General features: G+C 31.5%; 1 protein-coding gene across 12 annotated transcripts; it reads right to left on the bottom strand.

The window, feature by feature from the left end:
* Window positions 1–9,465: 9,465 nt before the first annotated feature.
* On the bottom strand, window positions 9,466–112,712 carry LOC139501334 (multiple epidermal growth factor-like domains protein 6). Of its 12 annotated transcripts, none has more exons than XM_071290371.1 (37): window positions 112,153–112,643; window positions 80,392–80,529; window positions 73,175–73,281; window positions 56,541–56,645; window positions 50,111–50,233; window positions 49,188–49,310; window positions 41,106–41,297; window positions 38,139–38,264; window positions 37,746–37,868; window positions 36,642–36,764; window positions 35,239–35,376; window positions 34,409–34,531; window positions 33,393–33,515; window positions 32,592–32,741; window positions 30,260–30,402; window positions 29,344–29,676; window positions 28,630–28,816; window positions 26,270–26,395; window positions 25,822–25,950; window positions 25,269–25,397; window positions 24,344–24,472; window positions 23,179–23,328; window positions 22,253–22,489; window positions 21,918–22,046; window positions 21,269–21,397; window positions 20,816–20,944; window positions 20,524–20,652; window positions 20,181–20,312; window positions 19,296–19,406; window positions 18,843–18,857; window positions 17,128–17,385; window positions 16,700–16,957; window positions 15,945–16,073; window positions 15,328–15,453; window positions 14,587–14,721; window positions 14,155–14,191; window positions 9,466–12,517 (listed from the first exon to the last, which is right to left on the bottom strand). In XM_071290371.1, the coding sequence occupies exons 1-37, from the start codon at window positions 112,254–112,256 to the stop codon at window positions 12,511–12,513; spliced, it is 5,085 nt and encodes a 1,694-aa protein (XP_071146472.1). In that variant the 5' UTR covers window positions 112,257–112,643; the 3' UTR covers window positions 9,466–12,510. The 12 variants fall into 12 exon arrangements, with proteins under 12 accessions (XP_071146472.1, XP_071146471.1, XP_071146470.1 ...); XM_071290370.1 differs by lacking the exon at window positions 14,155–14,191 and adding an exon at window positions 40,292–40,357 and having other exon boundaries at window positions 41,199–41,297; XM_071290369.1 differs by lacking the exon at window positions 14,155–14,191.
* Between the last annotated feature and the right edge of the window lie 9,524 nt (window positions 112,713–122,236).

Here is a 122,236-nt window from a genome sequence, read left to right as displayed (position 1 = left end):
ATGGGACACAGCTGTGATTAAAAATGTTTGATGCCATATCTCTGTCTTTATTCCTTGAAAAGCACGTTTCCTTTTTATTCGATAGGAAGCCCTGTAAACAAAGCCATGCTCTACATGTAATTGCGGCACAGGGTAAATCTCTGCGTTATATCTTGAACCAATAATAAAGAACCCTGCCTCGATTTCAGAAATAGCTGTACTTAGTATTTCTGATATTAAGGTAACGATATGAATAAATTCATATTGAACCAATGAAGCTTAGTTGTCTTGTCGTAGGATTAAACTTTACCTGAATATGGACAACTTGTGTTTGGTGTAATGCATCCTGGGATGTTGTTACCATACTTGCATGTCTGCAAAAGAAGAAAAATTTACATATAACAAGTGTTATCCCCGCTAAGCAAGTGGTATTTATTTGTCAGTTCTATGAAGAAACCATTTAGTTTTAAATGTAATATGTCTCTTTATTTGCTAAATTGTTTTTGTCTATCAGCTCATAGACCTAATTTTGTCACGGTCATTGTTTTTTTTATGATTAACTCCTCAAAATTAGGAATTCAAAATTTAATCATCAGGAGTAACTGTAAGATTTTTAATTGTCTATTCAAAAAAACATGTGGTACATATTTGTAAATTACCTGCTTCAGTGTGCACCACATGTTTGATGTCATTTCTTCATAGACAGAAAAAATATTACAGTCATTCCTTAAGTGTTTGAGTAAAATGTCGCATATACTATATCATCGTATGGTCTATTGGAGTATAAATCATCTGTAACAATTGTAACGGGACATTCACTTTCAAGTGTTTATACATATGCAAATAAGATTAGCATTATTTAAGAAATAATTCATGTAAGCAATAGATTTGTTTGAAATTTACTTATGGCCTGACCCGTGATATTCGAATTTAATCCTGAACAACGTTTGTTTAGTGTAACACTAGTAAGTGATAAGTAATGGAGACGAATGTTTGATAGGTATATAAACTTATAAAATAAATTGAATTTCAATTAGTGATCGGTAGTGTATTGAAGTCACATTTGTTATTTATACAATGCTTTAGAGCTAATTTCCTAATGCATGTAGTTCAAAGGTTTTGTTGGCTTGCTCACACTGTATGTATTAAGGTTTGCGGAAGCATCCGATAACATTATATAAGCTAAAGCCCTCAATATCTATTGATTGCAGATGTCAATCTTATTTATAATTCTTGAGCAAACCTTTGTTTAAACAAGGCAAGCAATCCAACCAAACTTTTGAATTACAAGCATTAGGAAAATAGCTAAAAATAATAAAGAGTTGACTTACCATATTTCTCTGGAAATAATGTCCTCCAAGAGTGTGTAAAATCAGCGAGGAATTATGTTCGTAGTATACATAACCACCAAAGTTTGCACTGGTATGATTTATTCTGTTGATTTGTCCTGGATCAGGGGTATATACCAGCGCCGAATACGACACACCACCAATGTCCAGGTCATTTGAACCTTTAGAAGTAGCCTGAACCGATTGAGAGTTTAGCATGATACTGCTTGAGTCGGACGTGAAAACCGTGACACCAAAAATATCCCACTGTTCATATGAAGGTGGAATGTAAAATTCATAAGATTTCTGAAATCCATCCATTGGAGTGGGGTAATACATTGACGGCTTTGACGTACCCGATTCTAAAATATGGACAACTGCTATTGGCTCACTGGATGAAATGAAAAGAATATCTGAGTTCATTTCGTAGTAATCCCAATCATTAGTATGACCCTTGTGATACATGCAACTATCTTCATTGTACGCTATTATTGAAGTATTATCAGAAGTTGTAAGGATAAATACACCTCCAAGATGATGAGATCCAAATCTGCTTATAATATAATCTCGTCCCAAGACGAGAGTTGGTGGTACTTGGTCGATCATAAAGATTTTAGGACTTCCATTATTAAGAAAGGTCATGTGCGCACACCCTGCAAACACTGCTATATCTGTGTTACTTGTAATTTGAAGACCAGTCAAATCGTCATCATACCACAAGATAATCACATTGTATGCGTACTTTATATTGACCTCGGCGGTGATGTTGTTTACCAAAGTAATGCTTGTAGCTATTGCTTGATTAAAATCTACAAGATCAACCATTTTATGGAAGGTAAGAGTGATCTGGTTGCTAAAATCGGGAAAAACTATAGACACAAACGAATACGAGTCGTTCGACATCTTTGGTGCGATTACATTATAGGAATTTCCTAGAAGTGAAAGAGGGAACACGAAGAAAGAATCCGAATCATACGCAGTTAAGATGACAACTGTGACGTCAATGTTGACGTTGTTCGTCACTTCAATATAAATGCTATTTTCTTGTGCAGGGTCGAATAATCTACTGAACACATCTTCTGGAATTAAAATTTTTCTAAAAGAGTTACCAGTGATGTCGAGTCTGTTATCAAGCAGTTTAGGGTTTTTCGGAGTTTTTACACTAACAAAAGCCATATTTGTTTCATGGTTGTTAATGATAATGTAAGATTTGCTAATTGATGACGAATTGTACTCAATCGGAACAACAAAAAGAAATTCTGTACCAACTAGTGTTTGGTCTGCCATACATAATCCTAAAACAAAAATGCAAGTTTGACTATCACTTTATATTCAGTTAGTGATAAATCTGCTTTAATTGTATACATAGGGATTACTGAATATGGAATAATGTGCAGAGGTACAGATCAAAGGAACGCAAAAAGGAGAGAGTAAATAGGTAAATAAATATAAAGAATACAGAAAAAAAACGTTTAAAGGAGAAAAGAAATCAATAATTGAAAAAAATGAACAGACTAAAAAAAAATCTAAAAAAGTATTTTTTTTTTAAATTAAAGCAATAAATGACCTCATCCATATCTCGTCAATGTGATTTTTTTACCTTATCAAGTGACGTGAAGTAAACGACATTCTTTACTACCCTGTGTCTGCGTATGTAAGACCTCAGGTAATAGGTGCCCTTATGTAACTGGGTGAATTTGTCATCGATTAATTTGCACGAATCTTAATACGAGTCCTTTTATCCACCTGCGTATGAACGTTGTAGATACAAAAGTATTCAGTGTGTTTTAAATAAAGGCAACAGTAGTATATTACTGTTCAAAAGTAATAAATCGATCGAGAGAAAACAAATATGAGTGTGAATTCACATTATTATAAGACGTGTCACGGTACCTTTCTATCCCAAATTCATGTATTTGGTTTTGATGTTATATTTGTTATTCTCATTGGATTTTGTATAATGCTTAGTCCGTTGCTGTGTGTGTTACATTTTAATTTTGTGTCGTTGTTCTCCTCTTATATTTAATGCGTTTCCCTAAGTTTTAGTTTGTTTCCTCGATTTTGTTTTTTGTTCATAGATTTACGAGTTTTGAACAGCGGTATACTACTGTTGCCTTTATTTATAGACTAAAACTAAGGAAAATACACCAACTATTCGAGGAAAACAATGATACAACAGACACTGTGTGCAAAAAAAAACACAAATGCAACAAACATAGAAACGAACTATATTTTACCCCCCCCCCCTTCCCCCCACATTGTATACGCCTGTCCCAAGTCAGGAGTCTGTAATTCAGTGGTTGTCGTTTGTTTATGTGTTACATATTTGTTTTTCGTTCATTTTTGGTGCATAAATTAGGCCTCTAGTTTTCTTGTTTGAATGGTTTCACATGGTCATTTCGGGGCCTTTTATAGCTGAATATGCGGTATGGACTTTGCTCATTGTTGAAGGCTGTATGGTGATCTATAATTGTTAATTTCTGTGTCATTTTGATCTCTGGTGGAGAGTTGTCTCATTGGCAATCATACCACATCTTCTTTTTTTATACAAGATAACAACTGCCGTTTTCCTGACTTGGTACAGGACATTTAGAGAAAAAATGGTAGGTTAAACCTGGTTTTGTGGCTAACCAAATCACGCTTTAAGGCAATGTTTAAAATACCTATCATTAAATGTGATGGCAGGTTGTAAAATTCCCATAAAACTATAACATAATATTTATAATATAAACAGACATAATAGGTGAGCATGTCAAAAATAGGGGTACACAGTCAACGATGTGTTATTATCTTAATCACTATAAAACAAGTAAATATGTAAGCAACATTTACCATGGCACAAGTAAGTTATACTTACCCAATTTTAGAGCATAAAGAACCAAAACGCAAATCAACATTTTTTACAATTGAGAAGGAATCATCTGACCACAAACTCATGAATGTCAGACACACCTAAAGCTTTATGACTTTAAAGAATCAATTTCGGGTAACTTTAAAACAATAAATGGGGAACTCGATATTGTTTTCATCTTTGCAATAAAAACCCCACTTAATTAAGAACACAATACAGCGGCAATGTCGGAATTTTATAATACTTAACATAAACAATCACACAATCCGATACATGTTATTTTTACTAGTAATTAAGTTTAAAATGTCTCCGATTGAACTATGGGATACCATCAATAATCGATAATCGACGACATAGAAAATGCATGTTCATTAAGCGTGGAACGAAAATTGAACATGCACCTTTTATGCTCTACAAATTTTTGTCGTGTCACTGTCTTGTGGCTGTCGTGAGAGTGTCTTTCCACAGTCGTGCGATAAACACATTGTCGTGGGTACCAACATAAATAAACCATTTAAATAAAAACAATCGTACGACAATCTGACGACTGTCGCAAGACGTGCAAATAAGAATCGGTTATTGAAAACATAATTATAAAATTTATTTGTCATTGGTCCCCTTTATTTGGATACATTTATTGTATTTAAAATACAGCTCAAACAAAAAAGTGATAAGTTACTACTCATTTACTTGACCATTAAATCGTTGAGAAAGGGGACCTAATTTCAAAACCTCAGCAGTAAAAGTATACTTTTAGGTATTACATTTGATTAAAACTTTGTGCTACACTACAAAATCTGTGAATCATTAATGAAAGAACATAAAAAAATTACATGAACAATACTAATTCAAATCGGATTTGGAACAGCTAGTTTGCTATCATTGAACATAGTCGCCATATTGATTGATAATAAATACATCATGTACATAACAACACATAGCTGTCAAGATTATGGAATTTTATGCGTCTGTCATATAATTGAAAGGTTAAGCTACCTATAAAACCAGGTTTGATCCACAATTTTCTGCATAAGAAAATGTGTGTACCAAGTCAGGAATATGACATGCTCTTCAACTTGGTATATTATTTGGCCTTTTAAATGTTTTTCATTCGAGCGTCACTGACGAGTCTTTTTTTAGACGGAATGCGCGTCTGACGTAAGTTTAAAATTTCAATCCGGGTATCTATGATGAGTTTATTGTTATCCATTCGTTTCATGTGTTTGAGCTTTTGATATTGCTATTTAGTTAAAGACTTTTCGTTTTAAATTTTCCTCGGAGTTTGGTGATTTTGTTATTTTACTTTTTATTCATGACAAAACAACAAATATTAAAGGCATCGTGTACTCGATCTGACTGTGTTGTATGTATTTCTTCTATCCAGTGTTATTCCACATAACACTTATTAATATGCTTCATGTCAAAATTCTTTATTTGGAAGGTTTGATAAGGAGATAATTTACCCCATCCCATGGTTCAGAGGGGGACAATTTTTTAAATGCTACCCTCATTTCAGGACCAAAATTCGACTACTGTGAAAGTACTTTTATTCGTGGGGTATCAATTTTCGTGGTTTTCGTGGATGACTTTATCCACGAATTTAAGTGTCCAACGAAATAAAACAACCATTGTCCAAATCAAGACATGGAAAGATCCCCATCGGTAGGTTTGACCACTGATATGATCTAGAGAATATATTGAATAACGCCAAATCTGAGAATACATTAATAGCAGTCACAGAACTACAACCGCATGCAGAATTATACCCATTTAATCTTTAATAACCTAAACTGTACAACTTTTAATCTTTTTATTCTCATAAAACATATTGTTGATCGACGAAAGTCAGATTTCCGGTATTGATATGCTAGTATGATAAAGTGTTCATTTTATATCCTCATAGTTCTCCTACATGTGGGAAATAATAATTTCAAGCTGGGCTTGATTTTGATAAGAATTATTTGACAATTCAAGATACGTTTAAACCATTTATTTATGTTACTGTTTTCTTTAGGTGACTTGTTTATGGCCTAATCAACACCTTTGATGGTCTTTAATCTGTTGATCACTTTATCATAGGTTAATTAGTGTTATCACTACGATTTACACGGTCAATGTTTACTTTGCAATTTCCTTCAATCAAGACTATTTGTAACCTTCGTTTCTAAAGGCTTTAATTTTTCAATTATTTTTTTTATATTAGAAAATTAAAATCCACGAATTCAAAAACCCACAAACATGTTAATATTACTCAAACCACGAAAATTGATACCCACGAATTAAAGTACTTTCACAGTATTTAAAGAACAATGAATTGAATTTACATCAATAATTATAAATTAAAGTTGTACGTTTCAGCTTCGCCTCGATTGAAAATATTTTTTCGAGGCAACACTATACTCTATCCCTCTTGCAGCTGTCTGCTATTTATATATAGTTTGCTTCATGTCAACGAGCTGCTCATGACGAATGTAAATATTTCTTTAAATAGCGTAGGTGTGAAGGTGTCTTGTCTGACATCTCTTCTCTATATATGCTTGTTTTTTGGCATTCTTTCAACACAACAACGAAAGACGTAAAGGTATATAATTGTTTCAGTCTGTAAAATAATACACACAAAAATCAAGATTTATATTATATACCATTGCAGAGGGTCTGGATGGGGTTTACGGGAAATAGTATGTAGCTAGCTATAAAACCAGATTTAATCCCCCATTTTCTACATAAGAACATGCCTGTACCAAGTCAGGAATATCACAGTTGTTATATATTCGATTAAACGATTTGAACGTTTGACTTTGCCATTTGCTTGTGGTCTTTACGTTTAAAATTTTCCTCGGTGTTCGTTTTTTTTTTTATTTTCGATTTAACGTGCAGAATAAAGGGATAGCATAATAGAGAATAGATAGAAAAAAAATCAGAATAGTGAGGAATAGAGAATAATGGGGTTCTTAAATATAAAGAATAGAGAAAAACAAGCAAAAGTTATAAAGAATAGAGATTCTAATGCAATTTGTATGTAACAAATTTTTTCATTGGCTAAAAGTTGCCGTCAAATCCACAATTGACCAGGCCTAACTAAGGAGGGACAACCATTTTGAAATGATTGAATCAACAAATGTTCGATTACTACTACATAATCGAAAATAAAACAACACCTACCTCGAATTCGCCGTTTTTATGTAAATTTATCCGAATTTGAAGCGTACAGGTAACGTAATAACCTCCAGTTTGCAAGTTTTCATTTGTATGACGTCACGTTTACCTATGACGTCTTTGTGCCAAAATCGTTCATGAAGTGTCACGGATATTTTTTTTTTGTCAAGTTTAGACATTTTTCCAAGTTTTATCGTATTATTTCTTTTTGTAATGCATTAGAATCGGAATAACAGTACTGTTTTTTGATTTGACTGTCGCAAATCTCCGTTTTACTGTCTCCGCTACGCGTCGCCAGTAAAAATGCATTTGCGACCGTCAAATCTACAATTGACGGTGGCAACTCTTCAACTACAGTACTGTTATTCCTTAAATACCAGGCATACATTATAAACAAGAATGTGTCCAAAATCCACGGATGCCCCACTTGCACTATCCTTTTCCATGTTCCATGGACTGTAAAAATTTGGTAATAATCTAATTTGGCTTTAAAATTAGAAAGATTATACTATAGGGAACATCTGTACTAAGTTTCAAGTTGATTGGACTTCAATTTCATCAAAAACTACCTTGACCAAAAACTTTAACCTGAAACTTCCACTTTCATTTTCTATGTTTAGTGAATCGTGAAATTGGGGTCAAAAGTCTAATTTGGCTTTAAAATTAGAAAGATCATATCATAAGCAACAAGTGTACTAAGTTTCAAGTTGATTGGACTTCAGCTTCATCAAAAACTACCTTGACCAAAAACTTTAACCTGAAACTCCCAATTTCATTTTCTATGTTAAGTGGACCGTGAAATTGGGGTCAAAAGTCTAATTTGGCTTTCAAATTAGAAAAATCATATCATAAGCAACAATTGTACTAAGTTTCAAGTTGATTGGACTTCAGCTTCATCAAAAACTATCTTGACCAAAAACTTTAACCTGAAACTCCCACTTTCATTTTCTATGTTCAGTGGACCGTCAAATTCGGGTCAAAAGTCTAATTTGGCTTTAAAATTAGAAAGATCATATCATAAGCAACAAGTCTACTAAGTGTCAAGTTGATTGGACCTCAGCTTCATCAAAAACTTCAGACCAAAAACTTTAACCTGAACGGACGAACGGACGCACGGACGCATAGACGGATGGAGGCACAGACCAGAAAACATAATCCCCCTCTACTATCGTAGGTGGGGCATAAAAATAGAGAATAAAAGACAAAAGTTACAACGAAAGGTGAATAAAGGACAAACTTTATAACCAAAAGAGAAAAATGGTTCTTGAAGATATGACATATCACCATCTAGACCCCTATAAAAAGTGAACAGACACTGATCTACCAGTAGCAACGTTGTGCTGACCGTGGTAAGTACAAATTCGATATTTATACTTCAACTGTCACACAACTGAGATGTTTAGCTTGCTTTAAAACCAGGTTAACCCACCTTTTTATACACAAGAAAATGCCTTTACCAAGTCAGGAATATGACATTTGTTATCCATTCGTTTGATGTGTTTAAGCTTTTGATATTGCCAATTGATTAGGGACTTTCCTTTTTGAATTTTCCTCGGAGTACATTTATTATGTGTTTTTACTTTTTATGCCCCACCTACGATAGTAGAGGGCCATTATGTTTTCTAGTCTGTGCGTCCGTCCCTTCGTTCGTTCTTCCGTCTTTCCCGCTTCAGGTTAAAGTTTTTGGTCAAGGTAGTTTTTGATGAAGTTGAAATCCAACCAACTTGAAACTTAATACATATGCTCACTATGATATGATCTTTTTAATTTTAATGTCAAATTAGAGTTTTGGCCCCTATTTCACGGTCCACTGAACATAGAAAATGATAGTGCAAGTTTCAGGTTAAAGTTTTTGGTCGAGGTATAGTTTTTTATGAAGTTGAAGTTCAATTAACTTGAAACTTAAAACACATGTTCCCTAGAATATGATCTTTCTTATTTTAATGCCAAGTTAGAGTTTTTACGGTTCACTGAACATGGAAAATGATAGTGCGAGTGGGGCATCCGTACTTTTTGGACAAATTTTTGTTTTATACAAATCAACTTTCTTATATATCACTTTATCGAGAAGCAATTTATTACTCACTGTTTCAAATTGATTTGAATTCGCTAGATTCTTATAATATCATGGAAATGAAATCAAAACTCAAGTTTTAGTGTAAGTTTTTTTAATTTTTTTTTATTGACCAGTATATCCCTGATCACAAAAACAAATAGAACAAATTAACATATAATAACTGATGCTATGTACTTGCTAATGTGAATTTATAGTATCAAATATCAGAAGGTATTCGAGGTATACAGACTGACCTTTACCATAGTCAGATAATGAAAACAAAAGAAATATGTTTGTTTCTAGTCATATCTATTCCGTCAATGAACAAGATTTTATACATTTTGTACAAGATCATGTGAATGTTTGAAAGTGTTGTAAGAACGCTGAGCAGCAGAAAAATTATTATGGAATATTTATCTCTTAGATCCAACAATGACAATGACAAAAGCAAAAACTTAAAGAAAAAAATGGTAGCAATTTTGCAAAAGCGATTTGAAAGTAAAATCAGAACGTCAACGATGTTGTAACAGTGTTCACGGTGACGAGAAGGCTGCAAAAATTCAAAAGCATTTTACCATTGGGGAATGGTATGAAATTGAATTTGTCAGACTACTATTTGTTAACTGATTTACAAGTTAAAAATGTATTATCACAAGTGTATTAATTCAGAAACGGAAGTTGCTGTTATATAAAGGCAAAAAACACCAAGACTCATAAAGTAAATGTTAACAATAAAGTACTGGGGTATAAAAGTGTTTCTCTTTTTTTACTGTTTATTATTTTACATTCAATTTAAGAATATGGTTGACCTCTATGTTGCAATTTATTGAATCATTTAACAGAATATTGACACAATTTTAAATGGTTAACCACAAAATATCCTAACAAATGCTATGAGGTTAAAATCAATATCATTCACATAGTACTGTATATTTCAAAGTTTACTATTTTGATTTATATTTTTTGAAAAGTCGGTAATTTGCATACTCCAACCTTCGAGCATATGTGCTTTTTAACTACACACATATACACAGAACAGTTTCTATTGTAGTATTAATTGGTATAATAGCACAAGAAGATTATCATTTAAGTCAATATGACAATATGACAATATCTAACATTCATACATACATATAACAATTATACGATAAACACTAGATGTTGCTCTTTTGTCTTTTTTATACTATAAATTGAGGAATAATTTTCATAATTGTGTTTTTGATACGGGAAAATGCTAGAAGATATATATATATATCGATACAATATTAAATAGGATTTTAAGTGGTAAAAATCAGTTCAATTCATTCTTTAAAATAATGTTACCAATAGATAAACTGGGACTATAAATTCAGAATCAATTATACAAAATTGTGTTTGTAAATAATTACTCGAAAAGTCTAGAAGATATATATCGATATAAAATTAGAAAGGATTTTAAATGGTGAAATATTAAAACAAAAATAAGTATCACAATTTTTAAGAGTAATATTAGCACTATGTTATCTTTTATCCCCATGGTATTTATTTTACGTTTTTGTCAAATACAGCACCATACACATAAGCAATAAAAACATATAAACAATCATCTCAATAATGTGTACAACAAATGTAAAATCTTTGATATGTTATGATTCCAAATGCATTTCTCAAATGAATTAACACTTGAATGATTCATATAAGTCTTATGAAATTGATTGAATCATGAAATAAACCTCAAATAAACATACTGGCTTAAAATAGTCCCAAACTTGACAAAATGAATATTACAACAAATATACATAATAAATCATATTTTATGAACAGCCATAACACAAAATAAATCTGACATACCATGAAAGAACTAATAATACATTTTATATTATTAGTAATTCGTAAAGAATAAATTCAATTTTCAGTTCACCAACTAGAGACTATTCATTTGGCTAAGAATAACATTTGCACTATTTATCAATCGTCGAACCATTTGTTTAAATAAATGTTTTGTCTTCGCCATCTTTCATTCGATCATTTATTCTACGTTGTGAAGCATATATAATATGATGTTCGGACAGTCTTATTATTACTGTGAAATACTGTATAGTATATCTGTTAGCTAATTTTGAAAACATGCTTCTATCCTTTCCAGTAATATTTATATCTACGAACTATGATTATGCACGAAATAAAAATGTATTAAACTGTGATTTATTCTACTTTTCTCATCGATTGTCAACCATGGATGACCATTGCGTGATCACCAATCGATAAGAATGGAAAATGCGTGTGCTAAGTAATTTTAAGATATGCAGTGCTACTTATAAAACATGCAATATATTTATGATGTATATATACATGATAATGATGCCACTTTCATGCACATTGACTAGAAATATATTTTTGTATAGATAATGGTTAGAATTAATACAAGTGAATGAGTATTTTATTAGATTAAATTTGAATTTTTAGTTTACACATATAATTATCAATAATAAATTAGTCCTAACAAACGACTAAAGCTCATCTCTTTTGTTATGCATTAATACTTTAACATTACTTTCTTATTTACAATAAAACTACATTCATCTATATGCTTATCTAGAAATAACTACAATATTTAACGTTTCAATTTCCTTTGTCATCTTGATCTCAATTTGGAATGTTCCAAGTCAATTAAAGAACGCTTTAAGAAATACTTTAGTTGTTTAGTCTTTAGACCTGAGCAAAGACACATTACTCTTGAAAATAACTTGTAGATTTGTGTTAAACACTCTAGTTATTTTATAGTAAGTTTCCGAGACATCAGATTATTATTTCACAATAATGCTTAAAAAGCATGTATGGAACTTGCTATTACAAATACATCAATAATTTCAAGAGATTTATCTCCCTTTGAATATGTTCATCCCCTTGAAATACAATTGTGTTGATTAGAAAAAAGCATATGCTCCTTTCTTCCTTTCAAATTATTTACAAATCACAGTTAAACCAAATTAAAGCGAATATATAATGAGATCATATCAATGTCAAAATGAAAGATTGCATTGTAGCACCCAGCCGAGAGTAACCTCCCATTTTCAGAGTAGTCTCCCTTTGTTCACTTCTTTCCATGCCCATCATTGTAATATAGCAAAGCCCATGGTATATCACCTCTGATTGGACCATCAGGTACTGAAAGATAAAAAAAATCCAACATCAATTATTTTATAGATATTGCCGATGTTTACCATAACACCAACTAATAATTACTTATACAACATTCAATACATGTTTGGTGTGTATATATAATAATGTCCCATTATATAGAAAAATTAATGAAATCAGGAGTTTTTTTGTTTTACTCTTCTTATTGGGAAGTGAAATATTTTTTTATTTGTATATAATATAGAAACATTAAATGTTTTGGAACGGATTTCATAAAAGACCCTTGCATATTTTTATATTTATCAATATTATGTATACATAAATCTCAACATCTTATTCAGATGAACAAATCAATAAGTCTGTTTGCTAAATGCCAAATGTCAGTGCATGTTTCATGGCATTTTAATTTCACATGACATATAAGAGGAAATACAGATTTATAAAAATTTCTTTATATTGAATAAAACAACATGCTAATTAAGAGATTGTTTCAATATTTCTTTTTTTTTTTTGTTGTGTTTTGTTTCTTGATTTAACTCATGTTATGGTATCATAAAGCTTTCTAGTTTGGTAAATCTTAAACCAAGGTAGCTAGAAATTTGAAAACAGTGAGTATCTTAAATGCAATAAATGAAAAATTTGAAAATATATAGTTACTTTAAGAATGGCACTTTTTGATCATTTTGATCATGTATTTTTCTTGAACACACCGATATTTTGCTTGAATTCTTTAATTTACTTAAACTCATTATACCATTCAATATTTCATTATAGAAAACAACAACAACAGCAAAAGCTTTAAATTCATCTCAACCAAGGCTTTCATTAAAATATTTTAGTATTGAAAACAAAAATAACAGTAAAAGCTAAAAAAAAAAAAAAAAAAAAGTATCACCCAGGGCTTATATTTAGTAATTAAGCCAAACACCAGCAAATTAAAATAGTTATGCCAAACAAAAATAGAATGCAAATCAAAGTCCAATGACACAAGCTTTGTTAATAATAGTGATTTATTCATTGTAACACACAAAATTTACTTTAACGAATGATAGTGAGTAATTAATAATGATAAATAAAACAATACCAGGCGAAAGGAACCAAACAAAAACTATTATTAAATCATTCACTATTAAACCATTAGTTGGGACAGTCATTTCAAGCATGCTCTTATAGTTTTCAAATCATTTCACCTTGTAATGAACCGCAGTCATATGTTATAAAGTAAATTGTTCTGATATTCAATCGTCCGATCGATGTTTATTAAATCTAAATAATTCCAAAACTCATAAAATATGTAACATTGATTTCAATTGAAGTAAACTAACAATGTAAATTATTTAATATGAATTAAAGTAATTGGTTATCAACTTCAGAAACAAACATGAACCAAAATATTTTAAAAAATACATCAATATTCAAATTTTGCATCTGTACACATTCTAAAACTATAGCTTATAAGGTTTACTAGTATAAAAAGTATTTTACACAATACTGTCAATTAAAGCTTTTAAAAAGGTCGAGGTAAATCACGTTAAGTTGGCAGAGCAAAAAAATTTATGTTTTAAAAGTAAAATATGCATGCATGCTTTTCATTGAAATAACTGTTCAGGATAAACAATGGCTGTCTGATGAGATCAAACCATGCATGAATGACATGTGCTTACAAATATATAGATTGCATCTGTAATGTGGTTTCGTCATCTGTAGGTAAAACATATGTAATAAGTTTTATGATATAGATGTTTCAGACAATAAGGAATTTATCTTCAACGTAAAAGTAATGTAGCTGCACCTCAGAGTGAAATAATCATATGATAGTACTTACACTTTTCAGTTTTTATTAGTTTACACGGTTCTAAGAACATCATGTACATTTGTTATATAAAATACACAAAACGTATCGAACCATTTAACCAGAATAGACAGTGCATTGTGAGATGAAATATAGTGTAAACAGTACATATAATCAAATGAAACAATACATTTTACCAATAATACATTTGTGTTGTGATATATTTCGGATTCACCCTATTCATTATGTGTTATATATATTTGACTATCAATTTGAATTAGTATGTATAGACATATTTCCTTACCTGCGTTATATTCACATTTTGGACCTATAAATCCATTTTGGCATATACAGGAACCAGACGAAGGATCACATGTTCCTTCATTATCACAGTCACAGAAATATTCACAATTGGGACCAAACCGACCTTTGCTACATGCTGAAAGCAGACATTTTATATATTCAAATATTTTAACATATGGAATGATATATAAATCGTTATTATTAACTTAGTGAATTATATGTTTTCCATTTTTATCTTTACTAAGGTTTCCTTTATCTTAAGGATAATAACAAAGATCTTCAAAAGAACAGTATGTAACATAACTATACTATCCCTGAAACTGAATTATCAATTTTGATATTAACAACTACAAAAAAAATCAATTATTTTTGATAACACAGTTCTATTCTTAGAGTAATATAGATTTTAGTGAGGAACCTCTTGTTCTGTAGTTGTTGTTAAATGGTGTGGTTCATTAATGTTTATCGTTTCTTGTTTTTTTATTTAGATTATAATGTTAGTTTTCCTGTTTGAATTGTTTTACACTAGTCACGTTGGGGTCCTTTATGGCTTGCTCTTCGGTGTGAGCCATGGCTTCGTGTTGGATGCCGTCCTTTGGCATATAATGCTTGATTGTTTTACACAACATGCACAATGTGTCTTGGAATTAGAGTTGCCTCATTTGCGCTTATACACCATCTTGTTTCTATTTACTCTGTGGCTTGTACTGAACAGTTATTAAAAACAAATCGAGATTCTAACCTTTTCTGCAATCAGGACCTGTTGATCCTGAAGGACAAATACAGTTTCCTGTCATGTGATCACATTCTGCTTCTCCACAATCACATGTCTCTCTACAATGGCGGCCAAACGTTCCTCTTTTACATTCTAAAATTTTCAAATTCTATGTTTGAAGTATGAATTGCAAAATGTTATTCCATAATGAACTATAGTGAACTATAACTAGAATTATTTCACTTGATTGGGCGGGGTTTAAGAAGTTCGCTCATTTAAGACCAGTCCATCTATAGGTAGGAGGATACACTCATCAATAAAGTGTCCAGTTATTCGTCCCATACCATGCACTCAGTTCTTTTGTATATGCGTTTGGTGACACTGGTAGGTGATTAGAATTCAATAATAATTATAACGGTCATACTCCGTATCACACACATCTTCTTATGAAAATTAAAACAAAAGCTCCGCCCGATCAGTTAAAATAACGTTAGGTAATAATATTGATTGATAACTAATATAATCGAGTCGCACAAGAGATGAAAAATACAGGTTTGAAGGTTTAAAATATAACTTTTTTTTTTTCTTTTTACAACTGATAGTTTTGTAGAAAATAGCTATTTTAAGCCTAAGTTATGACTTACGTGTTTCACACTGATCTCCAATAAAACCAAGAGGACATTTACATTGGCCTGTCATGGCGTTACATTTCCCTCCATTGACACAATCACATTCCTCTGAACAATATGGTCCATGGCTACCAACAGGACACTCTGAAAAGCACAAAACATTAACATTGGAATTACATAAATTGAGTTTTAATTTCAAGTAACTGTTTCTAAATTCTGGCAGTCAAATTTAACTGGATCTAGAAGAACAGTCTATATGAAATATATAGTTTATATCCAAAGTATAAATTGATGCAGTATATTATATTTTTTAGTAGTGATAAATGTACGAATTGTTGCTATATAGTCTTACAATTATGTCTTGATATCATGGAGGCAGACACAGAGAGTAATTACATATTTATAAAACCAAATAAGTTTACATTGCACTGCACCAGATACTTATTTAGACAATAATTTCTCTTTCGTGCTATTCAAGGCAAAAGTTTAAAAAAAAATCGAAAGATTATACAAATGTTGAACTAATGAAACAAAAAAGGACCAAATATTCAAACCCTGCCAAGGAACCACGGTTGCACATAATGTATATACATTCTTTATTATGACTGTTCTGAAATATAAACGTCACCTAAAAAAAACATTGAAATATTGAACACACTTTTGTGCTCTATATGTTTTTTTAGTTTAGTAGGTTTGAGAAGTTTTACCCTTCTTTTTCAAACTGTGTCATATTTTTCTGCGCGTGCACTCGTCTGTGTCTTATCTCTTACCTAGTTCACAACTTTGACCATAGAAACCTGAGGAACAACCACAACATCCCGATATAGGGTCACATGTGGCCTTGTTTCGACAGTTGCATGTATGAATGCAACCTGGACCAAATCTTCCCTGCGGACACATCTGATCACATGATTCACCCATCCATCCGAGATTGCAATTGCACCGCCCAGTTACATGATCACAATGACTATTTTCTGAGCAGCGGCAAATTCCAGTGCAGTTAATACCGTATCTTCCATTTACACACACTGAAAGCAAAATAAAACATGTTTTTAATACTGTGTTTATGTTAGTGATTTTCTTTATATATCTTTATAATAACTGTAAGGTTGGGTGAGTATATTTTTAAAAGATTTGACTTACTTCTTTCAAAAAACAAATCGAGGCAGAATAGTATAATTATTATTAAAACACTCACTATTTTGACATTTGTTGCCATGGTAACCTGGCGGACATATGCATTGTCCTGTTCTCGTGTCACATGATCCTTTATTCTGACAGTTGCATGTCAGACCACAGTTTGGACCATACCTCCCGGAAGGACATGACTCAGTACAAGTAGGACCAATATATCCATCTTTACACGTACATGCTCCAGTAACGATATGACAAAAAGCACCATTTTCACACTGACAACCCTGATCACAGTTGGCTCCAAAGTGTCCTTCTTTACAACCTGTAAAATAAAAAATGTATTCAAATTACATATCAAAGGAAAAAATGATATCGTAAGTCACAGTTGCATATATCATACATGTGTTCTACGTCATTAATTTGTGTATGAAGGTAGGAAGACTTGCAAATTAAGTAGTATATAGGAGTGACAAATTGTACTACATTGTGCTGGTTTTAGTAAAACGAATTAATTCTAACAATTATGACAACTTTAACCAAGATACTGAACGCCTAAAATGGTTTTCACAGTACTATTGCGATAATTAACCAAAAGATTAATGACTAAAAATATAGTTATTTTTAACTTATTGTTGGATAAAGCAGATTGACACTTAAGTAAATAGGTTTGTTTAAAACGGACATATAATATCAAATACAATTGTTGTGTATAAAACAGGTAACAAAGATTTTACCGGAATGTTCAAATTTGCAAATATAAACAATAGGACAAATGATGTCATTATTCACAGGCTTAAAGATTGAAGAATAATAGGAAGTAGATGTATAGAAGCAATACATATAAGTGTGTACCTAAGCAACAAAATAAATCTTTTGTAAATGATAAAAATTAACATACATGTAGCTAATGAATAATAGAATATGTACGTGTATAAAGTGCCATTATAAACGAGACGTTTGAAAACATAATTGCTTTATTATGATTAAAATTTAATAAAAAAAAAAGATCGCCAAAAGAATAGGTTGTACACTTTTACCTTCCGAAACCAATAGAAAATACAAAAATACAAAGCAAAAAAAATTATAACTCAATCTGGAAACAGTCAGAGGGCACACACATTCTTAGTATACAACATAATCTTTGAACTCAGTAATAAATTGTGCTAATCAAGCTAAAAAGGCTAAATGTGTTTGAAAGACGCCGATGGTATTGTGTTGACGATATCGATGTCGATATCGTTTATTTAGAAATATAGCAGAATTGTTTGTTTTGAAATAACACCTGTTATTTAATTTCAATCTGATTTTAAACAATATATATGTAAGTTTCTAAACTTAAACGTAAATGCTTGCGTAAGAATATATAACATAAAATAAAGAGTAAGTCATCGATTTTCTATCCCAAATTCATGTATTGTCACGGTACCTTTCTATCCCAAATTCATGTATTTGGTTTTGATGTTATATTGGTTATGTCACCGTACTTTTCTATCCCAAATTCATCATTTGTTTTGATGTTATATTGGTTATTCTCATCGGATTTTGTCTAATGCTTAGTCCGTTGATGTGTGTGTTACATTTTAATGTTGTGTCGTTGTTCCCCTCTAATATTTAATGCGTTTTCCTCAGTTTTAGTTTGTTACCCCGATATTGTCTTTTGTCCATAGATTTATGAGTTTTGAACAGCGGTATACTACTGTTGCCTTTATTTTTCTACCATGATATTTAAAAAAAAAATGAAAGATTGTAATACTACATCTACATTCTGATTGTACATACCAGTCCATTTAAAAGCTATATTCAATGGATTGTTACTGTTAGTATTCTGCATGATATAAGTACTAAATACCAAATGAGACGTAGTGGTATTATAAAAAAGGGTTCTACGAAAACAAAGTCATGAACCTTCTTTCAAGCATGAAAAGCTTATTAAATATATAGTCATTGACCACCTGTTTACGATCATTGTTAGGGTCATATCCATGATGTATACCGGTTGTATAATGGTTATGATGTTTCACATAGAAAACTTTAATTTCGCAAAAAATGTAAAAACTTAATAAAGGTGTTTCATGTTATACATTTTTAGAGCTTAAAGGATTTTCCTGTTATGACAATTATACATATAGTAAAAGTCATCTGGATTAAAAATTGATAAAATAAAAACTAATCAATCGCAAATACTTGAAAATAAATTTCATCAAAAGAGCTTTATACAAATAGTGCACATACCCGATCTTTCATTTCTTTCCAACTCTAATTTAGCTTTTCGTCTCAGCTTTCTCCGATGACGAGTTTTTCTACCTTTTCTATGCTTTTTATTTGACTTAGTTGGCTTAATAACTATATTCCAAGCAGCAAATTAGTAGGAAATGTATATTAGTAGTACAAGAAATTAACAACGAGAAAGTATAATGTCATAAAGTTTAAAATGTAAATGCTTTCCTTGTTGAGAATATTCAATGGACGCAAGAAATTTAGTATGGTTTGTTTTGTTAGGATCGAAGTATTTAAAATGTGAAAAGATATTCAGAAAGTAATTGATGATTTGTCCTTATCAAGACCAGATAAACAAAACACACACATGATAATAAATTGTGTTGATACATTTTAACAAAAGAAACACTTGTAATTGAATCATACAATGTAGCTGTCTACATTCAGACATACTCAAGCAAGTCTGACATTAAAGTATTGAAATCGTAGGTAGTGTGCAAGGAGGTTAGTATTTATAAGTGTGTAAGCATTGAACATTCGACATACAGTGATATCTCATTCAATTTCTTCGGGATTCGATGTTTTTCCTCCAAAAGACATGTGTTAAAACAGGTGAATAAAAAATAACGGTATAACCCACACTTAAATTTTTACATGTCTTCGATCTAGAAACGGGTAGAGTTAGATAGCTTTCACTTTGTAAACAAAACTTTTTCTCGAATGTTTGCGAGTAAACAACACCCTCTTAATATTACATTTTAAACTATTGAATATATACAAACTGATTTTTACCTGCCTTCTTATTTACAAAAATATAATGATAAATTACTTAGAAATTACAATCTAAAATGATGAATGATTGCGTATTATTTGTGACGCTCATGGTTCACATCTAATTACCTCTTGAACAATGTTTTCCTCTGTGTCCTGGTTTACATACACATTGTCCACTAATTGGATTGCACGCAAAGTTTTGCCCGGTACAGTTACATGTCTGACTACACTCTTCCCCATACGTTCCTTCTGGACATCCTGAAAGAATAATAGTTGAAAATTTGTTCTTAATGATCAGAATTTTCATACTAAGTGTACATGTAGGAAAAGTTGAATTTTAGTCAATGTTAAAAGAAATTAAAAAAAAAATTATTTTAAAAAGTTCAATTTGATTCCCTGAAACTTTTCGAATAAACTTTACAAATTAATTTCATTTCAATTGAATTATTGTTCACATATATGTACGTACTTTGTTCACATGAATCTCCTGTCATCCCAGGATTACATCTACAGGCTCCTGTCATATGATCACATGGTTCATCTATGGCGCAGGTACATATTTCATTGCAATCATCGCCATATGAACCACTGGCACAAACTGCAAGGTAACATAATATTGATATAAGAACATTGGAAGAGACGTTTTCAAATTTTTAAAAGAATATTTAATGGAAATGAATCATTTAGCGATACTCTAAATGACAAATCTAGATAAAGAAATATTACAAAACGGTCCTGTTCATATAAAGTACAAATAATACCTTTGTCACAAAAGCGGCCTTTCCATCCTGGTTTACAGATGCATTCTCCGTTCTCATGGTTACAAGTGGCGTTGTTGCGGCAGTCACATGTTTCTATACAATTGTCACCAAAGAAACCTTTAGGACACACTATATTTGGTAAGAAAAAAATATGAAAATGAGGCATATTTTAATTCTGTACATGACAACAGAATTAATTGAAAATATCTTGAATACATCATGTGCAAGTCACATTGCAAAGTTTACCTCCTACCGGCATTATATCTTACTAAACAATAACTACTGATCATGACCAAATACATTTTGAAAATAAAGACATTTTCTATAACTTGCTTATTTGCAGTGCATAAAAAATGAATCTTTGCACTAAAATGAAGCTAACTATTTAATATAAGACAATCCAATAAAAAAAAACGTCTAGTGGAAACATAATAAATATTTATATCAACCTACCCTGATCACATTTATCACCTCGGTAACCTGGACTACAGCTACATTTACCACTAAACCTATCACATGACTCACTGTTGATACAACCACAATCCAGAGCACAGTTAGGTCCATAGTGGAAATTATCGCAACCTGAAAAAATAGACACGATGAAAAAAAGTCCAGATGTTAAATGAATACGATGAAAATGCGTGTATAACTCTCGAGGTATAACTTTCTTCAATGATTTTGCATGGCTTCACAATTCTTATAAATTAAACTTCTGTAGGTAAATTAAATAACTGTTAGCTCTGTAATTCCTGAAAATTTGAAAGACAACATGCGTTTTGTCTAGCGTCATCATTTCTGTTATATGTATGTTCTGATTTTCAACTTGTAACTAACCAAAGTCATTGCTACAGAACTCTCCTATGTTTTTAGGGGTTGTTGGTTCGAGCAAGGAGTCGGAGTAATGTGTTCGAGTAAGATAACATGTCTTCCTACGGAATATTATCTACTAGAAATGACGACTAAGCATTATTGTCATGTAAAGCAATTTTCGTATTTATATCAAATGATCATGTTCCTGTCATAATACGCGTTTAACATTTGTCACTGGACATTAAACATCAATCTATCTATTGTTACTTTTATTGACTCTTTATTAACTCACCTAATTCGCACGCCTTTCCGGTGTACCCATTTGGACAATTACATTTTCCATTGATGTTGTCACATTTGGCATCATTCATACAGAAGCATCGATACAAACAGTTAGTACCATAAAAGCCTGGTGGACAACCTGAAAATTATTAAAAAGGAAGTAAAATCAATTAAAAAAAAACATTTCTCTAATTTTTGTGCTATTTTAACATTTCCTAAAGAGTAATTCAAACAACTCTGCAGAAACTAGAATAGAGAAAGTAAAATGTCATTTACTTCAAAGTTTAAGTTATCTTCAACGTCCTTGAAGTTATAATAGTTATTGATAAACTTTCTTATTTGTACCTTCTTCGCAAGTGGTTCCCTTCCATCCAGAAGAACAGATACATGTTCCACTAACGGGATCACAGGTACCATTGTTATGACACACACAGGTTTCAGTACAATCCTGACCATACGTTCCAGGTGCACAACTCTTCCTACATCTCTCTCCCATCCAGCCAGGAGCACAAGCACATTTTCCATCAACATGGCTACATTCAGCTTCATTTCCACAGTCACATGCTTTCTTGCAGTCAATTCCTTGATAATATTAGATTAAATATTATGATTTTTTTTTCTGTTTGGATTCTTTTACACGTTATAAGTATTTGTTATTCTCGTGGGATTTTGTCTGATGCTTGGTCCGTTTCTGTATGTGTTACATTTTAGTGTTGTGTCGTTTTTCTCCTCTGATATTTAATGCGTTTCCCTCGGTTTTAGTTTGTTACCCCGATTTTTTTTTTTTTTCATGTATTTATGAGTTTTGAACAGCGGTATACTACTGTTGCCTTTATTTATAAGTGGTGTTTCTTTATATGTCAAATGTTGTCACAAGTAATTGGAGGGAAACAGTGAGAGTATGCATGTTGCATGATAATCATTATTATTTTGAAACATTTGATATCACTTCTTATAATAATTGGTTATTATATTGTTCTTTAAAAATATGAATGACTTACTTCTTGGGTAGGACACTAATTGCAAATTCCGTTTCTTGTTTAGTTTATCCTTGATGTTTACCTTTAATTTTCTTCATAGCAGAGTTGCATTGGTACTTGTCACTTTGTTCAAATACTCGAAGTAACGTCTTTTGCTTTTTCATGTTACGTATTGGCGGTGTAATAAGTATAACTCATTTTTCTTTTTTTTTCAGAACAATAAAATATCTTGCTGTATGACGTAATAAAATAAAAACCGCCAAAGAGGGGTTAATATTAAAAGAGACATACCATAAAATCCTTCTGGGCACGCCTTTGTACAAAACTTTCCTCTCCATCCAGACGAACAAACACAGGCACCACTTATATGATCACACATTGCTCCATTCACACATTTACATTCCTGTGTACATCCGGGTCCATATGTTCCTTCTTTACATTCTGTAATATTTTGTAAGGAGATTGATAGGAGATTAGACACATAGATGTCATATCGATGTTCAAAACTCATAAAATTTAGAGACTATACATCTGTGGTTACATCTTAGATAGGGATTTTAATAAATAGTAAAATATATCAATGGGGCAAGCAAAAATTATAAGTCGAAACAAAACCATTTATATCATGGCAAAGAAAGAAAAAGTATCAAAGGATTGTCACTGGGCTTTGTTATTCTGATTCAATGGTGATGTTGTAAATTCGATCATACTGGATGGCACTTCAATGAAAGGAAGCAAAAATATTTTATTTTCATAAAAGTATCGTAATATTGGTAGCCTAAATTTTTGATGAGTTTATTTTTTAAGAAATCAAATTTTGTATTGAGTTATTGAAAGCAATACGAAAAATAATGGACCCGAAAGACTCTTAAAGTATTGGACATTTACTTCTTTTGACTATGAAGTCAAAGTGTTAAAAGAAGTAAAAATGTTGTTATTTTTTTACACTGAGATACAATAAGGTTTTGAACAAAATGCACAAAGATGTACTTCACGCAGCGTTACTCTGAAATTGTTTGAACATGAACTGCATCTGATATTCAACTATACTTCGATTAAGGATGTTCGATATTCTGTTTCAAAATAACAAGCTTTTTAAAAGATATAGCATTGATAGCATATCAATAAAGGAGCTAGAAAAGCAAAAAATAATAAGTGTCTGTATGTTTGTTTCCAAGATATAAGCCTTTGAACATTTGGAAGGATATGATTCTCTTTAGATTATTCATATATTTAACATTGGTGCATTTTTCTTCTCCAAACTATGAAAAAATAACAAGGATTTTATAAGATTTTCGAATATGGCTTTTTAATTTTAGACATTAAGATTATGAAAAGAAGAGAAAAGAAAAGTAGGGGTTAGCGGGCTAAATTTTCAAATGGAACTACATTGATAAAATCAGAGGATTCAGAAAATCTGACTTAAATCATGTTTCGTGAACAAACTGTTACTTACTTTCGCTACATCTAGATCCTCTCCAGCCCGGGGCACAGACACATTCTCCTATAACAGGATCACATTCGGCACTAGTATGACAATCACATTTTTGAGCGCAATTTGCTCCGAAAGTACCAGGATGACATTCTGTAAGAAACATATTTCAAATAATAAATTAATTACGAGTTAAATAAAATTTCTTTGAACTATAGTTCTTGTTTGGTAACACTGTATGTACCGCTAATGCACAATGAATGCCAAATTCTAATTTAAAAAATAATGCAATGTAGTTTTTGTAATCTCCTGCCGAGCCTAAAGCAATAGTTCACTGTATTTCTGTAAAACTTCTGCAGTTGCATTAAGTACAAATCTGCATTTTTGCAATACATGTCTCCTTGACACATGCCCAGTTGCCATTCTCTATTATATGCTGCATTTCATCCTTCTCCTATAATTGTAATAATATCAACTACGACCCACTGATAAAATGTAATAAAAGTTTCAATAATAATTTCAATTTCGCAATACTTTTGTTTTGGTATACATGTGTGCAATTATAATACAGTTATAATTTAAATTAAAAGTTGAAAGTCCCCAAGGGTAATACCATCCCAGTAGGCCGAATGTTCGTACTGGCATGAAATACGGATGTTATGTTATTTCAATTTGCTGTTACAAAATTTGGGAACTCATTTAAAATCAAGGAATGTATCTCCCGCATGCAAAGCTCTGATTCCTCGCCAAGCTTTGGATTTATATTTTGGAGCTTTTTTGTTCATAGCTCTCAATATTTTTGATAAGCTTTTGATCTTCAAGTATTTTGGCCTCGAGTTACACTGAAAAGACATTGATTGTCGAAATGCACATCTAGTGCAGGAAAAAATTGGCACCATTTATGTAATTAAAACCATCAAAATTGCTTATTAAAAGTAGCCTAGATTACCTCTATCACATGTTTGTCCTTGCCAGCCAGCAGTACAGTTACATTTGCCATTCATAGGATCACAGTATGCTTTATTTTCACACTGACATCTAGAGAGGCATTGAGCACCAAATCTTCCCTGGGGGCAAACTGAATTAAAGTATAGTAATCGCCATGTTATATTTCAATAGTATGATATTAACTTTCCCATTATATTTGCAATGACATGTTCGTTTGTTTTGTGTGGTTTTTTTTTTGGAAAATGATATTATCGTATTTTTTTCTTCAGATTTAAGATAATTACTGATAAACAAGATAAAAAAATATTTATTAACTACAATTGTCTCAATAGTTATCAAAGGTACAAGGATTAAAATTTTGTACGCCAGACGCGCGTTTCGTCTACATAAGACTCATCAGTGACGCTCATATCAAAATATTTATAAAGCCAAACAAGTACAAAGTTGAAGAGCATTGAGGATCTCAAATCACTCGGAAAATGTCTTTTAAAAACACAAAATTATATGAGTATTAAGAATTAAATATTTTACTAAAATCATTTCATGAAGATCACCTTCTTCGCATTCTCGTCCAAACCAGCCATCTGCGCAAATACATTCTCCAGTTTCAGCGTCACATTTTGCGTCATTTTGACATCGACATTTCTTCATACAGTTAACTCCCCAACTTCCAGGGTGACATTCTGTAATAAACACATTTTTTTTTTTAATTTTTAAAACATGTGCCTATTTCTCTAATTCGAGGGATTGGATGGGTGGTTTATGACTTTTTGTTTTATCTCTCTTTTTATATATCTAATCATTCTTGCACTCCCTATGAAACCATAAATTCACCAATCAGAACGTGTTGATATACTTGAAAGTATTACCCAGAATGCATTAATTTTAAAACTTTGACATATGCACTTTGTAACGTCTTGCCATAAAGCAAATTCTAGTTACAGCAGTAATTGATTAAATAACTAGTCCATAGTATTAGTAGTTTTGTTAGCTGTAACTCACTATGTTTACAATGTTTCCCACGTTTTCCTGCCTCACAGACGCAATGGCCCGTTTCTGGATTGCACTGACTTCCTCGACAATCACAATTGTGTTTACAATGTTTTCCATATTTACCCTTTGGACAACCTATTCATGGTGTTAAGAGGGAGAAGAAAACAAACAAAAAACATATAAATAACGTAAACATAAAGATAGAAATTAAAAATAATAACACTACTATTTTCTAATTCTATAAAGCAAACATGAATAATAACATGATATGCCAACGCATTCCTTGCATAAATCGTTTTCTTACAATGATTACTTACTATAGAAAAATAAAAGCACATAAAATAAATATAATTTAAAGACGTCTATTTAATAACTACATATACTCAGGTTGTAAGTTCCTACTGTTCATCCCCAGCAAAGATGTTTTTTACTTTGTTATAATGCTTGAAAATGCGTGATACGTTTGGTTTTTCAAACATTTAATAGCAAGCGTGGAAATAAACAAACTCATCATAGATACCAGGACTAAATTTAGTATATACGCCAGACGCGCATTTCGTCTACAAAAGACTCATCAGTGACGCTCGAATCCAAAAAAGTTGAAAAGGCCAAATAAAGTACGAAGTTGAAGAGCATTGAGGAAATGAGTGTGTTGCATACTGTCGTAAAGAAAGGGGCATCACATATGATATGTCTCATACGGCTTATTCGGTGATGTCTTCAATCATGACGAAAGAGGGGCCGAATTTAATCTCCAACGACAAGTGAATGAAATCTGTAGTAATCCGGGAGATGTCAATTGTCGACCAAATTAAGATGACATTACAACATCATAACAACAGTTAAATAAATTATAAATTAAGAGAATAAAGTATATCTGCAATATGAAATATAAAAAGCGTGTGTTCAAAGTTCAGAAATAAGACGTGTGATATAATACATAAAACGTATATGAAGAAAAATTAACTATAAATTTAGCATGCAATAACATTAACAATACAATATAAAAAAGAAGATGTGGTATGATTGCCAATGAGACAACTATCCACAAAAGACCAAAATTACACAGACATTAACAACTATAGGTCACCGTACGGCCTTCAACAATGAGCAAAGCCCATACCGCATAGTCAGCTATAATAGGCCCCGATAAGACAATGTAAAACAATTCAAACAAGAAAACTAACGGCCTTATTTATGTAAAAAAAATAACGGAAAAAAATATGCAACACATAAACAAACGACAACCACTGTTTTTACTGTTTTGAACTTAAAAAAGCAACGAATAAAGAAAAAACATTCTATTTGACTGTACAAACAAGTGTTTGCTTTTCAAACCTGGTTATACATCAAACCATGGATAACGATTTGACGTTAACTGTGTTTGAAAAAAATAAACTAGATATACTAAGAGCGAAGCTAAAAATTGATACCTTCGCCCTAGCATAAATAAATTGCAAAGTTCTTGATTTGCGATGGGAACCAATGAGGCTTTATACAGTGAATGTTCTCAGAAAATTTGAATAAATTATGATAAGAGGTTTATATTGCATTTCTTATACTTCGATACGGATACAAAAAAATATGTTCAGGTAAAAAAGGGCATTCTTCCAGTAGAATATTTTTTTCCTGATACGTAATTTCAAGCTTTAAAACAAAATGGCAAAATGTATTCCTTCTTTTTGGTCTGTTATGTGTTATTGAGTACGTTACTTGTATGTTAAAATGTACAAAAGATATTTTAATTCAGAGATGTAAATATTTAAAGTATTTGTTATATCTATCATATAATTTCAGGAAACTATAACAGCTTCTGCACTTACAATGAATGATGTTCATGATAGCAGGGAAATAATAGATCCATAATTCTGCAATTTTTACATTCAGTACATTATTTTCGAATCTTATCATTATGGAAAATCATTCTATTTTATTTAAAATTACAAGACACATCATGAATTAAAGGCTGCAAAAACAGGTTTACAAAATCTAAACAAAATAGTTGGTTCCAATTCATCTACTATTCGACTATCTATGTATGTACCAGTAAATTGAAAGCGTACAATACTATGAGATACATGCCATTTAAAATTGCAATTGAACATTATGCGCAAATGAGGTTTTGGCCTTCGCTTCTTGTATCGCAAGATTGTTTCAATCTACGTGACAATTTTTTAAACATGGGCATTGTCTTCTTCAACAAATTATGCTAACTCATTTTTTCTTTTTATGACACAATATAGTTTTAGCTTATTTTTCAGATTATACGAATCTCAAAATTGCGCCGTCCTTCTTTTTCATAATTAAGAGAAAACCGTTAAAACATCAAACAACTATGATATTGAATGCAAGGTTGTCAATTTTCTTACTCTGATCACATCGTTCTCCTATCCAACCAGCTGGACAGTTGTAAAGGCATGTTCCGGTCACGTGGTCACATTTGAAAGATGTTGGACAATTACACTGCTGTTGACATTGTCTACCATAGAAACCATCTTCACACTTTTGGTCACAATTCTTACCATGCAATCCAGGTTTACATATGCATTTTCCAATCTAGTAAAGGAAAACTTAATTATTAATTGAATATATATGTAGCAAATAATGTTATGCATCATCAACATGTGTTTCTCGACAAATACTCAACGAAAAGAACCTGAGATGAATGCGAAAGTACATCATAAATGTAAAATGTAAGATGGTATTTTTTTCTAAAATTTGTAAACTATTTATTAATTCTAGTTCACTCCTTCAAAATGGATTTTAAACATTTTGTCTGTTATTCTTCAGTTACCGTAACCCTAAAAATATGCTGCTGAAATGGATGTAATTTTTAATAACAAAAAATATAACTTTTTGTTATCAAAGTGTAAGAGGACAGAATATGATATCATAGATAATTGTCTATTATTGCTAATCGTATGCACATGTCTAGGTTCTGTTGTTTGTTTGATTGCAGCCTCATTTCCTTATCCTCAACATCAACTTTCAATTCGAATAAATAATTCAGTAATATTTTAACTATCTTTTAATTAAAACTAAAATGTATATCGTTTATACTATTAAAAGAAAAAATGTCTGACCTTATTATCACATGTCTCTGTATTTTCATGATGGCATGTACACTGTTCCAAACAGTTAGCTCCATACGTCCATTCTGGACATGGATGGTTACATGACGGTCCGAAAAATCCAACTGCACATTCACAAAAACCAAAAATTCGATTACAAAAGCCATTAGGACAATGTGTCGGACATTTTTGGTCACAGTTTTGTGTGTAGTACCCAGGTGGGCAACCATCCTCGCAATTGTTGCCCTTGACACCTGGTGGACAAATACAAATGCCAGTAACAGCATCACATGACCCGCCATTCTGACAGGTGCATAAAGCATTACAACCATCTCCAAAATGTCCCTAGAGAAATAAAAATACGTATCATAGCAATACTTGAAAAAGCTTGTAGGTATATTGCATTTACATTCCATTGAACTTGTAGGTTCGAGACAACATACATGAATGGCTTAGCGTAATGTTTATGCCCATGATATTAAAAGTTTCAAAACGTTTAATAAATTTTGTTTAATTTTCCCCATTTGACATTTTTTTCAAAACACAAGTCACACTCCCTGAAATCGTTTTATGAGCAACACATTCATAATAGCAGTAATGTTTTGGCAGGTAAAACGTGAAACGAACTTGATTTCTACATTTAAAAACCAAAACAAGTGGTGCAATTTTCGGAGCACTATTATTATATAAACCATGCCACAACAGAACCGTATACGACAATTTTTGTTTTAATTTTATCGAATTTTCGCCTGTAAGTTGATGTTTGTGGTGCGCGATGGATGCAGAGCGAAGATTTTTACCCAGTCGAAAACCTCGATCTCTTATTTTCTTACAGTTCATTTGATTCCCTTAAATTTGGTTTATATCTTGAATCGTATATTATAAATGAGATATAAGCATCCGGAAACTACTTTTGCATCTAATTTACCTTTGGACATGTATCATTACAGATCGGACCTATCCAGCCAGTTGTACAAATGCATCCATCTTTCTCTGCAGTGCATCTTGCATCATTCTGACAATTGTAACAGTCATACTCGCATTCGTCACCAAATGTTCCAAGTCTGCACTCTATGGAAGAAAACAAAATAACAAAGATCTATGAAGTAAAGACGTATTTTGAATTCATTAGTATTGTCATGGGCTACCTGTTTTCGTATGTATGACGAAGACACGAATTCAAGTACTCGCAAAAATACAATTTTTTGTTACTTTATAGGACACAAACGAAATATAAAAAACTTTCTAAATTTTTAGTCATAAAAACAAGGAATTGGGTGTCCTCAGAATGCATTGTGTTCTCAAATTACGAAAATTAATACTAACTTAGGTATATAAGTCCACTGTTAGATAAACACAAAACTTATGATTTAGCTTAAATATATTGAAGGGTACATATATCAATGTATATAGTTTATTATTCAACTTCAACAATGTAGTTTATCTTTAAAGCAAATTCCTTCGTCGGACAATTGTTCCCGATTTAACATATAGAAAGGGAATTCAAAATAAGGAAAGATAAAACGTCAGTTATTTTCTTCATAATGTTACAGTAATCATTTAAAAAGTGAAATGAAATATAGAGCAATAGTTGAACTCCGACAAATAAAAAATTTTAAATAAATAACTACACATCGAAGCCAAATAAATGTGTGGTTCCAGTTACACAACCGATCTCACTCAGTACCCCTTCCCTACCATGGCCCTTTACCTTTTTTACTTGCTTCAATGTTCTGATACCTTGTCCCACAACTAACATCAACGCGTCATACACAAAAGTTACACACCTAAATTTAAAGGTTTTTTTTCAAATCAACCTAACGACCCTTTTTTTCAGGAAGTCACTGAAACCACACATATTGTTTTGTTCGACAATAAAAAAAAACTAGAGGCTCTTAAGAGCCTGTGTCGCTCACCTTGGTCTATGTGCATTTCAAGAACGAATACAAATTAAAAAAATTTACATAACTTATGAGAATTGTTTAAAATTGACAATAAAGGGCAATAACTCCTTAAGGGGTTAATTGACCATTTTGATAATGTTGGCTTATTTGTAGGTCTTAATTTGCTGTACACTATTGTAGTGTACAGTTTATCTCTATCTATTATAATATTCAAGATAATAACCAAAAGCTGCAAAATTTTCTGAAAATTACCAATTCCGGGACAGCAACCTAACAACCGGTTGTCTAATTGGTCTGAAAATTTCAGGGCAGATAGACTTTGACCTAACGAACAAATTAATATCGTCCGATTTGCTTTAAATGCTTTGGTTTATGAGATTTTAGCCAAAAACATCATTTTATGCTATGTACTATTTTTAGCCATGTCGGCCATCTTGATTCGCAGGCAGGGTCATCGGACACTTTATTATCCTGAATGATGATTGTGGACAAGTTTGGTTAAATTTGTCTCAGTAGTTTTAGAGGAGAAGATTTTTGTACAAGATGACAAAAATTTACGAAAAATTGACAAAAATTGACAATAAAGGACAATAACTCTTTAAGAGTTCAGCTGACCAATTTTGTCATGTTGACTTTTTTGTAGATCTTACTGTGCTGAACATTACTGCTGTTTACAGTTTACCTCTATCTATAAAAATATTCAAGATTATAACCAAAAACGGCAAAATTTCCTTAAAATTACAAATTCTGGGGCAGCAACCTAACAACCGGTTGTCCGATTCATCTGACAATATCAGGGCAGATAGATCTTGACCTGATAAACAATTTTATCCCCTGTCAGATTTGCTCTAAATGCTTTCGTTTCAGAGATATAAGCCAAAATCTACATTTTACCCATATGTTCTATTTTTAGCCATGAGGCCATCTTGGTTGGTTGGCCGGGTCACCGCGCACATTTTTAAACTAGATACCCCAATGATGATTGTGGCCAAGTTTGGTTAAATTTGGCCCAGTAGTGTCAGAGAAGAAGATTTTTGTAAAAGTTAACGACGACGACGACGACAGACGGCGGACGACGGACGACGGACGACGGACGACAAGTGATAAGAAAAGCTCTCTTGGCCCTGTGGGCCAGGTGAGCTAAAAAGGGCTGAAACTGAAAAATTTGCTGAAAGTCATTTAAATGATTTAATTTATTTATGTAAAATAGATCTGGATATGAAAAATATATATCTTTGTAAAAAAATCTTACCAACATGTGTTCCGTTAAAGGCTGCATGTATAAATATAAAATATATCAAGATTAATATTCTGAATAAAGAAATCAATGAATGCTGTCATTTATAATCTACCTACCAAATGTAATTTTACTCTGAATAACTGCATCTCTTAAATGTTCTGATTCCGTGATCGGAATAACAGCTTTAGGTGTGGTGTCAAATCTAAGATCTGGAAGGTCACCACGACCAGGTCCCAATGTGGGAGCTGGAGTCACTGGGGTTAATACTAAATCAAAACAACATAACATAAATAATATTGTAAGAACACATGTAATTACTAAACAGAATTCTATCAAAAGGCTCATGACCATCATTCCCAATTTTACTTTTCTTAAGATATTTAAATGTTCGCCACTACATCTAAACAAATGAATTACTTAGTTTAATATAATGGCATAAATCAAAACAAGTTATTAAATGTAAATGTACATGGTGGTTTAACAATATATTCGTCTATTGTACTTTATTAAGACCCTGGTCCAATTTTATCAACTTATTAGAAATATTGAAATATACAGGATTTCTCTATCAACATAATAACATTGAAATTGTTTTATTTAATTCGCATGCAAAACTTTGTATTTGTATAATAAACATTCAAAAAATATAAAACATATTGAACAAGTTCAAATACTCTATATATATGAGTGATAAAAAAAACCATATCAAAACTATATTCTTTTCATACCTTCTCCTTTTTAAAAAATGTGTCAAAATGTGCTAATTGATCATAAACAATTAAGTGCGTTTTTCATGTAAATGTTTATTATTTTATAGATGAACATGAAGGGTCCTGTTCTTAAACCATTATTTTTCTACCTGACCATTTTCGTTTATTAAACGCCACTATTACACCAATGAAATAGAAAAAACATACGGAGACATCTACGTCTGTCTTGAGCCAATCGAAATCCTTCTTTACAAGCACAGCTAAAGGAACCTTCTGAGTTCACGCATATTTGTTCACAGGCGCCATTGTCATTCAAACATTCATCAACATCTGGAAATATAGTTGTACACTTCGAAGATAAGTGTTTTGAAACAGCAAATACATAATAATAATTTACATATAGAGAACACACAAAAGAATTGTATAGTAGCAAATACATAAAAATTGACATACTAGTATACAGAACACAAAGCTAGTATCTTTAATAACAAATACACAAAAATTGACATATACAGACCAAGTCTTAGTAACAAATACATTATCATAGACATATACGGAACACACAACCGCCTATTTATTCCTATGTTGAGTTGATCTGCAGGTTCTTTTCAGCTGTTTAAGAAATTAACATTTATAGGTGGCATTATATTTCGTTTAAATAGAACTTTATGCTATCTTTGGCTCGTGTCTGTGCAATCCACAATCAAACTGAATTAAACAACTTTACAAAATTAAAATTGTATAAATTATCTTGTGTGAAAAGGTCGGACATTATATTATATTCTGGAATTTTGGATCATCAATGCTCTTCAACTTTGTACTTGTTTGGCTTTATGAATATTTTGATATGAGCGTCACTGATGAGTCTTATGAAGACGAAACGCGCGTCTGGCGTACTAAATTATAATCCTGGTACTTTTGATAATTACTTTTACGCATACAATCCAACAGTTCCGTTAGCAATAAACTGTTTGTTAGGAAGCAGATATTATACTCATGTTTGCAGAGTTAACTAGTATGTTAACTGGACAAATTCCATCTTAGATTTTACTCACCGTTTACTTTGGCTTTTTGATGGTAAGTGACTCGTTCCACTTTGCATAAACATATCATAACTCAATAAAGTGGGTAAAGTCTATAATTTTCGACCATGCAAGACGCTAATAAGTAACTTATGTCGTTAAACAACCCCTTTAAGAAGAAGCAGCCCTATAATAACTTACCATCGCATACACATCCATCATGGTTAAGTACAAACCCAGGTCGACATCCACACGAGTATCCACCAGGTTTATTATTACATAACTGTGTACAACAGTCGTCCCCTAATCCACACTCATCTTTGTCTACAAAGGAAGAGGTGAAAAAGAGTGAATCATCAGTTTGGAGTAAGTTTGATGCTTATTGAGAGTTTGTGTGTAGTATTTTACATACATTAATATATCATAACATTGGATAGATAATGATTAAGATTCTTTTGTTTGGTTGGCTTAAATAAAATAAAAAACGTTTTTATATTTAAGAGAAGTTTATTTTCTAATTCTCTAGACTCCATTACAAAGTGACAATAGTATCTAGGAAAAAACATTATTACAAATCAAAACAAATAGCTAGACGTTACTTTTAAATTCAGGTTTTCAAAGGATACCTATATAGATATAAGACGATGTGGTATGGGTGCCAATGAAACCACACTCTATCCAAGTCACAAGAAGTAACAGAAAGACCATTACAGGTCAAAGTAAGGTCTTATTATGATCTTATTTGATATAAACCGTCTGATACAAAAGAAAGCTACATTAAAATATTTTTGACTGATAAAAGTGTATTTTGAACTATGAAATAAAATAGCTGTTCAATGTAGTCACATTTTAAGTCCTTGCAATCAGATATCACTATTGGTGGATTTTGAAATGAAGTTTATTATAACGATCATTACTCCTTATTCATTAAATGTGTATAACGATTTTTGGCATCTACGACATATATATTTGCCTGAAGTGAATAAAACAAGTCTTTGTGTCTCAAATGTTCTGAGGGGTTAAACATGTACCTGCACACGATTTTTCATCAGCTTGTAAGAAGTATCCTTTCCTGCAGGAACATACGGGACCTTTATCACCATGACGACATTTATGGGCACAACCTCCATTTTGTATTGCACAACTGTCTACCAGTTCTAATTCAATTCCTATAACAAAATCATTTAAGAGTTTTATTTACGAGTAAAGGAAATGTGAAATATTGAAAGCCACGAGGTGGTACTATTCCTTGAGAAAAATATCTACAATTTTATAATCATTCTAAATAATAAAATTCAAGTAAGATTTGATAATTTAGATTTTTTGCCATTCATAAAATAGATAGTGGGCAATTTTTAATTTTCTTTAGTTTACAAAACAAGTTCTTTATTGCACACGTACAATATGTCTACTAGCACATATAAACAAGCAACAATAAATATTTAAATTACCTTTCATAAACTCTAAATCACTGGCCTTCCTTACCTCTTAAAGTAAGCATGTTAGAATAAATGACATAAGTTTATTTCGACAAAACATTCACTTTGGTATTATTATTATTTCTATTACTTTATAAAATCAACTTATGAGATTACTTTTTGTAAGCTTTTACTTCATAATAAATTGTGTTTGTAATAAATGTTATCTTGTAAAAAAATAAAAGATACTTCTAAGTATAATCATGTACATTTAATATAAAAAAAGAAGATGGGGTATGATTGTCTATAAATAACAATTTAACATTGTTTATGATTTAAAACAAGTGGCAATCTAAGTTAATAATATGTCTTTAAAGTTTTTTATTGATGGAAAAGAATTACTGCAAGATAATGTCTTTTAAATTTCTTCTATATGTAACAATGTGTGTTATGATTAAAATAAAGATTTTCTTTACCTACCATAATAGCATCTAGCATCTTCATGCAGCATTAAAATAATAAATATCATTATCAGTTCATCGAGAATTTCTTTTTCTTTATCAAAACATGAATTTATTCAGCGCAACCGATTGTTTTTATGTTAAAAAGGACTTCTGAGAAAGATCTGATGTTGTAGTTCTCTTTCCTTTTACATATTTAATATCTAAATTCAACCACATGAAAGTAACATATGGTTTTGAATTGTATCATTATTTTATTTCATCTGACTATAGAAGTTGAGAAGAATTAAAGAATGATACTTCTGCCAGACATACATATTATCATATAGTTTTACTCCTCAACAGACTTGAATGGAAGACACAGGTGTACAAATAAAAGTAGTAGTCTACAGTCTTATGATATCATATCATATAGTGTTCATCTACGAACAGTTAACTAGTTAGCACTAAATCAAATGAATTATTTATTTACACAACGATTTCTAACAGCCAATATGCTACTAGCTTTTCTAACTGATCAACACAGAAAATAATTGTAATAAAAACAGCACTTACTGTAACAAGATCTACCGTCTACACCTAACTGGTACCCTGGTGTACAGGTACACTTAAAAGAACCGGCAGTATTGATACAGGACTGTGTACAACCTCCATTTTCATTAGTGCATTCATCAATGTCTAAAAATAAATAAAATAAATAGAAAGAATAAAGAATAACAATACAAAACATCGGACAAAAGTCTCAAACTTCGGCATTGATTTTGGCTTATTTTCGAACGCCACAGAAGTTTTATGTAGACGAAAGGCGTGTTTGGATTACAATTCAATGAGCCTGCCAGCTTGAATTATTTTTTTTTAATTCCTCAATTTCATCAATTAATCAAAAAATTTTAAAAAGTCAAATTTTGATCGTACCTTTAATTAAGTCTATATGTAGATAAAAGAAGATGTGGTATGAGTGCCAATGAGACAACTCTCTATCCAAGTAACCATTTGTAAAAGTAAAACCTTTGTGTCAAAAGTATGGCCTTCACACCGAACAGCAAGCTAGTTTAATTTTAAACAATCAAAACATGTGTACAGTACCGTAATAGTAACTGTAGAACGTTACAAAAAATGGTGCAATGTTTGATTGGCATTGTATTACCTGGTGTTGTTGACTTCTTGAATGTTAACCATAATGTTCCCTTAAGGATGTACTTAGGTGAGATTTTGTAAATTGGTGTCAAATGTCGGATTCCTTGTTTTTTTTCCATCAAAACAGGGTAAAATATTTTGCCCCATAACACCTATTTTTCTTTTCATAGAAGACTTTAATAGCTCATAAAAGGTCATTTTCCAAAATTTTAGCAGATTCTTGATTTTTGTTCTTTTGATTTGAGACCCAAATAATACCAATGCAAATGTAAGGTAAAAGATCGAGTCAGCCTTTTCCCACCATTTTTTAAAACTCAAATATCTCGAAAAGGAGCTCCATGACCTAACAATATTTTTAGCTTATTTTGTTCCTTAACTGGTGCTCTTTCAACATATAGTATCAATTTTGATTTGTTGATTTTTAAAATTTCACCTAAGTACATCCTTAAAATATGTCCATGAAATAAAAGTACTATTGTACGAATATCAACTAACATGCTAATATAAGTCCTCACAAATTACCTAGACACTTTCTGCTATCTCTAGAAATCTTATATCCATCCCGACAGTGACAAGAGGCTCTACCGTTGTCATTTTTACATATATGGTCACATCCACCATTTGATGCACGACATGGATTAGACACTGAAACAAAAGATAAATAGAAATTGAAATTGAAAAGATTGAATTTTCACGCATACAAAATAATTCTTTATGGTCTTATAAGGAAACAATTCTTTAAGATAATTTTATTAAAATGAGAATTAGTAAAAAATATTTTTATGTTTTTTTTCAGTTTTAACACTGTCTTTCATTTACAATATTGATTTAACATTTTTTGGATTTGTTTTGATAATTAGTCCGCCGCTGATATACTTCATTTCATTCCTTCCCAATATTTTGTGTTCACTATACCTCTACATGATTTCCCGTCAGACTGTAGTTGGTAACCTTCTCGACACCGACAATAGAAATGACCGTTATAACTGTCTACGCAGATATGATCACATCCTCCTTGGTTTCTGGTACATCCAGAAACAGCTGAAAAGGGTTAAAACATAGTGTGTTACTTTATCATTTTACTGCAAAATATCTTTGTATTAACAAATTAGTCTGAAGCTTTTCCAGACTTGAAAGGTCTTTGTCAGACTGATAGAACCCTGAAAATATTTACAAAGAAGTCCATTAAAGTACAACCAAAATGAAAACAATTAGCTAAATAAGCAAGTGCAAAGGTTTGTCCCAAAAACCAGAATGTAAAGTATTAATAAGTTGTATATAAAAAAAAACATGTTTTGTACTTTAGTGGGTTAAGTCAAGCTAGAATAAAGATAGTTTGACTTAAGAGGATAATAAATAAACTATGAAAATGTCCCCTGCTAAATCTATTTATTGTAATAAATTCAATTTCATTACTATAATGTCTTATATTCATTGACCGTTAGCACGGATAAAATGGATACTTTGTACTTAACAAACATATACATGTTTTCAAAATAAAAGATACATCATTATCTATTTTTCATTTTCAATCTTTTTACAAAGAGCTCTAGGAAATTCACGTTGCAAATATTTTCTGTCCTAATAAAATGAACATAAATATTTCTTTTTTCATCACGTTAAAACATTTGAAAAATATTTAAAAACAGCAGCAGCTGAAAAGAAACAAACATATTATATATTAAAACAACTATTATCTATGAACAGTTGTTATTTTCATACCATATTATCAATTGTATGATCAATGCAAATTTAACTTTAAGAGTCTCTGGTGAGTGACGTCTTAAAGAATTAGAAATTTCCAAAAAAATGACGTTCCCATCAGTTATAAATTTACAAACCAATGTAATAACACTACTAAATCTGCCAACTATGTAAAACATACGCAATAATACGACAGTGATAAACCGTGATAAACAAGGGATTATTGTCCATAGAAATGAGACTTTGTGATAAATCTATTAGTCAATGAAGCATTAAAATAAAAAATTAAAGCGAGGAGGCAAAATCCTCTTTTATATACAACCCCTTTTCCAAATTATTCCTTATATTTCCAAGTAAATAAATCAGAAATAAATTACATTTGTTGATATTTCAATAAAAAAAAATCAAATCTAATAACATCATAGACATGCACTTTTAAATCTAGGCAATATTTCTATAGTTTCATGAAAGAAAAACAAAGAGAAATGCATAGTATTTTGTCTGCATATCAGTAAAAACAATGCATTCGCTCATTCATTCATACAGATTATTGGATATCACATGGCAAACATCAAAAGAACTCTGATGGATATGATGTAAGAGTATGTTTTTCATGTCACTGTTACCACATTTTTGAATGGAAGTGGTTTTTAACTAATGAGATAATGAAACACAAGAATTGAAAGACAGCAAAAGGTTAAAGTGCTCATTGGAAGGATACTCATAATTGTACAACCATATACTAAATCTAAACAGTATATATATTTGTATCCAAAATAACAATCAATGTAAAACAATGAGGTAGAGGTCATGATTTCTCATATACATGAGTTCTCACATCAAAGTATTAATTCATGCAACAGCCAATTTTACAATGAAGGGTTACGTTCCTCATTCCAAGAAGAGTTTAATAGATCGAACACTGGATCTCAGCACTGGATAGTATCAGTCACATATCAAAACCATCCAAAATTGAGACTTTGGATTAGTATAAGTATGTACATGCTACATAGTTAATAACTAACATTTACATGAAATGAGTTCAATTTGTTTCATATGAGGAGGATCAAATCCCTCCACGATGAGTCATAGATCTTGCAAGGTAAGGATAGACTACAAGCGTTTGAATGAATTGATTCACACATTCACGATGAATTAGAATTCTACGAACAACTTGCATAGAACCGATACAGTTCAAGAGTTTGAAATATAAAAGAAGTCAAGCATTCATGGAAGAAAATGCATCAGTACAATTTGTCTTCCGTGTTAATAATTTGAAATATTTAGTTAAGACAGCACATGCTTCAAATATTCATATAAGCATGGTAAAACATCCAAGAGAGACAAATGCTTCATATATTTACCCTTTACGCGCAGGTCAACAATTTTAATATATGACCTATCTTTATAACGTGGTTTATATCCATAAGCTAAAAAGAATGTAGTATAATCAAATGTGTACAGTATAAATGACCGATTGTTGTACAGTATCGTATTTTATTTCATAACCTAAAAAGAATAAAGTATCAAAAAAGTGTGTACAATATATAGTGTACAATATATATGACTGATTTTTATAACTTGTTTATATCCAAAAGGTTAGAATGGTAAAGTATAATAAGACTGTTTACTACTAATATACAAAAAAGATGATATATGAAAAAAAGACTTCAAAAACATGAACATGAACAGAAAATTGACTAAAATCAAGTTGAGTTATCCTTCTTTGAATTGATATAAGCTACATACAATGTATAAATGAAGATGGCATTAATGATGAAATACAAAACATATAATGTGAAAACACCAGAAAGTTTTGATAGTTAAACTGTATATATCTAAACAGGCATGCGGGAAATATCAAATGCATAAACACTATGCTTGACAGAAAAATAAATATGTCATCAAGAAAAATAAAACGTTGCAAAATAAAATACAGATTGAAGCAATACAAGAACCAAGAGAAGAAAACAAATTTAACTTGAGATAAATGATAGCAGTATAAGGTAAAGAGGGAAACAGGACATTAGAGAAAGAAAATAAATCAACAAAGAGGTCCTCTGAGGGTAATACGTGCAAACAACATCGAAAACAACGAAAATCAGGACGTGCAGAACAACAATGAAGATAGTGAAAATCTGGGAAACAAAACGGAACAACACAGGATGCAGTTAGTACCATTATCAATGTTTTCAGATGGAAACTGGTTAATGCGTTGCCTGTCATCAAGGTTACGTGCAGGTTGCTGTATCTGGTTTTCATAGATATTACCTTGAGGATTTATTGCATTACCGGAAACAAACTGTGGATCTTTCCTTTTGCTTGGTGCGTATTCTTCCACAGTATTGTTAATAATCGAAATTGAGTTGTCTGAAAAGTTTTATTCATAAAATAACTGTCAAATAATGCAATAAGAATGTTATCGTATAAATGTCTTCTTAATTAAGCCGCGCAGTTGAGTGTCATCGGATATGCCAAATGGACCAATCAGAACGTACAAAACTAAATAAGACAGTCCTATGAAGAACACCTTTATTTCATTGCTTCGTTCTCCGGTAGTGCATAAATATTGATCAAAATGAAAAGTATATACCAGACGAAATGCTTCCAATAAGGAAGATATTCTAACTGTTTAAATTAAATGTTCTGTGGCGCGCGTTGGTCGACCGTAAGAAGTGATTTGCTAAAAGTATCAGAAATAGATATATAAAGTGTGAAAACAGGAGTTATTTATCCTAAAAGGGAACAAATAACGTCGGATCAATTAAATGAAAAGTAAACAAAGCCAAAAACTTTGAAGAATGGTTAAAAAGAACTCTGATCAACGTAACATACTAATATAGTTCTGCGGTTAATGACATCATTACACAAAGATGAAACGATAGAAATACTAAACTATCAATTCCGGAAATCGTTATTATTGGAAGTTGAAGCATCATACTTAACATAGAGCTTAACGAATCTTTTCAAATAGAAACTTGAAACATGAATAAAACAAATAATCGAAGTAGTAATATTCTTAAATAAAAATGTACAGGCTCGTTAAAATTAATCACTGTGATAATGAGATACTTTGTAAATTATTTCACCCTCCAATAACAATAGAATTCACACCTTTCAAATATTTACAAACAAACTTCAATAAACATTTGCCATCATGGATACTTGAAACACCTGGGAATTCGATAATTCGATTTCATGGCTGAGAAATTAAATAGATATTTGTACATAAGAGGAGATTTCACTGCTATAGCACGTATATTAGCGATCAATATACAGCTTCATTTCAGTTTGCAATGTCTAAGAATAGACACAAAACAAATTAAGCTTGATCTTTATGTTATTTTAACATCTTAAAATAGAACATATGGGTGATTGATCATATGTAAAAAAAAACTAAGAAAATCAAACCAATGCATAATAATGGAAACATGTCCATCTAGAGTTTCATTTCGATACTTAAGGATGTACTTAGGTGAGGTTTTGAAATTTTTGTTAAATGTTTGGACTCCTTGGTGTTCTATACGATACAAGGTAAAATAATTACCCCATAACACCCATTTATTTGTTTATATAAGACTTAATAGCTCATAAAAGGTCATTTAACAAAATTTAAGCAGATTCTTGATTTTCTTTCTTTTGATTTTAGACACAAATAATACCAATGCAAATATAAGGTAAACGTCCGAGTCAGCCTTTTCCCGCCATATTTTATACATCAAATAACTCGAAACGGAGCTCCATGACCTATCAATATTTTTAGCTTATTTTGATCCTTAACTTATACTCATCCAGCTTAAAGCATGAATTTTAAATTCTTGATTTATTTAATTTTACCTAAGATCACCTAAGTACATCCTTAAGGAATACAAATAATGACCATTAATGAGTCAAAAGATTTCCGAACTGTATGCCAAAGTTTAATAAATCAACACAACATAAGCGCTGCATGTTTCGGAAAAGTAATTTGACATAGAGTAAATTGTTTTACCAGGGCCGTAGCGTAATGGAGGCAAATGAGGCAAATGCCTCACTTTTGAAACGACGACCAAACTTTTAAAGTGTCATTTTTTTTAAATTATGTATTTTACATTATCAATATTCGAGTTTCGCGTTTCAAATTATCTACCAGCACACTACTACATACAATATGCCCAATCTGCAGCAGCGATTGCAGCTTTTACCATAGCGATGAAGGTAAAAAAATAAGTGTTCCGAATACAAATCAAAATAAAAAATTGAAACAAATCTTAATGTCGTTACAAAACTGGTTGAAGATGGGTTCTTTAAAGAGAAAAAATATGAAAAGGTAACTCATGAGTATAAACACCCCCTATAAGTATGCTGGCTTATTACTTTCCTTGGTTCATTTTTAAATTGATAACGCAATAGTTATTAATCTTTACACTAAAATAATTCATTGGCCAAACATATAATAATTATTCATAAATAATTTACACAAAATCATGAAGCGCGTTTTCTATGGAAGTCTTTATTGTATAAGGCAATTCTTGATTTTTATTTATCTTAAATAAAAGAATGAAATATATTTTTGGTATTGTTTGAAAACATTATTTTTCGTGTTTCTTTTTCTGTTAATGATCAGCATTGTCTGGTTGTATGCAAGCGTGTTCAATTGATTCGAGTGCGGTAGGTCGTTGGTTCGAACCCTGGTAGGTCAAACCAATGACTTAAAAATTGGTAGAATAATGTGTCCAGGTATCGGTCTTCCAGCAGAATAATGTGTCCAGGTAAGTCTTCCAGCGGAATGTTTACAGACAACTTGTGCATCACTTGTGAGATTAGAACGTCAAAAATCCAGTTAAATAACTTTAATATTGAAACTTGATTTGTTACTTACTAGGCTAGTTAATAAAAAAAACCGCATTTCTGTTATATTTTTTATCTTTTACCATAGATGGTAATGCTGGAAAAAGCTTCCGCCGTTTCAGGCACCCGAACCACCCTAAAAAAAAAGCCCCAAAATTTTTCGCCTCGCTCCGCTCGGCAAATGGCCTCACTTTAAACAGGCATGCCCTACGGCCTTGTTTACTTAAATTTACTGTTACCAAGGTTTTGAAAATGTATTACAATTTATTAAGTACTATATCTCCGTTATATAACTTTCTTATACTTTTTTGTAAAGTTCGAAAACTAAGACATGGCATCAGTGTATTTATTTTTTCAGGACAGCGGCTTCGTGAAATTAAAGAAAACAAACTTATTGTATGAGAAATATGAATATCATTAATTGCGTTGTAGGATTTAATTTAGGACAAATGATTCATAGATGACGCTAATACATGTATTAAAAAAGTGATTGAACAAGAAAATTTTCAACTATTGAACAATGGTACTTCTGTTGACATTTTCAACCACACTCATAGAAATAAAGGAGAAAACTTCTTGTATAGAATTGAGAATGGAAATGGGGAATGTGTCAAAGAGACAACAACCCGACCAAATAAAAAAACAACAGCAGAAGGTCACCAACAGGTCTTCAATGTAGCGAGAAATTCCCGCACCCGGAGGCGTCCTTCAGCTGGCCCCTAAACAAACATAAACTAGTTCAGTGATAATGAACGCCATACTAATTTCCAAATTGTACACAAGAAACTTAAATTAAAATAATACAAGACTAACAAAGGCCAGAGGCTCCTGACTTGGGACAGGCGCAAAAATGCGGCGGGGTTAAACATGTTTGTGAGATCTCAACCCTCCCCCTATACCTCTAACCAATGTAGAAAAGTAAACGCATAACAATACGCACATTAAAATTCAGTTCAAGAGAAGTCCGAGTCTGATGTCAGAAGATGTAACCAAAGAAAATAAACAAAATGACAAAAATACATAAATAACAACAGACTACTAGCAGTTAACTGACATGCCAGCTCCAGACTTCAATTAAACTGACTGAAAGATTATGATTTCATCATATGAACATCAGGCACAATCCTTCCCGTTAGGGGTTTAGTATCATACCATCATAACATATATGAGAAGAACATAACCCGTGTCATGCCAACAACTGTTTTTAGAATGAATATGTTTAGTTCCGACGCAAAGACCTTATCAGTGACTCAATATTAACGCCAAAATATGCAATCTTTAATGACTTGACAACAGTATCGTAATTATATCCCTTCTTAATAAGTCTATTCATAGGTTTTGTAAGTTTCTGAGGTGAATACTGACACCTTTGTGCTTTATAAAGAATATTTCCATAAAAAATTGGATGTGAAATACCTGAACGTATAAGAAGTCTGCATGTTGAGCTATATTTACGAATGATTTCTTTATACCGATGATAAAATTTAGTAAATGTTTTGACTAGTTTGTGATATCGAAAACCCTGGTGTAATTATTTTTCAGTAATACATAAATTTCTCTCGTTAAAATCTAAAACATTGTTACATACACGAGCGAATCGTACAAGTTGAGATATATAAACACCGTAAGATGGTGACAAGGGAACGTCACCATCTAAAAACGGATAATTAACGATAGGAAATGAAAAATCATCCCTTTTATCATAAATTTTAGTATTGAGCTTTGTATATATGTATACCATTTAACGCTGTTTGAATTTCTAATTGCAAGCCTCTAAAATATTCTCAAAAGCTAACAAATATATAAAAAGACACAAAGACGCCAGCCGTAGCAACATAATTTATCATCGGTCATCATTTACATCTTTCGATTCATCTTTACACGTAGTGTTGCAGAACATGCTCCATTTCTGTCAACTTTTATCTCTTTTGCAAAAAGACATTAGCAATTGCATATTGATAAACACATTTGTTTTAACACAAATGATGTTTTCAAATAAACTAAAAGTACAATAATTGCTAATTTGTTCATATACAATTAACGCTATGTTTGTTTTCGTTTTGTGAAATCACTATTACAATCGATTCGTACCACGACTTTGTTTATACATACCCTTGCAACCTTCAAAAGAAATATTAGTGATTCATAGAAACACATACAGTTGTTTATTGTTAAAATAACATCTGGCTGTGGGTACAACAAACAATAAATAAGGGTGATCTATAACTGCTCTCATAAACTTTTTAACATAAAAATAAAAATGAAATAAATAGCAACTGAAATCCAACCGTTAATAATTGAACTGACTATTTCATAAATGGTCTCTTTTATATGTCCCCGGTTAACCTGTGGAGCTACTCGATATTAACAATTAAACAAGAAGATGAATTTGATATCTATCGGTCTGAGCAACCCAATAAATTATAGTTTGAATACTAATTGAGACAAGTCTTATTGACAAACAAGAGATACATTCTTTCAAATACAAGTGGTGATAAATCGGCTTAACAAAAAAGGATCAGAAAACAAACAATAAACCATTTGACTGATGTCTTCAAATCAAAACATTTAAACCAGAACCTGTACTTAAAATCGCCATTATCAAATTTATAACTTGTTAGGACCATAAAATGACATTTAATCCATTATGGACACACAGAAAAAAATGACCCACCATGAAATTTTTATTATTGTGTTCGCTACCTGAGAACGGTTTAAATTTCCTATTCAGTGTCCAGGTGACCACACATAAAGGTGCAATATAATTGGTTCAATAGGTTTGATAAAGTACCACACCTAGAACGGTCTTAGTTGAGGACCATTGCGATCCTCTCTAATGCATTTTTAGAGAAAAAAAACCAGTGATGAAGCTCTTATTTACAAAAGGGAGAAAGACGAAAAATACGAAAATAAGAAAGGAAAGATTTTTTTCATAACCTGACAACTTTCGATATTCAAATTTACTTATTTAAACAGCAGTGATTGTCTTAAATGGTTCGGCCTTGATTGATGATGTAATTGCAAATGACCAGTATTATTTTTTTAAACCTGGTTTTACTTTTCGTTTGTTTATTGTTCTTAGCACAGATCTTAGAAATTGAATCGACACAGATGATGAATTGGAAGATAACATCTAATAAAGGTACTATCCGCTTTACGTAATAAACACGGTTGGCGATTAATACAATGTATTTTATAAGAAATTTCAATTTTTTTTTTATTTCTATCATGGTTTTGGAAATTTATGGAAGATTCCCATTTGATACTATTCATTTCTAAAATGTGCTACAAAATTTATGGAAAATTAGTTTTTTCATCAGTAACCCCAAACCTATTATCAACGCAATAAAATATGCACGATTTTTTCTGAAACCGAAAAGAATATTTATTAACAGCAAAGAATGTAAAGCATGCGTGACATGTTTAAGCATGTTTCATTTCAAAAGTTGACCGACTACATTCGAAATAAATTCCAGTAAAATTAAATCCAGATGTTATGAAGCATGAATTTGAAATGAAACAACTTTTTAATATATTCTATTTTGATATATTTCCTAGGAGTTTTATGTTTCAGATGTATTCGATAAACATGCATAATTGCATAATCAAAGAGGTATTTTATCACCAAACCTGCATCGTTTGAAATCAAACTTATTATATAATTATTACTCATAGTAGCAATATCAATCAATCTGAAGCTGTTACAAGCCAATAAATTGTTTTATCGTATGATTTCCCCTGTTAGATGCTAAGTAGTTGAAGTATTTATACTTAAAACACCTAAATTGTTTCATATAACATGTATAAATAGGCTAAACAAGTTCACATTTTTATACGCGACGAAGGATAGAACTATCAAATAGTTACAATGCCTAGTTTGTGTGGGCACAGAATGCAAACTCCGGTCAAAATAATATATTTTTTTATAATTGGTCATTAAATGATGATGAACTATTGATTATTGGTGTTAAACGCCATTTTCAGCAATATTGGCTATATTGTGGTGGTCTTGTTTTTTTATGAAGGAAGTCGGAATACCCGGAGAGAACAGTAGACCTCGGCAGAAAAATGTTAAACCTTCTTTACTCTAAGGCACTGTCAAATTTAAGTGTAGTTTTTATTTATTTATTTTTTATGTATATCTTGTGAATTTAGGACATACGAGCAATTCCTTTTAATAAATTTCTAAAACAGCTAAACTATGCTATGGAAATGGCATACTTTTTGAAATCATTCTATGCGTTCCTAGATAAGTTGTGTGATTATTATTTTTTTTTCGATTTGAAATTAGTAGTTTTACAAAAATAGACAGAGCCAAGAAAATATATGTATAAGTGTTTTAAAAATAAAGTGAATATTGAACGAAACTTAAAATTTCCCACCGAGCTGCGAACAATTTAGACTAAATTAAACATAAAAGTAACGACACATTTTTGTAACCCATATCGTTTGATGTGAAGCTTTACAGAATTTGTTACTTAATTGAATGTAATAACACCGAGACGAATTTAAGATAAAACATGCTATTTGTAATCATGAACCAATATCTATATCATACATTTCATGTTTATCTCGATTTTTCACCCATTTAAAACATGTTTAATTAACCAATTTCATAATGACATTGACCAACTTACTGTTCTTATTAGTACAAACGAATATTTTAAATTATTCAATTATTAGGTTCACGTTTTCTGGAATTAATTTTAAAAAATTATGAGATGCTGTTCTACTTATAACTCATTTTCTCATATGTTTAATTTGTTTGAGATTATTAGCAGCTGTCATTTTTATTAAAAAATTCTTACAGCAATCCAGACAAATAGTTTGTGCTATTAATAGAACGAAACACAGCAGCAGTGACACTGCCGGCAATATTTTCCAAATGGCGTCTACTTTGAAATTACAAAATCTTTCAATAAACAGACTTTGCAGAAGCGATCAGTGAATAGCACAACTTTCTATATAAATCAGTGAATTGCTCAATTTTCTGTATAAATTAGACAGAAATAACGCATTTGTGCTGGCAAATTTGACTATTACAAGTGCAATAATACCATATGATATTAAACTTAGCATGGTATGTTTCTTATCCTGTCTTACTCTCATGTGAAGGTTAAGTCGTATAATAAATCTGTTTAAAAGAAAATAAAAAAGATAAAAACCTATTGTTATTTAACCGTCCTTACGGCACCAAGTAAATACACCCGCTTGCATAAAGAACGCGCCTTCGTCTTACAGTTATCATTTCACATCTAAAAATAACCGACACGACCTGAAAAATAGAGTCTATATGAAACGAACTGTTATATGCAGTTGGTCTATATTATACGCAGTGGTTTTTTTCATTGTAACGAAATGGCAAATTAGAGTACGAATTAGTAGTTTTAGGTACAAAATTGTTAAGGTACGAATTGACTAGCTGCTTACCAATACATGTTCTGCCATCGGCATGCAGACGATATCCATCTGGACAAAGACAAATAAAGCCACCATGGCTGTTTTGACATCTGTGTTGACATCCTCCATTTTTGGTTGAACATTCATCAATATCTACAAATAGATTCAAGAAATAAAAAAAAACTCATTTCAGGCCAGAATATTTTGATATTTAATTGATAGTGCTTCAAGGGATACTTATATAAACTGGATTAGTTGTCAAAGACTACTTTCTTCCAGAGAAAAAATGACATTGCATGCGTCCGATGCGTTTTTCTGATAAAGAAGCAGAATTAGAAAAAGAAATTGATTTTATCGCGCTGTCTTGTAGGGTTCCTGTTACTTAAAACTTGTTAAGATGACATCTTTGTCATGCAATCATGATGTAGTCTGGGTTTTGATGTTTATTTCTTTTGAAACCCCGGCCCCTCTACAAAGAACTTAGGTTTATACTCTTGTTGTATTTTTTGAAAATATTATCTCAATTCTATTTTTAATTTGCATTTGTTTCTTGGTAAATGTTACCACGTGTGGAGCAGTATATGCTTGCCGATTAAAAGCACCTGAGATCAACCTGGATGTTTTTCATGGGGTTCGTGTTGCTCAGTCTTTAGTTTCTATACCGTACGAATTTGTGTTGACCTCCGTTAATTTTCTTTTTATTATGGTGTTGTCGGTTTCTTTTTGATATATGAAATATGATGTTGTCTCTAGTGTATCTTCCGCCTTTTTTTATCTATTTTTTACGGAGATTTTGTACTAATTGAGAAACGTCGGTTGAACTGATTATGTTTTAAACTGTCTTTTATAATAATTTATCTGTATGTCATATACAGCAATTATAGACAGATTGTTTTATTCAAGTTTGTTCAATGTTTCGGATTTTTTTTTTATTATTATCGTGTCTTTCTTACCAACACATCTTTTATCATCTTCTGCCAACTGGAAACCTTCATGACAACCACAGTAAAATGAACCAATGGAATTGAAGCATTTATGTTCGCAATTGCCGTTGTTTGCTCGACACTCGTCAACATCTGAAATAAATCAACCGTTAAAACTTAAGGTAAATATTTTTGTCTGTTGTTTGGGAGGGTGGGTAACACATTTTGCTTTCATTATATTTAAGAATTCAAGAATTTTTTTTGTTGTACTCGGCCGACGCCAAAAGGTAAATCTGGCGTCGAGAAAGCGACTGTAAAATCAAAAGATGAAGTCTTGAAGTATTACATCCAGGTTTTTTCCCTTTTCTGGTGCATTTGCTCAATCATGCCGGATGAACGATAGTTTTTATTTATAAACGGAAACATAACTTGTGATTGTGCATTTTGTTCAAGCATAAATCTTGCATTTTTAAACCCAGCCTCTTTCCAATCAAAATAACATTAACGTTACTAAGCAAATTTATAGAAAATTATATTTGTAAAAAATTACACCTAGCAGAAGGGACAACAACATTTTGTCATTCCAAAACCCAAACGCGAACAAGGCTTGATTTCATAGGGTGGCACCAAACACTTGTAGTATAATTTACTTATAATACGTACACCAACGATATCAGGCGTGAATGTATACTTTGATGGATAACACAAAAGTTAATTAAACGGTGTTTTTAAAGAAAATTTTAAACAAAAGCAAAAGTTGAAATTTTCCAAACTAGACTGGATTATGTATTTTAACACTTTTCTCGTGCAACAGCATTCAAAGAATGTTATATAGATAAAGCTTGTTTAAAATCTGTATATGCACAAGATATATCTGTTCTTTCTATTTTGCCATGAAGTCAATCTCCTATATTATTTAACAATATGAGTTTTGAAACTAGAGCATAAACAGAAGAGATTCTAAAATTATGTAAGACAAGATAAATTATAAATGTTGAAACACTTAAAGAATATTAATCATAGCAAATGAATTTATCGGTTAACTTTCTCGTTTTGTGATGGATTGGAAAGCTATATAATGAAGGCAATGATATAATGTATTCCAGTCAAAATTTAAATGAAGCAGAAACTATAGATAAAAGAACAATTATAGAAACTTTAATAGATGGAATCATTTTACTGTTGACATACTGAATGCATATGTCGAAGTTGTGCGCAAAATTACTGACGAGTGACGTCCCCGAGCTTGATACCGATCAGATTTGAAACAGATTTATCAGTGTATACGCAGTAAAGAAAAGGTACGATAAGATGTTTTAATAACAAACTGGAAAAAGCATTATAAATATTTCTAATAACATTATGAATTTATTCCCAAAGTACTAGTCTCACAGTGACTTGTCTGGTGCTAAAAGATATTGATATCAAAAGGTTTTGATATTGACTGGGCCTGCACAATTACTGCATTGCAATAAAGAAAAGTCAAAATCAGTAAAAATAACCTAATGTTTACGATTTTTTCGCTTATTTACCAAAAAAGCAAAGGGACGTTTGATAAGAGCAACTTGAAATAATCAGATTTTCATGTACTATCATGCTAACTACAAGTATGAGAGACTAAATTAAAAATGTCTTAAATATGCAATGAATAAAATGACGACAAAAGTAACTACATTAATTTGCATTACACATTTATAATTATTTCTTACCTGTTAAAGTTGATTAAAACATTTAAATTGATTACACAAAAAAATGAAACAGCATGTGCTTTATTCCGATATACTGGTTTTACATTGTTAATAAAAATAAGTAACAAAGGTCTTTTCATTACAAATCTTTTTTTTTATCTTTGTGTAGAATTAATTAGTTTGAGTGGCACCAATTTTATTGTACCAGATGTGCATTTCAATACAAAATGTCTCATTGGTGGTAGTTAAGAATGTGTGGCTATTTATCGTCCATTGATAAATTGAATACATATCTAAGACAATGATGAACCCTGTTTTACTAGACGCTGAGATTGATGTTTTACGTACTAGTTCACAAGGTAAAAGTTCACAGGAAGATTTGCCGACCTCCCCGACACATCAAAATCACTTAGATCCTTTCCGCCATTGCTCTTATTTCCCCTAATGCCATGTGCCTAGATAATGCCAATTCGAAAGTCTCGCGTTTGACGATGGTCGGGTATTGAACCCACAACCTATAGACATAGGAAACACCCTTGCATTTTTGTTTGACTGGAATTAATATCTATTTAACAAAATATTAACTTAATAAATAGGAGTTTAGCCACTGTTTGGATTGAACTAATACGGACGAAATCGTAAGCGTTTCATCTGAGGATGAAATTTCAACGGTGTTTTCAAAAAGTGGTGTCAATACGCAGTTCTCGCTCTCAAACAATCAATTATATTACGTGATGAATATATGTAGGTGTACGCTAAATTTAATTATTTTCTTTTTTATATATTTTAAATGTCAAACTACTAAATACGTTAATGTTTATTGCAAAAGGCGTCTTTAAAATATCAAGTAATAAATGATTCTTCAGTTACAGTAACTTTTATGCAAAATATTTATCTATTTGTGAAGTGTTCATTTATATTCAGTTACAAGCTTATTTAGTGTATTACACGTCCTTACACTTATTATGATATTTTTAATCTGCATTAAATCAAAGTATCCATTTTCATTACATAACTTAACTGAGAATAAAAAATATTCGTAAGGAAACAAAATATGGATCAAAAGGTTCAAATTGAAATAAGAGCGAAGGGACCTAATTAAAAATAGTTAAACGTTTAAGGTCTATGGCGTTCGTGCCCACATGCCGAAATTTAACGTTATCTATAAAAAAAAATGTTTTTTCTCAATCGATTAATCACTTTTGAACAGCGGTATACTACTGTTGTCTTATTAAGTATTTATTTAATATTCTAAATGTTTTAAAATAAACTAAATCGACAGAAGCGTAGCATATACATGTGATGTTTAAACAGAAATGATTTCATATGTCTTAGTTTATTCCATTCCTTAAGTTGAAAACACAACACAGCATAAACAAACAAGTTCCAAAATAACAAAATAGGGCCAATAGCGGAACAAAACCTGGCTCATGAAAACCCTGAAGGGGTTAAGATCCAGGACTATAACGAGCATTACGATCAGAATTAAAAAAATGCAGTTAATTTCTGTACTTTAAGTTGGTTACTGACAGATATCTTTTAACAGAATGGAACCTTTGTTTACAAGATATTCAGTACAATATAAGAGGCAGCAGTGTTTTATCGAATGTTCTAAGTAAAAATAGTAGGTAACAATTTATACGTTTCGTGCGTCCGAATCACTTTTCATGTTTTAACTTTAGCAACGAGCGATAAAACCATAAATTTAAACACCAGGGACGTGTAAATTACGTAAAAATTACAAGTTATATGTCTTAAAGGGACATAAAAATAATAACCAAATTAGCTAAGTTCAACTTTGGCTGGTAGAGTTGGAAAGCTGAGACTATCATACTAATATATTAGGTCAAATATTACAGGAAAGAGCAAGTACAGCATATTTTGATCCCATGGGGTTGTTAAGAAGTATATCGACGATCTAACATGTGATATTTGCAATATAAAAAATGTTACCTTAGAATCCTTCACTTGTCAAAACCCTGATTTCGTGTCGAGGTGGAAAAATTGTCAAATAGGTTCTCTAATTACAGTAAGACAATCTGACATGTTTACAATAACATTTATAGTTGATTAATGAAACAGAAGTGTGTGGGTCATAAATTAATTGTTGAGTTCAGTGACGTTAGAGTATTCGATATGAAAAATGTCAGATTTTCCTAATTTTGATTAAATAAAATACTTTGTGTGACAGGGTGATGTGATTTTATCTCATTTAATGTCAAATTTATCATTTTATTGAAGCCTTAACGAGACAAAAAAGGTGTTTTTTTGTTAGGATGATATATCATCGTATATATGGTGGTATCTATAACAAAATAACGTACCAATGAAATAATGGTCAAGATGCATAGACAATTGATCTCCTATGAATTACTATCAAAATGAAAAGGCGTATTTTGTAGGTCTCATTTTGTAAAAAGGGCGGTAAATTTTAAATGCCTTTAGTTGACCTTTAAAAGATGGAATAGGGGTAGTTTTTTGCAACCTTTCTAACATTTTCTAAAAAATGATTAGAATAACATTCTTAACCTTATTTTAAAATTCATTATGGATGTAAACATATGTTTTGTCTTAAAAGTGCAAAAACTTCATTCTGGTAAGATATGTAGTTTAATGCAAAATGTTACAAAACCGTAGAAGTGATATTGTAACAAATATGTCTAAAACAGTAATGAAACACTCGGATGTGTGTAAAGGTATCGAAAAAGCATGAATATGTACAATGTATTACTTAGATATTTTAATGTTCAATTGCACAAGGCTTTAAATATTTCCGGTGTTTACCGTCTGATTGAATAAAATCAAGATAAATATGTCCTCTTTTTAAAAATCAAATCATGATAATTAAGTTGCATTAAGTTTCAATCTTTATGACGGTTTGACCCCCCCCCCAAATCTTCTCCCCATTATATGCCTGCTACTCCTACATCATAATCAAAGGCAGTCATAAAAGAAAAGAAGTAAGATTGTACATTTCGAAAGTAGCAAGATTGTATCGTCATCAGCAAGGCTTAAAACGATAGATGAAAAAATATATATATATATATATATATTTTTATATATAGTAAATTTGCTCGTTGGTCTTTTTTATAGACTTTTATATATATATATATATATATACAAAAAGGATTTTCAAAACATTTCTTTCATAGGTGGTGTTCACATTATACTAATGATATAGTGCAAATATATCACATGAAACATGAAATAATTGTCTATTACTGTTATAGAATAAAGATTTTCGAAGCATTAATTTGGAAAATAGTTCTTATGTTTTGCAACGTTTAGCTAAATGGTCGTTAATTGCTAAGATTACAAGTAGTTAAATGGGGCATTTGTATAAATTTATTTCATATGTGTATCATTATAAGAACGTTTAATACTCATTTTATATATTTACCTTATGTATATCTCACCAACCAACACAGCTTTTTGTAAACACTTCTTATGTTTTGCAACGTTCAACGAAATGATTATTAATTGGTAGCATTACAAGTAGTTATATGAGGCATTTGTAGGAATTTATTTCATATGTGTATCATTTCAAGAACATTTATTAATCATTTGATATAATAACCTTGTTTCTATTTTACTAATAAACCAAGATTTTTGTAGATACTTCTTATGTTTTGCAACATTCAGCGATATGATCATTAATTGCCAGGATAACAAGTTGTTGAATGGGGCATTTGTATAAATTTATTTCATATGTGTATCATTCTAAGAACATTAAATAATCATTTGAAATATATATTTTGTTTTTATTTTATTAATCAACCAACCTTTTTGTAGATACTTCTTATGTTTTGCTGCGTTCAGTGAAATGATAATTTATTGCCCAGATTACAAGTGGTTAAATTGGGCATTTGTATAAATTTATTTCATATGTGTATCATTTTAAGAACATTTAATAATCATTTGAAATATTTATTTTGTCTTTATTTTATTAACCAACCAACCTTTTTGTAGATACTTCTTATGTTTTGCTGCGTTCAGCGAAATGATAATTTATTACCCGGATTACAAGTGGTTAAATTTGGCTTTTATTTAAATCTAATGCATATGTGTATCATTTTAAGAACATTTAAGACATGTTATATGTTTACCTTGTATCTATTTTACTAGCCATGCTGATATAATAACTTAATGAGTCAGTGTAGTAGATAGAACCTTCTTTACAGTTGATTATCAATTGATATTTTACAGCGTGAACTTTCAATTCATTAAAATGTCCTAACAGCAACGATCACGTGTTGAAGATTTTTTTGGGGGGAAAAGGGGGGCAGTTATCTCGTTTGGTACTTACTAGGCTGACAGTGTAAATGTTTCTCTCAGCCACATTGGTAAGTAAAGACCGACCATGGCAACACCGTATGCTTATATTATCTTACATGGTTCAGTATAAAGTATCTACCTTTTGACAGCGTAAATGCCTCTCCATATCGCTTAGTTAAGTGCCTTTCATGTTGATAGAGAAGCCTATTGTCGCTACCATATGGTTACGAAACTGTCAACCAACTTATTTTCGAGAGCGATTTATTTTCGCTAGTAGAAAAATAACCCGAATATAAATCGTCGCGAATATGTAAAACTTAGATCTTTTCTTATTACACTACTTCAAGTGGAAGGAAAGCGCGTTTTTAAATAGCCGCGAAGTGGACTAGCAAGGATAAAACGCGAAATAAAGAATCCGCAAAAATAAGTTGGTTTACAGTAATACCATCCATGCTGATATCGTGTATCTTCTATTATATGGCTCAACGAATACTTACCATGTTGACATCTTGTGCCTTCAAAGTTTGGTGTACATCTACATCTCTGATCATAACCACCATAACATGTACCACCATTGTAGCATGAGTTTGGATCACATTGCCCTAAAATTATAAACAAGACAATACTATTAATATCAATAATGATTGATGACAGACGTCTCCGTTCGAATACTGGAAATTTAAAATATTGGGAAATTAAATTACATGGTCAAGAATAAGATATAGATGCTATTCTATGTAAGAAACGATAGAAAACATAATAAAAATGTAATAAGGCGCATAATTCATTAGTAGTAGTTGGTTAACTATTTGTACAGTTATACAAATATTAATGAAAATATTCAATATGCTGCTTTCCCCCTCGATTGTTTTCGGTGAGGCGTAACCCCGTGAAAGTGTCAGGAACCTGATGTTCAGCGGTTGTCGTTTGTTGATGTGGTTCATAAGTGTTTCTCGTTTATCGTTTTTTAACTACAAGTAGATTAGACCGTTGGTTTTCCCGTTTGAATGGTTCTACACTAGTCATTTATTGGGCCCTTTATAGCTTGCTGTTCGGTTCGAGCCAAGGCTCCGTGTTCAAGACTGTTCTTGAACTATAATGGTTTACTATTACAAATTGTGACTTGGATGGAGAGTTGTTCCGTTATTGGCACTCATACATCTACTTATATCTATAATGTAGAACAAAAGATGGTTGCGATAAATTAACCTCTGGAGTAGTTAAATACATCGACACTGTCATACTTTTGTAAAGGGAATGTTGAGTACACGTCAACCAGACAACTAACTACCGAGCGACACAAAATGGAAGATGCACAGATGACAGATGTCAAGTCACAGTTTCCAAAACGAGACAAGTTTTCATTAGTTCAAAGTCTAGAAATGTTTAACAGATAAAAAAAAAAAAAAAGACTAACAAAGACCTGTTCGTAATTACACATCCCTAAAATAAAAAATGAAGCATTCAAACCATACGATAGAACAAAGCAATGATTGTGTTCCTATCTTGGGGCAGACAAATACACGTGTGGTGGGGTGATATCATTTAGTTTTATGACATTCACATTTCTCTTCGGAAGATACATCTATCTGTCTACTCCCACATGCTCTACAGTGCAACAAAATACAAAACTATAAAAATGACACTTTTATTTGATGATTTCTTTGAAATATAGAATAATTACATCACAATTTTGTAAAATATTCAACCCTTAAACTGTTGCACTTTAAGTGATATCCCTGTTTATGGAAAAACAAGGTAGCATTGTTATAATATGCAGTCACAGGTGAATGTAAAGATTCTTGTTTCAGGTATTTTAGCCACATTATCCAAATCGTATAAAAATAAGCCTATAGTATAAATCTAAATTTTGAGTAATGTACATAATAAAGCCAACTGCCAATTTTTAGGTGCATGTACTCAATGTCTATACCACGTTTTGAAAATTGAACAAAATCTAGTTTATGAATTTCCTTTTCCCATCTTCTTAGAGATGATTATTCAAAATTTATTTTTTGTGAGAAAGGTTTTAAATATGTGCAGTAAATTAAAATTGTCAACTTGAAAAAAAAATCCAAAAAAAAAATTTATATCTCACTTTCAAGTACAAAAATATAAATCTGTTATCTCAAACAGCTTTCTTGTTTATGTCTTAAATGAACAAGTTTTTGTGACATTAAAATGTTTAAAGTCAATTAAAATGTTTATTTTGACAATGCAACTGCATGTTTAACTTTTATAGTGACAATATTCCTCCTATTTCACTCAACGTTTATATATTCAAACAAGAGGTAAAAATAGGTTAACAGAATTCACTGCAAGACATATTTTAGTTATCAAAGTTTGCTTTGTATTAGGAACGGATATGTAGCGGAACAAGCATAGCAATAGCTACATGCTGGGGTATAATAATGCATGAATTTATAACCAAGGCTACCAATTCAAGAACGCCCAAATCTTCTAAATAATTAAATATTTATAGAAGATGTAGGTATTTAATTAGGTTTTTTTCTTACATTTGGAAAGGAATTAACAAATTAACAGCTGTGGACTTTGCTGATTAGTTGTTTCGTAATTCCATATTACATTGTAAAACAGTACAACTTCTCAGCAAAACCTCTGCTACAACGCCTTATATTTCCTGAACTTCTTAACATTTTTAATTGTGTACGGATTGAAGCTTCAATCTATCGATCAAGACTGGTTATAATGAAACAGTTACATTAAAGGTTAGATTCTTAATTATATTTGAATTATAATAATGTGTAAAGACATGTGTATAAGATGTGACTTTGTTACATTTCAATCATTCATGTAACGGCAATCCACTCAATATCGTCACCTGTAATTAAATACTTCAAACACCTTTGATCTCCTCGAGGTATTACCTAATACAACAAAGGTGAAGGTGTTACTTGACACATATATACATCAAGATTGTGACACATAGGTAACATAGACACAAAACTGCACATATTTTTATGTCAGGTTGTTATGCTCAGATAAGAAACTTTACCACGGTTTTGTTAGCTTTTTGTAGTCGTGTCGAAATTGATACTTCAGTTTGAAATATTATTTTATTGCTGTTACATGATTTTTCTTCTTCATTTACCTTTTGCATGCTAGACTACGAAAATGTTTATGTTAGCTAGTATCATACTTAGGATACAATAGCTTAGGATCTCTCAAAAAGAGGCATGCTTTACCAAAGCTACAATTACAAACCATAATCTGATGGAACTGTCAATCACTATATTGAAAACTATAAAGACCGAGGAACACGAACCTCTCCAAAAACAACAGATTCCTCTTTAAAGGCACATGTAAGATGCGGTGTTGATTCGCATTAAGGGTCGTGACATGAAAAATAGAACTTGCTGTATTTCATAAGTCTAAACCTGGCAAATCTACATGGCTATTTCTCAAATTAACTTCAAACATAGCCGTGGTTTATGAAGACAATGGAAATACAAAACAAAGTAATGCCAAATGAAAATATAGGTAATGATGTATAAGTTATATCCACAAAATACTGACATCTTTAGAATTGCAAGAGAGGCAAAAGCAAGACATGATATGTCTCGGGTATTTGCTTGTTTCTGTATTTTTGAACAAAATGTTCTTGTACCAATTATCATCTGCTAAAACGATATTGCATACTCGAGCGTCACTGAAGAAACATATATTGTCTACATTGTATTGTTAATTTTTTACATAACGCTACAATAATATTTTTGTTCAAATTTTTAGATTTATAATGTTTACATTTAGCAATATTGGCGTGAAATGTTTGAAAGATGTGCTTAAAACATGCATGTATCAACAATTTGAAGACATGTTCATACAATACAAAATATGTATACCACATCTTTTTTCCACATGTCTACAACATGCAATTTAAAAACTGCTGAGTAAAAAATTATTTCATGATGCATTGCTTTTTTTGCACCTATACACTATGTACACCAAGAAAACTTCTAAAATTAGAATAAAAAATGGACAGCTTTATGTTGATTGCATGTATGTGAAATTACGAACAATTAACGTTAGAAAGTGGGTACATAAAATATGCAATAAAGACAAAAGTTTATACTTCGCAGCCGCTTTAACCAATAAACGCATGTGTTTGCTCTTTTGCAGATGGAAACAAATCTAAGTTTACAGTTTTATATTTCAAAGAGAATGTCAATTGCAACATTAAAACGTATGATTCAATATGCGTTCATGACTATGAAATTTGAAAAAGAGGTAAAAAGTCGTCTTAATTAGAAGGTAGTTCCAAGAGCTTGAAATTGTTTACCAAAAACTAAACACAATTGACACATCTATGTTTTCTGATATACGGTTCATCAGATGTAAATTACTGCACTAAATCGAGGAGAAAAAGAGAACAGCGAAACATATCATGCAATTTGAAACAAGTCAAACATTCTGAAAAGGTACGTTCAAAGTGTAATCGCAGTATAATACATTACGTCAACAATAAGCAATAATTACTGTTTGTAATACGCATACTGTAATGTCATTCCTTATCGTCCCTGATTGTTGTTTTCTGTTGTCCTGGATAAATTCATAGTTTTACATCACAGAATGACCAATAGAGAACAATCCACATCATAAAAACACACATGGCGATCAGTATTCAACGGTATGATATAAATACCACTGATATTGTCATATTTATACATTTATCTGTTCACAAACATTATTGGAAAATAAAGGATGTCCTACCCAAGGAATAGATTACATGAACCTTAACTGTATGTTCAATTTATTTTATTCTTCGATGCACTTCAGGTTCTTTCAACTTCATGTTTCATTTGACTTATTTTTATTTGAGCTTCACTACTGATTCTTTTGTAGACAAAACGTGTGTCTGACGAACAAAATTAGGAGCCTTGTGTCTTAGCTGAGTTTGTTTTTTTTGTATACATAAACTTATTTTACACATTATCAATTTTAATTATGAGATACAATTCAAATAATGTGTATAACGAGAAGTAAAATAACAAAAATACCGAACTCCAAGGAAAATTCTAAACGGAAAGTCTCTAAGCAAATGGCAAAATGAAAAGCTCGAAAACATCAAACGAATGAATAACAACTGCTATATACCTGGCATTTTCCTTATGTAGAAAATGGTTGATTAAATGTTTTATAGCTAGCTAAACATCTCACTTACATGACAGTTGAATAAAATTCCATTATATTGACAACGATGTGTGAACCAAACACACAGACATGAATGGTAAAAAAAGTCAAAATAGGATTACAGCAGTCAACTTTGTGTTATAATCTGTATCACTACGACAACAAGCAAATATGTCAACAAAGATAAACAACAACAAAATAGATAGACAAACCCCATTAAAAAAAAGAAAGACAAGAATATAAAAAAAATACTATAGCACAATAACGGGATGTATAAATACTGAACCACGTCTAATAAGAACTGTACACTCAATAAGGACAGATTTTATTTCTGTGTTGGTGTATCGTAGTTAATGTTTATATTCATTAGATTTTGCTTAGAAAGACTATATTTGATTTAGGAACATACAGTCTCCTACTTGATTAGAAATACCGGCAATAAAATTGTCCTGAAATTCTGGTTCAATTAAATTAAGAGATTATTTATAGATCTGAGGTATTATGCGTGCTACAGTGACATTACGTATTATTTGAAAGACAAAAACATTTTTACAGTGATATGGTATTTAGACGAATTGCCAAGCATCTTCGTTTTAATAACGAGGATAATTTTCACTAACTAAATCAAGGATAATAGCCAAAAGATGCTAACGAAATCAATTATTCTGACGTTTGTCATCTGTGTTTTCATAATTATACTAGAATTAATATTCGAAAAAGCTTAAGGAAGCTGAAATATCGATGCACATTGCCAATAATGATACCACAAACAATATTCAACCACTCAAAACCTCCATAACTCTTAAAAGAAAACGAGTTATCCAATAACTGTAGTTAGTGGTTAAGACGAAGGTAAAGAAATCAAGAGTATACCACAACACCCCGTTGATTATTAAAAATATTTTACGGGATACCTTTGCGTTCTATTTTGATATTTGAAAAACTAAACTAACTAGAATGGATAAGTTTATGGCAGTTGCCAATTATAGACTGCAGTTATAATTAGTACCTTCGTTCTCGACATTAGAGCCCATGTTATAAATTATGGGAAACTTGCTGGTCGTTGAATCACATTCGAATGTAAGTGTTTAAATCTTACGATCTTAAATATAATCTATACTAACGATGCATACAGAAATAAGGATTTTTCTTGACGCGACTACAAGACATCTTTCAAAGATTATAATAACGTCATCTTTTCTAATAAGTGTAACGGGTACCTCTGCTAATTTGATTATTCTTACCAAACTTTAAAAGATATGTTTTTGTTCTATGCACAGTTCTATACTTATTCCATCAGCATGCAATCGTACATAATGTAATGTCTTATAACTCCAGATGAAGCCAATGAGAAAATAATTATATTTCTATAAAGCATAGATGTCCATGTAGTCTATGCACAATGGAGACTTAGTAAACATGATACAACAAAGCATTTGTTAAATCCTCTTGATAGGACATAAATGGACGACTAGGTAAGCCAAGTCGACATAGGGGCCTTATCGCTATAGGAAATGAATTTGTTATCTTTACATATTTATGGGTATATGTAACGAAAGTTTCAATAAGCAAGTTATACATTGCATTAACTTCATAAAACGCAGGTGTTGATAGATTTACAAAATACTTATCAAAATTTTAATTTTACATGCCAGTGAGGTAGAAAATTGAATTTTACGCGTATTACATACAACAAATACACCAATGCATATATAACTCAGTGATTAACATATTTAAAGTTAAGTATATAAAAACTGACATGTTAAATAAATATGAATGAAAACAGATACACTTTTAGCAGGATTCAAGACGACCTGTAATATCCATAACATAATATGATATTAAGTTAACCTGTTTTAATATAGTGAGGTATAGTGACATCTGTCAGTCTTGGTTGAATTGTACAATCAGTTCTTATTAGATTTCAAAAGATAATGCCATTAATGTAAAAATGATAGGCTCGATACGGGTCTTTTTGTAAACGAATATGACAGTCTGTTAGAAATCGAGAGTTTAAAAAAATTAAAAGTCATAGTGCATAAGAAATGAAATGTGTATATTTCTATTTGAGGACCATCTTTGGGGAAAATAAATGTTTAAAAAGCCATAGTGCATAAGTTAAAGAAATAAACGGCTCTTTTTTTTTTAATTGAGGACCATTGTGGGATATATGTAAATTTTGAAAAGTCATAGGGCATAATAAATAAACTGTTTATATTTATAATTGAGGACCATCTTTGGGAAGGTTCTCATTTGTTGTTATAATTTTAAGTACGCTAACTAAGTAATAGAAAAAAAATATACGTGTATATAAGAGTTCCATATAATTTAATATTTTGATGGAAATTTGCAGTTTATACATTATTGTGTCCTTCGTGTTCGTATTAAAGCTGTAAAATATGCGTCAGTGACACAGAAAACTTTCCACTTGGATACATGTAGTTTGTAATTTGGAATTTAACTGAAGCAAAGTCCGTTCGTCCGTCGCAACTTTTAATAAAGTAATATATAACTCACTTTCTGTATTCAAAATAATTATTTTTTGGTTTGGAACTGCATAATTTGTAAGTGGGTAGTCATTTCATGACAATACTTTGAACTTTTTATACAAACACTCTCTAAATGTTGAATTTTTCGAACGGTTATTTACTTTGCATGATATCGTGATATCGTGTGCAACACTTGTTGCTTCACGGCGAGAAGCTATGGCTTTCATCAATATTCTCGCCATCTTGAAAACAACAAATATCGGTTCTGATTGGTTAACTAATGGTGTGGCTTCGGTCCTATTGTGAGCATAGGATATAGAATTAGGAACATGTCTCGGACAGAAAAAGATATTAAATACGGACAATAAGTAGGGAAATTACAGTAGGAGAGTTAAAAAAATCCATTAACAATATTTGTCCATGTTGACGTAATTAATGATATTGCTCCTTTTAAGAACACTAACACTTGAACTTCTTACTTCAAACGTTCCTATTCATCAGACATTGCTAATTGCCTGTACATTTATTATTTTACAAAAAACTCATCTTTAACACCAAATACACACTCTGGTGCGTTATTATGCTATATATTTAAGATAATAAAATACCTTTCTATCAGGCTTTTCTGCTAGATAAATAAGAGAACATGGTTTCTAAATGATTCTTAAAGAAATAATTGAGGTAAGATGAACCTCGCAGACTTCAAAGTTATTGCGGTAAAATAAGCATTTGCAATTTTTAAAGTTTTATTTACGACTTTTATCAGTTAAAACAATTTATGACCATATTAGTAAAGTTTTCTAAAATCGCTTACGTTATGACGGTCTAATAGAAAGAATTCACTAGATAGCTTCATAATGGCCGATTTTAAACTATAAAAATTAACTAATGTCGCGCCAGTTAAACCTCGTACCGCCGATTAAGATGATATGATAAATCGTACGTTACTTTCCACTATAGAAAATTATTGATTTAAATGTTTTTTCGGTTATTATCTGTCCCATGTTTTACATAAAAACTATATAGAATTTTGTAATGATAATGATAATTACCATATTGTTCATGGCTTGATTATAGTTATTTTACAAAAACTGGATTGAAAAACATAATCTATTTGGACAGTTTTATATATCAAAGACAAGATGTATTTAGTTCAAGTTTTGAGGTAAATGAGTGTCTGTAACATGCGGTTTAAATCGACGATCAAGGCCAATACGATGTGTGTATCGAAAGTATATCTTTATTTCGGAATGGTGTTTATAATTTGCAACTCATTTTTTATGAAAAGTAAGTGCCAATTTCCCCTAAGGATATCTCACACTCAATGGCAAAAGAGATTTAAAAACGTAATGAAATTTGAGATCATCAAGATCGTGTAATATTTGCCACTGGACTTCATACGCTATGATTTGCTTTAAACAGTATAGCATTATCGGTAATATCTCAAAGATTCAATTGTAATATATCATTGCAAATAATTTATAGGAAAAAGTCTTTCCCTTAATTTAAATAAACAGACTCTTGGATACTGAGCGCGTTTTCTTTCCTTTTGAAGCTATTCATTAAAGTCAGTTCCTTATTTCAAGTAAACAAAAAGTTGACATTTTCTTTCCTCATGAGGCTATTTAATAAATTCCTTTCATAAAATTTTTTAAAACAGTCATTTCCTTTTTTCATATAAACAAAAAATTAGATATTGGACCCATGTTCTTTTCTTTTTGAGCTATTTAATAAATTGCTTTCATACATATTACAAAAAAAGTTTAATAAACAGAAACTTTAATATTGAGCGTTTTTCCTTTACTTTTGAAGCTATTTGATAAATTGCTTTCATATGAATCAATATGTTGATTTTTGAATATTATCTGTATAATTCACCTGCACAGATCCATATTCTTGGTGCTAAGACATTGTTATTAATTTTTGAGTGACAAATATGTTCGTTAGAATGTAATTATTTCTTTTGTGTTGTAATGCAACCATAAAAATACCTCTGCTGGTTCAACGAACTACAGAAATTCTGCATATTCTTTTGTACTGTTATACTAACCATAACAATACCTCTGCTGCTTCAACAAACTGCAGAATTTCTACATATTAAAAAAAACTATATACAAATAAATGAAAATAACACTTTATTATTAACAATTTCGTTGGTCCAGAGCATTTTTCTTAATTTACCTCCATCAGAAAACCACAAACCTTGTCGTTTCAGAATCTAAAGGACTGTGGGTAATTTCATTGTTCGTACACCGAAATGAAAAAAAACGTTACGTGATTAGTTGAATTTCCATTGTTTTGGACGTTTTCAACCAATCACGACGTTTTGGTGTACATTTTTGAAAATATTACCCAGAATGCATTAGATTCTGAAAGGGCGAATTTTAGCGTTGGAAGCCAAAGATGTATGAATCAAAAGAAAAATCACGTAAAGAGGTAATTTTCCCAAAGAGACAGAAAATAGTACAATTCGTATGAGGTTAATTTTGTGAAATTCATCTTTGTGAAATTCATCTAACTAATAAGGTCAAATATATTTAAGTCACACTATAAGTTGCAAACGGAAATTGATTAAAGGACATGTCATTATTTATATAAATAGGTTTGAAACTTTTATTTGCCTTATGAATGGAATTCCAAAAAAGAAATTATTTTTCGTATTAAGTGTTTGAAAAAGTATCTGTATTTGGTCGGAAAAGTCGTGTGTCTCAAATTACACTGCGTTAACAAATACAATTGAAAGTAAATCAAAGATTGGCATAATCTAAACGGTAATCTTTGCCACCTGTCTCAAAGACAAGACAACGAGACTTTATTGTTATTTACAGACAATAATTCATTCATAATATGGATCTCACTACATAAACTGTCAATCAAATTACAGACAGAAGAACCGTTTGATCGACCTTGCATTTTTTTTCTAGAGGTCATTGGTCTGTAAACTGGGCCGACTAACTCACAATCTAACTATAAGTCCGAATGTAAACTTGATGAGTCAGCGGCGAAGTTCACGCTTCATTTTAAATACGCATTAGTTGCGGCCAAACGAAGGAACGGTTGGTCTAGGCAAAAAAGTCCCTCAGTTACGATTGTTTACGCGCTTTTTTAAAATAAAAATTCATTATAAATGAGACAGGTATGACAATGTTCTATTTTTTTTCAATAACCAGAAATGTTATAAGAGAAAATATTCTAGTACATTGTCAAGTATTTTCCATTTTTCCACTTTTTATGAGACCTGCAGTGAATTTGCAATTTTGCTGCTTTCAACTCCTATTTGTCAGATTTTAGTAAAATACATGAAATTCAACTTCATAAAAAGACAAAAGTATTACAAATTACATATAATTTATTTTGGCATACGTTAAGGACTGAGCAAAATACTGACAAATCATATATCACCAAATGTTGACTTTGTTTTTCAACAATACGTATCATTCCTATATCATCATGATCATTATTTAAAAAATAACTAAAGTCTTATCTTTTAAATCCATACTTGTTCATTTTTGAAGTCCTTTAAAAGGGTAATGTAATTTCAATCGATTGTTTCCTAATCTCCAAATGAATAAATATTTTAATCTTATTTCAAGTCCTTATGAAATAGACAGTATAGTGTAAGTATAAGTATGATATTCCTCTTGGCTTTGTTAATGCGATGTTGTATTGCCAAGGCATTAAGATTTTTAAAAGTTTAATATTTTTCTTGGTTTTACATTTAGGCGTGCCTATATCTATATTCTGGTATCACCCATCCTCTCTAGCCAAGGCCTATGATCCAGTCCCCTTCCTCTTCATTTTGTCACCATATCGTTCCCCATTTCTTTAAACTGAAATAATCGTTTTTACTGACCATTGAATAAAACTATTTCAAATAAAACGAATTTAACCAATTATACTGAATTCCTTGCGGATTTCAACTAAAAGCAAAACCCATGCCATATAGTCAGCTTTAAACGCCCCAACATGAAAAAATGTGATACAATTTCAACATATAAAAACAAAGAAACAAACGCGAAATATTTATATAAACGACAGCAATCAATAACAACCACCGTATAACAGACTAAAAAAAAACTTTGACCGACAGAAACCAACGACAACTACTGAATAAATAGTGTCTCGCTTAAATCATGCGTATATAGAATATGGCGGAGATGAACATGTTTTAAGTGCTAAATGGTAACATGCGTGTAACTAAGCACAACATAAGAACAACAGAAAAAATGGAAATTGCTTGATTCAGATTCATCTGATTTGCATGACACACAACAACTACCATAAAGGCAAAAGACAAAAAGTTCTGATCTAATAGTAATCTCGGTCACTGAAACCAATTCAAAGCCAATAACAACTAATAAATAAATCATGTTTTCCCAGACTAAAGTATCAATCAGTCCTTATCCAACTGTTTTACTGTACAGACATCCAACCTCTTGTTTACCCCATAAATTGTATTATTGAGTAAATAGATTACTCTTCTTCTTTTATGATATATTCAAGATACCCTCCTCCCCTGCATTCCACATAATTTATATCTGTTTAGTCTTTCTAAAACAAAATTTACAACGTCATATCTTGCGATAAAATATTTCTCCGAACTTCACATGCAGTTAAATTCAAATATTTTAAATCATCCGCAAGCTTCGTGATTCAAAGTTTGAAAAAACAAATTGTTTTATGCGAAAAAAGATGTTTTGTATCACTAACTGCAGCGATAGGATTTATATTTCTGGTTCAAAGAAATAAACAACCAGCAATTTACAACTTGAGAGCCCTTTAATATCATTCAACACTTTCATAAAGAGCTATTAACTTCATGGTCTGCATTAAGATTTTTTACCAAAAAGAATGTATATTAAGTTTTAAGTATATACTTATATCAAAGGACATATTTTCTATGAGAAATGTAGCAATGAATAACCAGACAAGTATAAAACGTTCTGGTGATACAGAAACACTGACAACAGCTGTAATCTGTATCTTTAGAACGTTTTAAATGAAAATACGATTCTTTCACTCCTGTTTTTGCAAGGCAACTGCAAAAACATGCAGATGCATCGTTGAATATAATACCTGCGAACCTGAGACAGGCCAATTAATAATACCAGCTGACTCTTAACACCTGTGATGCAAACTTTTCTTTTTCACAAAAGTTATCTTATTTATAATTGAGAATATAGTCTTTAAATTAATGCGGCCGTTTGTTTCAAACATGTGAAGACATATGGATCCAAGCATTCTTTTTTCATACTAATTAAATACCAATATCAAATGAATACTTTCAGAAGTTTATCATATCTAAGAAATTTATTAACTGGAAAACCAGAAACATAAAGACTGAATGTAGTCAAATAATAAGACTCTTTAAGCATAGAGAATTGTGCTGAAAAAAGAGCAGATGTAAATTAAAAAAAAAATAAAAGGTTGTCATGTTAACATGAGAATTGAAAGCTACATGTATGGGCAAAACAACAGATCACTAAAACAAAAACACAAATTTCAAATTTAAACTTTAAACGATACGATCACAAGGTTAAGCTAAAATTGAGAAGATGTGATATGATTGCCAATGAGAAAACACTCCGTAAGACACCAAATGACACAGAAAATAACAACTAAAGATCACTGTACGGCCTTAAATAATGAGTAAAACCAATACCACACAGGCAGCTATAACAGGCCCAAAATGACAAATGTAATACAATTCAAACGAGAAAAATAACGGCCTGATTTGTGTACAAAAAATTCACGTAAACAAATGTGAAATGACAAGCATCTGTTGCTTTAACAGAAAAACATTTAAATTATCTATAAGAAGGTCACAGTGACCGACTTTGAATAAGTAATATTCCATCAGGATTTTATTTAGATTTTTCTGAAGTGAGTCTGAAGATCAATTTAAACATAAAAGTATTCATAAAACGTATACCTACAATTAAAACCAAAGAAATAAAAAATAGTAAGAGCTAAATGCTTATACATACTGCATTACTGCATTACTCGCAACAAATAATTACCGGTAAAGTTATACTAAGAAGGTCCTTAGGTCGACACATAAAGTGTAAACTATAGTAGCTCATTTACCTAAACATGCCAACGGCTTGATCACATATTTCGATGTACTATACAAATAAGATGTTGTAATCTTTTGAAGTAACTTTGTATTTTTTGTTTCGTGATTCGGGCTTTTTTTCTTTCATACATTTTCTCTTTATACCTTTAAACATAACTCTGTCTCATAAAATTATCTTAAAGCAACAAAACATTATAAAGTTAAACGATCTCTTAATAAATAAAATTATGTAATATCAAAGTAAAATCGGCTACTACTCATCAATTGAATATCTGGACGTATATTTAAGCTTTGAGCATTTTTATAAGGATTGTCAACACATTTTACAAATAATTCGAAAATCAGGCAAACCTTTGTATTACAACGACAAGCATGCAATTGTCATGGAATGGGCTGATACATGAGATCCAAATACACCCAACACAATTTCATATCTGCATTTTGCAGTAAATTAAATTTTGTTTGACACTTAAGACATTTTTCAAAAATAAATCCCTATCTGTAACATAGGAAGTTGCTTATCGTTATATCAAACCATTTTATTTTTTTACAAATATTATGAAAAAAAATCAAATTATTAATACAACTTTGAAATAATCTTGTATCAAAATGCAATCACTAAAAAGAATAACATCTGTGTTTTGTATATTGCACTTCCGACTCAAGAAGTGATTACATTTCATTTAAAATATATATCATTCACAAGTACAAAAAGAGTAAACATGTTTATATAAAAAAAAAAAACATAACAAAAAAATAATAAACGGATATGAAAAATTGGCCGATGTACAGCAATGCAAACAAAATACTTTTTGACACAAATAATTTCTTGTGAAGTTATACTTAAAAGGTCCTTAGGTCGAACACATAAAGCGTAAGGATGTAACCTATAACCAACAAAAGACCAGCGGCGTAATCGTATGATACGCGATTTTTTTTTGTGTGCAGATACAATTACTTGCTATTTAGAAAGTTACTGTTTTAATAAAATTTTGATTTATAGCATAAAGTTTGACCTGTTATATAGGTCAGATTAAATTTCGTTTTCTTAAAGATCATATTTCTTTTTTTATTACATCATTATAATAATTATGCTACATCGACCGTACGGAATTACAAGAAAATATTGCATGCGTTTACGCACCTGTAATAAAAAATGAAATCTAATAAAATAGTGAAATATCGAATATCGATAAAGGAAGACCAAAAAACAATCAAATTGAATAAATTCTTAAGTAAATCAGTGGCTATGTCATTGTGTGGAATATTAAAGGCACGTATTCATTTTTAAACACAGGTTTAAAGTCAGAGTGAAAAAATCTGATCCAAGTAAATTATACTTTATTTTTAAGTTTCAAAATGTACTTGTGGCAAAAGTTGTCATGTCCTGGTTAGCATGCATCAATATTCATGTTAGTTTTTGTGGTGGGTCTCGTGTTGCTCAGTTTTTGATTTTCTGTGTTGTGCTTTGTGTTCTGTTGTTGTCTGTTTTTGGGGTGGTTTTTTTTAGTATTGGCGTTGTCAGTTTATTTTCGCCTTATGCGTTTGAATTGACCTCTAATATCTTCACCTCTAACTCTAAAATCAGATGCAGTTGAAAATGTCAGAATTAGGAAAAGAAAAAAACGGCTATAATATCAGATGGACTATAGTGATATTCTACGAATACACCGAATACTTTTAACTACAGTAATTCGGAATTCCGACGTAAATTTCATTGTCCGACCTAATATTTTCAGTGCACAGGAGGGTGTGGTATGCAAAAATTAACCAGAAACAAATAGGTCACAAAACAACCGTCAATAACTAACAAAACAATTACCGTTTAAAAAAACGCCCTTATTGAGCCAATATTTAAATGATTTTTGAAAATAAATCCCACTTGATCTTTCAACTCTGTAAAGGTTCAATTTCATAACGACGAATCTTTCTTACAATTTTGTAGGAAACTTATTGTATTTTAAAAGTATATACACAATTTATTTATTGAAAACCGTGTTCAATGTCACATTCAAGTTATATTTCGTATATTTTATGAAATTTCATCAGTATATATGAGATAAAAAAAAAATATGCTTTTATTTACCTACAATTCCACAAAGGCGGAATTATATTTGATATTCAGTTTACACTACAAATGCGAGACGAAAGATGCCAAGGGGATATTCAAACGTACAGAACGTAACAAAACTGCAAACTGCATAAAGCACAACATAGAAACTAAAGACTAAGCAACACTAATGTGTAGACTCAATTCAAATGAATACAATCATGATAATATTCGATAACTGTTCCTCAGACTATTCAAACATATACTGCAGTTATGTGAGTTTTGAAGAACTTTGAACACAGCAGTTTCTGATTATCTCAGTTCAAGTTTCAAAGATATCTAATCTCAAAAACTTTTATAAAAGAAATCGTTAATTGGAAATCGATAGATCGATATCAGTTCATTCTTTAAATTTCATTTTTTAAACTTGTATATTGATCAGCATTGTATTCAAATCCATGTTGGTAAAGACTGGTTGTGTCACTGTGGAGATGTATGGTTATGCAAACATTGATCTAAACAATTCTAATCTATTATTTGTAAATTATGCATGTTTAACAAAAACTAAAACGATTAACGAGAAATAATTTTCTTATAATAACAACATGCAAACAATTGAAATAATTAGAGGCATATAAAAAAAATCCCTAAAACATAATTGCTGCAAGACAACCTGAGGTTCATAAGATAAATATTTTGCCAAATTTTACGAAGATTACAACATTGTATGATATTGCACATGTACTTCACTTCTTTGTAAGTGTCTGTTTCAATGAACTTTCTAATAGAACCAATCAACTAACTGCGAAAAGCGTATGAAATAAACATGGTAAAGTGGTAATAGTTTAAGAAAGGCGAAAGATACCAACTCAAACTCAATAGTCCAAAATAAACTTGCAATACTGGTACCACGACAAAAAAAGACAAAGACCAATTTAAAAAACAAAAGACAAAACTACACAAAACTACAACTAAAAACAGAGCAATACGAACCCAACCCATTCAGAGTCATCATGACATGGATGATCTCTCGTGATCCAGAGGGGTAAGCAAATTCTATTCCACAAGTGGAACTCATCGTGTGTCTCGTGTAAGTACAAAAACGGTGATAAGCCTAGTTCAAATGTTCTCAAACATTTTAATATAAGCAGTGTTTCGATTGAGCAAGACAATTTTCTGCTATAATTGTATTGAATATAAAATGAGTCAATTGCATTACAAAAGACCAAGGGACATAGATATAAACAACGACTGGTCATCATATGACAGGGAACCATGACCCAAACCCTCATTGTAGCTATAGAGTAAGCTATAAAAGCAACTAGGATAACAAAAGTGTGCCAATATATATCATATAGTACTTACGAAACATGCAACCAAGACCATTTACTTCCTGCCAGCCATGACAACATTTATACCGTGTGACGTACTGGTGTTGGTACCGTTGTCTCGTTGTCTTGTAGTAATGGGTTCTGAAACAATAAAATTCGATACAGTATTTGAAAAAAAAAAAAAAAACTTTTGGCATAAGAATTGTAAAAAGACAAGCAATGAATTGTATTAGATTTAAAAGAAGTCCAATCGGTTATACATGTTTAAAGTAATGATAAATCATTGGTCGTTGCTGATGACTCCGATAGTAATATTACCTCATACTCAAAATATATTAATAGCACTTAGGTACCTTAGTCGATTATTCTTATGTCTAACAATCTTCCTAGCCATCTAAGACATGAACACTCAATCGAACTTTTTAAGAAAAATTTGAAAACCCATTATTTTAGACTCGCTTTCAGTGATTACATGTAACTTTTTATATTCAGAATGGCTTTTTAACTTTGTTCTTTTCGTTGTAGTATAATATGTCTTTTAATTATGATTATTTATTTTTTAACTTTTCTGTTCCTTTTGGGTTTTTTTTTTTTTTTTTTTTTATTATATGTGTTTCAAAATTTTATTTTATTCTTATTGCATTGATTGTTTTAATGTTAAACACCTTTTATTTTTTAACTGCATTGATTGTTTTATGTTAAGCGCTTAGGGTAATTTTAATTAGATAATGCGCTATATAAATACTGTAAATAATAATAATAAATACTGTAAATAATACTCTTTATGTCTTGATACTTCGATATGAAAATACATGTAGGTATATTGTCAATGAGACAGCTGTTGATTAGATATTAAAAGGACTATCCACCAAAGACCAAAAGACTATTCAATATAGACCTAAGGACTATTCATCAGAGATATCAAGACTATCCATCAGAGACAAAAAGGTTTAGATAATGGCGTCATACTGCAAGTATGCAAGGCATGTCAGTTTTGTGGATTCATTTCATTTATTCTAGTGTATTTTGCTATCTACCTGGTCTGTATAGGTATGAAATCTAACTTCAATCAAACCAAAAGTAAAAAAGACATGCCCTCATTCAGAGAATTGTACTTTTTCTCCGAAACTAAATTGATGATGTAACTAGATTTAAGATGCTGTTTGTTTATCGACAAATCCAAAGGCTAATTTGTTAATAAGTTAAAAATAAATGAAATAAGGAAGTTTTGTAAATAATTAATAGAGAAGTCAATGGACCTCATTAATTTTAATGCTTATAGCGCCGTCTTGATTTATTTAACTGCGATCCTATTGACAATTATACGCATGTGAATAAATTGTAGTACGGGTGAATTTTTATTTGAATCGGGAATTTAATTGATGGGTTCTGAATGTTAATTATACATGTACATAGGATACGTTGCGTAATTGCATATATGGGTCCTGTGAGTCTCTTATTACAGAAATAAATCTTACTATAAAAATAGATCGGTAGTTTTACAGAGATGTTCCGACTTTAAGAAATTTATTTTGTTTTTATTTTTTTCGAGGAGGGGTGTAGGGGGTAGTAGATTAGTAAGTTTCAAAGATCGATTTAACTATTCACCGATTAAACATTTACATTTATCCTTTTAATTATCTTTTTCCCCTCTTTTTTGCGAGCCCTCCCCTTTCTTCGAATATTAAATAAAACTTAGTGGAATCGAAAAAATAGATAAATACTTTAAAGAATTTCATTTCTTCATATAAAAAAACTGTTATTTAGTTTTGATAAATCTTTACAACTGTTACATGTTTTTGAACAAGTTTGCATCAAAGGAAATCCGGAGCCAAAAATTAATTAGTCGGCGTATCTTAATTTCGGTAATACTAAGTTTCGCTTCCGGTAGATATTTGTATTTATTAAACAAATTGCTTTATGGTTTTTGATGTAACATCAGTGTTGTGCTATGATCCAAAAGTTTTTCACAGTAAAATTCGACATAGACCACCCAACAAATACATTTAGAACAAATTATTCTTTGCACTTACACGTTTCGCTCTCAATTACTTGTATACTTAATGTTTCATTTTGTTTATTGTTACGAGGTTTTATTTTTTATAGTTTTAAAAGCCCGTATTACCCGTATTTATCTCACAATATGTGCTCAAATGATAGGCTTTCGGAAAGATTTAAATATTTTATATCGTTGAATTTAAAGCTGATGATTTGAAGTTTATTATAGATACATAACAGAAAGAGGAATATCGTGAAATGGTACTTTAATATACACGTTACTATAGTAATTTGGGTTGTTTAAGAGGAGAAAAGTTGGCCTTCTCACTCGCAAGCTGAATCAAGTCCAAATGTCATTTTATTAACAAATCTGTTTACGAACACTTACAAAACTATTTCGCCGGTGTAGGAATGATAGCCGTCTTGTAAGGAAGCAGGTTAATTTATGACATGTATAAACGCTTTGGTTGCCATGACACTGGCAAATGAAACAAGACTTTTAAACATATAATATTGGAATTGTATACGTATGAAAGCCATGTCTACGCGAGTGGCGATTAATTTCTGGAGTAACCTACTACAGGAGCGCTCCAGAATATAAGTTTGGGATCTCTTTACAAGTTATCTTTTTCTGATTTTTGATACGGGGCCACCATTTTAAACCGTCTGTGTTTGTGGACCGCTACTGATTCAGATTTGGTTGTTACCAAAGGTGACAAAGTAGTATAGATGGTAAAATACTACAATTAAAGCTGTTGACTAGAAACTAATCTATATATTAGTTTGTAGTTATATCTTATTTTCATTATTTAATTTCTTGTTACAAACCCATATCATGTGTTTAACTGCAATTACGATATTGAATTGAATTTAAGTTATTCAAATGAAAAAGGAGTTCCCCAAAACAGAAATATAGCTGTTTCTGGGTCACCAAATGGTTATCAAAAGAATAAACAACCGTATGACAAGCTGACAGCTTTAGTGAAATGCACACGAATGATTTGAAGACACACCCTCGATTTAATATAATAGATTCCAATAGCATAGTTGTAATGAACAAATATAATTCCACAGTCCTATATATTGTAACTGTTATTGCACAGCTTTGCCATTTTGAACAAACACAGAAGTGGAACCTATAACTAAATACGAAAGAGTATTTTATTGGAGTTTTTCTTTAGTTTTCTATGACTAGCTTTGTGAACTGTTGTATGACTTTTCCGATTTTTTCCGCGTTCGGCGTTTACCATGTTTTCTTCAATTGGTGCTGCAACTGCTCCGTCGTATTTAATCGAACTGACCTCGCTAAGTTGTTTTCGCTTGTAACTGTCTTTTGACCTTCGAAACTTGATTGCTCCCTTTGCTTGTCATTCTGTTTATCTTAATGTGCACTAATATTACCCGACTAATCCAGTCGTTATATTTCGACTAACTATGATATCGATTGCTATACATCCCACTGACCGATAGAGGGAGCAGAATCATTCGAGTTAAATGTGCACTGAATACCTCATGCTGAATACCTCACACAAACTTTATTCGTATTGTCATTTGTAATTTTCACTTATTGTTTTCCACTTCATAATTATGTGACACTTTCAAGATAATATAAATGCTATGTTTGGTAATTCGATGTTATGTTTATTTCTGACAAGAACATGACATTTCGTTATGGTAGGTCACCGACCCACCAAGAGACCATTAATTTGTATTAATTATTTTGTATTTAAAAAATCATCTCGAATTAAATACTCGAGAAATGTTGTTTTTTAAACTTGAATTAAAAACTACTAAAACTGAACCACTTAAAAAAATTAGTATATTATTTACTAGACATGATAAAAAAATTAGTATATTATTTACTAGACATGAAGATAATTCACGAAATAACTTAATTCGTTTTCAGTTGATAAATAATTTAACAAAGGTTAATGTGCTTATAAGGCGTAGGTGATCTTAGATGAAATTTGACTGACTCTTCTGTTTTGGTCCTTTTGAATGCTATTGTCGCGAACGGTTAATATTTTGGATGTCGAACCTACATAATTAAAGGTTACATAAGTATCCAACAACGCATACTGATACTGTAAATTCACAAATTATTGCGAGATTTTTATTATGGCGAAATATCTGATTCGGTAAGTATCGCAACAATAAGAACTCGTATTCGGATAACTGATACATACTAGTATATCTATATACAATAACAATTCCTGACATCGCAATAATTAATCTTGCATTTTTGTTTATGACTCACTGGGCACAATATATGGATATATGTAACTTCCGAGTATGCAATTCCCCGCCAACGATAGCAGTGGGGGATTGCGTTTTCTGGTCTGCGCGTCCTTCCGTTCCGTGGCGACTTAAGTTTTTTGTCAAGGTAGGTTTTCATATTAAGTTGTATTCACATAAACTTGAAACTTAATACATATGTTCATTATGGTGTACACTTTTCAACTAATATGGCATATTACTGTTTTTAACCCTAATTTCAAGTTTTCAGAACATAGATGATTGACTGGTCTTCAACGCCAGTTTCAACTCTATTGTGTCAGTTTTTATTCGAGGAGGAAGCCGAAGTGCCCGAAAAGATCCATTGACCGTCAGTAGGAAAAATGACATCATTGTCAATGAGATTGGAGTTGAGAGCACCTGCCCGGTTTGAGATTCGAACTCACAACTTCAGTGCTGACTGAAAAGTGATGCAGTAGTTTGACTACTTATATCACTCGGCCACCAATGGCCCATTTAAGAACATGATAATGAGAAAGTGTGAAACCAGTACATTCTTATGTCAAAGTTTTTGGTTAAGGTAGTTAACCCTGATGTTGTGGTCACACCAACTTGAAGCTGAGTACACAAATTATCATGATTTAAACCTTTTGGATGCCAAATTGAGGTTTTGACCGTGATTGAAGGGTTCACTGAACAAGACAAATTATAGTGCGAGCGAACACTGTGTCCTCTGGACACATTCTTGTTTTATAATAGCTTCAATGACACATAGTTCCTTAAAAGCCATGTCTAGAAAACCGCTGATGGAATGCCGCACATGAAAGCAGAGAGAAGACACATTAAGTGACATTATAGTTGTGTGGGTAATTAGAGGTTTCGCTGATAATGTCAAGTAAATTTCACTGCAGTATGTCAATAATGACAAGATGTTCGTTACAAGAAGTGACCCATAAAATATGTCTCAAGAAATTATAGGCAATTCGGATAGAAACTTTATTTTTGTAAAGGTTCTTTCTTTTCTATGACATTAAGACGTAAGGGTTGTCATGACATTTATAAGAATAATGAATAATGTAGCCATTCTACATGATTCACAAATAACTTATATATGATGTTAAAGAGGTGAAATAAGTAAATGGCGTTATACTATATACTTGAAATCATGTAGATCTATGTGGTCTCGTTCAGGATAACGTGATTGGCCCGAGTGCAGCAAGTTATGGCGTTTGATTCTCGGTCAGAGACTTAATAGTTTATTTCAAACCAAAAGCAATACAGCTTATAGGTATAACATTCGTTATTGCTGCTTCATAGTTAATTGTATTTCGGAGTAAGATCGTATAAATATAGTCCAGCTTCATCATGACATATCCTCATGTGGTCTTTGCATTGCGACAAGCACGTTAAACAAGGTGTTTGTTAAATTTGGTTTCGTTGATAAATGCCAAAGTTAAAAAAAATAACAAAAGATCAACCCTGCAAAAACTTTATAGGTGGCGGATTTTGGGGAAATACCCAAGAAGACTTTTCCTTTAAACAAAATATGTATGAGCCATTATAACTTTAGATAATCTGGTGTACTGTCGTGTAAATTTCTTGTAGCTAATTTCATTCTACTTAGCTTTGATTTTAGCATTTATCTTATGACGTAATTAATTACTTATTTTATCCTGTCATTGCAAATTTAAGCCGACTGACAAAACGTTTGTATTTGTAGAATTTCCTATTTTTATGTTGGCATTTGGTTCTGAATCAGTTTGACTATTTATTTGTTATCTTAATTGGATAAAGTTTTTTTTATAATGCCCAAACCTAATGACCTCTCTTCGTAAATAAAACAATCTAATGATCTGTCTTTCAGAAGTTTCAATGTACGAATTATCCAATTATTCAAACTTGAAAGGAATTACGAAGTCTGGAAAACAATCGAAATATATCAGTGGAAACACAGGTAATTATGAAACGCTAGTTAGTTCTTTAATATCCATGTGTTCGTACACTTAATTGCATGTCTCATTTCGTTAGTTCAGAAGGTACAATTATTGGACATCGATGAACGTAAGCGGCTTTATTTTTTATCGAACAATCAATTAATGAATAAGTAACGTAAGGGACTGCACTTGATTTAAAACCAATCAATTAATCCGTTACAAATGACGGTTACATGTAATTGTAATACGGATCGGAAATAGCAGATGTGTTTTGTCAATTTTCTTTTATTACGGTTTCTTATAATTATTAAATTATTTGGTATTCAAGGCACTGGAATTGAAGGATTATTTAACGAAAGTGAAGTCTCACGCAAACTTTGTCAATAAAATACTGCATAGGTTTGAAATATGAAACAGCTCACGCTATGGTCTTCTATATGAATCTTTGTTCTGATTTCTAAGTAAACGATAAAACATCAATAAAGACATATATTCAAGCAGTAAAAATGTTGCTTTATATCTTGAGTTCTTTGTTTCTTCTTGACGCGTCATGCTAGGAAACTACATCGTAAGCTATTCGCCGTCTTTAAAACGTACCAAACAACGTCGGAAACTAAGTCGTAAACAAAAACATGATACTGATAGAACATTTTAATTGTCCTTTTAACAAGATTGCACAGCTTATTCCGAACATCAGATACTTTGGAACTCCTCACACTTTCAGTCATATGAAATATACTTTCACTTATTTTTGTTTTTAATGCATTAGTGTTTTATTTCATTTGCAATATCGATATCATATATGTTTTAATTTCCATTTATGCGTTTCTAATAAACCATCTTTAAGAAATGGACAAATTAACTTTTTCTGAGTAATAGTATTCAAACATCAATCCAATAAGTGTTCTAAATAGCAAAGTTACATGTAATTCTCTTATAGTAAGATAGTTGTTATGTGTATCCATCACATAACAGGACTTAGGGTTATATTAGAATAATGCGGCGCGGTGAGTGTCGCAATTATAACACATTTTGAATTTTGTTTGCTTCCAAATAGCTATAACAGTTCCAAAGGATAACTTACCTTCTTTCATGGCCTATGCACCACTTTTTTGTACCTCCGCAATTTGGTTTCCATACTTTAACCATTCTCGTATACCTTTGAACACATGGGACTCTAACTAATATCATTTGTACATCTTGATAAGGACACACGTTTGGCCTGAAAAATAAAAATGCATTTTAGGGGCAAAGAAATCGTTGACAATTTACCCAAGCTGCGAGATTGTTTTCAAACCTAAAAGTGAAGAATATATTTTTTTTTTTGTTTCGTTACGAAAATGATAAACGAATCATATTCATATTCTCCTTATCCACTACCCCCTCCCCTCCCCGACAATAAAATAAACAAGTCTACAAAGACTGGAGTACACGGCAACACGAACCCAACCAAAAACTTTAGATGGTCACATGTGCTCCGGAAAGGTCATTACTGCTGTACTAGTAACATTCGACTCCACTAACGGACAACATTCTTTAAATACAACCCTCTTATTGTTGCAATAGTATATTTGTTTATTTTCAATATGAAATAAAAAGATAATACTTTACTGATAATAGATAGATATCTATTCGATTTAATTTCAAACTATACTTCATGTGCAACTTTATGTCTCTAATACATGCATGTTAGGAGTATATTTTCATGGTGTTGTAAAGATAGTGATCAAATTTATTAATATTTGTCAGTAATTTATAACGATATTAACCAAATTTTGTATTTGATATGAGCATAAATCAGGTTTGATTATAATCGCTTTTGGCCTTCCCATCGTGTTTATTAAATGCATTAGACCTGTTTTGCAATATTAGAGTAATATATATTCTGCGTAATTATTGTATAAATAATGTAGATAAGGCTCGAAGAATTTACATGAAGTTCTATGAACTGTTTACGCTCGTTCGTTTAACTTGTGACGATTTACGTTTTTTATATTTGATAATACAAATGAATAACAAGTGGTGCAAAAATTGGAAATTAAAATTAAAAAATGATGCTTAAAATAGAATTAAAACACTGCGAAGTGTTGAAAAAATGAGGAAACAAACACCAGAGAGGATAACCATGCAAAACCATGTACTGCGAAAATTTGAAAAACCGACATCGTAGTGTTGCAAAAATTACGAATAACGACAAATTGCGAAGTATTGCAAAAATTAGAAAAACGACATTTAAGTGTCCCAAAAATAAGATGAGTGCGAGATGGTGTATATTGGGCAATGAAAAAAGAAACCCTAAGAAATATATTGACATGATTGCATGAGTCAGGTATTTTTACGACATGATAGCTGCAAGATCATCATTACATTTTAAAAATCGCCAGACTGACTTCTTGACTTGCAGACGACAGTACATGGACTGGAATTTATCTGATTTGTTTAAAAATACAAATCTTAATTGATTAGTACTGACATATTCCATATGTTTTATAAAGACACTAATTTGTTTAAATTAATTTTAAATGCATCTACTTGTTGTACATCAAATGATTAAATATTTAAATGATTTTATCACACGAACAATGATGTATGATATCAGCGAACGAGGTTAACACAATAGCCGTTGTCAAATGAGACATTCCAACCACCAGGTTGCATCTGATAAATGGATGTGCGAAATAATAATTACTTTATTGATATGTCTATATCTTGCAATTATCGCGCATTATAACTCATAGTCTTTGAAATCAAACCGCGTGACCTTTATAAATTAAATCGGTATTTTCGGTATTTTTTTTCTTATTTTATGTCTGTAGTAAATTTGACAGTAGTACGTACATAGATGTAAACTATCAAATAAAAATTTCAAAAGATATTTATTCACCTCTATGCTATACTTAATTTTTAAAGGGGACTAAAACACGCGTTTAATAACACTATTATAGCAGTTATTGAAGATTAAATGCATTTCTATTTAACAACTTTTCTCAAGGCAAATAAATTTGTGTAAGACACAATATTGTATTTGAAGATTTGCATGGCGATCACATTGCCAATACTCTATTTGCGACAATCAAATCATTTGTTGAGGTCCACAAATCTTCAAATACAATACAGTTATCTTAATTGTAATGCAGAAAACTCCATTAAATCCTAGTACATTTAAAGTTCGGTTAAAGTGAAATGTGCACTTGGACGCGCAATATCGGACCTCCATCAATCGCGGAATCAACTCCATTAAATATGTGGCGCTCTCAAATTAAAATGAACATTACAAACAGCTAGTGCTGCTTTATAATTGTTTTTACTGTTGTGGTCTACAATTGTTTCATAGTCGGTTTAAAAGCTCATCAGAGCTTAATATGTTTGATTCTTATTGTGTATATGTATATGTATGCCGACTTTTAAAATGTTTACCGACTTACTTATTTACAATTGCATACGTTCACAAACGCCAAGACCTTTTCTTTGACAAAAAAGAATATGTTGATGTGAAACATATTACAACCTGTTAACTATGAATTATTTACGCTACAAAACAACTGTTGACAATGCTTGTAAATTTCAATTTGCATGAAATTACAACCACTTTTGTCGTTAAAACATGAAATGTGATTAGTAATTCATTACATAACCATAAAATAGACACTATAATGACTCAATGAATGTGTTAAATTTGATAAATTACACGAAAGGTGGTCTTTAATACAGAAATATGAGTATGCATTTCACTTTAATAGTACACACAACGGTAGGTGCATTTTGTATTGACGAGACGAACAAATAAAATCCGAGGCTTGATATGTGTAATTCAAGCATTTATACGTGTCTTGTGCATATCAGATTAATACGGTACACAAACCTGTAGTTGGCATTTTGGTATAGACTCAATGTCGAAAGTGAAACCCTTTCTTTAAAATACGTGTTATCAAGCATCTATACATTTATGATGCATTTCAATACAACGGTATATTGCATTTTGCTTTGGACACGATGAACAAATTGATGCTTGATACGTGTAATTCAAACATCTTTACGTGACTGGTGTACTCAAGTTAAATGCGGCACACACAACGGTAGGTACCGTATTTCTTTGTATTGACACGATACCAAAAGTGATATGTGTAATTCAATTAGCTATACGTGTCTATGAAAAAGTTTAAGAGGAACAAAATGTCTACACAATGATTTAAGCGGTACCAACTTTACTGCACCAGATGGGCATTTCGACAATTAATGTCTCTTCAGTAATTCCTGAGGCAAAAATATTTTTAAAAGTCCAAAATCTAATACAAACGTGTAGAAGGGCTAAAAAAACTAAAGAGGCCAAACCTAGACAGGAAAGTTAGCATCAAGATACAATGGGAAGATCGATTTTCTTTATAGTCAGCTAGTGCCCACAGTTGAAATAATAAAAACAAATGTTTTCCTGTAACGAAAAGAAAACGGTAGATTATTTTTGATTTTGCTAAGTTCAGCAAAATAAAAATGCAATAAGATTGCTGATCATTGTCTTTCGTATTCAATGTATGAAGGGTTTGTCCTCTATTGCCACCAATGAATAAGGGGGTTGGTAGTCTTCTCTGGGCAACACTGACCCTGGAAGTTCTGCTTTATACATTTGAGACAATTATTAACTGTACCGATATGTATCTACTAAATCATGCCTGTTGTGTTCTGAAGCCAAACTACAATATATCTAGGTGGATACGTTATCGAAGTCGACAGGTTCGTGGCAGTAATAATAACATAAGATACTAAGTACACATGATTCATCCAATTTGCTTGAGGTAGGAGGTGAATTATTGAATTGGGACCAAGAAGTCATCTTTAAGTTAGATACAATATTTGACTAGCACATACGTTTTCAATATTAAAAAATAGGAATTGTAATAATTGTTAAATCAGATTTGTCGGAAATCACTAACTGGATAAAGTGCAACATATTTGTTGAAGGATATCTGGACTAAATCCGTGTTTAATTATACAATGTTAGGGTAATGTAGTGCAAAATCGTATCCGTCTAGTGTCAAAAAACAACTTTACAAATTGCTGTAAAAACACGTACAAAATTGACAATATAAAACCATTACAAGTTTTCATAATTACAAATTAACACTTAGTACAGACTTATTAACCTTTTACGAAAACCTTTTACGACATTCCACAAATGGAGATCTTTTGTTTGTCATTGGAGGACTAGTTAAAATTGCTTTGTTTTTTCCCACAGATAAACATCTTAATGACTTTGCAAAACAAATATCAATTTTTTAATCATTGTTATTGGAATGCATTGTCAGATGGAATGCTTGATAGTACCATGTACCATTTTCGGATAATTTCCGTGTTTTTAAAATCGATGCTTAAACGATAAGTGATACCACATATTTGCGCCAAGGTTCAAGAGGACTGTGTCAATTTCATAGTTGGTATTTACAAAAAAAATAAAAACAAAGTCCTACTAATAATATCAAGACGAAATTATAATGCTATCAACAATTATTTAGTACGACTCGCTGATATTTTTTAAGTTACGGGTTGTGCAACATGTCAAATTTTGTAAGGATTATAAAGCAGTTTTGTGAAACTAACAAAAATTAAACGATATAATCTTTAAAAAAAAAAACACATACGTGCATTCAGAAAGTAAACAAATGAGGTAATTAGACTCACTTTTTTTTACCAAAAAACAAAACAGGTAAAATTGTACCTATAAAAGTATAAAAGTATATTACATGTATATGAGTTAGCTTCCCTAATAACACTTTCTGTTATTGGAAGATAAAATGTTTACTCAAATCATTCAAATGAAAAATTTCATAACAAATTCCATTTCCGTATCAAATTTGTTAATCTAAGCAATCTTGACAGGTCTTTTGCAGCTAATCGCAATCTCAAATGTCCATCTACCGGAAATATTAAAAATAAACTAGACACTAATCGGAAGTGTAACATTTAGTTACGAAATAACTTTGATTTCATAACTCTTCTTAGGTACAACATATTTACCAAAAGCTAGTTACACATTGAAAGAAGTTGAAGATATTCATTACAGAGTGCCGTTATCAATTAAAGTAGCACCAAAATGAGTAAGCAAGTAGGGATGGTGATTACGTTTGATTAAGACAGATTATAAAACGGATTTAAAATAGACATGTCTTAAATTATTAATGAAGATAAAAGACTTCTCATATATTATAATTCAAGCTTTCATTACAGCATTGCAATGTCGTTTGTCAGTTTGTCATCAATAAAGTTTTCCACTGCAAGATGTGTTAGTATATATTAAACCTTGATGTTGCGGCATTAGTATCATTATAAGTATCATTATCATCCTTTACGATAGACAGAAATAGCTGATCTGAAAGGTACATCACCTACTTGCTACTATACATTATGCACTGTGTTACCACAGTAGATAGAGGCGACGAGGAAAACCGGACGCAGTATTAGATATAATCTATGGGTGGTCAATTGGTCTAGGGTGTCCACGATGTCACAGACCCAATAGTTCAAACCCCGCTGAGGGATGAACAAAAAACTGATAACGCAAATTTGAAAATCTATCATTGTTGGACTCAATTTGAAAAATATACAGTTGTATATAAAGTGCTCCATTCTTTATTTATGTGTTATGCCAATGCTCTGTATCGTGTTAAACGCAGTATTTAAAAAGTATTAACGATAAAGATATTCTCTTTGGTGAATGATAAGATCTCGAAAAAAATAAAAACTTATTGAAAAAAAAGCTCGTGGTGACAGATTTTAAACAACAAATTCCTTGTTGCATAAAATCTGCTGATTCAGCAATCAATTGTAATGAAATGTTTCATTCAGAAAAAATAGATATATTTGTAATATATCTTATATAATATAACCATTAAGTTAAAAAGTAGTACTACTAACCTCGTAAACTAAATATTAAAGCTAAAAGTACCGTTTCTACACAATGGGTGTCCTGTAATTTACCACTTCATAGGAAAGTTTTTAATTATTTTAAATCGGGTTTGTAGAACCATAACGACAAATCAGCCTGGCGAAAAAATGTATAACTTTTCGAGACATGCAAAACGTTTGAAGGAATACCACAAGAAAGAAAACATGCAGAAATGACAAACAACAACAAACATCATATTGTAGTTATAAATTTCTACATTTTAATCACTCTAAACTTAAAACATTTCAACCAACAAAACCAATGAATTCTAACTGTTATATTTGTCTACTATTTACATGCATACAACGCGTTTCGTCTACAAAAGTCGTCCTGAACATGCATGCAAAAATTTGCCACTGGATATTATTAATTCAAATATGAAATAATCTTGATAAACTCAAATTATACTTTAAAAAATTAGTGGAAATGCAATAATTTTCTTCATGGGAAAATATGAAAAAAAATAATGTTCCATTCTAAATGCAAGACTCATACAGATAACTAGAGTCGATTGTAGATTTGAGAGCATTAAATTTTATAGCAGTTTATTGTGTAAATTTTAAACATAGATAATGAATCCGATTAAAGGTTCATACCAACCTAATATTCCAGTATTGTAATTCACATTCTTACTTTTATAGTTGATACTTATACATATTATTTTTAAGACGTAGGCGGAAAATACGAAAATTATATATATTCACACTCATGTTGAAAGACAAATTGACAACGCAATGACATAGGAAAAACGTAGCAAAAATTACAAAGAACGACTAAATGACGAAGAACAAAAGACTGATCACACGAACACCGCAAACACTCAGGGCTCCAGTAAGGTTAGCAATTTCTGCTCCAAATGTAGCACACGTCGTGTTTCACAAACATGTACAAATAAGGTCAAATTTCATTCGAAAATGTCACAAGTGGCACTTAAAATTCCACGGTTCTCATCTCTCTCCACCTACTCTGCACAACCTGTCTAATACGTACATTAGAGATCTAGCTGATTCATTGTCATCATGGATATGTATGAAAGGTTTGCCACTGACCGTACAATGCAAGTAATAATCAATCAACCAGCTAATAGGTTAGACATTTAATCAATGTGTAAGATAGTCACAGAAAAAATGTTTGAGACTTTAAAATATCAAAATGCGAATGAACACGGCAAAAATCCGATGTAAATTTTTATGACACATTCCACGGCTGGTAATCTACACACGCAGAACATTTGGTTCTGCAATGAAAACCGTGAGAGGATTTTCCGGTTGTGCTTGAGTGGAGTAATTTTCACCGCTTCAAAAGGTATGTACATTTCTAAATCTCAATTTTCCTATTCAACTGATCAAAATATTGAAAATCAGAGAATGCTATGCTGTGGTGAATACTTTAACGAAGAGATACATGTATCATTTACTGTTGTACGTAGAGTTGAACTCCTACAAAATCAGTTGCCCCACGAGAAATTGCCTTAAAAAGTGACATTTCAATTTTGAAATGGTTCTATTTACAGACCTACAAGTTCAAATTAAGGTTTTTTTCGGACAATGGGTATGAATTTTGTTTTTGGCGGCGTGTACGCTGTCCGGTGTTGATAGACGTCTTAATAATTCCAAAAAATACATTTTTTTATTAAGTCATGCGTGAGGAGATCGGTTCTGATTGAGGACATCGTGAATGCGTGAGGGGAAGAACAAACATTTTTTTTTAATCATTGGCTTTGTGACTTTTGTTGACTCAATAAATGTGATCAATGCTGATTAAAAGCACAGATTTATCCTCATACTTTAATAGATAAAAACTGATCACTGATTCAATGAAATCAAACTATTAATTGTTTGTTCAATTTCAAAAAATGCCATTGTTCAAAGGAAAAAGGAAAAGAGGACTGAAATTGAATCTCTACAAAAAGCCATCGAGATACAAGTTATCCCCGCCCTCGAAGCGAACTAAACCCTCTTGGAGTAGTCCTGTCGTCAAATATACGTCACAGAGATCACCACATATATTTAAGAAAAGTATATCGCCGATCAAAACTTCAACACCTATATATATTAGACGTAATCTGTTCACCCAAAATCACGAAATTTTCGAAACAAAAAAGGCAGATCAACAGAATTTATTATTCACGAACATCGATGAAAGCCAAGATAATATCGAGGAAGACCATAAGGAAGAGCATGTATTAGACAACAAAGAAGATATAGAAGAAGACATAGAAGAAGACCACGATAAAGACCACATGGAAGACCTTGAGGAAGAATATAAAGTTTTTCAAAGTGCTTTAGATAAACTCTCAGACGTAGGGAAAAGGGAAAGATTTTGATTTTTTTTCATTAGTACAGAGTGGACGTTTTCCTTTTAAACAACATTGCATTCGACCTGTTTTTGGACATTGTTGAGTAGTTTGAAAAGGACGAATCCAGACGAATGAGATACTCACCAACATCTCTCCAGTATTTTTGGTTATCATTGACAACACTTTTTCTTTTTATTCTTCGTGAAACATATTATTAAACCTAGGTTCCCACAATTTATTTCATAATTCAATCTCATAAATTTTTCTCTAAGCACTGTTTTTTTCATGAACAATGTTGCCTTATTTAGGTAAGTTTCAACGACTCATAGCTTGAATATAAAAATATGATTTGTACTTCTCCTCACACATTCACGATGACCTCAATCAGAACCGATCCCCTCACGCATGACTTAATGAAAAAATGTAGTTTTTAGAAATATTCAGACGTCTATCAACACCGGACAGCGTACACGCCGCCAAAAACAACATTCATACCCTTTGCCCTAAAAAAAAACTAAATTTGAACTTGTTAGTCTGTAAATAAAACCATTTCAAAATTGAAATGTCACTTTTTAAGGCAAGTTCTCGTGGGGCAACTGATTTTGTAGGAGTTCAACTCTACGTACAACGGTAAATGATACATGTATCTCTTCGTTAAAGTATTCACCACAGCATAGCATTCTCTGATTTTCAATATTTTGATCAGTTGAATAAGAAAATTGAGATTTAGAAATGTACATACCTTTTGAAGCGGTGAAAATAACTCCACTCAAGCACAACCGGAAAATCCTCTCACGGTTTTCATTGCAGAACCAAATGTTCTGCGTGTGTAGATTACCAGCCGTGATTCTCTGTTTCCATTCTAAAGTTTTGAAAGTAATAAATTTCCTAATTCAAAGAAATTAATTATGTAGTTGATAAAAAAGAAAACAAATGAGAAAGATAACTTTCAGTAAAAGATTAAAGATGTGTTCGTTTTGGAAAAAGAAAAGGATAATTTAACTAACGTTACGGCAATTATTCAACTTGCCTTTGTCAATGGTTAACCAAGAACAAAATGTTTCCAGAAACCCAGCACCATGGACCGATAACTATCATCAGAATTACTTGGGTTATTTTTTTAACAGGGATCTAAAAAAAATTACAAAATGTGCTCTCACGTCGATACAAGAGTTTTAATAGCCTCAGTATATATAAATGTTTTATTTATTCTATTTTTACCAAAAGTAAAAGAACACTTGCTATACTACAACTTAATCTATAATTGTGTTTGAATAAATTAACCCTTTTAAAATGCATTACACGTATGAAAAGGAGCTAGTTCCTTCTTTCTTTCTTTCTTTTCTTTACCGCCCCTGTCGCTATTGTGTAGTTAGATACTGTTTGATTTAATATATTGGGGGAAAAAATACCTTCAAGAATTATTCGAGTAATTTAATTGCATAAGAAAACAATCAATTATTCTTCAAATAGTACGGCATGGTAAAAAGGAAAAACGTAATTGTATAATAGTCGGCTATCATACAATACTCAGTCTATTTATTTAACCCGAAAATCTATTAATTATAGAGAACGAAAAAAGAAAAAGCTCATCGAACCGTATGTAATAATATCTAATTACAGAAGAAATCGAAAGTCTCCGAAGTACTTTTCAGTGGTATCCGAAGGACATAATAACAGCTTCCAGTGATTGTAATTTTAAAGTAGAAAACGTGTGTGACAAGAAGATTGTTTCCGGTTACCAAAAAGTCCCTGTGTGTTTGATGAGCAATTTGCTAAGGTCGATTTTTTTCTTACAAATGTTTTTATCATGTTGGTCTCATTTATTTTTAGCATTTTTAGAAGACAAAAATATAACCAAAAATTTTACATGTCAGTCCAGGAAATATCCAAAAATGTTTCTGTAAAATAGCGATAGAGACGAGATCGATATTATTACTTTCTATCGCTCATCTAGATATTTTTCGATAGTTATACAGATACAGAATAGGGTGAAAATGAAGAAAATTTCATTTTAATATTGAAATTTTTATATAAATCTTTAGAAAAAACAAAATTTACAAAAAAAACGAACAATCTTAAATTGATCTAGAAAAAAAAAGCTTTACTTATCATAAGCTGAAAATCTTGAAAATAAACTCTTTTGCAACCTCATTGCACATGCAGTTAACGATGTTTGATTCTTACATGTTTCAAATTTGTTTATTGATTTTAAATACAACGTATACAGAACAACCAAACTGTTTTAATTTTAAATTACAACAATTACAGCGGTAAGTTTCTCATTAATCAATTCCTTAAACAATGTTCCTAATCGGTGAAATTGCTCTACGATCGAATACTACCTCATTAAAGACATTTCAAAACAGCTATTCCCAAGCATACAAACAGACACAGACAAATTCCGTCCGTTATTCTAATTAAGAAATGCAATATTTGTTTAGGAAACGAACTTTAAACATGAAATCGGAAAAATTCCGGTAAATGTCACACAATGTCGTCTATCTATACCTGAACAAATGGACTTAAATTGTCACTGAATTGGCAATTGCTGTTTAATGATTTGTTTATATACAATTGTTATTTATAACGTTAAAGAGTCTTAGTACTAGTAGTTTGATTCCTGAATAAAAACAAGTAATGACTGTGACATGATGCTGTTTGGAAGTCTCCCACACGAAATTATCATATACATACAGTATACCCCTGGGGCCGCACCCTTTAGATAAAACGATTCAACGTGACTTGTCGTTAAAGAAAATATATGTACATGGGTTAGGATGGGGATCTTAAAATTATTCCAAGAAATGTGAAACTTAAATGACAGGGACTCGGAATAACCCCTGAGTAAAATATGTAAGGGGTTAAGCGGAGGGGATCTCAACCATTTTCAAGATATTAGAACATTCTTAAAAGGGAGGGAGTAGGGACAAGCACTCTATACTCATCTTATATATCATTCAATAAAACTCAGCAAGTCGGATAATTGCATATGTGGTTAAGAAGGGGCATCTCAGCCATTTTCAAGTTACGTGGACATTTTCAAATAGCAGGGAATGAGGGCGACCCTTTGGACAGACCCTATATAGCGTTAAATTCATCATGTCTGACATAACAAACAAAACCCGTGTAGTTGACGGGTATGAATCTCAATCATTTATAGGAAATTTGGAAATTCTAAAATGGCAGGGGTAGAGGGGCCACTTATAGCTTTATTTCATTAAATTCATCTTGACATGACAAACAAGAAAGATATGATTATTAAAGAGAGGTAGATCTCCGTCCTTTTATGACGCTTAAGTGAAAATTTATATGTTAAAAATAACTTTTTATATGCATACATTTCTGCAGTGTTTACCATTGATAAGGTAAATAAATATTTAAAACTGATCAATCAATCAATATCAAGTGCATTTTCTAATCCAAGATTACATATAAATGCATATACAAATAGAGTAAAGATAGATAAAACCACATTGGTCACTAGACCTACATAAAATGTACTGTCAAAAAGTCAAATTAAGTGTCACTGATAGATAAAATTTATCCAAAAACTAAATATCCCATGTCTAAATTTCGATAGTTCAATGCATGTGGTTTTTTTTTGTTTTTTTTGTTGGTTGTTTAAGATTGAGTATTGAAATATAATTCTTGGTGCATTTAGTGTGTGTATATTTTAAAATTTTCATGAAAATCGCAGTAGTACTCGACTTTGTTTATATAAAAAAAAGTATTACAAAAATACTGAACGCTAGGACAACTTCAAAAAGAGAAAAACTCCCAATTGTAAGACAGTTGTTTATATTTTCGTTATATTGACAAAATAGGTAAGCAACTCAAACATAGTATACCTTTTGCATTTTTTGTAGATATCTGTTGTTTTGTTTTGTATTGGTGAGGCTGTTGACTCATTGGTGGAATTCACGCATCTCATTTATTTCTAATTATTTTTTCATAAAATATCAATAATTTCTATTCGTATGTGTTTTACCAACCCAAAATATGGTGATGTGGTATGATTCCTAATGTAACAACTATCTGCCAAAGACCTAATTATACAGAAATGTTTACATTTACTTGTTTCCATACGACCTTCAAAAAAAAGTCAAACCAAAACCGCATCACATATCCTTTACTCGTTAAAAGCTTATTACAGACATTGCTTATTACATAAAAGCTTATTACAGACATTTTAGAAATGTCTTATTTCTTGTTAAATATAAGCATCTATCAACAAAAGCTACAGGTTAAAACATTACGTATTGACACTGCCAAAATTGAGAAATTAACCAGAAAATTGCAGTAATTATCGTTTGCTAATTATATTCTGTGGTTCTAGGTAACAAATTACACGTTTTATTTTGTTTAAGTCTATATGCCAACTTTGGAAAAAAATGTATTTTTAAGTTTCCGCAGTTTTCTTATTTTCCGTTTTTTGCTAGCGTTGCATGCCCTTCCGGATTTCATCCCCGGTCATTGGTTTGGTTTATATTGTCAAAACATAAGTTTTCTATATACCGTTGTATGTCTGTTCGTCTTCTGTCTTTTAGAGTCATAACGTCTGGGTTTTTTCGACTTATGTTTGTTTATTGCCCCTCTCATCCTGATGACCACAATGACATAATATGTATGTCATGTCTTTTTTTCTTTCACAGTATATAAAGTTTTGACATTCGTTTTTTACAGCAATGAATATGTCTCATGTTTTAGTCACATTAAGCTGTCCTGCTTATTAATTATTGGTCAAAAAATGTTACCTTAAGTCACAAGTCCAGTTTACAACAGTTTAACATCATATATAACTGTCTTCTATGTGTGAGCGCTTTTCAATAGATGAAAACCATATGTTAACCGGTGCATGGTTGGTTTTCCCGTTTGAATGGTTTTACACTAGTATTTTTTTCGGGACCCTTTATAGCTTGCTATTCGGTGTAAGCCAATGCTCCGTGTTGGAGACCGTACCTTGACCCATAATGGTTTACTTTTATAAATTGTGATTTGGATGGAGAGTTGTCTCATTGGCACTCATACCACATCTTCCTATATCTACATAAAATAGGCTGATGTTTCAATGAACTTTTTCAAATATCCATGTTTCAGTTACAGTATCTCAATAAAGACCGACCACAAAACGGGATCGATTGTTGTCGATATATAACTAGTCCTTTACTCAGTTATAGCTGACGTCGATGTGGACACGTTATGGGGGAAGGACACGTTTCTGAGTGATACATATATACTAGTATGTAAGTTTTTGATCGCAAAAGCTGTGCCCAATTTATCTAAACATTATAGTATTGTACTTTGCAAATAACAAGGTTTTCTCGATTCAGTTGTTTTACATTTTTCATATTTGCAGGTTTCATAGTTTGATTTGCTCATTGCTGATAACCGTACGAGGACCTATAGTTGCTAACCACTACATCATTTGGTCTTTGCTGGAGAGCTGTCTCTTTGGCAATCATATCTCATCTTCCTATTTTTATACAGGTTGCTTGTCAACATAGTTACACCTATAAATATCTTGTCAGCCTGTCATAACATTACTGCATGTATTCCAAGTCTCGCTATTTTCATTTGATGCCTCCAATCTACTTGTTAGTGTTTGTCACTAAGGTATACTGGTGCACCAGTCTACTGGTATGTGATTATGTTTTTGTTTTGCCTGTCGTAAACACCATTATTATATAACATGTAAAGCTGATAGACATAGAACTGTACCAGAAAAATGGAAAGTATCACACAAATAAAGCAGAAAATCAAATTCCTAGACAAAGATTTTGTAAATGATACACGCTAATGAATCTTAAAACAACTCGTGCGTGACAAAATGTCTCATTTTGAGCAGGAATACAGATATCCTAAATAACTCAAATGCTATGGTTGGCAGAAATGTATATAAAAACTCACTCAACATGCATTCGTTCCATTTCAAAGACATAGTAATTTGATTAACTTAATGTAATGCACTCCTAAATGACAACATTTATATTTCATTTCATTGTAAAATCTTCAAAGTTCTCAGTGAACGCGATCTGTTTCACTCAAATATTTGCATGATCCTGTTTTACTTTATGGAACCTGTCCTTCAAAGTTATGGATCAGTTTGTGTTTAAATTAAGTTAGGAATATGTTTTAAGGCTAGGGCTAGTAAAGGCAAGGATATCGTCCGACGTCATCGAAGCTAACCGTCCACCACGCGGCAAGAGTATCAACGTCATATGAACCAACAGTCTACCATCGACAGCAATAATATCAACGTACCGGAAGTATATTTACCGATTTTGCTGGATTCAAAGCGTACTTTTATACAGCTTCTCAGTGTTCTTCTTTTATTTGTTGTCTCTCTAATATAGAATCTTTTTTAAATGTCAAGCGAACATTCGGTTATTTCCAGAACTAAGCTGACGTCATGTATCAATAATATATAGCAGTTCCCATATATTTTCCAGATTGCGTTTACACCCCCATCTTGTATCGAAAAATCTGTCCAATAACCAATCAATAAACAGAAAACGATAAAGAAACACATATTTTGCATTAAAAAGTGAAGTGAATCTAGAAGAATAGCTGATTGCTATTTTAAATGTAAAACATTGTCATTTACAATCGTGTAAAGATGGCAATTTAGAAAACAAATGTACATACCATATATAGGGCTCCAAAAGGGTATCACTCCCGCACTTTTAAGAAAACGATACAGTTCTACACTTGTATCTGATTCACTGGCTTGAAGAATTTTTAAAGTCACAGATCTTTGTGAAAAAGGCTGTTAGGTTACATGGTCGCCCGCCAAACGCCCGAAGGTTACAGTACGGATTTGATCATCTTGGTGGCACATACATAGGTTGTATGCATTCGAAGAAAATCGACCAATGAACCATTTTGCAAGTTATTTTAACCATTCTTATTTTTGTTCTTTGTTCTTTAATTTCTAAAACATATCGGCCAAGAAGTGAAGAAAAACACATAAAAACAAAAAAAAAACATCAAAGTCAATCTTGTTCACACAAACTACACATCTGTTTATTTTATTTTATTTTGGACCAAATAATGATTTGGGGTATACTTCTGACTAAATTCAAGTGCGGGAATGTCTCGCTACATTGAAGACCTGTTGGTGACCTTCTGCCGTTGTTTTTTCTATGGTCGGGTTGTTGTCTCTTTGACAATTCCCCATTTCCATTCTCAATTTTATTATCCCTTACAAAGTCCTTTTTTCAGATTTTCAAAAGATGTTTTTAAACATTTTCGTTTTTGTGTTTTACCTTAGATCATAAAAAAAACTCTCAGCAAGTGCAAGGACAACAAAGATGATCACAACCTAGGAATTACTTAAACATTTAATTCAACAAAACAATTCTTTGAAGTAGGCGTTTTACAAACCCTATCCACAAAAAGTTCTTTACATTCCCATCCGTTTTATACATCTTTGGTTATTTACCTTCTTATCTCGGAGAGTTTTGATAAAACAGGGACCAGAAATGCTAATTTAACGCAACAAGAATATTTAAAACTAAATCGTTTTCTAAAAAGCAAATTATATTTCTATTTCTGATTTTTATTTTTATTTATTTTGTAAATGTATAAAAGGACATTCTCAGATACTTCAGAAATTCCCTAGACATTGCAATCATTTTGTAAGGAGAAGTAAATGGGGTTTACTCATCTCAGATAAGAATGCAGCCTAATGCATGCCCATTACAATAACTACATACAACGTATTATCAATGTAAGAAATTATTTAACAGAAGCTGTCTATTTCATACTTTCTCCTTGTTTAGTAACAAACTTAATGTTGACTGTATTCGTTTTCGTACAGATAAGGATGTTCATTTGTTTTATGCTGCAAAAATGCGAATATGTCTGCCACTTTCATCAATTAAAGGAATATGCCCTTTAGCTTGGAGAATCTCTTAAGGTAGATAATTGACGAATTCAAAATAACAACATTTTCATAAATGATGCCTTTTTCAGTTGATAACCGTATCAATATTATGGAAAAGTACATTTGTTTTGAGAATAAAAACAATCGAAAATTGTAAAAGTTTTCCTTTTTGTTTGGCGGGAAAAATATTGTTCTTTATTTTTATAGTAATGCATTGGATTTCATAATGAATTAAAAGCTGTATATCAAGGATTGAAAAAAGATATACAAAAACTTCATGCGTCGTTAAACCCTGTCTAATTCTAAACAAAATGTTTATAGTTTTAAAATATAATACAGTCAGCTAAATACAGTTTCTTTTCGAAAGTAATATAGTGCAGTCCTGTCTAAAAAGTTATGGAGATAAATCGAGTGCAATATAAAAATAAACTTAAACATATTAGTGTCAAAAAATGACATGTAAATCTGCCAAAGATGATTGCGGTTAAAACATTTGAAACATACTATTTTACATGTATTTTAACATTTTAAACAAGATTTTAAAACAATTTTGAATAATGTAAATTTTCGATATTTAGCCCTCTTTATGCTGATTGCTTGGCAATTCCAAATTATTCCATTGTAAATGTAGATCCTTGTTCACAATTGACAAAGATTTTCTGTTGTCACGTAAGGGGTCAGCATAAATCCCATTTGACTGTGATTATTTTCAGCAAACCCTTAATACGTTTTCTTTCTAATCAGCAACTTACTGGCAACATTTAAAATAAGAATGTTCTTCTAGTGATATCATAGTGTACTAGGGTACCATGCAGCCATACTCAAATTAGTAAAATGGATTGTTGACCTACATAGCATCAGTTCAAGTCTCTTCAACGAGTATTGTATCGCTTTAATAATTAAATTATCCTTTGCATGACTAGTATGGTCACCTATGGACATACCCTTGCTTTAAGTAAAGATTGATCGTCAATTCTTTAATTAAGTATATACAGAACCAAAATAGTGATCCAATGCTTTATTTCGTGAAATGATCACATGTGAGGTCATCAGACATTCCATCTGTCATGGTCAAGTCTTGTCAAATTGTTGATTCCCTATTGAAAGAGGCAATATTGCTAATGCAACCCAATTAGGGTAGAGAGTGTCTTCTTAGTCATCATTGTGTTTTTTCTTTTCATTTTTCATCTAGGTCGCTTCGAAGCTTTTAAGTTTGCACAATGTGAATAAAGTGCTGGTAGACACATCAAAATACCACACTGTTTGCGGTCAATTAGGACAAATTATATGCCTTACGAAACGGCAGGTAGACATTGAAATTGGTGTTACTGAACTTGTAAATCAAATTTGTTCGGATAATAATGTCGATTTTATGTGATGGTAGGCAACTTTCAAAACATCAAGGAACCTTCGAAGAATAACAATCTACTGAACATGTAAATCAAATTCGATTTGAACCGTTTTTAAATTACATCATGCAAAGCAAGTGATACGGTTAAATAAAGAACATTTCCAAAATAAACTGATAAATATTTTTTGGGGGTGAAATATTGACTTGGTATGAAGGTATGAAACTTTCAAAACATCGAGGAATTCTTTCAACACAAACAAAAGAATTGCAATCTTCTAAACATGTGAATCAAATTCGATTTGAATAGTTTTTAAATTACATCATGCTTAGCAAGTAAGTGTTATGGCAAAATAAGGAACATTTCCAAAATAAACTTATAAATCACTTTTGGGGGGGGGGGTGAAGTGTCGATTTGGTATGAAGCTATGCAACTTTCAAAACATCGAGGAATCTGTCCAACACAAACAAAAAGAATTGCAATCGACTGAGCATGTTAATCAAATTCGATTTGAATAGTTTTTGAATTACAATATATTAAGCGAGTGACAAGAAAATCATGAAAAACATTTTCAAAACAAAATGGTAAATCATTTTTTTTACTTTGAGATTTGTTATGAAGATAGACATCTTACAAAGCATCGAGGAATCGTTCCAACACAAACAGCACAATTGCAATCTACTAAGCATGAGCATTAAATTCGATTTGAACAGTTTTTAAATTATATCATGCTCAGCAAGTGATAAGGTAAAATAAGGAACATTTCCAAAACAAACTTATAAATAATTTTTTGGGGTGAAGTGTCGATTTAGTATAAAGGTAGACAACTTGCAAAACATCGAGGAATCCTTCCAACACAAACAGCACAATTGCAATCTTCTAAACATGTGAATCAAATTCGATTTGAATAGTTTTTGAATTACATCATGCTAAGCAAGTGGCAAGACAAACATGAAAAACATTTCCAAAACAAAATTGTAAATCATTTTTTTTGGATCTTTAAGACTTTTTATGACGATAGGCATCTTATAAAACACGGTAAACACCTCGGAACATTTCCAACACAAACAAAAAATAACAATCGACTGAGCATGTTAATCAAATTCGATTTGAATAGTTTTTGAATTACAATATATTAAGCGATTGACAAGACAAACATGAAGAATATTTCCATCACAAAATTGTAAGTCATATTTATTAGAACTTTGAGATTTTTTATGAAGATAGGCATCTTACAAAGCATCGAGGAATCTTTCCAACACAAACAGAACAATTTCAATCAATTGCATGAGCATGTATACAATCAAATTCGATTTGAATAGTTTTTAAGGTACATCATGGTAAGCAAATGACAAGACAAAATAAAGAACACTTCCAAAACAAACAGATATTTACTCATCCATCAGTATAGGTTTTAGATATACTAATAATAAAACGACATCGGAATTCGCTAGTAAAGACATGATCAAACGTGCAATTAACCAGACGAAGGTGCAACAACCTTCAAACTGCTGTAAGAAAATAAAGAGAACAATAATGAGTGTAAATTGATTGAGTGGTTATTACTAAACGAAATATTTTGCTATTTTTCTGCAATTTTTCAGCAGAGGTCAAGGTTCTATATAGTATTTTTACAATAATTTATATTTTAGTAATGACCCTATGTCGCTAAAATTACCACAAACAACTTATGGCGTGAAAAACATCAAAAGTAAAAATGTGACATGCTTGACCTCATAATGACCAGAAGGAAACATTTTTTTCCAGATTTAATTTATTAGACCTGAATGTTTGTATGAAAAAGTTGTACTGAAAAGTTAACACGTTGTTTTTTTGTTTTTTTTTTTTGTTTTTTTTTTTTGCAGTCATAGTAATGATGATAACTCGGTTGTAATTGATTGATTGACTGGTTAATTTGTTAATTGCTTATTTGATTGATTGATAAATTGGTTGATTTGTCGATCGATTGATTGATAGATTGATTGGTCGATCTTTTGATTGATTGATAAGTAGGTAAGTACATATAAAATGAGAAGATGTGAAATGATTGACAATTAAATAACTATCTAAATACTTTTTTGATTTCTGTATATTTTTAAACTGTTTAAATAAGGGTCGTCGAAATTTATGTTTTAGATATATATTCGTTAAAAGTCATTTATATTTGGAAATTGACCCCATGTCGTTAATATTGACCACACACAACCAGTGGCGTGAATATCATCAAATGCATAATTGACCATCTTTATACCTGAGATTGACCTAAAGATACTTACTCCTTTCATTTAACAACTTTTTTATTCACACAATTCATAAGGCCTTAAACATATAAATTTTTTAAAATGTCCCTATGAACTATATATTTAGATAACTGACCAATATTTGGTCATGACAGTATAAAATAGCAAACAGCAAAGGATTATCAAGGATAAATTCAATACTCGAATACTTCAGGAGCTGCCATTAAAGGATAGCCAAAACCATTTATTGATTTGTTGAATTAAAATACTAGTGCATGTTTGTGATTTATACATATATCGAGATTCGAGATTAACATTCACTTGAAACGTCAATGCTAGATTTGCAAACTATTGATAGCCAAAGTATGATTAAAGCCAAATCAGATGCAACATTTGAAGCAGAATGTTCTTATCGTTTCGTATAGCTATCGTAACTACTCGGCCATTCTCGCTACTTCTACAATAACGTTATCGAAGGCGCCGCGAGAATGAACGAGTAGTTACGATTGCGTTCCGTACCACCCTCGCTTTTTTTTGTTGGTTTTTTTTTTTTTGTGTTCCGTTATACTTCATGTACTGTTTTCTTGATTACGATTAATGAGTACATGGTTCGTCTTGTATCTGTTCAAAAATGACAACATATTATTTGAAGAGCTAATGGGAGAGTTCCTATGAATGAATAATCATGCACCATAAAACGTGTTTCTCTTAATGAAAAGAGCATGCTGGTATTTACATTCGACTTTCATCTTGCACTTGTGGCCTCTCAGTCTTGGCAGTCTACTTTTATATGAACCATTTATACAAATGAAATATATGCCATTAAGTGCGGGATTAAATATTTCACATACTTAAGTTACATTTTCATTATTCTTTCTAAGTCTAAATTTTATTTTAGTTCGTTATAAAACCTTAAATTTTATAATAATTTATATTGTATAATGTGAGAATATGTAAAAACTTCCATACATAAAACATGGGATTAAGATCTCAAAATCTAGTTTAACATTACAAGCTCGCCACGTGTTCGTGTTTCTTTATCAAGTCAGTGGTTGTCTTTCAGTACATCGTGAATGTTTTCTTGTCATTTCAAGAAATTTTGTTATTTATGGTATAAATCTTTGATAGTCGCTGTTTTTATCAAAAACTTTTCTATACCCGGAGCAATTTACGTCTTTATATTTTGTTAGGACGTATGTCTGCTTTAGAGCTCTAACTTCTTTTGATTTTTGTGTCGGTTGGCTATAATCTCGTATACGTACATGTAAACCCCACATCTCCTTTTCCTGTTTTGTTCGTATCGAAAAGAGGCGAAATATACCAGAGGGACATTCAAACTCAACATTCGAAAACATTACTGACGATGCCATGAAAAAAAAAAATCCGAAAATGTTTTTTAATTTTTTTTTACAAACCGTCAGTCTCTAATTATTGTAGTATCATGGTAAAATCATTGAATGAAAGAACATCGCCTGCCATCGATTCCTATTGCAATTAAGCAGAGAGTAACGCCATTAAAGCATGTTTTACTTAATGAAAGATACATGCTTTCGTTTGCATGTTACTTTTATCTCAAATAAATAACAAAATTGTTGTCAATTAAAGTTTACACGACGTTAGGACTGTGATGGTTATCTCCAAAGAGAAATGTCTTGCTTAAAGACAGAAACATGCTTTGAAAACAACATAGTCAGATGCCTATAATTACCATATATATTTAGTGTGAATGAGTATTATAAAGGAAAACCTTAAAAACTCGTATTGAGCTTTAGGTGCAAATGACTAACAGATCCAGAAATGGTGGTTTTATTCCTATGCATGCGTTGGTTGTGCACTTGCTTTTATCTGTATTTACACATATATGGTCCTTTTAAAGTCCTGGCAAGTACAGAGTGTGAATATCATAGGAACTCGGCCAAACAACTCTAACCTAGCTTTATGGCGCAAATGACTAACTGATCTTGAAAATTAGCTTTATTTTTATGAAGTAAAAATGTTTGCGTTGGTGCACTTACTGTCCTTTGAATTTAACAACGACGGTCTTGAGATAAAAGTAGCAAACTTCCGCTTTTGAAATTAAACAATATGTCAAGACGTTAATGAATAGCTTTATGTAAAAAAAAAAGATGAAAAATCGAAAAAAGGGAGACACTTGGAGATTTATATCATTAACTTGACATGGTATTATAGAATAGAAAACATTCTTAACTGGTATTTGTTCAAATCGGTGTCCAAATGATCCAATGGGTATACGAGTGACTCTTTTACAAAAATCTTGCGCTTATAATTAATTGATCGTAAGTGAAACTGAAATATTTATGACTTACACGAGGGTTTTTACCGCAATATTTTTTGGTGGTTAAGATTGCTTTGTAGATGTCACACATAATAACTATTAAATAACCGACAACTTCCATGTGTTGACGGTATATTATTTGAGAAGTAAATATTCAGAATTAATCTTTTTTATTTATTTCCTTCAGCGTTTAATTGAACCATATACAATGACATTACAAAAACTATCGTACCGACTTTTTTTTTCAGATAAAAAAATATAATCTTAACTCAACAAGTGCCTTCTTAAGAAATTATAATACCACTCATAATTTTAACAAGATAACCATCTAACATATAAAATTTGTTAAAGTTTTATGACCTTTCTACGCTTGTTAATTTTTTTGTTGAAATTTATGAAAGAAGCACTTGATATGTGCATACTTTAACGAACAGTAATCATACTTATCGTCTGCTTACCATAAGTGGGAACTTTGTTGTCGTAAAGCATATAAAGTACAGTTTGTGACAAACAAAATACAAAATACAAATTACATTAAACTTATAATATACAATAAATTTAATACTGTCACCTTTAAAAGTGGGAACTTAAATACTTACAACTCTCAAATCAAATATTTAACAATTAACAATTAAAACCTATTGCACTGTTTCGTAAGTCTTTTAATCATTAATGTCGACATTACGTTACATAATGAGAGCAAAAAATGTCTTTTTAAAACGACGTTTCTTTCAAGATCAAAAGAATAAACTACAGTTATTTCACTGATATAATTACAGGGTTTTGATCAGACAGGAAAGGAAGACTCTGGACTGTGATTTATAATTTATCCTTAAGCAATGAAGTAAACAACTACAATAATGATAATAATAATAAATTTAGAAACGTACTGATCAAACTCTAAAGTTTTTCCGTCTATGTAATTTTCTTATTTTTTTATTACTCAATTGTTAAATATATTTGTATATATCAAGCTTATGAACTTATCTTATTTTTCATACGTGAAACTATTTTATGAAATAAATATCTCTAAAGATAAAAAGAAATTATCAATTTACTACGTTTATATGCAATAATCGTTAAAACTATCCAACTGTTAAAATCGATTTGAACCAAATTGCCAGTATAATTGGAAGGTGGGACTCGAGAGATACTTCAGAGAATTACTGTGTTGGTATACTTTGTAATTAAATGAAATCGAAATAAGTAATATATACACAGTTGTATCTCTATACGATAATTCTCAATCGTTTAGCCTTATACAGGGTCATGAAAATGTTAATGGAGGTTTTATGGACTAAGTTTGACATAAACTGTCTACCGTTTCAAAGATTTTGAGGACAATTTTATTATATGACCTGATAAGGTTTTGTTTAGTTCTCAGTACACAAAATAGGACTAAAATTGAAAATGTTGTTACATACTTGTTCTCTGTGCAAAATGAAATAATTGAAGAAATTTAGCTGGAAGATTATTGAAAATCCGCATTTTTATTTGATTTTTTTTATATTTTGTTTTATATATCTATAAAGGTCATCAAGAAGAAAAATAAATAATTCCCTGGCATATCGATCATAAAACTATTCTCAAAAATGTGTGCTAGAAATACCAAATCAAGTATTGAGATTGCTTGATTTCAAAGTCTGAGTACAATATTTGTGCTTCTTAATTTTTAATGACAGCAAGGTCTTGAGTTTCGATCATAAACTCGGTACTCGAGGTACAAAATGTGTGCCCGAAACAACAAATCAAGTATTCTGATTGGTTGATTTCTGAATCTGAGTACGATATTCGTTTTCGAAAATCAAACGACTTATAGTGAAGACGTGCAAACAGATCAGTTCTTTGAACTACCAAAAATATACTAGTAGGCGGAAGTACTGAACAATTGCTTAGGTGTTACTAATAATGTATTGCAATCCGATCTTGTTACTGTTAAGTCTTTTTATATAATAAAGTACAAACAGATAAACAAAAACAAAAAGATACAATGTAGATAAAACACATTTATTTACATCTCTTCCTGTCTACTACACATGTAAAACTAATTATGCCAGGAACACATATGTCATTATTAATATCTAATAATTACATTCATTATAAGAAAAAAGCCAAGATTTCTTGGTACAAATTCCAAAGTATATGAACTTCAACGAAGACAAATGCATTCTGCTTCAGATGAAACCAGAAATAGATGAATATTTCAGTATAATTGGAGTTAATAATGAGTGTTTCATTGTACAACAGTAATTCATTACATTTCTGCAATAATCATGTTACAGACGGTCAATTACAGCTCTGTATCGTAGGTTACTGTTCTTATACGTCCTTGACTTTAAAATATTCGGCTGTAAACGTTCATGGAAAAGGTAAATCTAGGAAGCGCTTCGGACGCATAATGTTGTTTTCATTTTTATTGACTTTATATGTTTTAAAGTTTTATTCTAACTATCAGAAAAAAGCTTTGCTCATTGTTGAAGGCCGTACGGTGACCAATAGTTGTTAATGTCTATGTCATTCTGGTCTTTTGTGGATAGTTGTCTCATTGGCAATCATACCACATCTTCTTTTTTATATTTTGCCTTGATTATAGAAATATGGTTACCTGATAATTCTTCCATTCAGCAGTAAAATGCATGCGGAAGCAGCATATTTCTGTTTTGCTTTGTGGGATGTATAAATACGCATCCACGTCCTGTTGGAATTAAATCCGATGCTACGTAATAAAGTTATAGTAGTTTTTTTAGAGTTCGCTTTAAGATGAGATTTATGGTGTAATTGCTAACTAGTTTATAATATGAAATATATCTTCCGTCATCAACCCAGACAAGTAAAATAACTAATACCAGTTTTATCCTTTTATCAAAAATCTAACACAGATACTTTTAATGTTGTGCAAAATTAAGATAAAAATATCTTCTGTTAAAAGGATTGCATGTGATGTTTATGTTTATATTTTTTTGACGACTATAATCCGTTCATAAAGAAGGTTGCAGGTTTTGCTTATTCAGCACTTTTGAAATAAAATGAATAAAGTCCTGAGGATACTTGTTTCTTATGATCTCTGATATGGTACTGAACTACGACAAAACTATTTTGAATTCTGGTTTACTCTTTCACTGAAGTTCTATAGTATTTAGACAGTTGTAATAAAACTGTCGAACTATAAATGATAAGAGATTTGTTTTATTTTACTACAGAAATAAAAATGAAATCAAATTTATTTTTTACGACATACAACAGGTTATAAGTAATCATATGCACACATAAATCAATCCTTACAATGTTTAAGTAATTTTATTTCCGATGTAGTGAACTGGATCTCCACAAAACAGATTGCAAGAGGTACATAATTGTAAACATGTTATCAGTTTAACAGACAGTTAATAAGTTTTGAAAATATTAAGTACAGATAGTCCAAGTCGCATAGTAATTAACCCATGGTACCTATTGTCCGTTATCTTATTCTGGACAAGGGTCAAACGAGGTGAGATTCAAATTTCCAAACCCAAGTCACATAGTAAATAGCCAATGGTACATATAGTCCGTTATCTTATTTTGGACATGGGTCAAACGAGGTGAGATTTAAATTTCCAAACAATGTAAAATAGTTACTTCTCAGTTTTGTTTGTCCAGTGGCAAGATTATGAATTATACAAAGGAACACAACATATGATTAATGCGTTGGATCAAATACTATGACTTTTATTTTGAAAGGTAAAAGAAAACATCGTTATATCTTTAGAAAAGGGTGTCTCTATTTAGATACACCAACCTCTGAAGTCAAATTTACATGAAAATCATTCATGTGTGACCAAGCAGTTTATTTCTTTTTTATAGGTTTCTGCTTGGATAATAATATAAACATTTTAATTATATTTAAAACATAAATTTTAAATTAGAAAATCTCAACAATACAGTTTAACTGTTATGGTTGCATTTAAAATTACATTTCAGTAACATGGGACTATAAAATTTTAAAAAGACTGTATATGTTCCCTGTAGCTAAAACTGTGCAAAATATAGACGTTCTTTATGAAGGGTGAGTATTTGCAAAAGCCTGTCTTCTTTAGTTTAAATTTTAATATTTTTATTTTATGTACCATTGAATGATTCATTCATACTTATGATCCCACGCTGCATGCAAAAAACAGATAGTACAATGTTTCGCAGTGTTTGTTGTATTGCATGATTGAAGGGGACGACTTAAAATCGGCATAAAAAATCTGATCTTTATAACTATTCAACTTTATGAAAAGTAATGTCTTGAGATTATGCAAATCAGATTCAAAAGTTTAAGAGTTATAAATGGGTGGCCAAAAAGTCTTATGCAATACAGATGTCAAAATAGACGAGTTTGAAATGGGTGGTCAAAAAACTAGTGACCCACAGAGGTTTAAAATATGGACATCTAAAATTTATCCCACCCGGCGGTTAAACCAATGTTAAAGAGGTACATCCACATTAAACAAAAAAAATAGCTGTTCGGGATGTAAAATTACGCAGCCACGTCAAACAAGAATTGGCCGGTTGCATTGTGATGGGATAGGGGCATGTTCTTTGCACGTTAACGAATGCTTTCAGCCACTATTTATTAGGTCCAAAGATGGCGTGTTTCGGTTAGGCCAAAATTCCATCCCAATTTTCCAGTAGCATTTCAATTTTTCATGATCCATCTCAATTTGACCCTATTTGCAGAACCTATATTCTCTTTTAAATGTCCTTGTTCTAAATATGCATGACATATTTATAGAGATGATTAGCAAGCAACAATCAATCTCGAAGCTTTATATATAAATTTCTCTGATGTAAATGACATATGCACATAAAGTTTGGTATTTAGTTCTCAATGATAATGCTTTACATGTGTATGCTCTTGGGATTGTCTCGACTAGTATTGTAGACAGCATTTTTGACATGTTTATTTTCCTTGTGACATTTCTGCAGTACCAATCTAATCTCTGCTCGTGCATTATATTCTAATAAATATCACTCTGATGTGATTTTCTATACGGATGAAACGAGTGCTTCGTTAGTACATTTCGCAATTATTTACTAACACGAGATCGCGACAACACTGCATGTGGACTATAGGACCTCGAATAATCAGATGTCAACCATGCTGTATTTCAGTGTAGATAAATTTTGAAGAATTCCAGAGAGTCAGTGAATTTATTTTGTTGAACTAAATAGTTTATAGTTTTATAAAGCATCAACTTTAAGAGCCGCTCAGACTACAAAATAAAGCACGGGGAACTTTCTTCAATGTACCATGATACCATGATACAAGCCAATGCTCTGAGTAATCCAGAATCATGAGGATCTGTATGGAAAGGGTTTGAATATTGTATCCTTGGGTACTAATTTTACACATAGTTTCGTCCTAACGAAACAGACCACAAGGACAAACATCGATAGCAAATCAAACAGCAGAGATTTTTTTTCTAATTATATATGATACAGATCGACCATTGTCCAGTGGTCCATCCGGATCATATAGATTTATATTATACTCCAACTTCTATTCATTCAAGACCGTCTTTTCATTAAACCGAATAATTCAGTCGTTATATTCCGCTCCCTCGTGTGGGAGAAAATCGGACACGGTCACGGAAAGGGCTTGAAGTAAGTATTATCATCGATGTTGTATTATTCAATTAATAATCCCTTCCTGTTTGCATAGACGACGTCGGTGGAGCAATCAGAAGACAAAAAGAAAACTTATCTTTTCCCATTACACTTGAGAATCATTAATACACAAGTGGCTGAAGATCAAACAAGTATCTGTTACAGAAAATATGTATTGTTACCTGTAATTTATGAGGATCAAAGTCAATTTACCTTCCAGGTGAGATTAAGGGTGTGATTGTCAACAGGTAACCTCAAGTATCAATTATGTCTTCTGTCGTCAACTCGGACAAGCAAAACAACTAATATCTTTTTATCCTTTTATAAAAAAATCTAACATAGATACTTTCATATTGTACAAAATTTTAAATGTTGACGTTTTCTGTATTGTTCTGTGTAAATTGGAATGCATGATGCTATCTTATTTTTTTGCGTTTTTGATACTTTCGTGATGTACTAAGTTTTAGATACTGTCTGAAGTATTGTTCTGTATAAAATGAAAGGAATACACGAGGCTGTCTATTGTATGTCTTTTTGATACTTTCGTGTTGCACCTAATTAAAGATTAAAATTGTGTCTGCAGTATTGTTCTTAGTTGATAAAGTTACATCACGATGCTCAAAGTTCGCCCTTTCCACGACAATGATTTGCAGTTTGTTGTAAATATAACAATAAGAAGATGCATAAGGTATGAGGTATGATTGCCTTTTAAAAATCAGCAGAAACATAAAAAACCTGCAAGGTGTATTTGAAGATCGGTCGGTTCTATCAGAATCAACGTCAATTCTATTTATCCTCTGTACATGTTTACAGGTCAGCTGGGCGACATGGAATCAATGGCGGTCTTACAACATACTGCGAATCTTAGAGAATTCAGATAGAAGAAAGATCAGGTCATTAACCTCACAAATCTCACTTAATCATACTAACGTTTATGCATAAGATCAAAGTAAGTCTCACTCTTATTACTAACTAGAATGTTATTTGGTTATGAGGTAACCAAACTTTGACTCTTGTACTATAAAAGATCTGTCTGCGAAAGCCGACTACTAAAATAATGACGTACTGTCATTTTTTTTTTACTTTTACATTGTTAACATTACAATACTAGTAGAATCTTATGTTCTCAGCATCTTAAAATATATTCAATTCGTAGCTTGACGTCTCTCAACAATAATCGCTTTTTATAAATTCACCACTAATATTTTGATTAATTTGCACTTGAACAATAATGAAATACACATCCATTGTCAGCATCTGAGGTCTACCGCAAATCTGAGCGGGCGGTACTTGATATTTGATACTGACGATAAAACGTGTATCACACAGGGGAACATAATAACATGGTGCGAAAGTCGAACTGCCGTCCATTGATTTGTTTGGAACATTTTCTGTTTAACTTTTATAAATGTTCCGGTAACAAAGAATCTTGATTAGTAGTGACCTAATTTCAAACCAGTAAAATCGAAATCATAAGTCCTAAAATCATTAACAACGTATTTAGTATTGTTACAACTTTACCGAGACGTTTTCAAGACGAGATAATAAAATAACATTAACAAATCGTCCCTGAAGCACTTAAACGCAAACTGAATTAAAATGTCTTTAAAATTCAAATTGATTTTTTTTTCTTCAAAATAATACATCAAATATGCACACATGTACGTAGTGCACCTTTTAGTAGGGTTCATTTGTGTGTTTATTTGTCAAGTCTGTTCTGACAATTCACTCTAAGGCTAATAACATTTAATCCATTTTAAAATTTACAAATTCCTTAATTTACTGAAGTATAAAAGAAAAGTCAATACCGTGACGCTGGATGGAACGGATCTAATTACGTTTTTTTCAGTTTAACATTACAAAAAAATCATATTCAAAAGTACTTACTATCTATAAACGTGCAAAATATGCAAAAACTATGATCATATTTCAATCATGCTCTGGCAGTTTACAAAATCATTCATAAAAGATAGATTATGTAAATTCATCTTTTTCATTAGATTTTATGTTATCAAAAAAAATATCAAAATATTAAAATGATGCCATCTTGACACAGGTCAAGTCAACCTTACGTTCGGAGTACTAGTACAGACAAGAAATTCGTAGCTTTCGGAAGTCTTCTAATTAAACATTGTTTAAACAATAAACATGCAGAAAAAATTAAAAACAAATAATTCTTTGGAGGAAGAAGTTAAACAGGATAATGTTATACACCTTAACGACTATTTTGTTTAGATACTATATAAACAGAAAAATTTGGAATTTAATTATTCCAAAATAAATAAATATGTTAACCTTCAATCAGCTTTAAGAAACGAAAATAAGAAACCGACATTCTTTAAACTACAATCATTTTAGATTATATATGAAAAACTGTATATAGGGGAGTTGTAAATTTTTCCAAGGTTCCTAATTGTTTACTTAACTTTTCCCACATTTCATCAATTACTTTTTTTAAAGTTTAAAATGTTCGTTCAATGGTCACATGTTTTTATTGTCTAACGTATGATTTTACAGTATGAACTCATTATATTTTTATCCTTAACTGGGACTAAAGTATTTGCCTATTGGTCCCATCAGTTCTTAACAGTGAAGAGATAAGTTTTCCTTCTACTGCTCAAAAGTCATGTAAACCCTTCGCATCTAACTCATATCGCCACATTACATTCAATGGAAATATATTCTTAACGGGGACTTAAGTATTTGTCTATTGGTCTCAGTTCTTAATAGTCAAGAGATAAGTTGTTCTTCTACTGCTGAAATGACATTAAAATCCAACGCATCTAACTCATATCGCCACATTACATTCAATGGAAATAGATTCTTAACTGGGACTTAAGTATTTGTCTATTGGTCTCAGTTCTTAAAATAGTAGTCAAGATTTTTTTCCTTCAACTGCTCAAATGCCATTTAAACCCGTCGCATCTAACTCATATCGCCACATTCAATAAAAAAATATTCTTAACTGGGACTAAAGTATTTGTCTATTAGTCCCATCAGTTCTTAATAGTGAAGTGATAAGTTTTCCTTCTACTGCTCAAAAGTCATGTAAACCCTTCGCATATATTAAACTCATATCGCCACATTACATTCAATGAAAATAGATTCTTAACTGGGACTTAAGTATTTGTCTATTGGTCTCAGTTCTTAAAATAGTAGTCGAGATTTTTTTCCTTCAACTGCTCAAATGCCATTTAAACCCGTCGCATCTAACTCATATCGCCACATTCAATAAAAAAATATTCTTAACTGGGACTAAAGTATTTGTCTATTAGTCCCATCAGTTCTTAATAGTGAAGAGATATGCTTTTCGTATCCTGCTCAAAAGTCATTTAAATCCTTCGCATCTATTTCATATCGCCACATTCTATGATAAAAAATAATTATATATGCAGGTATATATATATCAAAGGAACATCTTTAAAGATCTTCTGTTTGACAAACTTATAAATCTCATGTTTGATTTATATCTTTAAATGCAGAAATTTAAGAGCATATGCACATATTTACTTTGTAATGTTATTTAAAGCGTCCTTATTTGTGATAAAGTGCAGTTTAAGTCTGACAGAAAAAAAAACATGGAAGTTAATTTTTCAATGAATGAATGAAGTCTTCCATATGCATGGATCATAAGTAAAATTTCATTCTATGTGAAGAAAGTTAAAGTGAAATCTTGCATATATATATATCAAATAATTTTACGTAATCCATTTACTATACAAAGTCAACGTGGAATGGTACAAAAAATATCAAACTATTTTACTATTTCATGAAACTACACATAAACATGTTACGTAACTTAGTACAGTTTGATTTTGAAATTGAATATACATGTATTACTTACATGCAATTTTATATAATCCATTTACTATACGAAGTTAAAGTGAAATGTATAAAAAAAATATCAAATTATTTTATCATCTCATGAAACTTCACTTAAATATGTTAAGTAACTTAGTACAGTTTTATTTTAAAATTGAAAATATACATGAATTACTTACATCCCGAATTTGTTTACAATTGAAAATATACATGTATAACTTACATCCCCAATTTTTACAATTAAAAATATACATGTATTACTTACATCCAATTTTTAAAATTGAATACATACATTTATAACTTACATCCCCAATCTTTAAAATTGAAAATATACATGCATAAATTAAATCCCCCATTTTTAAAATGAATATACATGTATTACTTACATGCCCGGTCGTAATCTATATTGTTCGTAGTTTGGTGCAGGTACTAAATCCCAGTTACAGGAAAAAAATATTAAAATCCAACTAAGTGAAATTAAATTATCCATTTTATCACAATATATACTAATCCACTATCTTGTACTAATCTAATATCACACTTCTTCTAATCTCATGCAGTCAACATATTAATAACTACGAATTTGAATATTAAATACACTTTACATTTCGAAAGTTCAAAACTTTTTTTCCAATACCGCACAAGTACAATTTTATTTATACCGGTCTGTCATTTTCCCAATATTTTTTATCCTATTAAAAACTCCATGTGACCGAAAATTTAAAGTGACTATGATTGCCTCACATTAAATAAGTACTGACTAAATCGTTGTAGTGTAAATATTCTGTATTACACCTGGTTTGAGGACAAAAATAAACAAGCTAGGCTAATCTATGCTACTGTCTTACTTCAAGTATTGAAGAACACATAATGTATTGAAGTAAATGTAATGAATACTTCTGGCAGACGACACGCAAGTCGCGCGCGAGTTGTCAAACCGAGGCGGAAAGAATTCAATGTTTTGTCACGCCTTGGATGAAAATTAAAAGATTTTTTTTTCAAACAACAAAACTTTGAATATAGGTTGAAATTTTCTCCCTTAAAGATAAACAATCCGCATTCAAATTGTTCGTTTAAGTTGTAATTAAAGGGTATGGATTGTACTCTACTATCTTCTGATTACTTAAACAGGTGTTTAAAGGGGTCGTTGTGACAAAAGTAATTGCAGACGATTGAGGGTATATAAAGAAGTATAGATTGAAACATTTTTGTCAACCGATCTTAATATTTCTGGCTTCTTAAGCTTACATTCATAAGGGTAAATCAAGATTTGTAGTATAAATCAAAGTAAATGAGTGCTCCATTTATACTCGTGTAATAAAACGTTGCATTACTATTTTCTTTGGTATTTCATGTAATGCTTGCCTTTATATCTTTTGGAAATAATGAAATTATTAGTAGATTCAGAATCTGCATGTATTCGCTTTGAGGAATATGTTTATCAGAATTACTTTATTTATATCAACTGACATTCATTATTGTGCAGATTATAAATGTTCAAAGATATACGAAAATCTAAAACCTTTTGTAAATATTTACATAATTTATCCGAGACTTGTTCAACATTTTCAACACTCAAATATTCAATTTTCAAAATATCACCCGTTGTGGTGCTGCTCTTGCAAGCTCATTGATGGACACCGTTTTTGTCTACTGTGGAAAAGATTCAATTGTTTTCAATGCAATGACCCATAATATTCAGCTTTTGAGTAATTAAGGTATCTTTTTCATCGACATTTAATATAATTTTCATTAAAATAAAGGAAGGAACCTCTGTTTTTAATATTACAGGGATGACTTCCTCACACCTGCTTTTTAAGTTCGGCATTCACCATCATTTTGGAAGATTAATATATGCACATGTTATGTGGTTTTGTATTATTCCATGCAGTGGAACCAATAGTTCACACCCTAAATTTTACGCCAGCACATTTTATTTACGGATTTTAACTGTAGAAACAAGTGAAGATGCTTGGACCCACATGCTCCCTGAAAAGTCAACCGCTGCTTGTGATTCACAAACTGAAAATAGAAACAGCATGCTCAAGCGAGGGTATAAAAAACCACAATATTTTTGTTGGTAATTAGATAAACTCTTCGATCGAACTCATTAGGAACTCCTACACTTATACTTATCGCTGTCGTGCTTAATTAGCATGAATATTTACATGTAATATAATTAGTCATATATTCACGTCAATATTATGCAAAGCATGAAAATATATGACTGATGATTTAAAATAAAAATCGGTGGTTAATGAACTTTACCTGCCTTACTGGATCTGTACTTTCGTGTCAAAGTAAACCGCGCCATTTTTACTGCTTTTAATGTTGACACGGATCTGAACTTTTTAAACAAGCTGAAAGTGGTTCTTTAACATGAGCTTCAATGTGGAGAAGGGGTTCCAGTCTTTATCCACTAATACCCCGTGATTTTTAAATCTATTCCCGGAAAAGTTTTGTTTCACAGTTTATGGCGCGAAAAAAAAACCACAATTGGCCCCATCCTCTGTTGGATAGGCCACCATTCACATTATGTATAAGCCTATCCCAAGTCAGGAGCCTGTAATTCAGTGGTTGTCGTTTGTTTATGAGTTACCTTTATGTTTGTCGTTTTTTTTACACAAATAAGGCCGTTAGTTTTCTCGTTTGAATTGTTTTACATTGTCATTTCGGGGCCTTTTATAGCTGACTATGCGGTATGGGCTTTGCTCATTGTTGAAGGCCGTACGGTAACCTATAGTTGTTAATTTGTGTGTCATTTTGGTCTCTTGTGGAAAGTTGTCTCATTTGCAATCGTACCACATCTTATATTTTTTTACATTAATTCAAATAGAGGCAAATATTTAAAAAGGCAAACAATGAAAAACCCCAAAATAAGTTTGAATTGGTCAATTTTGCCTCATTTGGTTACCACATTGACATTTGCAAATTGCAGTAGAATACAAAAAAAAACCACATTAAGAACCGAAAAAAGTTTAAAAGTGTTTAAGTTATTAAGGCCTAAGCTGGTCATCAGGTTAATCAACTGTTGACTCCACAAAATATGTTTTAACTCTTCATTTTATATTAAAGCGAGATCATATGCTTTGATTTTGTATGATACATAGTAGATCATTTGATTGATTGTTGGTGTTAAAAAGGCCACTTTCATCCATCTTGGGTATATTGGGCGTCTAGGTTCTATTGATGAAAGGAGCCAGAGTTTCCAAAGAGAACCAACAACCTGTCAAGTGAATACTTTTTTTATAAGTTTATTGAATAAATGCACATTTTTACCTAAATGTGGTTGAAGGCATACATAAATCAACATAATAATTTTACAATACATCATACAAAAAAACAAAAAAAGAACAAAACATTATATACATATATGTATCTATCATGCAGTTGTTGAGTACACCCTCCTCAGTGACCATGACTTTTTAACAAATGGAGCAGCATACTGCATAATTGACGGACACGAAAGAATACTGGCAATACTCGTGTTAAAAGATCGGAGTCGAACACTATGCGGTGAGCGTCGTTCAAACTCATACCCTCATGAGTTGACAAACGTGTGTTCACTATATTAAACCGCCAAGATCCATGACACACTACAAGACTCAACCTATCTGATCTTTCACAAATTCTTCTCGAAGGATTCGCAGGATTATCAAAAACCGAGTTTAATAACGGAATTTAAAACCTTTATAGGTAAGAGCAGACATGCCCAAAATGTGTAAGAGTATAAACATAATGACTTTACACACAACAATACAATTTCGTATGTCAACATTATTGGCACGAAAAGGCACACATTCATAACTTTGTTAAGCTCTTGGAACATGTTCTTGTAATATAAAGCTATACGCGTTTCCACAGCCAAAGTTAACTTGGCAATGATTCGAAACGTGTAATCAGATGGAATTATAATTGGAAATGCATGCACTTCCGGTCTCCGAACATTTAATCAACAAATTTTGATACCTTAGTATAATTACATTAAATCACGTTTTTACAATTACGAAATCAAATATTAGTATACTATAGTCTATAGCTCTCCTAGATCTAAAGACAAAATTATTATAAATCAGATACTTAGATCTCCAGCTGTGCAACACATGCAGACGTTTAGGTATGACTCGAATAGTTTGACAGTAACATTGCTAAGATTTTTCCAACTTGAAATTCGCTAAGATTCATTAACTTGTTATTTTATCACTATAAGTGATGATTGCGACATGTGTAAACAACTGCTGTAAATCGGGCAGCTTTTAGGAATGTCGGTCATTGTGAAACACAACAAAACGCCTCAATGACATACTTGTCATATCTTTCAATTTTCATTTCATAAATCAGTGAAATCTGCGTATGGTTAACTCTACGTAAAGAAATATTTTGTGCATGCTAGAACATCAGTTCCCTCTATAAGGTACTAAGAATTAATTTATTGTTGTTTTCTTAACATCCAGTGGCAAATATATCATGCAGGCCATTTTCAGAACTCTTGGATATATCGATGCGTCAAGTTTGTATTGTTGAATGAAGCCAGAATATACGGAGATAACAACCATCTACCATGATTTAAGTTTTTTTTTTTTAGCTTTAACATGTTTCTTATGTCTGCAAGGTTCAGGTGATTTCTCACGCAAGTTGCGGAAGTCTATTTCGTTTTTTTTTTATTAATAATGTAAAACAAACTTTTCAAAAGAAGAAACCAAGATTGTCCATAAGAAGATTATCCTCAAATACAAACGGTGGATCGATGAAAAAGGAAACAAAGAAACCCGGGCCCTACCTTATTGCGGATAATTTGTGTTTCTGACACTTGACTGCCCCCTCCGTTAAGGCAATATTGTTCGGTGAACACATGCTCTCTCCCCTTTTGAAAATCTTGAAGCCTGCACTACAGACTGGCATAACATATATATATATATATTAAAAAACATTTGTTTTTGTATTTGTATATATATGGGTAATAGTAACATTAGCAAAGAATATGTGTCTTATAAAATAAAACAGATAGGTGATGCAACATTTACTTAGCAGTTCGATATACAGTTTTTGTCATATATATTTTTGTCACCAAAATGGGGACACCGTCCAAAACTTCTCTTTCGAACCATTAACTACTTCCGATGAACGAAATTAGATAAACATGATTCAAATGAAATATGGGTTAAAAAAGCATGCATCAATGAGACATTAGCACAAAAACACAAGATAATAAAAGTAGACAAACTAATGCTTACTAGTACTCGAGAAGTGTTTCATGGTGGTAACAATTTGTTACGAAAGAACGTGTGGTATTTAGGCTAACCATAACATGTTCGTCATATATCAGAACATGCTTGTAAAAGTGTCGAACTCGAGCAGGACACCGATAAAATAAGGGATTTCATAATGAGTATTATTGTTTTTCACTTGCAAACTAGATCACCCACTCCTGATCAGTAGTATTACTTGCGAGTCAGGAATTTGAAATGATACATATTCCAAAAAGTTAGAACTATTGTTTCAAAATGTCATTAGTTCTAAATATTACTATAAAGGACGATAAGGGACCAAAGGAAGTTTAGAATAGTGTAAGATCTGTGTGGGGGCAAACTTAAGAAAATTATATGTGTTAAACGAAGTGCATACTAGTAGTTATAACCACATTAATAATTATAACTTATGCTCAAAAGCTTTCAACAATAAACAATATTCATTGAACATGTACTTAATCACATATAGCTCATAGGTTGCATTAGACTATTTACCGGATTTGTTATCACATAAGCAACACGACGGGTGCCACATGTGGAGCAGGATCTGCTTACCCTTCCGGAGCACCTGAGATCACCCCTAGTTTTTTGGTGGGGTTCGTGTTGTTTATTCTTTCGTTTTCTATGTTGTGTCGTGTGTGCTGTTGTTTGTTTGTCTTTTTCATTTTTAGCCATGGCGTTGTCGGTTTGTTTTAGATTTATGAGTTTGACTGTCCCTTTGGTATCTTTCGTCACTCTTTTGCATCTGTGTTTATCTGTATTACTTCACAAGCGGTCCGTAAAATACTTGACAGCTCACAAACATGTTTAACCCCACCACATTCTGTATGTGCCTGTCCCATTCTAGGAGACTGTAGTCCAGTAGCTGTCGTTGGTTCATGTCTGTCTTTTTTGTTTTTCGTAAATTGTTTTGTTATGAATTAGGCCTTTAGATTTCTCATTTGAATTGTATCATAATTACATGTCAGGCCTTTTATAGCCGACTATAAACAGTATGGGTTTTTCTTGTTTCCTAAGGCCGTACCGTTGCCTATAATTGCTTACATCCACTTCATTTGAACTTTGGTCTCATTGACAGTCATAACATTTATCCGGATTTTTATATAAGAATAATTTAACAAGTAAACAATACTACAGGGACAATAAATAAAAAAACCCACGAAGTCAAAGAAAACTCGATAATACAATTATCTATATGCCTGCCATTTTGTGATGATCATGAAACGCATTTTAAAGTAATGTTTGTTTGAATTTTGTGTCATCATCTAATGAACCATATCTCGTCAATTCCAGTAGGAACTTCGGTGGGCACCATTTCGTAATCTACTGGGAATGCCAGTGTTCCTGTCGAAGGTCAATAGATTCTCTACAGGCGTTTTGGCTTCCTCCGCCAATAAAACAAAATGTATTCCTTTTATACATATATATCTAAAAAATATGACATCTCATTTGTTTTACTTTGTTTACTCTTTTATATTCTGGCATGACTTGGAACAGAAATTAAATATCCCTATGTGCTGTCATCTTCCATTAATATAAAAGTTTGTTTCGTTTACTGTTAATTGTATAAAATTATACTTATTATTTCTTTAACAATTTTCATAAGTTCTAATGATTCTGTAATATATAAATGCCATAGTTTTAATTTTGACAGTCAGTTTATGTAGATTGATTGATTATTTTTTGCCCTACGACCAGTGGAAAATATTCAATAAGCTTGCTGTTCGATGTGAGACAAACTCCGTGTTGAAGGTCGTACTTTGACATAAAATTATAATTGTTTTCCGAAGTTGTTACACATATTTGACTTGGATGGAAAGTTGCCTCATTGGCACTCATACCACAGTCTTCATACCACAGTCTTCTTATATTAATGTTTAAGACGAGAACACTATTATAAATGTAGTAGGTAGTATATACTAGGTACTAGATCGGGAAGGAGTACGGGACATTTAGACTCTCACTGGAGAAAGTTGGTATATGTTGAATATGGACAAATATGTTGAATATGGACAGATATGTTGAATATGGACAGATATGTTGAATATGGATAGGAATGTTGCCTTGCAACAGACTACTTAGCGAGACAACACAGAGTTGTTACAAGGGTTCTTAACATTAATTGAAGATTTGTTACAAGGGTTCTTTACATTGAAGATTTGTTACAAGGGTTCTTTACATAGAAGATTTGTTGCAAGGGTTCTTTACATTGAAGATTTGTTACAAGGGTTCTTTACATTGAAGATTTGTTGCAAGGCTTCTTTACAATGAAGATTTGTTGCAATGGTTCTTTACATTGAAGATTTGTTACAAGGGTTCTTTACATTGAAGATTTGTTGCAAGGGTTCTTTACATAGAAGATTTGTTGCAAGGGTTCTTTACATTGAAGATTTGTTGCAAGGGTTCTTTACATTGAAGATTTGTTGCAAGGGTTCTTTACATTGAAGATTTGTTGCAAGGGTTCCTTACATTGAAGATTTGTTGCAATAAAATTAACGGTAACAATTTTCTTGCACCAGATGCGCATTTCGACAATACATGTCTCTTCAGTGATGCTCGTGCAGGGTTCTTTACATTGAAGATTTGTTGTAAGGGTTCTTAGCATTGAAGATTTGTTGCAAGGGTTCTTTACATTGAAGATTTGTTGCAAGGGTTCTTTACAATGAAGATTTGTTGCAAGGGTTCTTTTCATTAAAGATTTGTTACAAGGGTTCTTTACATTGAAGATTAGTTGCAAGGGTTCTTTACATTGAAGATTTGTTGCAAGAGTTCTTTACATTGAAGATTTGTTGCAAGGGTTCTTTACAATGAAGATTTGTTGCAAGGCTTCTTTACATTGAAGATTTGTTGCAAGGGTTCTTTACATTGAAGATTTGTTGCAAGGGTTCTTTACAATGAAGATTTGTTGCAAGGGTTCTTTACAATGAAGATTTGTTACAAGGCTTCTTACATTGAAGATTTGTTGCAAGGCCTCTTTACAATGAAGATTTGTTACAAGGGTTCTTTACATTGAAGATTTGTTGCAAGGGTTCTTTACATTGAAGATTTGTTGCAAGGCTTCTTTACAATGAAGATTTGTTGCAAGGCTTCTTTACATTGAAGATTTGTTGCAAGGGTTCTTTACATTGAAGATTTGTTGCAAGGGTTCTTTACAATGAAGATTTGTTGCAAGGGTTCTTTACAATGAAGATTTGTTACAAGGCTTCTTTACATTGAAGATTTGTTGCAAGGCCTCTTTACAATGAAGATTTGTTACAAGGGTTCTTTACATTGAAGATTTGTTGCAAGGGTTCTTTACATTGAAGATTTGTTGCAAGGCTTCTTTACATTGAAGATTTGTTGCAAGGCTTCTTTACATTGAAGATTTGTTGCAAGGGTTCTTTACATAGAAGATTTGTTGCAAGGGTTCCTTACATTGAAGATTTGTTACAAGGGTTCTTTACATAGAAGATTTGTTGCAAGGGTTCTTTACATTGAAGATTTGTTGCAAGGGTTCTTTACATTGAAGATTTGTTGTAAGGGTTCTTTACATTGAAGATTTGTTGTAAGGCTTCTTTACATTGAAGATTTGTTACAAGGGTTCTTTACAATGAAGATTTGTTGCAAGGGTTCTTTACAATGAAGATTTGTTGCAAGGGTTCTTTACAATGAAGATTTGTTGCAAGGGTTCTTTACATTGAAGATTTGTTGCAAGGGTTCTTTACAATGAAGATTTGTTGCAAGGCTTCTTTACAATGAAGATTTGTTGCAAGGGTTCTTTACATTGAAGATTTGTTGCAAGGGTTCTTTACATTGAAGATTTGTTGTAAGGCTTCTTTACATTGAAGATTTGTTGCAAGGCTTCTTTACAATGAAGATTTGTTGCAAGGGTTCTTTACATTGAAGATTTGTTGCAAGGGTTCTTTACATTAAAGATTTGTTGCAAGGGTTCTTTATTTTGAAGATAGTGTGCTGATACACGAAACATAGAATTCTGGACGTGACTGGGTATTTATACATCCACAGTTTTATTGTGTAATGGGGTGGGGGGGGGGGGGGATTCCAGCGATATCCATATTTCTACACCCCAGTCAACCCTTAATTCAAATATCGTATGTTTGTTTGTTGGCTTTGGTATTTTCAGAGTTATCATTAAAATAAATATAATTCCTATACCTAGTTTTAAGTATAAATTTAAATGTTAATTTTGATGATCACCAAAACTGATTTATTTCGTATCAACTTTTTTTTTACCCCCCCCCTTTTTTTTCCTCTTTCTTATTCCTTCACCTCCACCTTTTCCACTAAACACCATTGATATTGCCTGAGATATTGACATAACAGCAGAATTTGAGTGGTATAAATAAATTAAAACACTAGTAATTATCCACACTAATTCATTGGTATAAACACGCCAATACCACCACTGCTACTATCTCCGTACTATCATTATATATATAGTTATATATAGATCACTATAGTCAATATGAACTATTGTGTTTACGTAAAAAAATGATAGATCAAGGCAACAGTATAGTATGCCGCTGTTCTAAAGTCATAAATAGATTGGGAGAAAACAATTCTTGGTTACCAACTAAAACCCAGGGAAACACATCAACCATAAGAGGATAACAACGAAACAACTGAAGTGCAACAAAAAAAAACGACAATGCAACACACACAGAAACGAACTATAAGATAACAATTGCCATGACCTGGTACAGGACATTTTATGGCAAAATGGTGGGTTTAACCTGGCTTTGTGGCTAGCCAAACCTAGCGCTGTATGGCAATGTTATATATAACACTAAAATGACTAACATTACATGACAGTAATACAGCACAAATAAATGCAAGAACATTCAGGACAGAGAAATTGACAAATGAAAATACCATAGTATACATTTCGACATGCTTACCACTGAACAAAAACGAACCCGTAAAACAATATAGGACATCACACATAAATAGCTCATCAGAATCACGAACTGTCGGTCACACGAATGGTTCAACGCCACAAAAGTGACGTCAAAGTAAATTAAAAAAAATAGATATAAATCAAGATTAGGTTTGTAATGATGTTATTTGGTGTATTTTATAACAATTACAAGAATATTAATATAGAATTGGTGTAGTAATTAGATAGTTAATTGTATTATCTAGCTATGTCGGTATTTCTTCTAATTTAAACTGTAAACAACATCTAAAGATACTTAGAGGAAGTCAAATAATTTCATTAAAG

Source organism: Mytilus edulis, chromosome 13, assembly GCF_963676685.1.
Source record: "Mytilus edulis chromosome 13, xbMytEdul2.2, whole genome shotgun sequence".
NCBI lineage: Eukaryota > Metazoa > Mollusca > Bivalvia > Mytilida > Mytilidae > Mytilus > Mytilus edulis.
This window is presented reverse-complemented; position numbering and strand designations above follow the sequence as displayed.

Coding starts and splice junctions, on each gene's coding strand:
- LOC139501334 (XM_071290369.1), bottom strand. CDS start 112,256: ATGGATAATTTAATTTCACTTAGTTGGATTTTAATATTTTTTTCCTGT. Junction 22,490..23,178: donor GTGCCCAGAAGGATTTTATG/GTATGTCTCTTT, acceptor AATATTATCAAG/GAATTGACTGCAAGAAAGCA. Junction 14,722..15,327: donor AGGTCCTGATTGCAGAAAAG/GTTAGAATCTCG, acceptor GTCTGCTTTCAG/CATGTAGCAAAGGTCGGTTT.